Source organism: Pseudophryne corroboree, chromosome 3, assembly GCF_028390025.1.
Source record: "Pseudophryne corroboree isolate aPseCor3 chromosome 3, aPseCor3.hap2, whole genome shotgun sequence".
Classification (NCBI taxonomy): Eukaryota; Metazoa; Chordata; class Amphibia; order Anura; family Myobatrachidae; genus Pseudophryne; species Pseudophryne corroboree.
In genome coordinates this window covers 800,288,395-800,422,833 of record NC_086446.1, presented here as the reverse complement: position 1 = coordinate 800,422,833, position 134,439 = coordinate 800,288,395, and the positions used below count along the sequence as shown (strand labels likewise).

Here is a 134,439-nt window from a genome sequence, read left to right as displayed (position 1 = left end):
GGTCTCATCATTCATCCCTGGGGCCCCTATGTCATTTATGTTTTTTATTATTTATTCATGAACAGTGTCTTATATAGCGCAGCATATTCCGTTGCGCCTTACAATTGGATAGCGATAGAACAAAACTGGCTAATAGCAGACAGACATAGAGGTAGGAGGGCCCTGCCCGCTAGCTTACACTCTATAGGGAACTAGGCATGGATACACAAGGATAGGTGCTACCTATTACATAACAGTCCACTAGATTGCAGGGCCGTTACTAGGTATGTGCTGGAGGTGCTTTGCCCACAGGGCGCAAAAACCTCTGTCAGCACGTACAGGGCCATGCCACAATGCTCACCCACCAATGCCACCAGCTAGCTGCAGCACTGATCGCGGAGTTAAGCACCTGCTGCCCGGCTCCTTATCTCACTAATAATACTTGTAGAGAGCCGGGCAGCGCTGCAGCTGCATGTCCGCATACTCCACCCCTTCCTCTGTCCGCAGCGTCTACTGAGACAGTGCCATGCGAGGAGCCCGGCGTTTCCGGTGGGAGGGAGAGCCCGGAGAGCAGAGAAGTTGACCTGACCCAGGGCAGGTCCAGCAGGCAGCAGCAACGCTGATCGGATATCCCAGTCCCCAGCAGCAACAGGTGCAGCACTGCATTATAGTGCATGTGCACCTGAGGTAGTGGCTGTATCCCCACCCTGTCCAAGTGAGAGCCCTCAGTCAGTCTAGGGTAGGAGAGGCTCTACCTGGCGTAATATGTAAAATGTGCTTTACCTAGCGTAATGTGTATAAGGAGGCTCTACCTGGTGTAATGTGTAAAAGGGAGCTCTACCTGCCATAATGTGTAAAAGGGAGCTCTACCTGCCATACTGCATAAAAGGGAACTCTACCTGCCGTAATGTGTAAAAAGGGGAACGCTACCTGCTGTACTGTGTAAAAGGGGACTCTGCCTGACGTAATGAGTAAAAGCGGGCTCTACCTACCGTAATGTCTAAAAGGGAAACTCTACCTACCGTACTGTGTAAAAGGGGACTCTAGCTGCCGTAATGTGTAAAAGGGAGCTCTACCTGCTGTAATGTGTAAAAGGGAAGTCTGCCTGCCGTAATGTGTACAAGGGAACTCTACCTGGAGTAATGTGTAAAATGAGGCTCTACCTGGCGTAATGTGTAAAATGAGGCTCTACCTGGTGTAATGTGTAAAAAGGGGACTTTGCCTGTGTAATGTGTAAAAAGTAGAGATGAGCGGGTTCGGTTTCTCTGAATCCGAACCCGCCAGAACTTCATGTTTTTTTTCACGGGTCCGAGCGACTCGGATCTTCCCGCCTTGCTCGGTTAACCCGAGCGCGCCCGAACGTCATCATGACGCTGTCGGATTCTCGCGAGGCTCGGATTCTATCGCGAGACTCGGATTCTATATAAGGAGCCGCGCGTCGCCGCCATTTTCACACGTGCATTGAGATTGATAGGGAGAGGACGTGGCTGGCGTCCTCTCCATTTAGATTATAAGAGACTGAGAGAGATTTACTGGAGCTGACTAGGAGGAGTACTGTTACTGTAGAAGTGTAGAGACTGAGTGGAGAGAGTTTACTAGTGAGGACAGTGCAGTTTACTTTATAATCCGTTCTCTGCCTGAAAAAAGCGATACACAGCACACAGTGACTCAGTCACATACCATATCTGTGTGCACTGCTCAGGCTCAGGCCAGTGTGCTGCATCATCTATTATCTATATATAATATTATATATATCTGTCTGACTGCTCAGCTCACACAGCTTATAATTGTGGGGGAGACTGGGGAGCACTACTGCAGTGCCAGTTATAGGTTATAGCAGGAGCCAGGAGTACATAATATATTATATAGTGAGTGACCACCAGACACACAGTGCAGTTTATTTAATATATCCGTTCTCTGCCTGAAAAAAGCGATACACACAGTGACTCAGTCAGTCACATACCATATCTGTGTGCAGTGCTCAGGCTCAGGCCAGTGTGCTGCATCATCTATATATATTATATATCTGTCTGACTGCTCAGCTCACACAGCTTATAATTGTGGGGGAGACTGGGGAGCACTACTGCAGTGCCAGTTATAGGTTATAGCAGGAGCCAGGAGTACATATTATATTATATAGTGAGTGACCACCAGACACACAGTGCAGTTTATTTAATATATCCGTTCTCTGCCTGAAAAAAGCGATACACACAGTGACTCAGTCAGTCACATACCATATCTGTGTGCACTGCTCAGGCTCAGGCCAGTGTGCTGCATCATCTATTATCTATATATAATATTATATATATCTGTCTGACTGCTCAGCTCACACAGCTTATAATTGTGGGGGAGACTGGGGAGCACTACTGCAGTGCCAGTTATAGGTTATAGCAGGAGCCAGGAGTACATAATATATTATATAGTGAGTGACCACCAGACACACAGTGCAGTTTATTTAATATATCCGTTCTCTGCCTGAAAAAAGCGATACACACAGTGACTCAGTCAGTCACATACCATATCTGTGTGCACTGCTCAGGCTCAGGCCAGTGTGCTGCATCATCTATTATCTATATATAATATTATATATATCTGTCTGACTGCTCAGCTCACACAGCTTATAATTGTGGGGGAGACTGGGGAGCACTACTGCAGTGCCAGTTATAGGTTATAGCAGGAGCCAGGAGTACATAATATTATATTAAAATTAAACAGTGCACACTTTTGCTGCAGGAGTGCCACTGCCAGTGTGACTAGTGACCAGTGACCTGACCACCAGTATATATAATATTAGTAGTATACTATCTCTTTATCAACCAGTCTATATTAGCAGCAGACACAGTACAGTGCGGTAGTTCACGGCTGTGGCTACCTCTGTGTCGGCACTCGGCAGCCCGTCCATAATTGTATATACCACCTAACCGTGGTTTTTTTTTCTTTCTTTATACATACATACTAGTTACGAGTATACTATCTCTTTATCAACCAGTCTATATTAGCAGCAGACACAGTACAGTGCGGTAGTTCACGGCTGTGGCTACCTCTGTGTCGGCACTCGGCAGCCCGTCCATAATTGTATATACCACCTAACCGTGGTTTTTTTTTCTTTCTTTATACATACATACTAGTTACGAGTATACTATCTCTTTATCAACCAGTCTATATATTAGCAGCAGACACAGTACAGTGCGGTAGTTCACGGCTGTGGCTACCTCTGTGTCGGCACTCGGCAGCCCGTCCATAATTGTATATACCACCTAACCGTGGTTTTTTTTTCTTTCTTTATACATACATACTAGTTACGAGTATACTATCTCTTTATCAACCAGTCTATATATTAGCAGCAGACACAGTACAGTGCGGTAGTTCACGGCTGTGGCTACCTCTGTGTCAGCACTCGGCAGCCCGTCCATAATTGTATATACCACCTAACCGTGTTTTTTTTTTCTTTCTTTATACATACATACTAGTTACGAGTATACTATCTCTTTATCAACCAGTCTATATATTAGCAGCAGACACAGTACAGTGCGGTAGTTCACGGCTGTGGCTACCTCTGTGTCGGCACTCGGCAGCCCGTCCATAATTGTATATACCACCTAACCGTGGTTTTTTTTTCTTTCTTTATACATACATACTAGTTACGAGTATACTATCTCTTTATCAACCAGTCTATATATTAGCAGCAGACACAGTACAGTGCGGTAGTTCACGGCTGTGGCTACCTCTGTGTCGGCACTCGGCAGCCCGTCCATAATTGTATATACCACCTAACCGTGGTTTTTTTTTTCTTTCTTTATACATACATACTAGTTACGAGTATACTATCTCTTTATCAACCAGTCTATATATTAGCAGCAGACACAGTACAGTGCGGTAGTTCACGGCTGTGGCTACCTCTGTGTCGGCACTCGGCAGCCCGTCCATAATTGTATACTAGTATCCAATCCATCCATCTCCATTGTTTACCTGAGGTGCCTTTTAGTTGTGCCTATTAAAATATGGAGAACAAAAATGTTGAGGTTCCAAAATTAGGGAAAGATCAAGATCCACTTCCACCTCGTGCTGAAGCTGCTGCCACTAGTCATGGCCGAGACGATGAAATGCCAGCAACGTCGTCTGCCAAGGCCGATGCCCAATGTCATAGTACAGAGCATGTCAAATCCAAAACACCAAATATCAGTAAAAAAAGGACTCCAAAACCTAAAATAAAATTGTCGGAGGAGAAGCGTAAACTTGCCAATATGCCATTTACCACACGGAGTGGCAAGGAACGGCTGAGGCCCTGGCCTATGTTCATGGCTAGTGGTTCAGCTTCACATGAGGATGGAAGCACTCAGCCTCTCGCTAGAAAAATGAAAAGACTTAAGCTGGCAAAAGCACAGCAAAGAACTGTGCGTTCTTCGAAATCCCAAATCCACAAGGAGAGTCCAATTGTGTCGGTTGCGATGCCTGACCTTCCCAACACTGGACGTGAAGAGCATGCGCCTTCCACCATTTGCACGCCCCCTGCAAGTGCTGGAAGGAGCACCCGCAGTCCAGTTCCTGATAGTCAGATTGAAGATGTCAGTGTTGAAGTACACCAGGATGAGGAGGATATGGGTGTTGCTGGCGCTGGGGAGGAAATTGACCAGGAGGATTCTGATGGTGAGGTGGTTTGTTTAAGTCAGGCACCCGGGGAGACACCTGTTGTCCGTGGGAGGAATATGGCCGTTGACATGCCAGGTGAAAATACCAAAAAAATCAGCTCTTCGGTGTGGAGGTATTTCACCAGAAATGCGGACAACAGGTGTCAAGCCGTGTGTTCCCTTTGTCAAGCTGTAATAAGTAGGGGTAAGGACGTTAACCACCTCGGAACATCCTCCCTTATACGTCACCTGCAGCGCATTCATAATAAGTCAGTGACAAGTTCAAAAACTTTGGGTGACAGCGGAAGCAGTCCACTGACCAGTAAATCCCTTCCTCTTGTAACCAAGCTCACGCAAACCACCCCACCAACTCCCTCAGTGTCAATTTCCTCCTTCCCCAGGAATGCCAATAGTCCTGCAGGCCATGTCACTGGCAATTCTGACGAGTCCTCTCCTGCCTGGGATTCCTCCGATGCATCCTTGCGTGTAACGCCTACTGCTGCTGGCGCTGCTGTTGTTGCCGCTGGGAGTCGATGGTCATCCCAGAGGGGAAGTCGTAAGCCCACTTGTACTACTTCCAGTAAGCAATTGACTGTTCAACAGTCCTTTGCGAGGAAGATGAAATATCACAGCAGTCATCCTACTGCAAAGCGGATAACTGAGTCCTTGACAACTATGTTGGTGTTAGACGTGCGTCCGGTATCCGCCGTTAGTTCACAGGGAACTAGACAATTTATTGAGGCAGTGTGCCCCCGTTACCAAATACCATCTAGGTTCCACTTCTCTAGGCAGGCGATACCGAGAATGTACACGGACGTCAGAAAAAGACTCACCAGTGTCCTAAAAAATGCAGTTGTACCCAATGTCCACTTAACCACGGACATGTGGACAAGTGGAGCAGGGCAGGGTCAGGACTATATGACTGTGACAGCCCACTGGGTAGATGTATGGACTCCCGCCGCAAGAACAGCAGCGGCGGCACCAGTAGCAGCATCTCGCAAACGCCAACTCTTTCCTAGGCAGGCTACGCTTTGTATCACCGCTTTCCAGAATACGCACACAGCTGAAAACCTCTTACGGCAACTGAGGAAGATCATCGCGGAATGGCTTACCCCAATTGGACTCTCCTGTGGATTTGTGGCATCGGACAACGCCAGCAATATTGTGTGTGCATTAAATATGGGCAAATTCCAGCACGTCCCATGTTTTGCACATACCTTGAATTTGGTGGTGCAGAATTTTTTAAAAAACGACAGGGGCGTGCAAGAGATGCTGTCGGTGGCCAGAAAAATTGCGGGACACTTTCGGCGTACAGGCACCACGTACAGAAGACTGGAGCACCACCAAAAACTACTGAACCTGCCCTGCCATCATCTGAAGCAAGAAGTGGTAACGAGGTGGAATTCAACCCTCTATATGCTTCAGAGGTTGGAGGAGCAGCAAAAGGCCATTCAAGCCTATACAATTGAGCACGATATAGGAGGTGGAATGCACCTGTCTCAAGTGCTGTGGAGAATGATTTCAACGTTGTGCAAGGTTCTGATGCCCTTTGAACTTGCCACACGTGAAGTCAGTTCAGACACTGCCAGCCTGAGTCAGGTCATTCCCCTCATCAGGCTTTTGCAGAAGAAGCTGGAGGCATTGAAGAAGGAGCTAAAAGGGAGCGATTCCGCTAGGCATGTGGGACTTGTGGATGCAGCCCTTAATTCGCTTAACAAGGATTCACGGGTGGTCAATCTGTTGAAATCAGAGCACTACATTTTGGCCACCGTGCTCGATCCTAGATTTAAAGCCTACCTTGGATCTCTCTTTCCGGCAGACACAGGTCTGCTGGGGTTGAAAGACCTGCTGGTGACAAAATTGTCAAGTCAAGCGGAACGCGACCTGTCAACATCTCCTCCTTCACATTCTCCCGCAACTGGGGGTGCGAGGAAAAGGCTCAGAATTCCGAGCCCACCCGCTGGCGGTGATGCAGGGCAGTCTGGAGCGACTGCTGATGCTGACATCTGGTCCGGACTGAAGGACCTGACAACGATTACGGACATGTCGTCTACTGTCACTGCATATGATTCTCTCAACATTGATAGAATGGTGGAGGATTATATGAGTGACCGCATCCAAGTAGGCACGTCACACAGTCCGTACTTATACTGGCAGGAAAAAGAGGCAATTTGGAGGCCCTTGCACAAACTGGCTTTATTCTACCTAAGTTGCCCTCCCACAAGTGTGTACTCCGAAAGAGTGTTTAGTGCCGCCGCTCACCTTGTCAGCAATCGGCGTACGAGGTTACATCCAGAAAATGTGGAGAAGATGATGTTCATTAAAATGAATTATAATCAATTCCTCCGCGGAGACATTGACCAGCAGCAATTGCCTCCACAAAGTACACAGGGAGCTGAGATGGTGGATTCCAGTGGGGACGAATTGATAATCTGTGAGGAGGGGGATGTACACGGTGATATATCGGAGGGTGAAGATGAGGTGGACATCTTGCCTCTGTAGAGCCAGTTTGTGCAAGGAGAGATTAATTGCTTCTTTTTTGGGGGGGGTCCAAACCAACCCGTCATATCAGTCACAGTCGTGTGGCAGACCCTGTCACTGAAATGATGGGTTGGTTAAAGTGTGCATGTCCTGTTTTGTTTATACAACATAAGGGTGGGTGGGAGGGCCCAAGGACAATTCCATCTTGCACCTCTTTTTTCTTTTCTTTTTCTTTGCATCATGTGCTGATTGGGGAGGGTTTTTTGGAAGGGACATCCTGCGTGACACTGCAGTGCCACTCCTAGATGGGCCCGGTGTTTGTGTCGGCCACTAGGGTCGCTAATCTTACTCACACAGCTACCTCATTGCGCCTCTTTTTTTCTTTGCGTCATGTGCTGTTTGGGGAGGGTTTTTTGGAAGGGCCATCCTGCGTGACACTGCAGTGCCACTCCTAGATGGGCCCGGTGTTTGTGTCGGCCACTAGGGTCGCTAATCTTACTCACACAGCTACCTCATTGCGCCTCTTTTTTTCTTTGCGTCATGTGCTGTTTGGGGAGGGTTTTTTGGAAGGGACATCCTGCGTGACACTGCAGTGCCACTCCTAGATGGGCCCGGTGTTTGTGTCGGCCACTAGGGTCGCTTATCTTACTCACACAGCGACCTCGGTGCAAATTTTAGGACTAAAAATAATATTGTGAGGTGTGAGGTATTCAGAATAGACTGAAAATGAGTGTAAATTATGGTTTTTGAGGTTAATAATACTTTGGGATCAAAATGACCCCCAAATTCTATGATTTAAGCTGTTTTTTAGTGTTTTTTGAAAAAAACACCCGAATCCAAAACACACCCGAATCCGACAAAAAAAATTCGGTGAGGTTTTGCCAAAACGCGTTCGAACCCAAAACACGGCCGCGGAACCGAACCCAAAACCAAAACACAAAACCCGAAAAATTTCAGGCGCTCATCTCTAGAAAAAAGTGGACCCTGCTGCTATAATGTGTAAAAAGGGGACTATGCTTGCCTAATGTGTAAAAAGGGAAACTCTACCTGCCATACTGTGTAAAAGGGGACTCTATCTGCCTTACTGTGTAAAAGGGGACTCTACCTGCCGCAAAATGCGTAAAAGGGAGATCTACCTGCCATAACGTGTAAAAGGGAGATCTACCTGCAGTAATGTGTAAAAGGGAGATCTACCTGCAGTAATGTGTAAAAGGGAGCTCTACCTGCTGCACTGTGTAAAAGGGAGCTCAACCTGCTGTACTGTGTAAAAAGGGACTCTACTTGCCGTACTGTGTAAAAGGGGACTCTACCTGCCGTGCCGTGTAAAAAGTGACTCTACCTGCCATACTGTGTAAAAAATAAGATTTTACTCACCGGTAAATCTATTTCTCGTAGTCCGTAGTGGATGCTGGGAACTCCGTAAGGACCATGGGGAATAGACGGGCTCCGCAGGAGACTGGGCACTCTATAAGAAAGATTTGGTACTATCTGGTGTGCACTGGCTCCTCCCTCTATGCCCCTCCTCCAGACCTCAGTTAGGATACTGTGCCCGGAAGAGCTGACACAATAAGGAAGGATTTTGAATCCCGGGTAAGACTCATACCAGCCACACCAATCACACCGTATAACTCGTGATACTATACCCAGTTAACAGTATGAAATATAACTGAGCCTCTCAACAGATGGCTCAACAATAACCCTTTAGTTAGGCAATAACTATAAACAAGTATTGCAGACAATCCACACTTGGGATGGGCGCCCAGCATCCACTACGGACTACGAGAAATAGATTTACCAGTGAGTAAAATCTTATTTTCTCTGACGTCCTAGTGGATGCTGGGAACTCCGTAAGGACCATGGGGATTATACCAAAGCTCCCAAACGGGCGGGAGAGTGCGGATGACTCTGCAGCACCGAATGAGAGAACTCAAGGTCCTCCTCAGCCAGGGTATCAAATTTGTAGAATTTAGCAAACGTGTTTGCCCCTGACCAAGTTGTAGCTCGGCAAAGTTGTAAAGCCGAGACCCCTTGGGCAGCTGCCCAAGATGAGCCCACCTTCCTCGTGGAATGGGCTTTTACTGATTTAGGATGCGGCAATCCAGCCGCAGAATGCTCCAGCTGAATTGTGCTACAAATTCAGCGAGCAATAGTCTGCTTAGAAGCAGGAGCACCTATTTTGTTGGGTGCCTACAGGATAAGAAGCGAGTCAGTTTTCCTGACTCCAGCCGTCCTGGAAATATAATTTTAAGGCCCTGACTACGTCCAGTAACTTGGAATCTTCCAAGTCCCTAGTAGCCGCAGGCACTACAATAGGTTGGTTCAAGTGAAAAGCTGATACCACCTTAGGGAGAAACTGGGGACGAGTCCTCAATTCTGCCCTATCCATATGGAAAATCAGATAAGGGCTTTTACATGACAAAGCCGCCAATTCTGACACACGCCTGGCCGAAGCCAAGGCCAATAACATGACCACTTTCCACGTGAGATATTTCAGATCCACAGTTTTAAGTGGGTCAAACCAATGTGATTTCAGGAAACTCAACACCACGTTGAGATCCCACGGTGCCACAGGAGGCACAAAGGGGGGCTGAATATGTAGCACTCCCTTTACAAAAGTCTGAACTTCAGGCAGTGAAGCCAGTTCTTTCTGGAAGAAAATCGACAGAACCGAAATCTGGACTTTAATGGAACCCAATTTTAGGCCCATAGTCACTCCTGACTGTAGGAAGTGCAGAAAACGACCCAGCTGAAATTCCTCTGTTGGGGCCTTCCTGGCCTCACACCACGCAACCAATTTTCGCCAAATACGGTGATAATGGTTTGCGGTTACTACTTTCCTGGCTTTTATCAGCGTAGGAATGACTTCCTCCGGAATGCCCTTATGCTTTAGGATCCGGAATTCAACCGCCATGCCGTCCAACGCAGCCGCGGTAAGTCTTGGAACAGACAGGGCCCCCGCTGTAGTAGATCCTGTCTGAGCGGTAGAGGCCATGGGTCCTCTGATATTATTTCTGTAAGTTCTGGGTACCAAGCTCTTCTTGGCCCATCCGGAACCACGAGTATCGTTCTTCCTCCTCGTTTTCTTATTATTCTCAGTACCTTTGGTATGAGAGGAAGAGGAGGGAACACATAAACCGACTGGTACACCCACGGTGTCACTAGAGCGTCCACAGCTATCGCCTGAGGGTCCCTTGACCTGGCGCAATATCTCTTTTGTTGAGGTGGGACGCCATCATGTCCACCTGTGGCCTTTCCCAACGGTTTACCAACAGTAGGAAGACTTCTGGATGAAGTCTCCACTCTCCCGGGTGTAGGTCGTGTCTGCTGAGGAAGTCTGCTTCCCAGTTGTCCACTCCCGGAATGAACACTGCTGACAGTGCTAAGACGTGATTTTCTGCCCATCGGAGAATCCTTGTGGCTTCTGCCATCGCCATCCTGCTTCTTGTGCCGCCCTGTCGGTTCACATGGGCGACTGCCGTGATGTTGTCTGACTGGATCAGTACCGGCTGGTTTCGAAGCAGGGGTTTTGCCTGACTTAGGGCATTGTAAATGGCCCTCAGTTCCAGAATATTTATGTGCAGGGAAGTCTCCTGACTTGACCATAGTCCTTGGAAGTTTCTTCCCTGTGTGACTGCTCCCCAGCCTCGAAGGCTGGCATCCGTGGTCACCAGGACCCAGTCCTGTATGCCGAAACTGCAGCCCTCTAGAAGATGAGCACTCTGCAGCCACCACAGTAGAGACACCCTGGTCCTTGGAGACAGGGTTATCAGTTGATGCATCTGAAGATGCGATCCCGACCACTTGTCCAAGAGGTCCCACTGGAAGGTCCTTGCATGGAACCTGCCGAATGGAATTGCTTCGTATGAAGCCACCATTTTTCCCAGGACTCGTGTGCAGTGATGCACCGATACCCGTTTTGGTTTTAGGAGGTCTCTGACTAGAGATGATGACTTTGGAATGTTTAGAATCCAGCCATGCTGTTGTAGCACTTCCCGAGATAGTGCTACTCCGACCAGAAACTGCTCCCTGGACCTCGCCTTTATAAGGAGATCGTCCAAGTACGGGATAATTAAAACTCCCTTTTTTCGAAGGAGTATCATCATTTCTGCCATTACTTTGGTAAACACCCTCGGTGCCGTGGACAGTCCAAACGGTAGTGTCTGGAATTGGTAATGGCAATCCTGTACCACAAATCTGAGGTACTCCTGGTGAGGAAGGTAAATGGGGACATGCAGGTAAGCATCCTTGATGTCCAGGGATACCATGTAATCCCCCTCGTCCAGGCTTGCAATAACCGCCCTGAGCGATTCAATCTTGAACTTGAATTTTGTTATGTAAGTGTTCAAGGATTTCAAATTTAAAATGGGTCTCACCGAACCGTCTGGTTTCGGTACCACAAACAGTGTGGAATAGTAACCCCGTCCTTGTTGAAGTAGGGGCACCTTGACTATCACCTGCTGGGAATACAGCTTGTGAATTGCCTCTAGCACAGCCTCCCTGCCTGAGGGAGTTGTCGGCAAGGCAGATTTGAGGAAACGGCGGGGGGGAGACGCCTCGACTTCCAGCTTGTACCCCTGAGATACTACTTGAAGGATCCAGGGATCCACCTGTGAGCGAGCCCACTGATCGCTGAAATTTTTGAGGCGGCCCCCCACCGTACCTGGCTACGCCTGTGGAGCCCCTGCGTCATGCGGTGGACTCAGAGGAAGCAGGGGAAGAATTTTGATTCTGGGAACTGGCTGCTGGTGCAGCTTTTTCCCTCTTCCCTCGTCTCTGTGCAGAAAGGAAGCGCCTTTGACCCGCCTGCTTTTCTGAAGCCGAAAGGACTGTACCTGATAATACAGTGCTTTTCTTAGGCTGTGAGGAAACCTGAGGTAAAAAAATTTCATCCCAGCTGTTGCTGTGGATACGAGGTCCCAGAGACCATCCCCAAACAATTCCTCACCCTTATAAGGCTCTATGAGCCTTTTAAAGTCAGCATCACCTGTCCAGTGTCGGGTCTCTAATACCCTCCTGACAGAATGGACATTGCAATAATTCTGGATGCCAGCCGGCAAAATATCCCTCTGTGCATCCCTCATATATAAGACGACGTCTTATGTTCGCAAAATAGTATCCCTGTTTGAAAGGGGTACAGACCACGCCGCAGCACTCTGCAGGTCTCAGTCTAGTACCTGAGTGTGTAAATACAGACTTCAGGATAGCCTCCTGCTATTTATCAGCAGGTACCTTCAAAGTGGCCGTATCCTAAGACGGCAGTGCCACCTTTTTTGACAAACGTGTGAGCGCCTTATCCACCCTAGGGGATATCTCCCAGCGTAACTTATCCTCTGGCGGGAAAGGGTACGCCATCAGTAACTTGTTAGAAATTACCAGTTCCTTATCGGGGGAACCCACGCTTTTTCACACTTCATTCACTCATTTAATGGGGGAACAAAACACTGCCTGCTTTTTCTCCCCACACATAAAACCCTTTTTTGTTTTTAGTGGTACTTGGGTTAATGTCAGAAAAGTGTAACACATTTTTTATTGCCGGGATCATGTAACAGATGTTCCTAGTGGATTGTGTATATGTCTCAACCTCGTCGACACTGGAGTCAGACTCCGTGTCGACATCTGTGTCTGCCATCTGAGGGAGCGTTGATGGCCTTTGAGACGCCTGGGCAGGCGCGGGCTGAGAAGCCGGCTGTCCCATAGCTGTTACGTCATCCAGCCTTTTATGTAAGGAGTTGACACTGTCGGTTAATACCTACCACCTATCCATCCACTCTGGTGTCGGCCCACAGGGGGCGACATCTCATTTATCGGCATCTGCTCCGCCTCCACATAAGCCTCCTCATCAAACATGTCGACACAGCCGTACCGACACACCGCACACACACAGGGAATGCTCTGACTGAGGACAGGACCCCACACAGCCCTTTGGGGAGACAGAGAGAGAGTATGCCAGCACACACCGGAGCGCTATATAATGTAGGGATAAACACTATCACTGAGTGAATTATCCCCAATAGCTGCTTGTATAAACAATATTGCGCCTAAATTTTGTGCCCCCCCTCTCTTTTTAACCCTTTGAGCCTGAAAACTACAGGGGAGAGCCTGGGGAGCTGTCTTCCAGCTACACTGTGAAGAGAAAATGGCGCCGGTGTGCTGAGGGAGATGGCTCCGCCCCTTTTTCGGCAGACTTTTCTCCCGCATTTTTCTGTATTCTGGCAGGGGTAATTACCACATATATAGCCTCTGGGGCTATATATTGTGGTTATTTTGCCAGCCAAGGTGATATTATTGCTTCTCAGGGCGCCCCCCCCCAGCGCCCTGCACCCTCAGTGACCGGAGTGTGAAGTGTGTATGAGGAGCAATGGTGCACAGCTGCAGTGCTGTGCGCTACCTTGGTGAAGACTGAAGTCTTCTGCCGCCGATTTTCCGGACCATCTTCATGCTTCTGGCTCTGTAAGGGGGACGGCGGCGCGGCTCCGGAAACGAACACCAAGGACGGGTCCTGCGGTCGATCCCTCTGGAGCTAATGGTGTCCAGTAGCCTAAGAAGCCCAAGCTAGCTGCAAGCAGGTAGGTTCGCTTCTTCTCCCCTTAGTCCCTCGATGCAGTGAGCCTGTTGCCAGCAGGTCTCACTGTAAAATAAAAAACCTAATTTAAACTTTCTTTCTAGAAGCTCAGGAGAGCTCCTAGTGTGCAACCAGCTCGGGCCAGGCACAGAAATCTAACTGAGGTCTGGAGGAGGGGCATAGAGGGAGGAGCCAGTGCACACCAGATAGTACCAAATCTTTCTTATAGAGTGCCCAGTCTCCTGCGGAGCCCGTCTATTCCCCATGGTCCTTACGGAGTTCCCAGCATCCACTAGGACGTCAGAGAAAGGGACTCTACCTGCCTTAATGTGTAAAAGGGAGATCTAACTGCCGTAATGAGTAAAAGGCAGCTCTACCTGCTGTAATGTGTAAAATTGACTCTACCAGCCGAACTGTATAAAACGGGACTCAACCTGCCGTAATGTGTAAAAGGGGACTTTACTTGTTGTACTGTGTAAAAGGGGACTCTGCCTGCCATAATGTGTAAAAGGGAGCTCTAACTGCCGTAATATGTAAAAGGGGACTCTACCTGCAGCACTGTATAAAAAAGGACTCTACCTGCCGTACTGTGTAAAAAGGGACCTTACCTGCCGTAATGGAAAAAAGGGAGATCTAACTGCCGTAATGAGTAAAAGGCAGCTCTACCTGCCGTAATGTGTAAAAGGTACTCTACCAGCCATACTGTATAAAAATGGGCTCTACCTGCCGTAATGTGTAAAAGGGGACTCTACCTGCCCTAATGTGTAAAAGGGGCCTCTGCCTGCTGTAATGTGTAAAAGGGCCCTCTAACTGCAGTAATGTGTAAAAGGGAGCTCTACCTGCTGTACTGTGTAAAAGGGAGCTCAACCTGCTGTACTGTGTAAAAAGGGACTCTACTTGCCGTACTGTGTAAAAGGGGACTCTACCTGCCGTGCCGTGTAAAAAGTGACTCTACCTGCCATACTGTGTAAAAAGGGACTCTACCTGCCGTAATGTGTAAAAGGGAGATCTAACTGCCGTAATGAGTAAAAGGCAGCTCTACCTGCTGTAATGTGTAAAATTGACTCTACCAGCCGAACTGTATAAAAAGGGACTCTACCTGCCGTAATGTGTAAAAGGGGACTTTACTTGTTGTACTGTGTAAAAAGGGACTCTGCCTGCCATAATGTGTAAAAGGGAGCTCTAACTGCCGTAATATGTAAAAGGGGACTCTACCTGCAGCACTGTATAAAAAAGGACTCTACCTGCCGTACTGTGTAAAAAGGGACCTTACCTGCCGTAATGGATAAAAGGGAGATCTAACTGCCGTAATGAGTAAAAGGCAGCTCTACCTGCCGTAATGTGTAAAAGGTACTCTACCAGCCATACTGTATAAAAATGGGCTCTACCTGCCGTAATGTGTAAAAGGGGACTCTACCTGCCCTAATGTGTAAAAGGGGCCTCTAACTGCCGTAATGTGTAAAGGGAGCTCTACCTGCTGTACTGTGTAAAAGGGAGCTCAACCTGCTGTGCTGTGTAAAAAGGGACTCTACTTGCTGTACTGTGTAAAAGGGGACTCTACCTGCCGTGCTGTGTAAAAAGGGACTCTACCTGCCGTACTGTGTAAAAAGGGACTCTACCTGCCGTACTGTGTAAAAGGGAGATCTAACTGCCGTAATGAGTAAAAGACAGCTATACCTGCCGTAATGTGTAAAATGGACTCTACCAGCCGAACTGTATAAAAAGGGACTCTACCTGCCGTAATGTGTAAAAGGGGACTTTACTTGTTGTACTGTGTAAAAGGGGACTCTACCTGTCGTAATGTGTAAAAGGGGCCTCTGCCTCCCATAATGTGTAAAAGGGAGCTCTAACTGCCATAATGTGTAAAAGAGGACTCTACCTGCAGCACTGTATAAAAAGGGACTCTACCTGCCGTACTGGATAAAAGGGAGATCTAACTGCCGTAATGAGTAAAAGGCAGCTCTACCTGCCATAATGTGTAAAAGGTACTCTACCAGCCGTACTGTATACAAATGGACTCTACCTGCCGTAATGTGTAAAAGGGGATTTTACTTGCTGTACTGTGTAAAAGGGGACTCTACCTGCCGTAATGTGTAAAAGGGGCCTCTGCCTGCTGTAATGTGTAAAAGGGCACTCTAACTGCCGTAATGTGTAAAAAGGGAGCTCTACTTGCCGTAATGTGTAAAAAGGGAGCTCTACTTGCCGTACTGTGTAAAAAGGGACTCTACCTGCCGTAATGTGTAAAAGGGAGCTCTACTTGCCGTACTGTGTAAAAAGGGACTCTACCTGCCGTAATGTGTAAAAGGGGCCTCTGCCTGCTGTAATGTGTAAAAGGGCGCTCTAACTGTCGTAATGTGTAAAAGGGAGCTCTACTTGCCATACTGTGTAAAAAGGGACTCTACCTGCCATAATGTGTAAAAGGGGACTCTACTTGCTGTACTGTGTAAGAGGTGACTCTACCTGCCGTAATGTGTAAAATGGGGACTCTACCTGCCGTAATGTGTAAAATGGGGACTCTACCTGCCGTACTGTGTAAAAGGGAGCTCTACCTGCCGTACTGTGTAAAAGGGGGCTCTACCTGGCATAATGTGTGATAGGGGCTCTACCTGGAGTAATGTGTGATAGGGGCTCTACCTGGAGTAATGTGTAAAAGAGAGCTCTACCTGGTGTAATGTGTGTAAGTGGGTGGTTCATTAGGTCGACATGAGTTAGGTCGGCATACATTGGGTCGACCAAGTTTGGCCAACATGCATTAGGTCGACATGATCACTAGGTCGACGTGCTAGGTTGACATGGAAAAATGTCGACATGAGTTTTTTTACTTTTTTGTGGTGCCATTTTTTGGTGTCGCTTTCTCTGTACAGTGATCGCTCGCGTTCCCAATTGTAGTCCACGTGGATCGTTAAGTATAAAAAAAGGTGAAAATATGACATTTTTTGTGAAAAACTCATGTCGACCTTTTTCCACGTTGACCTAATGACCATGTCGACCTAATGTATGTCGATATAACTCATGTCGACCTAATGACCGCCATCCGTGTAAGTGGCGCTACTGTGTGGCATAATTTGAAAAATGGAGACTACAGCGTAATATGAATTGGAATTATTTTGTGGCCACGCCCCTATATTTTTGGCGTGCGCTCACGGCACGCACTGGCCCTATTTGAAATATGGGGGGGCACCAATGCTGTTTCTTGCACACAGCACTAAAGTGTCTTGTTATGGCACTGCTAGATTGCACAGGCTCTTGGTGGGCTGCATGATATGGTCACACAGCGCTGTTGGCCTGGGGTCAGGAGGAAGGGAAAGTAAAGACAAAATATGTGTGGACTGTGCAGTGGGGATGTAATCGTATAGGAAAGCTTATGAAGGTTATGTGAGCGGTTCTGTCTGAAGAGGTGAGTTTTCAGGGAACGCTTGAAGGTTTGGAGAGTCTTATTGTGCGTGGGAGGGCATTCCACAGAGTGGGTGCAGCCAGAAGAAAGTCCTGTAATCGTGCATGTGAGCGAGTAATGAGTGTGGATGAAAGACGTGGATCTTGTGCAGAGTGGAGAGGTCGGGTAGGGAGATATTATGAGATGACTGAAGAGATGTACGTTGGTGCAGTTTGGTTAATGGCCTTATGTGTGAGTAAATGTATTTTATATTGAATACAGTAGAATACAGGTACAGGGCTGACAGAGTGGATCCACATCGGCGCTTTTGCCCGTGTGGCTGAGTTGCCACATATTTGTCAGCTATTTGGGATGCCATATTTAAGCTGGTTGGCTCCCAGTCTAGCACCCACCACTTCACTTCTTGGGCGCACCTGTGATAAAACTGTTCTCAGCAAATCAGGTCGATCAGTGCGGCCCATGTAGTGGCTTCAGGTCCCGTTTCCCACTTCACTATGCACTGCCTCAGCGAGGTGGTGAACTGCTCATGGGAGCTGCTAGGGTTCTTGGGCAAGTCCCGGAACTTCTTCCTGTAGGACTCAGGAGTGATAAAGAATGGTTGTAGGAACATTCTCACAATCTCCACGGTCCTCACTCGCCACTCCCCGATACTCCGCCAGGGCCTCTCAAGAGGTAGTCCCGTCCGGTTGTCTTTACCAAATCAAGTTAACTGTTTGGTGCCCGGACTCTCATGCACCACCAACAACCCCGATGTTCTCCCTGTGGAATCCTATGAAACTTGAAGAAGAAATCACATACTGTATAATGTCAGAGAGCTATATACACAGCTATAACTGGTCTCATCCCTGGGCCCCTATATCATATATGTCACTGAGAGCTATATACACAGCTGTAACTGGTCTCATCCCTGGGGCCCCTATATCATATATAATGTCACTGAGAGTTATATACACAGCTGTAGCTGGTCTCATCCCTGGGGCCCCTGTATCATATATAAAGTCACTGAGAGCTATATACACAGCTGTAACTGGTCTCATCCCTGGGGCCCCTATATCATATATGTCACTGAGAGCTATATACACAGCTATAACTGGTCTCATCCCTGAGCCCCTATATCATATAGAATGTCACTGAGAGTTATATACACAGCTGTAACTGGTCTCATCCCTGGGGCCCCTATATCATATAGAATGTCACTGAGAGTTATATACACAGCTGTAACTGGTCTCATCCCTGGGGCCCCTGTATCATATATAAAGTCACTGAGAGCTATAAACACAGCTGTAACGGGTCTCATCCCTGGGGCCCCTATATCATATATGTCACTGAGAGATATATACACAGCTATAACTGGTCTCATTCCCTGGGGCCCCTATATCATATATAATGTCACAGAGAGCTATATACATGGCTGTAATTGATCTCATCCCTGGGCCCCTATATCATATATGTCACTGAGAGTTATATACACAGCTATAACTGGTCTCATCCCTGGGGCCCCTATATCATATATAATGTCACTGAGAGTTATATATACAGCTGTAGCTGGTCTCATCCCTGGGGCCCCTGTATCATATATAAAGTCACTGAGAGCTATATACACAGCTGTAACTGGTCTCATCCCTGGGGCCCCTATATCATATATGTCACTGAGAGCTATATACACAGCTATAACTGGTCTCATCCCTGAGCCCCTATATCATATAGAATGTCACTGAGAGTTATATACACAGCTGTAACTGGTCTCATCCCTGGGGCCCCTATATCATATAGAATGTCACTGAGAGTTATATACACAGCTGTAACTGGTCTCATCCCTGGGGCCCCTGTATCATATATAAAGTCACTGAGAGCTATAAACACAGCTATAACTGGTCTCATCCCTGGGGCCCCTGTATCATATATAAAGTCACTGAGAGCTATAAACACAGCTGTAACTGGTCTCATCCCTGGGGCCCCTATATCATATATGTCACTGAGAGATATATACACAGCTATAACTGGTCTCATTCCCTGGGGCCCCTATATCATATATATAATGTCACTGAGAGTTATATACACATCTGTCACTGATCTCATCCCTGGGGCCCCTATATCATATATAATGTCACTGAGAGCTATATACATGGCTGTAACTGATCTTATCCCTGGGCCCCTATATCATATATGTCACTGAGAGTTATATACACAGCTGTAACTGGTCTCATCCCTGCGGCCCCTATATCATATATGTCACTGAGAGATATATACACAGCTGTAACTTGTCTCATCCCTGGGGCCCCTATATCATATATAATGTCACTGAGAGCTATATACACAGCTGTAACTGGTCTCATCCCTGGGGCCCCTATATCATATATGTCACTGAGAGCTATATACACAGCTGTAACTGGTCTCATCCCTGGGGCCCCTATATCATATAGAATGTCACTGAGAGTTATATACACAGCTGTAACTGGTCTCATCCCTGGGGCCCCTGTATCATATATAAAGTCACTGAGAGCTATAAACACAGCTGTAACTGGTCTCATCCCTGGGGCCCCTATATCATATATGTCACTGAGAGCTATATACACAGCTATAACTGGTCTCATCCCTGGTGCCCCTATATCATATATAATGTCACTGAAAGTTATATACACATCTGTAACTGATCTCATCACTGGGGCCCCTATATCATATATAATGTCACTGAGAGCTATATACATGGCTGTAACTGATCTCATCCCTGGGGCCCCTGTATCATATATAAAGTCACTGAGAGCTATCAACACAGCTGTAACTGGTCTCATCCCTGGGGCCCCTGTATCATATATAAAGTCACTGAGAGCTATACACACAGCTGTAACTGGTCTCATCCCTGGGGCCCCTATATCATATATGTCACTGAGAGCTATATACACAGCTATAACTGGTCTCATCCCTGGGGCCCCTATATCATATATAATGTCACTGAGAGTTATATACACATCTGTAACTGATCTCATCCCTGGGGCCCCTATATCATATATAATGTCACTGAGAGCTATATACATGGCTGTAATTGATCTCATCCCTGGGCCCCTATATCATATATGTCACTGAGAGTTATATACACAGCTATAACTGGTCTCATCCCTGGGGCCCCAATATCATATATAATGTCACTGAGAGTTATATACACATCTGTAACTGATCTCATCCCTGGGGCCCCTATATCATATATAATGTCACTGAGAGCTATATACACAGCTGTAACTGGTCTCATCCCTGGGGCCCCTATATCATATATGTCACTGAGAGCTATATACACAGCTATAACTGGTCTCATCCCTGGGGCCCCTATATCATATATAATGTCACTGAGAGCTATATACACAGCTATAACTGGTCTCATCCCTGAGCCCCTATATCATATAGAATCTCACTGAGAGCTATATACACAGCTGTAACTGGTCTCATCCCTGGGGCCCCTGTAATATATATAAAGTCACTGAGAGCTATAAACACAGCTGTAACTGGTCTCATCCCTGGGGCCCCTATATCATATATAATGTCACTGAGAGCTATATACATGGCTGTAATTGATCTCATCCCTTGGCCCCTATATCATATATGTCACTGAGAGTTATATACACAGCTATAACTGGTCTCATCCCTGAGCCCCTATATCATATAGAATGTCACTGAGAGCTATATACACAGCTATAACTGGTCTCGTCCCTGGGGCCCCTACATCATATATAATGTCACTGAGAGTTATATACACATCTGTAACTGATCTCATCCCTGGGGCCCCTATATCATATATAATGTCACTGAGAGCTATATACATGGCTGTAACTGATCTCATCCCTGGGCCCCTATATCATATATGTCACTGAGAGTTATATACACAGCTGTAACTGGTATCATCCCTGCGGCCCCTATATCATATATGTCAGTGAGAGCTATATACACAGCTGTAACTGGTCTCATCCCTGGGCCCCTATATCATATATAATGTCACTGAGAGTTATATACACAGCTGTAACTGATCTCATCCCTGGGGCCTCTATATCATATATAATGTCACTGAGAGAGATATATACACAGCTGTAACTGGTCTCATCCCTGGAGCCCCTATATCATATATAATGTCACAGAGCTATATACACAGCTGTAACTGGTCTCATCCCTGGGGCCCCTATATCATATATGTCACTGAGAGCTATATACACAGCTGTAACTGATCTCATCCCTGGGCCCCTATCTTATATATAATGTCACTAAGAGTTATATACACAGCTGTAACTGGTTTCATCCCTGGGGCCCCTATATCACATATAATGTCACTGAGAACTATATACACAGCTGTAACTGGTCTCATCCCTGGGGCCCCTATATCATATATAATGTCACAGAGCACTATATACACAGCTGTAACTGGTCTCATCCCTGGGGCCCCTATATCATATATAATGTCACTGAGTTATATACACATCTGTAACTGATCTCATCCCTGGGGCCCCTATATCATATATAATGTCACTGAGAGCTATATGCACATCTGTAACTGATCTCATCCCTGGGGCCCCTATATCATATATAATGTCACGGAGAGCTATATGCACATCTGTAACTGGTCTCATCCCTGGGGCCCCTATATCATAGATAATGTCACTGAGAGCTATATACACAGCTGTAACTGGTCTCGTCCCTGGGGCCCCTATAGCATGTATAATGTCACAGAGTTATATACACAGCTGTAACTGATCTCATCCCTGGGGCCCCTATATCATATATGTCACTGAGAGCTATATACACAGCTGTAACTGGTCTCATCCCTGGGCCCCTATATTATATATAATGTCACTAAGAGTTATATACACATCTGTAACTGGTCTCATCCCTGGGGCCCCTATATCATAGATAATGTCACTGAGAGCTATATACACAGCTGTAACTGGTCTCATCCCTGGGGCCCCTATATCAGGATTTTGGTACTTACCGATAAATCCCTTTCTCCGATTCCACAGGGGCCACTGGAGCGTAGTTACAATGGGGAAAAAGTAGGCAGTAATTGGGAGCTGGCACTTTAAAACTCTAACACTGTGGCTAGCTCCTCCCCTACTATCTCCCCTCCAAGCCAGTCTACGTAAAACTGTGCCCTAGGAGAGCTGTAATAAACAAAAACTTAAGGTAGAGGAGGTTAATGACGTCCTGTAAACCAGGATAACCCAAACTAAACCTGGAATAGAACCTAACAAACGTCCTGTAAACCAGGATAACCCAAACTAAACCTGGAATAGAACCTAACAAACGTCCTGTAAACCAGGATAACCCAAACTAAACCTGGAATAGAACCTAACAAAAAAACAGGCTAACCTGAACTCAACAAGCGGTCATCTATTGAACCGCAAACCGTTAAGCAAAAAACAAGGAGGAAACGGCGCTGGGTGGGCGTCCAGTGGCCCCTGTGGAATCGGAGAAACGGATTTATCGGTAAGTACCAAAATCCTCATTTCTCCTTCATCCACTAGGGGCCACTGGAGTGTAGTTACAATGGGGACGTCCCAGAGCTCTCAAAACGGGTGGGAGAGCGCTGAGAGTCCTGTAAAACCGCTCGGCCAAACTGAGATGCAGAGGCCGCAAAAGTGTCAAACTTGTAGAATTTGACAAACGTATGACGGCCGGACCAAGTAGCCGCCCGACATAAAGTAGTTATAGAGACCCCCCGGGCAGCCGCCCACGAAGGTCCCACAGAGCGCGTGGAGTGTGCTGAAATGGAAGATGGAGGTTCCCGAGAAGCTGCAAAATAAGCTTGTCTGATGGTCAGTCGAATCCATCGAGACAAGGTTTGCTTAGAGGCCGGCCAACCACGGCGAGCAGCATCATAGAGAACAAATAAGGAATCTGACTTCCGAATAGCTGAAGTCCTATCCACATAGATCTTGAGCGCCCTTACAACGTCCAATGATCTCGCATCCGGAGAGTCCCCCGAGAGGGCCGGGACCACCAGCGGCTGATTAATGTGAAAATCAGACACCACCTTAGGTAGAAAGGACATACGAGTACGAAGCTCGGCCCTATCCGCATGAAACACCAGGTAAGGAGACCTACAAGAGAGAGCCCCAAGTTCCGACACCCGTCTAGCTGAAGCCAGCGCCAGGAGAAGAACCACCTTCCAGGTGAGATATTTTATCTCTACTGATTCCAGGGGCTCAAACAATGAAGACTGCAGAAAAGACAGGACCAGACTGAGGTCCCATGGCGCTGTCGGAGGACGGAAGGGAGGCTGTATTCGAAGAACCCCTTGAAAGAAGGTCTGAACCTCAGGCAGCAAGGCTAACTTTTTCTGGAAGAAAACCGAAAGAGCAGAGACCTGCACCTTTAGCGAACCCAGTCTTAGGCCTAATGAAAAACCCGCCTGCAAAAAACGGAGACGACGGGCTAAGCTATACACGGAAGGAGAAAATTATCGACGTTCACACCATGCTACATAAGCCTTCCAAATGCGGTAGTAGTGAGACGATGTAACGGACATCCTAGCCCGAAGCATAGTAGGTATAACTGTACGAGGAATCACCTTCCTTGTCAAGATGGTTTTCTCAACAGCCACGCCGTCAAACGTAGCCTGCGTAAGTCTGGATAAAGAAAAGGACCCTGTTGTAGAAGGTCGTCTCGTAGTGGCAGGGGCCAAGGCTCGGCCACCGACAACAGATGCAGGGTGGAGTACTAAACCCTGCGTGGCCAATCCGGAGCCACCAGGAGGACCAGAGCGTCTTCCCTCTTGATGCGTTGCAGAACCTTCGGCAACAGCGGGAAAGGAGGAAAGAGGTAAACGAACCGGAAATTCCAAGGCGCCGTGAGGGCATCCACAACCGCCGCCGCCGGGTCCCTTGTCCGAGAGTAATAAAGAGGCAACTGATGGTTCCGGCGGGACGCCATGAGGTCGATCTGTGGTTTTCCCCACCGACGTACCAGTTGCCAAAACACCTGGGGATGTAGCGACCACTCTACCGGGTGCATGTCCTGTCGGCTTAGATAGTCGGCTTCCCAATTGTCCACTCCCGGAATGAATATCGCCGAGAAGGACAGAGCATACTTCTCCGCCCAGAGAAGGATGTTGGTGACCTCCCTCATCGCCGCACGGCTGCGAGTGCCGCCCTGACGGTTGATGTACGCTACCATCGTGGCGTTGTCGGACTGAACTCTGACCGCTCGACCGCGCAGTAGGTGATGTGCCTGAAGCAGGGCGTTGTACACCGCCCTTAGTTCGAGAATGTTTATGGGGAGAGCGGATTCGTGGATTGACCAGCGCCCCTGAAACCGATGTTCCAGGGTCACTGCCCCCCAGCCTCGCAGACTGGCATCCGTGGTGAGGAGAGTCTAATCCCATATACCGAACCGTCTTCCTTCCAACAGATGGGTCGACTGGAGCCACCAGAGCAGCGACGACCGTGCCTTTGGAGATAGCGTCACCCGCTGATGAAGGAACAGATGAGATCCTGACCACTGATTTAGAAGACACAGCTGAAACGGTCGAGAGTGGAAGCGACCGTACGGAAGAGCTTCGAACGCTGCTACCATCTTTCCTAGAAGGCGAATGCACAGATACACTGACACCCGACGGTGTTGAAGAACTAATCTTACCAGTGTCTGCAGAGACAGTATCTTGTCCTGCGGAAGGAAAACCCTCTGATGGACTGTGTCGAGAATCATTCCCAGAAACAACAGCCGTTGTGAGGGGCATAAGTGAGACTTCTGGAAATTCAGGATCCACCCGTGTCGAATCAGAAGGTCCTGTGTCATCCGGATATTCTGAAGTAACCGTTCTGCTGAGCTTGCTTTTATTAGCAGATCGTCCAGATAGGGAACAATTGTCACACCCTGCTTCCGAAGTAGGGCCATCATGACCGCCATGACCTTTGTGAACACTCTGGGAGCAGAAGAAAGACCGAAAGGAAGGGCCTGGAACTGTAAATGAGCGTCCTGTATTGCGAACCGGAGAAAAGCCTGACGAGGAGGCCAAATGGGAACATGTAAGTATGCATCCTTGATGTCTAAGGATGCCAGAAACTCATCTTTTTCCAACCCCGCAATATCAGACTGGAGGGACTCCATCTTGAACTTGAATACCTTCAAATACGGATTGAGATCTTTCAAGTTCAGGATTGGTCTGACCGAGCCGTCCGGCTTCGGTACTAGAAACAGGCTTGAGTAATAGCCCTGTTTCAGATGATGCGAGGGAACAGGGATCACTACCCTTGAAGCTTCTGGACCGCGGCTTGTAAGGCAACTCCCTGGTTGTCGGAAACTGGCAAACCCGTGGTAAAGAACCGCTGGGGCGGTTGCTTCTGAAAAACGAGCTTGTAACCGCAAGTGATTAGATCCCGGACCCAAGCATCTGGGCAGGACTGTATCCAGACCTCCTTGAAATCCCACAGACGAGCTCCCACCCTGTGATCTCCCAGGTGGGAGGGAGGCCCGTCATGCGGTGGCAGTGGTAGAGGATTAACGTCTGACTGGGCTGAGGCTGCGGAACCTCTACCCCTGCCGCCGCCTCTACCTCTATGGCCACGGAAGGTAGAAGCTCCACCCCTGGCCTGTCCTCGAAACCTGGAAGGGGCACGAAAGGATCGAAAAGAGGGACCCGTATATGGCCTGCGAGCGGCTGGGGCAGCAGAAAGAAGATAAGCCGACCTACCCCCGGTGGCCGTAGAGATCCAGGCATCCAGATCCTTACCAAACAGAAACTCACCCGTAAAGGGCAACGCCTCTGCCGCCCTTTTGGATTCCGTATCCGCATGCCAATGCCGGAGCCATAGAGCTCTGCGGGCCGCAATTGCTAAAGCGGAAATTCTAGCTTTGAGAACACCTATGTCCTTGGACGCTTCGCAAAGATAAAGGGCTGATTCACGGATGCGTTCCGCCAACTCTATCAATTGATCCGCCGGTAATTCGTCACGAATTCCAGAGGACAAATGTTCCGCCCAAGCTTCGATCGCCTTGTTGACCCAACAACCTACCTGCGCCGGGCGATGTAATACCCCTGCCGCAGAGTAAATATTCTTTAAGGTAGATTCCAACTTCCTATCTGACGCCTCCTTAAGTGAAGTTGCCCCCAGAACAGGCAGGACCGTCTTTTTGGACAGATGAGACACCGAAGGATCCACAATCGGAGAGGTCTCATAACGCGTTCTGCTATCTGCGGGAAAAGGATAGGAAGACAACAGTTTTCATGATACCTGAAATTTTGCATCTGGATGCTTCCAGGCTGTCGTTATGAGCGCATCCAGCTCCTCCGAAACTGGAAAGGTCACCAGCAGGTATTGGTCGGTGCCAAACCTTGAAGGGCGTAAGGTGTCTTCCGTCTCCTCCACCTGTAACACTGAGCGAATAGCAGTAATAAGAGCCTGTATAACCTGAGCTACTGGTTCAGAGTCCCCATATACCTGATCGTCCTCAGTATCCTGGATATCCACATCCTGTCTATCCTGTACATCTAACCACGCCTCATCTAATTGAGGCATATCATCATCAAAGTCCTGTAACACAGAGGCTAGCAATCTCTTTTTTGCTGCCTGTTGAGGGGGGCTAAAGGACGGGGCTTGGGAAGGGATCACAGCCCTAGAAAGCCCTTCTACGGACTTTGCTAATGAGACTGCCCATGCAGGTTCTGGCGCCGGTACCGGGACAAGCTGTCGGAACCGGGCCGCCTCCCTATCTTCCCGAGAGGCTTTAAGTTCCCCAGTCAGCAGGGACATCACCTCTGTGAGTTGTGTCGTCCATGTCGGGGCGCTCTGGGGTTCTGAGGAGGGCTGAGCCGATGGCTGAGCCTCCTCACCTAAAACCTGACCCTGCTTTTGTGTTGCCTTGGAGCCTTTGCTGGCCATGGCAGCACCTAAACTTGAGACCCTTCCCCCACAGGTAAAACAGCAATAGGCAGAATGGGAGGGAGGGGGGGGGGAAGCAGGGAAAAAACGCAGCCACAGCAGCCCGATCTGTCCTGCACGATACTCTGTGCAATGACAGGCTGAAACAAGTCGAATATTGTGCCTGCAGTGCCCCCGAGTGCCCCTTTTCCCCACTGTAACTTCTCACTGTGCTCGGCGTGGCCTCCGTCCCGCGCTGCTGCTGAAGGGAAATGGTCCCCCGGGCGCGCAGAGCGGGACTAAGCCCCGCCCCCCTCCTCGACGGCGCCAAATTCAAAGATGCTAGGCGCCCTTATGCCGGATCCCCGTAGCGGCTCTGTGAGCCGCGCTGGCGGGGATGCGAGCAGGGAGGGGGGCGGCGGGCGGGCGGGCGCGCTTCCTCCTTTTAAAAAAATTAATAAATAAATAATAAAATAAAAATCCGACGGGGGGGGGGGGGGGGGGGGGGGGGGCTGGTGGGAGGGGTGCGTCTCTGTCACTGTCAGTCATCCTTAGGTGCTGTGCTTAGTGGCACTGGTTGTTAGTGTGCTGAGCCACAGAGGATCTACATTTAAGTTAATAAAATTAATTCTATTCAAATGCCCCTGCCACCCCGTCATCCAGTGACAGCTAAACCCCCCCCCCCCCCCCCCCCCCACCGGGAAAAAAAAAGTGCAGTCCCCCCCACACCACTAAAACCAGCACCAGGCAGAACCAGCCAGGGGGGATAATGCAATAGCAGGGGAGACACTCAGTGTGGGGTCCCCCTGCCATGCCATTAAACACCCCCCAAACCAGTCAGCCCAGGGCTGGAATTCCTCGGTAAGTGGGGCCCCCAAAAAATCAAAATGGGGTCCCCCCTCCCGAGCAACAACCAGCACTGGGCTGATAGCCCAGTGCTATGCCCCGCACCCCTGGTGGCGGTGGGTGCGGGGTTCATTGTATGCTAATACTGTTCTTTACAGATGGCCTACAGATCACAGCAAGCCTGCCCCAGCATGCTGGCACTTGGAGAACCACAAGTGCCAGCATGCCCGAACATAAAGGGCCCGCTGGCACCTGTAGTCCACCTGCAAAGAATAGTAATATTGTTCTTTACAGGTGGCCTACAGGTCCCAGCAAGCCTGCCCCAGCATGCTGGCACTTGGAGAACCACAAGTGCCAGCATGCCCGGACATAAAGGGCCCGCTGGCACCTGTAGTCCACCTGTAAAGAAAATATTTAAAAAAAAACACGACACATTCTTTAAAAAATCCTTTATTAAACTGGGTCTTCACCTGGGGGCGGCGGCCTTTAAGCTCTTTTGCATGGCCGCCGCCTTCCCAGGGCTTCCGGCGTCTTCACCTGGGGGGGCGCCACCTCCCCAGGGCTTCTGGGGTCTTCCTCCGGCATCTTCACCTGGTGGGCGGCGGCTGCTAAGCTCTTTTGCATAGCCGCCGCCCATCCAGGACTTCCACGACGTCTTCACCTGGGAGGCGGCGGCCTTTAAGCTCTTTTGCATGGCCGCCGCCTTCCCAGGACTTCCAGCATCTTCACCTGGTGGGCGGCGGCTGCTAAGCTCTTTTGCATAGCCGCCGCCCATCCAGGACTTCCACGGCGTCTTCAGTCTGTAGGAGCTCTTCTCCGCTCCTCCTCCGCCATCGGACTGACAGCCGCTGCCTCGCGCTAACTTATATAAGTCAGCGGGAGGGGGCGGGGCGATGACGCGGCGAGCCATGATTGGCTCGCGGCGACCATCTTGAATTTCAAAAATGACGCTGAGGCGCCATTTTTGAAATGGGTACCGCTTCCGCTGCCAAACTCTGCACAAGGAGCCTGAAAGCCGCGTCCCGCCGCCGCCGCCCGCCTCTCCGCCGCCAGCACCTCCGCCGCCCGGCCCGCCGCATCCCGCACCTCCGCCGCCCGCACCTCCGCTGGTACCGACGCCCACACAGTGATTGACAGCGGATCCAGTGACGGATCCGCTGGCCAATCACTGTGGCTTCACTCACAGGGACGTGCTTTCATAGGTTGAGAGCACGTCCCTGTAGGAAAGCGGCCCCACTAATGGTGCCGCTTTCCCATGTTATTTCAATGGGCTTTTCCAGCCCATTGCTTGGCCCCTCCTGCGCCCGCCCCCCGCTCCCCATACCTTTCCCAATCACTACGGGAGGCACCACGATCGGTGCCTCCCAAACTGATTTTAACAGATATAATGATAGGTAAAATAATAAAGAAGATACTTATGTGTCATAAGTATCTTCTTTGTATTATTTTACTCATTAATGACAGGGGAGGCACTGCCTCCCCTGACTGCACGTCCCTGCCGTCATCCCAACACTCGGGGGGGAAGAGGGGGGAATGCACACACTCACCTTCTCAGTGGTGGAGGGTGGCCCCGACACACGCCGCACGCAGCGGTGTCCGGCCGCTGATACTCACCGCTGCCGTAATCTTCTTCTGGATGGAGTGGCCCGACACGCGCCGCACGCAGCGGTGTCCGGCCAGCTCAGGAGAGCTCAGTGTCTCCCTCAGCCGGGGCCCATCCCGAGCCGCACGCAGCTGCGATGGGACCCCGCCGGCAGCTCCCGCGGTGCAGACTGGCAGTGGCAGAGCTGCCAGTCTGTGTGTGTGTGAAAGAAAAATAAAATAATAAAGAAAAAAATTCTTCAGCTAAACCCAAGTGAACCAGCTCCCTTGGGCACTAAACTAAGACTGGCTTGGAGGGGAGATAGTAGGGGAGGAGCTAGCCACAGTGTTAGAGTTTTAAAGTGCCAGCTCCCAATTACTGCCTACTATTTCCCCATTGTAACTACGCTCCAGTGGCCCCTAGTGGATGAAGGAGAAATCATATATAATGTCACAGAGCTATATACACAGCTGTAACTGGTCTCATCCCTGGGGCCCCTATATCATGTATAATGTCACTGAGAGTTATATACACAGCTGTAACAGATCTCATCCCTGGGGCCCCTATATCATATATAATGTCACTGAGAGCTATATACACAGCTGTAACTAATCTCATCCCTGGGGCCCCTATATCATATATAATGTCACTGAGAGTTATATACACAGCTGTAACTGGTCTCATCCCTGGGGCCCCTATATCATATAGAATGTCACTGAGAGTTATATACACAGCTGTAACTGGTCTCATCCCTGGGGCCCCTATATCATATAGAATGTCACTGAGAGTTATATACACAGCTGTAACTGGTCTCATCCCTGGGGCCCCTATATCATATAGAATGTCACTGAGAGTTATATACACAGCTGTAACTGGTCTCATCCCTGGGGCCCCTATATCATATATAATGTCACTGAGAGTTGTATACACAGCTATAACTGGTCTCATCCCTGGGGCCCCTATATCATGTATGTCACTGAGGGCTATATACACAGCTGTAACTGGTCTCATCCCTGGGGCCCCTATATCATATATAATGTCACTGAGAGCTATATACACAGCTGTAACAGATCTCATCCCTGGGGCCCCTATATCATATATGTCACTGAGAGCTATATGCACAGCTGTAACTGATCTCATCCTTGGGCCCCTATATCATATATAATGTCACTGAGAGCTATATACATGGCTGTAACTGATCTCATCCCTGGGCCCCTATATCATATATGTCACTGAGAGCTATATACATGGCTGTAACTGATCTCATCCCTGGGCCCCTATATCATATATGTCACTGAGAGCTATATACACAGCTGTAACTGGTCTCATCCCTGGGGCCCCTATATCATATATAATGTCACCGAGAGCTATATACACAGCTGTAACTGGTCTCATCCCTGGGGCCCCTATATCATATATAATGTCACTGAGAGTTATATACACAGCTGTAACTGGTCTCATCCCTGGGGCCCCTATATCATATATAATGTCACTGAGAGTTATATACACAGCTGTAACTGGTCTCATCCCTGGGGCCCCTATATCATATATAATGTCACTGAGAGTTATATACACAGCTGTAACTGATCTCATCCCTGGGGCCCCTATATCATATATAATGTCACTGAGAGCTATATACACAGCTGTAACTAATCTCATCCCTGGGGCCCCTATATCATATATAATGCCACTGAGAGTTATATACACAGCTGTAACTGGTCTCATCCCTGGGGCCCCTATATCATATATAATGTCACTGAGAGTTATATACACAGCTGTAACTGGTCTCATCCCTGGGGCCCCTATATCATATATAATGTCACTGAGAGTTATATACACAGCTGTAACTGATCTCATCCCTGGGGCCCCTATATCATATATAATGTCACTGAGAGCTATATACACAGCTGTAACTAATCTCATCCCTGGGGCCCCTATATCATATATAATGCCACTGTTATATACACCACAGTGTTCTCTTGTAGGCTCAGCAGGATGACATATTACATACAAGACACGAGCGTGGTCAGGTGATGACGGCATTTTATTGGACAGGAAGTGCAATGGGTGAAGTGACCAGAGACTGACAGCAGAGAATAGAATAATGTCCTGGCAGCACCAGAAACCGCTACATGTATATACTGCGCACCTGTATATGTCATGCACATGGCGGGCGCTCAGTCACGACCAGGTATTTCACTGCGCTCAACCACCGCTGGGAGTATAATCTAGACACTGAGGGGGAGCTGTATCAATCCAAACTGCTTCTAGCTGTCATTAGTCTAACACGGTAACGGGACAGTCAGAGGCTGGTTTATAGCTCGCTCCACTTTATCTCTCTCTAAAGATTCATACCTCTCTCCGGTCACATGACTGACCATCTGCGTCACGTATAACCCTTCCCTGCCTGTTATAGACGTTCGTTCCTTTACACTGCGTGTCCCCACACACCAGTCAGTCAGGGCACATTAATGAGGCACTCTGTAGATACTACAGTGAATATTATATTAAGTATTAATGTGAAAGACCATACAGAGATATGTCCTCAAACACCCACGGTCTATACGCCACATGGAGCAATAGCCATGCGCGACTGAGGCGCTCTAAAAGGTGTCGATTATCTGTTTCTTTAAAATTTCGCCTTGAATCGCAGACGCAGCGATTGTACTAGAGACTATGTAGGCCCCAAAAATGTAGAAAAATACGTAAAATCAGCAAAGAAAGGGCAAACTTGGGTAAGAAGATGACATACAGCTCATCAATCATGTTCTTTGTATAAATAATCTACAAACCTAACAACCACTAATGATGTAGAATTGCTATATGGGACAAAAATGCCCCGTCAGGAGTTTTAGGTTTTTTTCCAGAAACTATACATGCGAGGGTGACTATCCCAAGAAATATTAAGTCAGAATCCCCCACCTTCCTCAAACATATAATCCACCTTTCTGGGTTATTTGTAAGTGGAACCGTTACCCTAGCTTTAATTGTTGGTTAGATACACTTTATATGGTGTATCTAACTTAGAAACATAGAATTTGTCGTCAGATAAGAACCACTTGGCCCATCTAGTCTGCCCCTTTTTATTTTTTTTTATTTTATTTTTATCTCTAACCTTATTTGATCCTTATTTCTTTGTAAGGATATCCTTATGTCTATCCCATGCATGTTTAAATTGCTCTACTGTCTTAGCCTCTACCACCTCTGATGGGAGGCTATTCCACTTATCCACTACCCTTTCTGTGAAATAATTTTTCCGCAAATTTCCCCTGAACCTCCCCCCTCCAGTCTCAGTGCATGTCCTCGTGTCCTATTGCTTCTCTTCATTTGGAGAATGTTTCCCTCCTGGACTTTGTTAAAACCCCTGATATATTTGAAAGTTTCTATCATGTCCCCCCTTTCCCTTCTCTGCTCCAAACTATACATATTGAGATTTCTTAGTCTTTCTGGGTATGTTTTGTGATGTAGGCCATGCACCATTTTAGTTGCCCTCCTTTGTACAGTTTCTAATGTATTAATATCCTTTTGAGGATATGGCCTCCAGAACTGAATACAGTATTCTAGATGAGGCCGTACCAATGACCTATACAGTGGCATTATTACTTCTTTCTTTCTGCTGCTGATTCCTCTCCCAATGCAGCCAAGCATCTGACTAGCCTTCCTCATTGCTGTGTTACATTGCTTACCTGTCTTTATGTCACCTGAGATAGTGACTCCTAGATCCCTTTCCTCCCCAGTAGTTTCCAGTATAGTGCCATTAATACTGTATTTAGCTTTAGGATTTTTGAGACCCAAGTGCATGATTTTGCATTTTTTGGCATTAAACTGTAATTGCCAGACTCTTGACCATTCCTCTAGTCTACCTAGATCCTCAATCATTTGTTTTGCCCCACCTGGTGTGTCTACCCTGTTGCATACCTTCCCTTTAATGCCATTTGCAATGTCACCAATAAAGATATCAAAAAGCACTGGTCCAAGTACAAATCCCTGGGGTACTCCACTGGTAACATTTCCCTCCTGTGAATGCACTCCATTTACCACAATTCTCTGTTTTTTATCCTTCAACCAAGATCTTATCCATTCAATAATCCTAATATCCAATCCCAAACTTTCAAGTTTATTTAGCAGTCTGCGATGTGGAACTGTAACTGGTGCCTCTCCGCTCAGGCTCTTCTTCAGGGGTATTGTGTAATGCCTCCATCTACACACCCGGCCTCCAGCTTTGGTTTGGAATCTCTAGCAGAGGACATTGTACACCTGGATCCTGTACGTGGGGTACCTCCTACAGCAGGGGTTCTCACCAGTCTTCACGTACTCCCAACAGGTCATGTTTTGTGGATTTCTGGGATCATACAGTTCATTTGTTTTGCTGGGTTAGTAATTATCCCACCTGCTACGGTAGACAGAAATCCTACAAACATGGCCTGCTGGGGGTACTTGACGGTCGGAGTTGAGAACCAATGTCCTACATACAATCTCCTAGAGAGCGTATCTAACCAACAATTAAAGCTAGAGCAAGTTACAAACTAGACCCCTTAAATAATATATTAAAACAAATTTAAGTAGAAACAAACACTGCCATCTAGAACAAGGTTTGGCAACCAGTTCTCCAGCTGTTTTGAAACCGCAAGTCCCCGTCTGTCATGGTACTTGTGGTTCCACAGCACAGGATGCTGATATATGATCTAGAGGAAACCCCTGACATTAACGACACAAGGGTTAGTGACATCAGACTGTGTCACTGTTCCCTTCTTACATAAAGTCCTTGCCAATTTGTCCCAAGTTCTGCTGTGTAGTTAAATAAAATGATGTAATCTCCCTCTGGTGCGTGGGGTCTGCAGTGAGAGCCGCGGTATCTCCCTTACTGCCCGCGAGCATCATGTGACACAGACACCAAGTGATGTCACTGAGATACAGTATGACCCGCCTCCCTAGTGGATGGACAGGAGGTATTCTCACAATGGGCGCCTGGCGCACTCTAAACGTACTTAAGGCATCTTTCCTAGTGAAACAAAGAATAAGGTGTAAATGTGCCAAACTACCAACATTCATAATCCTCTCCCCAGTAAGAAAGTCCTCAGCGCACGTGTGTCCCTCTACACGGCGGTAACGGGAGAGCGCGGAACGCCACGGGAATCACACACTGTAGAAGAGAGCGATTTCCTTCCTGGGAAGACTTTATATGTATGTATAGTACAATTTATACACTACATATATACACAAAGCAGATATACTGAGAACGTAAGACATATAATGACATCCAGTCCTGAAATATATTATTATTTTTTACAAGCTCATATCACAAATGCCATTATTGGCACCGACAATATTTATATTAAAATGTAGAAAAAAAGAAAAAAGTTAAAAAGCAACTTAAAAAATGTGGGTGGTTGAGCAGATTGTAGCAGCACGTTATCAAGCGGTGACATCTGGCGTCACAACACGAAACACATGAAGCAAATTAGCGGATGGCTGCGTGATGCATAAACATGGAGACCGTCCACGCTGTCCGTCACCGCTCGGTCCAACCAATGAAGAGACAGCAGAGTTGCAGCCTGGTTTGAAATGAAGAACAGTTTCCCCAGAACGTACATAAAAAAGAAAAAAACAGGAATACTAACAGACCGAAAGAGCCCTCCCCAAAAATGCGTTGTGTCGTCGTCTTTGTTTCAATACAAAAACGCCGCCGTAGTTTTGTCCAATCAGAAATGAAAGTAAACCCCCTCAGTTTGTGCGCTCAGTCGCGCAGTGATAAAATGACCATCTCGCCACTTCTGATTCCGTCTCCATCACTTTGCGGTGTAAGACATAACACAATGTTAATGTAAACTTCTGACACCGACTCGTCTCAATTGATGGCAGCATCACCGGTCATCTCTGTGTTGTGGCGACTTTGTGTTAAAAGCAGAAATAAAGTTAAAATTAATACATGATGAATCCAAATACACGGAGCCAAAATCCCAGTATTTAAAAAGTTCTGTAGAACACTCAATGTAACGGAGGAAAATAAACCATCGATAACGTATCTCCAATATGCAGTAAAGTGACATTATTCCACATGTCCCGGAGGGCAAGATCCGCAACCGCGAGCCGGAGATCGTGGCAGCGGGTGTCACGGTTCCCTTCTTTCCAACATAAAGTCCTCGCACAAAATAAAACATAATTAGAAGATAAAATTTGGTCTCGCAGGTGTGTTGGGGCTGCGCCACTGACGGCATCAGGGGGTGCTTGAACTGTGATATTTGACGAATGCAATGGCAGCCAGTTCTTTGCAGAATTCTTCTAGTACAATTACCCCCTCTAACAAGGTCATGTGGTCCACGCTGGGGAGAGAAGAGACATTGGAGGGTGTCAGTGAGACTGTATACACAAACACAATTACTATGGACACAGCTAACACAGCCCATATATCTTTGGATAAACACTTTTTCTGTGAAACCCATTTTATAGCAGGTAAACTGCAGCAGTATGTACAGGAAACTAGAGGAACCCATCAGACCACAACGCAATATAACTCCCGCCTCCCATCCCATCGCCCCCCACACTGAGACATCTCTTCAGATCCCTCCAGAAAAAGCGGGTTTGTGGAGGAAGGGTGTAATGGCACATAAGGGACATGTGGATGGGTGTGATGGCATTAAAGGGACATGATTGCATGAAGGGGGCATGTGGAGGGGTCTAATGGTATACAGGGGCATGTGGAGGGGTCTGATGGTATACAGGGGCATGTGGAGGGGTCTGATGGTATACAGGGGCTTGTGGAGGAGGGGGTCTAATGGCACATAAGGGGCATGTAGAGGGGTGTGATGACATAAGAGGCATGTTGAGAGGCTTGATGGCATAAAGGGGGCATGTGGAGGTGTCTGATGGTATAAAGGGGTTATGTGGAGGAGGGGTCTGATGGCACATAAGGGGCATGTGGAGGGGTGTGATAGCATTAAAGGGGCATGTGGAGGAGTCTGATGGCATAAAGGGAGGGAGCAAGTGGAGGGGTCTTATAGTATACAAGGTTTATGTGGAGGAGGGGGTCTAATGGCACATAAGGGGCATGTGGAGTAGTCTGATGGCATAAAAGGGGCATTTGGAGGGGTGCGAAGACAAGGAGAATATGGGTGGCATATTTTGTGTGCAGCAAATGACAGTTATCTACATCTTGTTAAGTGGCCTCTCACCTGAAATTATTGCCCAACCCTGATCAAGACCAACATCCTACGTCAATCTGGCTCCACCTTTCATATGTCACAGGCGCGCTGTAGCTAGAACTAATGACTGCGTCACATGGGCTCATACTAAGCAGGACTGATCAGGGGGAACGGCAGGGAATCTGTGGACTTACATCGGCCCATTTGGCTCCAGGCCCAGCAACCTCTTCCTCACAAGCAGAAGTTTGGGGGTGAAGTCTGGGATCCGCTGGATTCTCACCATGAGATCTCCAACCACCTGGAAGGGAATGAGATTCAGTTTATAAATGACAGATTACATTACTGGTGTACGGCCGCACCACTTCAGACCGTTGGGGTTTCGTCCCTTCCTGATGAGACAAAATTTCACATTGAAGGATTGGTTCAAATTATCATAACTTCTATTTCTTAGTCCTCACAAGTGAGGTTTATGCGCCCACGGCAGACGGCGCGTTCTTTAGATTCCATGCGAATCATGTAGGGAAAAGAGCTGGAATATTATAGGCATCATTCTTTCCATAGTTACATAAAACCCAAATATCCACCGTGACACGTCATCACCCAATTCCAGATACAGGAATATCAGATGTGCAACAATGTCTACATGTAGCCCACATGCTGGAAGCCCCACTGAAATGAATGGGAAAACGCCTGTAACACTTTCTGGACTAAAACATGCAGAACCGCATATCAAACGGTCATTTGCACAAGGCCGGTGAGGATCCTAAGGCATTATTACACAGCAACACATTACATGTCATGTACATCTGGTATGAGTGTTTACATATAAACTTAAGATTCTATTAAAAAGAAAAATTGATTTCTGTGATTCCACGGGGAGCACTGGGATATAGATGCTGGTGATTGGAGCCTGGCCAATTATTTCTACTGGGCTCCTTCCGCTCTATAAGCCACCTAAATCATTTAAGTTTAACTAAGCCCAGAGGAGGCAGAAAGAAGAAAAGAAACCCCAAACCATCAATCCAACAACACAGGGCTTACAACAGATGCAACAGAAGGTATCACAGCAGACAACAGGATTACACAACCACAAAAACCGTGTAGTGCTGGGAAGGCACACAGTATCCCCCATGGAAAACAGGAAAATCCTGTTTTTTCCTATTTCCACGGAAACATTCCAAAGCAGTCCTCATGGGTAGGGAACGTGCTGAAGCAGCATAGAGGATCTTGTGTCAAACCAATAGAATTCTGTAAAAGGTTTGCATGGAAGAGTTCCGTGGCTGCCACATGGGACGCAGCCTAAGAGGCACCCACCGACTAAGTGGAATGAGCCATAACCCTTAAAAGGAACCTGCTGGTTTCCACAACGTAAGCGAATAAAAGGACAAAGCCAACAAGAAACTGTACATTTAGAAGCCAGCTAACCTCGCTTGTGAGAATCATAGACAAATAAGTCATCTGTCTTATGAATGGCAGAGCTATGGTGAACGTAGGTGCGACGAGCGTGGACCACATCCAAAGTACGGCAAGCCCCTTTCTCATCAGCAATGCCATTAAATGAATTCGATGTATAGTGGAGTGGACAAACAACCCTTGTTGAAGGTGGTATACTAGGATATAGAGAGGAGAAAAAAAATCCCCAGTGGTATGCCAATCCCACTCTCCTGGCGCTGTTAATAAACCTTTTATATATAAGAAGATTTTGTTGTATAAATGCAACTTATATAGGTAAACAGCAGCGTATGTTTTGAGACTTGGTTAGGGTCTCTAGCATAAACAAAATGAAAAAAATCTAGAAAACATCGCGCTATAAAGTAAATAAGAATATATGTAAAGATAAATTTTATCAATACAACAATAAAAAAGAGGATTTTGGTACTTACCGATAAATCCATTTCTCTGAATCCTCTAGGGGACACTGGAGTCTTATACAGTAGGGGTGTGAAGCCTTGAACCGAAGGTGTGGCACAATCTAAAATTAGCATTGTCTGCACAGCCGGCTCCTCCCACTTCACATCCCTCAGTTTGAAAAATTTGACTGAGAGAATAGGATATGACACTATAGCCCATGGCAAGGAACCGAACAACATATCAAACAGCGGCCAAGAACTCTTAACCGAATAACTAACGCTGTTTGCACGAACTGTTTAAAACAAGAACTTTGAACACAGCAGGTTGACAGCACCGAGGCGGGCGTCCAGTGTCCCCTAGAGGATTCAGAGAAATGGATTTATCGGTAAGTACCAAACTCCTCTTTTCTCTTTCATCCACTAGGGGACACTGGAGTCCTATACAGTAGGGGACGTCCCAAAGTTTTCCCCCAGGGAGGGAGTGCTGTCGGTGGCCTGCAAAACTAAACGTCCGAACTTAGATTCTCCGGACGCAAAAGTATCAAACTTGTAAAATTTCGCGAACGTGTGGGCTGAAGACCATGTCGCCGCTCTGCAAAGCTGAGTAGTGGAAGCACCCCTGGCAGCCGCCCACGAGGCACCCACTGATCGGGTAGTATGAGCACCCGTCTGCACCGGCACCTGTTTGCCACAGGAAATGTAAACCTGCCGAATGGCAAGTCTAATCCATCTGGACAAAGTCTGCTTAGATGCCGGCCAACCCTTCTTTGGCCCATCATAAAGAACAAACAAATGGTCCGACTTTCTGAAAGATGACGTAACCTGTACGTATACCCGTAAAGCTCGAACCACATCCAAGGACACGTCCTCATCTGTGAGACCCTGGAAAGATGGGACCACTATTGGCTGGTTTACATGAAACCCCGACACCACCTTCGGAAGGAAGTCTGCTCTTGTACGGAGTTCCGCCCTATCCTCATGAAAAGCAAAGAAAGGACTCTTACAGGATAAGGCTCCCAACTCGGAAACCCGCCTAGCCGAAGCCAAGGCAAGTAATACCGTGACCTTCCAAGAAAGATATTTCAGGTCTGTATTTGTCAACAGCTCAAAAATCGGTGACTTCAAATATTCTAACACCAAACCTAAGTCCCATGGTGCCGTGGGAGGACGAAAAGGGGGTTGAATTCTCAGAACCCCTTGCAAAAAGGTTTGAATCTCTGGCAAGGATGCTAGCCGCTGTTGAAAAAGAATTGAGAGAGCCGAAATCTGAACCTTCAAAGAGCCCAATCTGAGTCCTCCCTCTAGACCGGCCTGAAGGAACAGTAGAAGTCGCGATAAATGGAAGTCTGATGAATTCCATCCTCTTTCCTGACACCAAGCCATGTACCGTCTCCAGATCCTGTAGTAGTGCCTGGCTGTGACCGGCTTCCTAGCGGCAATCATTGTAGGAATGGCCGTTCGTGGGATCCCTTTGTTTCTTAAGATCCTGGTTTCAATAGCCACGCCGTCAAACGCAGCCTGTTTAGGTCGGGTGCAGGAACGGTCCCTGAGATAGTAGGTCCTCTCTCTGAGGTAACCTCCAAGGATCTTCCGCAAGTAACCCTCGCAGGTCGGTGTACCAACTCCTGCGGGGCCAATCTGGTGCGATTAGAATAACCCACACTCGTTCCCGCTTTACTCTTTTCAGAACCCTGGGTATGAGTGGGAATGGTGGAAATATGTAAACCCTTCTGTAACACCACGGAAGTGTTAATGCGTCCACTCCTTCTGCTGCTGGGTCTCGAGTTCTTGACACATATCTGGGCAGTTGATGGTTTTGTCGAGACGCCATTAGGTCCACCTGAGGTAGACCCCATCTTCTCACAATCATGTTGAAAATCCGTGGATGAAGGCACCACTCCCCCGGATGCATGTCCTGGCGACTGAGGTAATCCGCTTCCCAGTTCTCCACACCTGGATTGATGTTTCTTTTTTCTGCCCACAACAAGATCTTTGTGGCCTCCTTTAACGCCATCCTGCTCTTTGTTCCTCCTTGACGGTTTATGTAAGCCGTCGTCGTGACATTGTCTGACTGAATCCTGATGTTCTGATTCATGACTAGGTCTTCTGCTAAGAGAAGGGCATTGTAGACTGCTCTTAGTTCGAGGATATTTATGGGTAATTTGCTTTCCTGTAGCGTCCACCGTCCCTGAAACTGATGGTAGTCTAGGACGGCTCCCCAACCTCTGAGACTGGCGTCCGTCGTCAAGATCTTCCAATCCCAAATGCCGCATTTCTTGCCGGCTGTAAGGTTCTTGTGTAAAGACCACCATATCAAGGAGACCCGTACTTGTGGTTGAAGTCGAATTCTCCGATGTAGGAGCCAGTGTGAGCCTGCTCCTTGAGCAATGAGGTTCATTTGGAATGATCGTGAATGAAGTCTGCCGTACTGGAGAGCTTCGAACGACGCTACCATCTTCCCCAGAAGTTGCACACAGAGGTGCAGAGAGACAGTTTGCGTCTTCAGTACCTGAGCCACTAATCTCTGTAGGTCCTGGACCTTGTTCTCTGGTAGGAACACCCGTAATAGAACCGTGTCCAAGATGAGACCGAGGAATGGAATCCGTTGAGTCGGTATGAGGTTGGACTTCTTGAAATTGACAATCCAACCATGTTGAATTAGAAATTGATGTGATGTCTGAACATCCTTGAGCAGTCGATCCTGAGATGGAGCTTTTATCAGTAAATCGTCCAGATAAGGAATTATCGTGACCCCCAACAGTCTCAGTCCTGCGACCATGATCGCCATGATCTTCGTGAAAATTCTTGGGGCTGATGCTAGACCGAATGGCAATGCCCGGAATTGGTAGTGCTCCTTCACCAGTGCGAACCGTAAGTAAGCCTGGTGAGGAGTCCAGATTGGGATATGCAAATATGCATCTTTTATGTCCATGGATACCATGAACTCCTCTGGCTCTAAGCCTGCAATGACTGATTGGATTGATTCCATCTTGAACTTGTAGACTCTTAAAAACTGGTTGAAAACTTTTAAATTGAGTATTGGTCTGACCGTCCCATCTGGTTTTGGCACGACAAAAAGATTGGAATAGAACCCTGTTCCTCTCTGAGAAGCGGGAACCGGAATAATGACCTCTGCATGTAGCAATTTGAGAATCGCCGCCCTTAGTGCCCTTGCTTTCTGAGGACACAGAGGCAATCCTGTTGTAAAAAACTGACTGTGAGGTCTCTGTTGAAATTCCAGCTTGTATCCCTGAGAGATCAAGTTGTTCACCCAAAGTTCTGGTGAGGTTTTGGCCCAGATGTCCTGAAAACCTTCCAGTCGGCCGCCCACCAACGGGGACCCCAGGTGAGCTGGGAGGCCGTCATGCCACGGTCTTGTCAGCAGGTTTATCCTGCTTTCTGGTTGCGGTTTGTGAGCGGCCTCTACCTCTGCCCCCACGTGCTTGTGTACCGAAACCCCTTCCTCTGGCTCGAAAGGACTGAGATCTAAACGAAGTAAATGCTGGTCCCGAATAACCCCTCCTAGTCTGTGGAGCGGTTCTCGTATAAGGAGTTGGCAGAAAGGTGGACTTCCCCGCTGTAGCCTGCGAAATCCACTTGTCCAACTCTGGTCCGAACAGCATCTCAACCCCAAAGGGGATGGATTCTACTGCCTTCTTGGTGTCAGAGTCTCCTTGCCATTCTCTGAGCCATAAAATCCTTCTAGCTGATATGGCCGATGCAGATATGCGCGATGCTATTCTGCTAATATCCTTAGAAGCCTGACACAAGTATGAAGCAGATTCTCGAATGTGTTCCGCCAACTGTGTAATCTCTTCTAAGCTATTTTCCTCAATAGCTTGTACAATACGGCCGGACCATGCACCCATGGCCTTGTTGACCCAAGCACAGACGATCGCAGGTCTCTGCGCTGCACCTGCTGCTACAAATATTGATTTTAACGCCGTTTCAACTTTACGGTCGGACGCATCCTTTAAAGTAGTTACGTTAGGAATTGGCAAGATTGTCTTCTTTGACAATCTTCCTAGTGAAGCATCCACTACCGGTGGCGACTCCCACTTGTCCATTACACCCTTAGGTAGGGGGTAAGTTACCTGAAAACGTTTCGGAAATTTAAAACGTTTGTCAGGTTGTTTCCAAGCTTCCTCCATCTGAGATTGGAGGGATTTAGGAATGGGGAACGCTGCTGCCCGCGGCTTTTGGGATTCGAACAAATCGAAATCTTCCGGCTCCCGGACTTCCTCTTCCTTAAAGCTTAGGATGTCCTTTACCGCGTCAATTAAGGAATCCAGACCCGAGATCGCCGAATCTTCTTCAGGAAAATCGGCGTCTAGGACGGGTTCAATTAACTCACCTTCTTCCGTTTCCAGAAGAAAACCCTCTTCCTCCTCAGGTTCTGGTATAATAGGAAGAGTTCTTTTAACAGCCCTCCGCACACTCGTCTCCGCGTGTGCGGGTGGCGTTAACTTGATGAGAAATTCCTCCATCGTCTTTGAGAATCCCGCAGCCCATTCTGATTGCTGCTTGCGGGATTCTTCCATCTCCTTGGAGATTCTATTCGCAAGGTTGTCTTCCCATGCTTTATTCAGAGCACTGCTCCCAGGTGGAGCATCCTTGTCTAAGCAGTAGTCGCACACCCCGGAGCTGCCAACCCGCGTGCTCTTCTTGTTACATTTCGTACAAACATAGCAGGTCTTTGAGGTCTTGGTAGCCTTAGACATGCTGTTTTTCTTTTTAAAACCCCTTAGTCGGGTACTACGCAGCGCTTTCACCCTTTAAACTAGGAAGAGAAAGACTGGGAGATGACGGAAGCGAAGGTATTGGATCCGGCTGGAATTACCCGTCCCCTCTTTCTCTAGAAAAGGAACAGGCCAAAAATGTAAAATAAAATAAAACACCAGCCGACTCGCAACCCTCACACCCCAACTGTAAATCAGCTACGATATTAGAGTTGGCTTGCTTCCGTGTATTTTCTCCGGGATCTTTGAAACAGACGTCCCTTGAAAATATAATTTGTAAATTTTGATTACTTTTCAGGAGATCCTCATATGTTGTTATATATACATTTCACCAGCAGAGGGAGCTATTACCTAACTCTCTCTCAACTATCTGAATACATGCACTATCCAGGCCGAGCAGCAGGGGGAGTTATTTCTTTTATTAATAAACCTACCCCTATGTACACTACTGTAGGGGAGGGGGGAGGAGGACCCATCCCTCACCTCAGCTTGGCGCCAAAACGGAAAAAAAAAAAAATATGGCCCCCGCTAAATGTAAGTGCAGTATTGCCCTAAATTTTAATTCTGCGCTTGCTCTGCGGGATTAACTTTCTATGTCCCGCTGTTCCTGTGCTGCCGAGCCCTGCATTGCGCTCCGGACCCGCCAGCTGGCGCGCGCGACGGGTCCGTCTCCCGTAGCAGCGCCTGTCCGTGGGAACTTAATCTACCTCCAGTTCTGCTGAGCCGCGCACCGCAGACCCGCCGGCTGGCGTGCGCGACGGGTCTGTTTCCGTAGCGGCGCCTGGATTTGTTTTCCGTAGCGGCTGTACTGTGCAGTGCGCCGCTCTGCCCTCCTCTGCTCACAGGGAAATCAGGCTGGGGGAAACGCTGCACTGGGGCTCCCACGCGCCGGCCACTGTCAGTCTGCCCTGCCTCCCTCTGTATAAACGGGTGCTTTAAAACAGCATTTAACCGCAAGTAAGAGAGAGAGTGAGGGGAGAAAAAAAAACAAAAACTTTTACTAACTTGAAGACCCTAGTCTAAGTTTTTACCAGTACTCACTATTTTATGGAGGATCTCCTGTGGAGAGATGCAGGTCCCTTCAATAGGGATCTTTGTCTCTCTGGATTTAGGTAGCTTTGTTCCCCCTTTATTAGGGTTACGCAGCCCCTTTTAGATTTTTCTGTCAGGAGCTCAGTAGCTCCACGTATTGTGCCTCCAGCACAATTTTTCAAACTGAGGGATGAGGGATGTGAAGGGGGAGGAGCCGGCTGTGCAGACAATGCTAATTTTAGATTGTGCCACACCTCCGGTTCAAGGCTTCACACCCCTACTGTATAGGACTCCAGTGTCCCCTAGTGGATGAAAGAGAAATTAGGTTTAAAAATATGGCTGTGAAGTTGTCAGAAATGAGGTCGGGAGACTGTTTATAAACAATAAAATACCTTTTATTTTATACCAAATAATCCACCATGTGGAATGTAAGAATAAAACATATATAAAATTTCTATGAAAGCATCAGATGGTTAATATATGTAAAGCATTCCAAAGTGTATAGATGACTGTTATAACAACTCTAATGAATATGCTATATTGTAGTTAAATAGATACTAGAGTGTCCTTTTTAGAGACAATGTGTATCAATAGTTGCAATCCTTTGCACGATCCACACAGGTATAGCTATTGGCTTTAAATGCCGGCGTCCCGGCCACAATAATTAGTTCAAAGTGAACTGGAGGTTTTATAATTACCGCCTGTAACTTTCACAATTGTAAATGAAGTCGTCCCTCCTTTCCCGGCGGTGAGGCTATCACCAACCCGGGCGTGATGTGCCGTGTGTCCGTAAATGGATAGGAGTCGAGGGACTCACCGATCGCTCCCGCTGAGGTGATAGAGCCGTCTTCCCTCTCCCGGTGGTGAGGCCGTCACCGCCCTGGGTGATGTACTTCGAGGGTTCGTGAGTGCAGCCCGCAAGAATCCTGCTGTCAGTAAACTGTGGCGTGATGGTATTCAGCAGACAGGCTGACGAGCGGGTAAATGGCCAGCGGCAATACAGGAAGGTGCTTACTGATGGTAATACGGCAGCGGGATCTCTGTAAATGATTTCAAAAGCCAAGTCGGTCTTATCCCGGTGGACCAGTGCACTACTAGATGTCCAGTGTAGCGTCAACGCGTTTCGTCCCACAATGCCTTGGGACTTCCTCAAGTCTTGAGGAAGTCCCAAGGCATTGTGGGACGAAACGCGTTGACGTATTACCATCAGTAAGCACCTTCCTGTATTGCCGCTGGCCATTTACCCGCTCGTCAGCCTGTCTGCTGAATACCATCACGCCAGTTTACTGACAGCTGGATTCTTGCGGGCTGCACTCACGAACCCTCGAAGTACATCACCCGGGGCGGTGACGGCCTCACCACCGGGAGAGGGAAGACGGCTCTATCACCTCAGCGGGAGCGATCGGTGAGTCCCTCGACTCCTATCCATTTACGGACACACGGCACATCACGCCCGGGGCGGTGATAGCCTCACCGCCAGGAAAGGAGGGACGACTTCATTCACAATTGTGAAAGTTACAGGCGGTAATTATAAAACCTCCAGTTCACTTTGAACTAATTATTGTGGCCGGGACGCCGGCATTTAAAGCCAATAGCTATACCTGTGTGGATCGTGCAAAGGATTGCAACTATTGATACACATTGTCTCTAAAAAGGACACTCTAGTATCTATTTAACTACAATATAGCATATTCATTAGAGTTGTTATAACAGTCATCTATACACTTTGGAATGCTTTACATATATTAACCATCTGATGCTTTCATAGAAATTTTATATATGTTTTATTCTTACATTCCACATGGTGGATTATTTGGTATAAAATAAAAGGTATTTTATTGTTTATAAACAGTCTCCCGACCTCATTTCTGACAACTTCACAGCCATATTTTTAAACCTAATTTTTATTGTTGTATTGATAAAATTTATCTTTACATATATTCTTATTTACTTTATAGCGCAATGTTTTCTAGATTTTTTTCTTCTTGTTGAAGGTGGTCCAGATTGTCTGGAAGACATATCAGGGGATGTCCACCGAAGACCTTAGAGGTCCAAGAACCACGACCTCTGAGGCCACTCGAATAAACACCACCCATTCCCTCTTGATGCACTTCAAAACCTGCAGCAACAACGGCAGTGGTGGAAAGAGAAAGTTCAGGCAAAAAATCCCATGGAATGGACATGGCATCGACCAAGTGAACTGCAGGATCCCGAGTCCTGGCGCAATACTGCAGACCCTTCTGATTCAGAAGAGACACAATCAGATCGATGCTCGGCATGCCCCACCTGTCTACCAGCTCACAAAAGATGTCCAGATGGAGAGACCGTTTGCCAAGATGAAGATCTTCCCGGCTTAGGTAGTTGGCTTCCCATATTTGACCCCGGGAATGAAAACGGCCAAAATAGCTGTCAGATGATGTTCTGCCCACTGCAGGATGGCAGCAGTCTCCCTCAACACCAGGGGACTCTTTGTGCTCCCTTGTGATTGAGATATGCTACATCTTTGGTGTTGTCTGACTGGGCCTTCACTAGAGAGCCCTGCAGATGAACCTGAGAAGCCATCATGGCTCAGAATATAGCCCTGAGTTCCAGCATATTGACTGGCAATGACCTATTCAAGAGGACCTAAATCCCCTGGAATTGGAACTGAAGAACCACAGCCCCAGGCACTGGCATCCATGTTTACAAAAATCCAGTGCCAAATGATGAAGAGGCTACCCACACTGTTGGAAACCCAGCCATGAAAAGAGGGACAGAGAGGGCAGAAGGGAAAGATGGATGATTCGGGACAGGTGAAAATGCGAGCCATCCCATCTGGACCACAGATCTAACTGAAACGCCCAGGAATGGAACAGTCTGAAATAAACTGCTTTGAAGGAAAACAAGTTTTCCCAAGAAAGATGGATGGAAATGGTCCTCTTCTGTAGAACCATATGAATCAGGGTTTGGATGGCCACAATTTTGTCCTGAGGCAGAAAAGCATATTTCAGAGAGATGTCGAAAAGCATGCACAGGAAAATCATCCTCTGCGATGGGACAAGGTTGGATTTTTTAAAATTGATTATCCAACTATGTACGATCAAGAACCCATGCGTCAGCCGAGCAAGGGACTGCAGTATCTCAAAGGAAGGGGCCTTGATGAGAAGGCCGTCAGGGTATGGAACAATAGTGGCACACAGTTATCAGACGTGTATTCCTAGGACTGCCATCACCTTTCAATGAACCGAGGCGCAGTTGAGAGGCCAAAGGGGTAGAGCCCTGGATTGGTAATGAGCATCTCAAATCACAAACCACAGGAGGGATTGGGGAGGAATCCCAAATGGGAATGTGGAGATAAGCATCCTTGATGTCTACGATCACCAGCAATTCCCGTTCCTCCATCACGAGAACCACCAAGCGGAGAGACTCCCTCTTGAATTTCCATTAGATGTAAATTAGAATTTAGGGACTTCAGATTAAGATTGGGTCTCACAGAGCCCTCTGGCTTTGGAAGCACAGATCTGAATGAAAACCCTGTCGCTCTTGGTCTGCAGGTACTGGATTCATGACACCCATGGAGAGATGTCTTTTGATGAGACGTTAGTAAACCCATGATGAAGAATCTCGAGGAGGAAGGCCCAACATGTCTACCCTGTAACCCATAGAGAGGATGCCTCTCACCCAGGCACCAGCCGATGTCCCGAAAACAAAGACGACAGGCATCAACCATAGCATCTCGTATATGTGAAAGCAACCGGTCATTCGCAAGATCTCTGAAGGACGGGCCTCAGGTCTGCGTCCAGACCAGGGGGCCTATTTATCAATGAGTGTTACAACTTGTTGTGAATGATAAAACTGATTGTGTATGATTCCACTCACCAACATCTATAGCCCACAGTCCCCCAGTGGAAGTAGGAGAAACTAAAAACACCCACATCATTTATATATACACTGTAACAGTGCAATATGCAATAAAGTGCTGGATTCACTAACTGCACAAAAAAAAAAACACGGTGACATGCGCAATGCATTTGTGGCTTATTTCTCACTGTGATATCACAATTATAATAATTAAAAAAAATTATATTTATCATAATATGCCGCTAAAAGGAAGTACATATTATCCTGAAAAAAAAAAGAGTCCACCATTATTCCTGGTGAAAGTGATCTATGGAGTTTTAAAATGATCCGGTCATATGAGGCAACAAGCGGTGCTGCAGGGGTTAATAAATGACCTGGAAAGATTTTTTTATTTTTATTTATCTAATACACAGATCACAAATTGCTGTAGTAAAAATAGGATTTTCATTACCTATCGGTAAATCCTTGTTTCGTAGTCCATAAGGGATACTGGGGTCTTAGTACGATGGGGTATAGATGGGGTCCAAAGGAGCCGGGGCACTTAAATTTCTTCAACTGAGTGTGCTGGCTCCTCCACTCTATGCCCAGACCCACAGCCAGTCTAGGTAAAACTGTGCCCGAAGGAGAATGGACATACTTGAGAGAAGGAACAGAACAACAACGACTGGTGAGATTTACACCACAACGTAACTGACCAGCAACTGCTGGTAACAACTACAACAGCTGAACAGGTAACTTTTACAAAGAAAAACCTGCAGAAAAGTCAACGCACTGAGGCGGGCTCCCAGTATCCCTTATGGACTACGAGAAAAGGATTTACCGGTAGGTAATCAAAATCCTTTCTCTAACGTCCTAGTGGATGCTGGGAACTCCGAAAGGACCATGGGGAATAGCGGGCTCAGAAGGAGGCTGGGCACTCTAGAAAGATTTAGGACTACCTGGTGTGCACTGGCTCCTCCCACTATGACCCTCCTCCAAGCCTCAGTTAGATTTTGTGCCCGGCCGAGGTTGGATGCACACTAGGGGCTCTAGTCTTAGGTTTATTATTTTCAGTGAGACCTGCTGGCAACAGGCTCACTGCAGCGAGGGACTAAGGGGAGAAGAAGCGAACTCGCCTGCTTGCAGCCGGATTGGGCTTCTTAGGCTACTGGACACCATTAGCTCCAGAGGGATCGACCGCAGGCCCAGCCTTGATGTTCGGTCCCGAAGCCGCGCCGCCGTCCCCCTTACAGAGCCAGAAGCAAGAAGATGGTCCGGAAAATCGGCGGCATGAAGACATCAGTCTTCACCAAGGTAGCGCACAGCACTGCAGCTGTGCGCCATTGCTCCTCTCACACTTCACACTCCGGTCACTGAGGGTGCAGGGCGCTGGGGGGGGGGGGCGCCCTGAGGCAGCAATAAAAACACCTTGGCTGGCAAAAATACCTCAATATATAGCCCCAGGGGCTATATATGAGGTAAATACCCCTGCCAGATTCCATAAAAAAGCGGGAGAATAGGCCGCGGAAAAGGGGCGGAGCTATCTCCCTCAGCACACTGGGCGCCATTTTCCCTCACAGTTCCGCTGGAAGGAAGCTCCCTGGCTCTCCCCTGCAGACTACTCTACAGAAAAGGGTAAAAAAGAGAGAGGGGGGGCATTTAATTTGGCGCAGTATATAGTTATATTAAAAAGCAGCTATAAGGGACATAACTCAGTTAGTCCCTGCCTTATATAGCGCTCTGGTGTGTGCTGGCATACTCTCACTCTGTCCCCCCAAAGGGCTTTTGTGGGTCCTGTCCTCTATATAGAGCATTCCCTGTGTGTGTGGAGTGTGTCGATACGGCTGTGTCGACATGTTTGATGAGGATAATGAGGTGGAGGCGGAGCAGATGCCTTTAGAAGGGATGTCACCCCCTGGGGGGCAGACACCTGAGTGGATGTGCTTATGGAAAGAAATGAGTGCACGTATAGACTCATTACATAAGAAATTTGACGACATGCCGACTGCGGGACAGCCGAGTTCTCAGCTCGTGCCTGTCCAGGTGTCTCAAAAGTCATCAGGGGCTCTGAAACGCCCGCTATCTCAGATGGCACAAGTAGATGTCGACACGGATACTGACACCAGTGTCGACGACGATGAGTCAAATTTAATGCCCATTAAGGCCATTCACTGCATGATTGAGGCAATGAAAGAGGTGTTAAATATCTCTGATTTACATCCAGGTACCACAAAAAAGGGTATTATGTTTGGGGAGAAAAAACTACCTGTAGTTTTTCCCCCGTCAGATGAATAAAATGAAGTGTGTGAAGAAGCGTGGGCTTCCCCTGATAAGAAATTGGTAATTCCTAAGAAGGTACTAATGGCGTTCCCTTTCCCGCCAGAGGATAGGTTACGTTGGGAAACACCTCCTAGGGTGGATAAAGCGCTCACACGTTTGTCTAAAAAGGTGGCACTACCGTCTCAGGATACGGCCGCCCTTAAAGGAACCTGCTGATAGAAAGCAGGAGGCGATCCTGAAGTCTGTATATACACACTCAGGCATTATACTTAGACCAGCTATTGCGTCAGCATGGATGTGCAGTGCTGCCGCTGCGTGGTCGGATAAACTGTCAGAAAAGATTGACACACTAGACAGAGACACGATTCTGCTAACAATTGACCATATCAAAGACTCAGTCTTATATATGAGAGATGCACAGAGGGAAGTCTGCCGGCTGGCATCTAAAATAAGTGCATTGTCCATCTCTGCTAGGAGATGCTTATGGACTCGCCAGTGAAGGCCCGCCTCATGAATTTCAGCGATCAGTGGGCTCGCTCACAGGTGGATCCCTGGATCCTTCAAATAGTATCTCAGGGGTACAAGCTGGAATTCGAGGCGGCTCCACCCCACCGGTTCCTAAAATCTGCCTTGCCGATTGCTCCCTCAGGCAGGGAGGCGGTGCTAGCTGCGATTCACAAGCTGTATTCCCAGCAGGTGATAATCAAGGTACCCCTACTTCAACAAGGCCGGGGTTACTATTCCACACTATTTGTGGTGCCGAAACCGGACGGTTCGGTGAGACCCATTTTAAATTTGAAATCCTTGAACACATACATAAAAAAATTCAAGTTCAAGATGGAATCGCTCAGGGCGGTTATTGCAAGCCTGGAGGAGGGGGATTACATGGTATCCCTGGACATCAAGGATGCTTACCTGCATGTCCCCATTTACCATCCTCACCAGGAGTACCTCAGATTTGTGGTACAGGATTGCCATTACCAATTCCAGACGCTGCCGTTTGGACTCTCCACGGCACCGAGGGTATTTACCAAGGTTATGGCGGAAATGATGATACTCCTTCGAAAAAAGGGAGTTTTAATTATCCCATACTTGGACGATCTCCTAATAAAGGCACGATCCAAGGAATAGTTGTTAGTGGGAGTGGCACTATCTCAGGAAGTGCTGCGCCAGCACGGCTGGATTCTGAATATCCCAAAGTCACAGCTGGTCCCGACGACACGTCTAATGTTCCTGGGAATGATTCTGGACACAGTCCAGAAAAAAGTGTTTCTCCCGGAGGAGAAAGCCAGGGAGTTGTCTTCTCTAGTCAGAGACCTCCTAAAACCAAAACAGGTATCGGTGCATCACTGCACGCGGGTCCTGGGAAAGACGGTAGCTTCTTACGAAGCAATTCCATTCGGCAGATTCCATGCCAGGATTTTTCAGTGGGACCTGTTGGACAAGTGGTCCGGATCGCATCTTCAGATGCATCGCTTGATAACCCTGTCCCCAAGAACCAGGGTGTCTCTTCTGTGGTGGCTGCAGAGTGCTCATCTTTTGGAGGGCCGCAGATTCGGCATACAGGACTGGGTCCTGGTGACCACGGATGCCAGCCTACGAGGCTGGGGGGCAGTCACAAAGGGAAGAAACTTCCAAGGACTATGGTCAAGTCAGGAGACTTCCCTTCACATAAATATTCTGGAACTAAGGGCCATTTACAATGCCCTAAGTCAGGCAAAACCCCTGCTTCTACACCAGCCGGTACTGATCGAATCAGACAACATCACGGCAGTCGCCCATTTAAACCGACAGGGCGGCACAAGAAGCAGGATGGCAATGGCAGAAGCCACAAGGATTCTCCGATGGGCGGAAAATCATGTACTAGCACTGTCAGCAGTGTTCATCCCGGGAGTGGACAACTGGGAAGCAGACTTTCTCAGCAGGCACGACCTCCACCCGGGAGAGTGGGGACTTCATCCAGAAGTCTTCCAAATGATTGTAAATCAGTGGGGTCGTCCACAGGTGGACATGATGGCGTCCCGCCTAAACAAAAAACTAGAGAGGTATTGCGCCAGGTCAAGAGACCCTCAGGCGATAGCTGTGGACGCTCTAGTGACACCGTGGGTGTACCAGTCAGTTAATGTGTTCCCTCCTCTACCTCTCATACCAAAGGTATTGAGAATAATAAGAAAGCGAGGTGTAAACACAATTCTCGTGGTTCCGGATTGGCCAAGAAGAGCGTGGTACCCGGAACTTCAAGAGATGATCTCAGAGGACCCGTGGTCTCTGCCGCTCAGACAAGACCTCCTACAGCAGGGGCCCTGTCTGTTCCAAGACTTACCGCGGCTGCGTTTGACGGCATGGCGGTTGAACGCCGGATCCTGAAGGAAAAGGGCATTCCGGAGGAAGTAATTCCTACGCTTATTAAAGCTAGGAAAGAGGTTACAGCAAATCATTATCACCGCATATGGCGGAAGTATGTTGCATGGTGTGAGGCCGAAAAAGCCCCAACAGAGGAATTTCAACTAGGTCGTTTTCTGCATTTCCTGCAAGCAGGAGTTAATATGGGCCTAAAACTAGGCTCCATTAAAGTACAGATCTCGGCTCTGTCGATTTTCTTTCAAAAAGGAGTGCTGCATATTCAGCCCCCATTTGTGCCTCATGTGGCACCTTGGGATCTCAACGTGATGTTGAGTTTCTTAAAATCACATTGGTTTGAGCCACTAAAAACCGTGGATCTGAAATATCTCACGTGGAAAGTGGTCATGTTATTGGCTTCGGCCAGGCGTGTGTCAGAATTGGCGGCTTTATCATGTAAAAGCCCTTATCTGATTTTCCATATGGATAGGGCAGAATTGAGGACTCGTCCCCAATTTCTCCCAAAGGTGGTGTCAGCGTTTCACCTGAACCAGCCTATTGTGGTGCCTGCGGCTACTAGGGACTTGGAGGACTCCAAGTTGCTAGACGTTGTCAGGGCCTGAAAATATGTTTCCAGGACGGCTGGAGTCAGGAAATCTGACTCGCTGTTTATCCTGTATGCACCCAACAAGCTGGGTGCTCCTGCTTCTAAGCAGTCTATTGCGCGCTGGATTTGTAGCACTATTCAGCTGGCGCATTCTGCGGTAGGATTACCGCAGCCTAAATCAATAAAAGCCCATTCCACAAGGAAGGTGGGCTCATCTTGGGCGGCTGCCCGAGGGGTCTCGGCTTTACAACTTTGCCGAGCAGCTACTTGGTCAGGGGCAAACACATTTGCTAAATTCTACAAATTTGATTCCCTGGCTGAGGAGGACCTGGAGTTCTCTCATTCGGTGCTGCAGAGTCATCCGCACTCTCCCGCCCGTTTGGGAGCTTTGGTATAATCCCCATGGTCCTTACGGAGTCCCAGCATCCACTAGGACGTTAGAGAAAATAAGAATTTACTTACCGATAATTCTATTTCTCGTAGTCCGTAGTGGATGCTGGGGACTCAGTAAGGACCATGGGGAATAGCGGCTCCGCAGGAGACTGGAGACTGGGCACATCTAAAGAAAGCTTTAGGACTATCTGGTGTGCACTGGCTCCTCCCCCTATGACCCTCCTCCAAGCCTCAGTTAGGATACTGTGCCCGGACGAGCGTACACAATAAGGAAGGATTTTGAATCCCGGGTAAGACTCATACCAGCCACACCAATCACACTGTACAACTTGTGATCTGAACCCAGTTAACAGCATGATAACAGAGGAGCCTCTAGAAAAGATGGCTCACTACAGCAATAACCCGATTTTTTGGTAACAATAACTATGTACCAGTATTGCAGACAATCCGCACTTGGGATGGGCGCCCAGCATCCACTACGGACTACGAGAAATAGAATTATCGGTAAGTAAATTCTTATTTTCTCTAACGTCCTAAGTGGATGCTGGGGACTCCGTAAGGACCATGGGGATTATACCAAAGCTCCCAAACGGGCGGGAGAGTGCGGATGACTCTGCAGCACCAAATGAAAGAGGTCCTCCTCAGCCAGGGTATCAATTTTGTAGAATTTTACAAACGTATTTGCTCCTGACCAAGTAGCTGCTCGGCAAAGTTGTAAAGCCGAGACCCCTCTGGCAGCCGCCCAAGATGAGCCCACCTTCCTTGTGGAGTGGGCATTTACAGATTTTTGGCTGTGGCAGGCCTGCCACAGAATGTGCAAGCTGAATTGTACTACAAATCCAACGAGCAATAGTCTGCTTAGAAGCAGGAGCACCCAGCTTGTTTGGTGCATACAGGATAAACAGCGAGTCAGATTTCCTGACTCCAGCCGTCCTGGAAACATATTTTCAGGCCCTGACAACGTCTAGCAACTTGGAGTCCTCCAAGTCCCTAGTAGCCGCAGGCACCACAATAGGTTGGTTCAGGTGAAACGCTGAAAACACCTTAGGGAGAAACTGAGGACGAGTCCTCAATTCCGCCCTGTCCGAATGGAAAATCAGATAAGGGCTTTTACAGGATAAAGCCGCCAATTCTGACACGCGCCTGGCCCAGGCCAGGGCCAACAGCATGACCACTTTCCATGTGAGATATTTTAACTCCACAGATTTAAGTGGTTCAAACCAATGTGACTTTTGGAACCCAAAAACTACATTGAGATCCCAAAGTGCCACTGGAGGCACAAAAGGAGGCTGTATATGCAGTACCCCTTTTACAAACGTCTGAACTTCAGGGACTGAAGCTAGTTCTTTTTGGAAGAAAATTGACAGAGCCGAAATTTGAACCTTAATGGACCCCAATTTCAGGCCCATAGACACTCCTGTTTGCAGGAAATGTAGGAATCGACCCAGTTGAATTTCCTCCGTCGGGCCTTACTGGCCTCGCACCACGCAACATATTTTCGCCAAATGCGGTGATAATGTTTTGCGGTTACATCCTTCCTGGCTTTGATCAGGATAGGGATGACTTCATCCGGAATGCCTTTTTTCCTTCAGGATCCGGCGTTCAACCGCCATGCCGTCAAAACGCAGCCGCGGTAAGTCTTGGAACAGACAGGGTCCTTGCTGGAGCAGGTCCCTTCTTAGAGGTAGAGGCCACGGATCCTCCGTGAGCATCTCTTGAAGTTCCGGTTACCAAGTCCTTCTTGGCCAATCCGGAGCCACGAATATAGTGCTTACTCCTCTCCATCTTATCAATCTCAGTACCTTGGGTATGAGAGGCAGAGGAGGGAACACATACACTGACTGGTACACCCACGGTGTTACCAGAGCGTCTACAGCTATTGCCTGAGGGTCCCTTGACCTGGCGCAATACCTGTCGAGTTTTTCCCAACGGTTTATAATCATTTGGAAGACTTCTGGGTGAAGTCCCCACTCTCCCGGGTGGAGGTCGTGCTGAGGAAGTCTGCTTCCCAGTTGTCCACTCCCGGAATGAATACTGCTGACAGTGCTATCACATGATTTTCCGCCCAGCGAAAAATCCTTGCAGCTTCTGCCATTGCCCTCCTGCTTCTTGTGCCACCCTGTCTGTTTACGTGGGTGACTGCCGTGATGTTGTCCGACTGGATCAACACCGGCTGACCTTGAAGCAGAGGTCTTGCTAAGCTTAGAGCATTGTAAATGGCCCTTAGCTTCAGGATATTTATGTGAAGTGATGTCTCCAGGCTTGACCATAAGCCCTGGATATTCCTTCCCTGTGTGACTGCTCCCCAGCCTCGCAGGCTGGCGTCCGTGGTCACCAGGACCCAGTCCTGAATGCCGAATCTGCGGCCCTCTAGAAGATGAGCACTCTGCAACCACCACAGGAGGGATACCCTTGTCCTTGGTGACAGGGTTATCCGCTGATGCATCTGAAGATGCGACCCGGACCATTTGTCCAGCAGGTCCCACTGGAAAGTTCTTGCGTGGAATCTGCCGAATGGGATTGCTTCGTAGGAAGCCACCATTTTACCCAGAACCCTTGTGCATTGATGCACTGAGACTTGGCTCGGTTTTAGGAGGTTCCTGACTAGCTCGGATAACTCCCTGGCTTTCTCCTCCGGGAGAAACACCTTTTTCTGGACTGTGTCCAGGATCATCCCTAGGAACAGAAGACAAGTCGTCGGAACCAGCTGCGATTTTGGAATATTGAGAATCCAATCGTGCTGCCGCAACACTACCTGAGATAGTGCTACACCGACCTCCAACTGTTCCCTGGATCTTACCCTTATCAGGGAATCGTCCAAGTAAGGTAACTAAAATTCCCTTCCTTCGAAGGAATATCATCATTTCGGTCATTACCTTGGTAAAGACCCGGGGTGCCGTGGACCATCCATACGGCAGCGTCTGAACTGATAGTGACAGTTCTGTACCATAAACCTTGGTGAGAAGGGTAAATTTTGACATGAAGGTAAGCATCCTTGATGTCCCGAGACATCATGTAGTCCCCTTCTTCCAGGTTCGCAATCACTGCTCTGAGTGACTCAATCTTGAATTTGAACCTCTGTACGTAAGTGTTCAAAGATTTTAGATTTAGAATCGGTCTCACCGAGCCGTCGGGCTTCGGTACCACAACAGTGTGGAATAATACCCCGTTCCCTGTTGCAGGACGGGTACCTTGATTATCACCTGCTGGGAATACAGCTTGTGAATGGCTTCCAAAACTGTCTCCGTGTCAGAAGGAGACATCGGTAAAGCCGACTTTAGGAAACGGCAAGGGGGAGACGTCTCGAATTCTAATTTGTACCCCTGAAATATCACCTGAAGGATCCAGGGGTCTACTTGCGAGTGAGCCCACTGCGCGCTGAAATTAATTGAGACGGGCCCACCACCGTGCATGATTCTGCTTGTAAAGCCCCAACGTCATACTGAGGGCTTGGCAGAGGCGGGAGAGGGTTTCTGTTCCTGGGAACTGGCTGATTTCTGCAGCCTTTTTCCTCTCCCTCTGTCACGGGGCAGAAATGAGGAACCTTTTGCCCCTTGTCCACGAAAAGACTGCGCCTGATAATACGGCGTCTTCTCATGTTGAGAGGCGACCTGGGGTACAAACGTGGATTTCCCAGCTTTTGCTGTGGCCACCAGGTCTGAAAGACCGTCCCCAAATAGCTCCTCCCTTTAATAAGGCAATACTTCCAAATGCCGTTTGGAATACGCATCACCTGACCACTGACGTGTCCATAACCCTCTACTGGTAGAAATGGACAACGCACTTAGACTTGATGCCAGTCGGCAAATATTCCGCTGTGCATCACGCATATATAGAAATGCATCTTTTAAATGCTCTATAGGCAAAAATATACTGTCCCTATCTAGGGTATCAATCTCGTTCGGGCACAGAGATCTAACTGAGGCTTGGAGGAGGGTCATAGGGGGAGGAGCCAGTGCACACCAGATAGTCCTAAAGCTTTCTTTAGATGTGCCCAGTCTCCAGTCTCCTGCGGAGCCGCTATTCCCCATGGTCCTTACGGAGTCCCCAGCATCCACTTAGGACGTTAGAGAAAATAAGAATTTACTCACCGGTAATTCTATTTCTCGTAGTCCGTAGTGGATGCTGGGCGCCCATCCCAAGTGCGGTTTATCTGCAATACTTGTACATAGTTCTTGTTAACTAAATCGGGTTATTGTTGAGCCATCTGTTGAGAGGCTCAGTTGTTTCATACTGTTAACTGGGATTCATATCACGAGTTGTACGGTGTGATTGGTGTGGCTGGTATGAGTCTTACCCGGGATTCAAAATCCTTCCTTATTGTGTACGCTCGTCCGGGCACAGTGTCCTAACTGAGGCTTGGAGGAGGGTCATAGTGGGAGGAGCCAGTGCACACCAGGTAGTCCTAAATCTTTCTAGAGTGCCCAGCCTCCTTCGGAGCCCGCTATTCCCCATGGTCCTTTCGGAGTTCCCAGCATCCACTACGGACTACGAGAAATAGAATTACCGGTGAGTAAATTCTTATTATTTTCTCTAGCATCCATAAGGGATACTGGGGTCTTAGTACGATGGGGACGTCCCAAAGCTTCCAGATCGGGCAGGAATGTGCGGAGACGACTGCAGCACCGCCTGCCCAAAGTGGGTATCCTCTTTGGCCAGGGTATCAAACCCGTAGAAATACACAAAGGTGTTCTTCCCCGACCAGGTAGCAGCTCAGCATAGTTGCAAGGCTGAGACTCCACGGGAAGCCACCCAGGAAGACCCTACCGATCTTGTAGAGTGGGCCTTCAGAGACTGTGGAACAGGTAAGGCTGCCAACACATAGGCCTGTTGGATAGTCAGCCTAATCCAATGAGCAACAGACTGCTTAGAAGCAGGGTAACCCTTTTTCTGCGCATCATAAAGCACAAACAGGGAATCAGTCTTTCTGAACCGAGCCGTCCTAATGACGTAGATCTTCAAGGCACGCACAGCATCCAATGCCTCCGGAGGGTCAGAAGTGTCAGAACCTGACGGAACCACAATAGGTTGGTTCAAGTGGAACGCAGAGACAACATTCGGCAGGAACTGCTGCCTAGTCCTGAGCTCTGCTCTGTCTTCGTAAAAGACCAAGTATGGACTTTTACATGATAAGGCCCCCAATTCTGAGACACACCTAGCAGAAGGCCAGGGCCAGTAACATCACAGTCTTCCACGTGAGTTACTGGTCTTCTACTGTCCTTAACGATTCATACCAAGAGGACTGTAGAAATTCCAATACCACATTCAGATCCCAGAGTACTTCTGGCAACACTGCCAAATTCTTCTGGAAGAAAATTGAGAGGGCTGAAATCTGGACCTTAAGAGAGCCCAGACTAACCCCTATATCTACTCCAGCCTGCAGGAAACGTAAGAAACGTCCCAAGTGAAAATCTGCCGGAGGATACTTGCGCTCCTCACACCAAGAGACATATCTCCTCCAGATATGATTATAGTGCTTTGACGTCACAGGCTGTCTGGCCTGAACCATGGTTGCAATAACCTTTTTGGAAAGGCCTTTGTGAGCTAGGATGTTCCGCTCAATCTCCATGCCGTCAAACAAAGCCACTGTAAGTCCAGGTAGACGAACGGTCCTTGTTGAAGAAGTTCTCTTCTCATTGGCAGAGGCCAAGGGTCTTCGACGGAGATGTCCAGAAGATCCAGGTACCATGCCCTTCAAGGCCAATCTGGGGCAATCAGAATTGCCTGGACTCTTTGATTGCTGATTTGCTTTAGCACCCTCAAGAGCAACGGAATTGGAGGAAACAGGTAGACCAACCTGTAATGCTACAGTGTCGTCAGTGCATCCACTGCTATTGCCTGCGGGTCCCTGGTTCTTGAGCAATACCAGCAAAGTTTCATGTTAAGCTGAGATGCTATCAAGTCGATTTACGGGCAGCCCCACAGATCGGTGATCTGCCGAAATACCTGTGGGAAGAGGCTCCACTGCCCCGGGTGTAGGTCGTGACGACTTAGGAAGTCTGCTTCCCAGATGTCCAACCCCGGAATAAAGATGGCCAACATTGCTCTTGCGTTTCTTTCTGCCCAGAGTAGTATCCTTGACACTTCTCGCATGCAGGCTCTGCTCTTTGTTCCTCCTTGTCAATTCATGTATGCCACCGCCGTGGCGTTGTCCGACTGAACTTGAATGGCCTGATTCCGTAGCAGAGGAGAGGCCTGAAGCAGAGCGTTGTAGATCGCCCGAAGTTCTAGAATGTTGATCGGAAGTAGGGCTTCGTGGGCTGACCACCTGCCCTGGAACCGAGTCCCTCGGGTGCCAGTTCTCCATCCCCTCAGATTCGCGTCCATTGTGAGGAGAATACAATCCTGAAACTTCGACCTTCCAGCAGGTTTGAGGACTGTAGCCACCACAGGAGGGAAATCCTGGTCTGAGGTGATAGACGTATGATCCGATGCATCTGAAGAAGTGATCCAGACCACTTGCTCAGGAGATCCAATTGAAATGTTCTGGCATGGAACCTTCCATACTGGATTGCCTCGTATGAGGCAACCATCTTTCCCAATAATCTTATGCAAAGATGGATGGAGATTCGATTCGGACGTAGAACCGCTTGGACCATCTCCTGGAGCGTCCTTGCCTTGTCCTCTGGGAGGACTACTTTTTGAGCCACTGTAGCCAGAAATATTCCCAGGAACAGGAGCCACTGAGCAGGCTCCAGGTGGGACTTCTGTAAATTGAGGACCCACCCATGATGTGACAGAAGCTGAATAGTGCAGTCTATGGCCCTCATTCCGAGTTGTTCGCTCGCTAGCTACTTTTAGCAGCATTGCACACGCTAGGCCGCCGCCCTCTGGGAGTGTATCTTAGCATAGCAGAATTGCTAACAAAAGATTAGCAATTCTGCTATTAATAGCAGAATTGCTAACGAAAGATTAGCAATTCTGCTATTAAGTATTTCCTTGCAGTTTCTGAGTAGCTCCAGACCTACTCCTAGATTGCTATCACCTCAGTCCGTTTAGTTCCTGGTTTGACGTCACAAACACGCCCTGCGTCCGACCAGCCACTCCTCCGTTTCTCCAGCCACTCCTGCGTTTTTATCTGGCACGCCTGCGTTTTTTAGCACACTCCCTGAAAATGGCCAGTTTCCGCCCAGAAACACCCACTTCCTGTCAATCACACTACGATCAGCAGAGCGATTGAAAAGCTTAGCTCGCCCAAGAGTAAAATAGCATAGTTTTGTGTAAAATTGCTTAGCGCGTGTGCCCTGCTGTGCATACGCATGCGCAGAACTGCTGGATTTTAGCCTATTAGCAATTCTGCTAAAAAATAGGATTTTGGTACTTACCAGGTAAATCCTTTTCTTTGAATCCATAGGGGGCACTGGAGTACTCTTGGGATATGGACGTCTTCCGCAAGAACAGGGCACTGAATATTTAAATTTAGAACACTCCACCACTCCATATCCCAGAGTACCTCAGTGTTTTTTACTGAGCCGAACAGGAGCTATAGAGAGGTTGACAATGGAGAATTACATATAACATAACGGACAACAATGAAGTTGACACATAACGTTACTGACAACTAAACAGTTGACACCATAACCGATAGAACTTGATAATTTGAACCAGTCGGTGAGAGTGTGTTACCATAAGATCCCCTGAACTTACCACAAACCAGGTAAACTGCTCTGGGTGGGCGTCCAGTGCCCCCTATGGATTCAAAGAAAAGGATTTACCTGGTAAGTACCAAAATCCTATTTTCTTTTTCATCCACTAGGGGTCACTGGAGTACTCTTGGGACGTACCAAAGCTTCCCCCGTGGGCGGGAGAGCTGTTTGGCACCTGTAACACTAGGCGGCCAAAGCTAGAAGCTGATCAACGTATCAAACTTGTAAAAGCGCACAAACGTGTGCACTGATGACCATGTAGCCGCACGGCAAAGCTCCGTCGTAGAAGCTCCACGACCAGCTGCCCATGAAGTTCCCACAGAACGTGTGGAATGAGCTGTTACTGATGTAGGCGGCTGTTACCTAGCATGAAGGTAAGCCTGACGTATGGTCAGTTTTATCCATCTGGATAAGGTCTGCTTAGAAGCTGGCCAACCCATGTTGGCAGCATCATAGAGAACAAACAACGTATCCGTCTTATGAACTGTAGATGTTCGGGATACATAAACGCGTAATGCGCGGACCACATCCAGAGTTCCAGACTGTCCTGTTAACACAGGAACTACTATTGGTTGATTGATGTGAAAAGATGACACTACCTTTGGTAAGAAAGCGGGATTCGTCCGAAGTTCCGCTCTGTCATCATGAGAAACCAAATACGGTGGCTTGCATGACAAGGCACCCAAATCTGAAACACGCCTTGCCGAAGCGAAGGCTAGGAGAAAAATTGTTTTCTAAGTGAAAAACTTAATATCCACTTGTTGTAAGGGTTCAAAATATGAAGACTGTAAGAACTCTAGAACCAGAAGCAAGTCTCATGGCGCTGTAGGTGGAATGAATGGAGGCTGTACTCGGAGGACACCTTGCAGAAAGGTGTGTACAGACGACAATAGAGCCAATCGCCTTTGAAAGTAAATTGACAAAGCAGATACCTGCACCTTTAGTGTAGATAAACGCAGTCCTCCATCTAACCCCGTCTGTAGAAATAACAAAAGACGGGATAACTTGAAAGATGATGACGGAAACTTCCGAGCTTCACACCAACCTATATAGGCACGCCAAATTCTGTAATAATGAGCTGCCGTAACCGGCTTCCTAGCTCGTAACATGGTTGGTATAACAGATTCTGGAATGCCCTCTCTTCTTAAGAGTGCGGTCTCAATAGCCACCCCGTCAAACGCAGCCGCGCTAAATCGGGGTAAAGGAACGGACCCTGTTGTAACAAGTCCGGACGTAGTGGGAGCGGCCAAGGATCGTCTGCGAGTAGTCCTCGGAGATCCGAGAACCAAGCTCTCCGAGGCCAATGAGGCGCCACTAGTATGACTGTGACCGACTCTCTTTTGATCCGTTTTAGCAACAGAGGGAGCAGCGGAAACGGTGGAAACAGATACACTAGGCTGTACGGCAAAGCGATTGTGAGAGCATCCACCGCTACTGCCTTTGGATCTCTCGTTCTGGATACATACTGGGGCGTTTGGTGATTGTGGCGAGACGCCATCAGGTCCACTTGAGGGTAACCCCACCTCTGGATCAACATGTGAAACACTTCTGGATTTAATGCCCATTCTCCTGGATGAAAATCCAGACGGCTGAGATAATCCGCCTCCCAGTTGTCGACTCCCGGAATGAACACTGCCGACAATATCACTTGGTGGTATTCGGCCCAATTGAGGATTCGAGCTACTTCCCGCATTGCCATGCGGCTTCTCGTTCCTCCTTGTTTGTTGATGTACGCGACTGCCGTCGCGTTGTCTGACTGCACCTGGACAGTCTGAGACCGAAGCATGTGTACTGCTTGTCGTAGCGCATTGTAAATTGCGCGGAGTTCCAGGACATTTATAGACAGCAATCTTTCATGATCCGCCCTTTGTAAGTTTCGACACCGACGAATCAACCATTGGTGGATTCTCCCATGTATATGTCACCGAGTCTGGAAACGGGTAACTAGACTTAAATCTGCGAGGTATAGAAAACCGTTTATCTGGATTCTGTCGTGTTTCTACTAACATCTTATTAAGAGACTCCGAAACAGGAAAACACACTGGAGATCTCTGTCGTTTAGTAAATACGACTTCATCATTTGTCAGAGGCTCCTCCGTTTCTGTAAACTTCAGAGACTGACGCACCGCTCTGATGAGATTATCAATGCCTGGGCTGTTAAAATCATCACTATCTGACTCCACTTCGCCCTCCTCACCCTCATCTTGTGCCGTGAGGTCTGGCATGGAATCGTCAGACTGCAACATAGCCGAAACAGGTAAATCATATGGTGAACCAGTACATTGTACGTTAGCAGCGCATGTTGGAGAAGCCTCTGTTGAGACGGGGCTTTGATGAGCAGATCGTCTAAGTACGGAACTATTGTCACTCCCACTGTGCGAGCACATCCAGTTGAAATGGACGTGAGTGAAATTTTCCGAACTGAAGCGCTTCGAAAGCTGCCACCATTGTTCCTAAGAGGCGAATGCACAAATGTACCGAGACTGTGCGTGGCTTGAGCACTAATTGTACCAGATGGCGAATGATCTGTACTTTCTGTTGTGGTAGGTAAATTCTTTGATTTACCGTATCGAGACTCATACCTAGGAATTGAAGTAGTTGAGACGGAATTAGATGTGATTTCTTGAAGTTGACAATCCAACCTTATTCAAAATAATTGTGGACTGAGCCACACAAGCCTGTTGCTACTTGAGCACAGAAAAAACACTGAGGTACTCTGGGATATGGAGGGGTGGAGTGTTCTAAATTTAAATATTCAGTGCCCTGTTCCTGCGGAAGACGTCCATATCCCAAGAGTACTCCAGTGACCCCTAGTGGATGAAAAAGAAATAGCAGCGAGCGAACAACTCGGAATGACCACCTATATTTGAGCAATAGAAGTTCCTTGGATTTCGCCTTATCAAGAGATTGTCTAGGTGACCCCCTGGACTCGGAGCTGGAATATCATCCCCGCCAACACCTTCGTGAAGACCCTCGGAGCTGTGGACAGGCCGAAGGGCAGTGCCTGGAACTGGTAGTGATCATTCAACAGTGCAAACTGCAGGAAAGCCTGGTGAGGTGGCCAAATCGGGATATGGAGATAAGCGTCCTTTATATCCAGCGAAACCATGAACTCCTGTTCTTCCAGACACGCAATCACTGCTCGCAAGGTTTCCATCTTGAACTTGAAGACCTTTAGGTAAGGGTTCAAGGATTCTGGATTCAAAATGGGCCTTACTGAACCGTCCGGTTTTGGTACCACAAACAGGTTGGAGTAGTAACCTTTTCCCTGTTGTTGCAGTGGCACTGGAACAATGACTTGGGACTAGACCAACTTCAGGATGGCCTGTTGTAGTGTAACTCACGTATCCTCCAAAACTAGTAAGCTTGGTTTCCCAGATGTGGCTGAAGTGACGCAACCGAGCTCCCACCTCAAGATTCCCTCGGGGTGGAGGAACACCGTCATGCTGAGGCCTTGGTGGAAGCAGAGCTGGTGCTTTGTTCCTGAGAACCTGTGACGGCTGGTTGCAGCGTTTGAGGCTCTTGACCTAAATCCAGTAGTCCGAAAGGACTGTGTAGATGGCCCTGGGAAGGAGCGTCTGGCAGGTGGGGCCCCAGAGGGGAGAAACGTGGATTTCCCCGCAGTAGCTTTCGAAATCCACGTATCCAAGTCAACCCCGAATAGCCACTCTCCTGAGAAAGGAAGAGACTCCACACTACCCTTGGAATCTGCATCTGCTATCCACTGACGCAGCCATAAAGCTCTGCGCACAGACACTGCCATGGCAGTAGTCCTAGCATTATAGCGCCTATTTCCTTAATAGAATCACACAGGACACGTGCAGTATCCTGAATGTGTTTTATTGGTGTAACCATATTCACCAGAGACATATACCCCCGCAAGGCCCTCTTGAATCTGGCCCGCCCAGGTGTGAATGGCATGTGTCATCAAGCAACCCGCTATCACAGATCTTTGTGATACATCAGCTGCTGTGTAAACAGACTTTAATGTAGTTGTGAAGACCAGGAGTATTAGAGCATAAACTCAGAGTGTACGCCAGGACTTCTGGGTCAGGTCACGCAGACAGGAGACGGATAAAGATATAACAATATATTTATTAGGGATTTACTTAGTACAAGCTCTCTAACTCAACTATAAGATAAACACATTTGAAATTAACCCCAGAACAACAGGGCCCAATAAACACCAGTATACCGTCAGACTTCCCAGCACTTTTCCACATGCTCTTGTCCGGATGCAGTATAATTGTGCAGGATCACAGGAGTCTGAAGCAGTGTTCATAAAGCAGAGCCAACAAGTCTGCAAATCCGGAGAAACTTTGGTAATCCAGTAGCCACAATGCTCCCAGGCAAAATCCTCAGCACACTAGCAGGAGCTTCTAGCTTTTAGAAGTACAACCACACACACCCTGGAGATCTCTTGCATTCCCTTTCTAGAAAAGGTTCCAATTTCCCCCACCAAAATCCCTCCTGCCAAGGGTGGTTTTAGGGAAAGGTCCACCCTGATTGTTAGAGATCAATGAGGGTCTGTAAAAGAGATGAGTCATGCAGAGATCCCCCCCCCCCCCCCTTGCTGTTCTCATGCCCCAGTGTCTGACTCAGTCCTAGGGGAGAACAATGGGATCTTGATGCAATTAATCCCTTGGTGATGGAGGAAGATAGCCAGTTACGTCCTGTTTTAACCTCTTATAGTCATTTGTGACCTCAGAGGGTCTCCAGCTGCTCCCAGCCTCATGTTAAATTATCACACCTGACCCTGTTTAAGAACAATAGCTAATGGTTCAATTCTGTACTACAACATTGTCAGAATGGACCTTGGACAGTAGATTCTGTCACAGTAGTCTCTATTTTCCTATCCCCAGGGTCCTTTAAGGCAGAGGCGCCAGGGACTGGTAATGCCACTTGTTTAGATCGGCGTGAGGCTGACACGTCCACAGCCGGGGGATCTTCCCAATTTTTCCTGCCATCCGGAGTAAGTGGGAAAGTGCTTAGAAAGCGCCTTGTCACCTGGAATTTCCTATCGGGATTTTTCCAGGCTAACTTAAACATGTCATCTACTCTATATACTCTGATTGCTGTGTGTAATTTTTGGTACTTGTTTGGATTGGGGGTGCTATGTTCCTCCCCAACTCTTACCATATATGTCTTGTATACACAGCTGATATGTTTTAGTACCTTGTCAGTGGCGTAAGTTCGCCCCAGTCGCCCGGAGGCATGATAAATGTTGGTGCCCCCCCCCTACATACTGTATACATACACACCCTTCATATGCAGCTATCCGGCACTCATGTTGAACAGTAGTAGCGTGCTCAGGTGCCTTTCCAAATAGTAATATAGACACACATACACAGTGGACGGCACTCCAAGTCAGTCATCACAATAAAATAGACACCAGCATACCTTTATAGCACACCTAGAGTACTCCCTCACCCACCAGCGTGTCACAATGTAGATGCTTTGGCACAGTGGTGTGCCGATATACAGTATATATATATATATATATATATATATATAAACAAACACACAAACGCCTCTTTCACTTAAACACACACACCTCTCACTTACACTTACACCTCTTACTTACACACGCCTCCTTAGCTTAAACACACACATGCCTCCTTCGCTTAAACACACACAATCCTCACTTACACACACACAATTCTCACACACACGCCTCTCACTTACACACACACCTCTCACACACACGCCTCTCACTTACACATGCTTCCTTCACTTAAAATCACACACACACACGCCTCCTTCATTTAAACTCACACACACACACTTCCTTCACTTAAACACACAAACATGCCTCTTTCACTTACACACATGCCTCTCTCACACATACACACACGTCTCCCTTACACGTACACATGCCTCTTTCACTTAAAAACACACACACACACACACACACACACACACACACACACACACACACAAAAACAAACACATGCTTCCTTCACTTACACACACACACACACACACACACACACACACACACACACACACACACACACACACACCCCGCTTAAACATGCACACATAAAACACAGTGCTGCCAACATTCATTAAAGACCCCCCAGCACCCCTCCCCTTTCCAACTACACACACCCCCACAGTGCAGCTTGAGGCAAGTGCTGCCAGTGCCTACCTGCTGCTATCAGCCCAACGGAAGAACAGAGAGCATCACTCAGCCAGCTGATCTGGAAGGGCCTGGCAGGAGCTGCGTTCTGGAGCTCCCCCTAGCTGTAGCCACAGCCAGCTCTATGTATATACTAGGACAGGGGTGGCCAACCAGTCAGATGCAAAGAGCCAGAAAAGATCTGTAGTCAAGGGCAAGAGCCAGTATCATGCGCGCGCCGAAGGCGCGTGTGCAAAAATGGGGGCATGGTCTAGTTTTCACAAAGCCACACCCCATTTTGTGCGCACACCTTTCGTTATGACGTTTGTAGGAGTATGACCTTGTGTCATAACTCCGTTTTTAGTCATGTTGTACAGTGCCAAATACATATAATGCCCGGGTGAGGTATGGTATGCTGGCGGCCGGGCTCCAGGCGACCAGCATACCGGCGCCGGAAGCCCGACCGCCGGCATACCGACAGCGTGGCGAGCGCAAATGAGCCCCGTGCGGGCTCGTTACGCGCGCCACGCTATTTATTCTCCCTCCAGGGGGGTCGTGGACCCCCACGAGGGAGAAAAACTGTCGGTATGCCGGCTGTCGGGATTCCGGAGCCGGTATACTGTGCGCCGGGATCCCGACAGTTGGCAACCTGAAGACCACCCATAATGCCCCTGTACAGTGCCAGATACATATATGCTCCACAGTGCCAGATACATATATGCCCCAGAGTGCCAGATACATATATGCTCCAGAGTGCCAGATACATATATGCCCCCACAGTGCCAGATACATATATGCCTCACAGTGCCAGATACACATGACCCCCCAGTGCCAGATATACATGTCCCCCCAGTGCCAGATATGCCCCCAGTGACAGATATATATGTCCCCACAGTGCCAGCTATGCCCCTAGTGCCAGATATATATGTCCCCAAAGTGCCAGCTATGCCCCCAATGCAGTGTCCCCACAGTGCCACATATGCCCCAGTGCCATATATACATGTCTCCACACAGTGCCAGCTCTGCCCCCAGTGCCAGATATACGTCCCCCCACAGTGCCAGCTATGCCCCTGTGCCTGATATGCCTCCAGTGCCAGATATATATGCCCCCACAGTGCCAGCTATGCCCCCAGTGCCAGCTATATATGTCCCCACAGTGCCAGCTATGCCCCCAATGCCAGTGTCCCCACAGTGCCAGCTATGCCCCCCAGTGCCAGATATATATGTCCCCACAGTGCCAGCTATGTCCCCAATGCCAGTGTCCCCACAGTGCCAGCTATGCCCCCCAGTGCCAGATATATATGTCCCCACAGTGCCAGCTATTCCCCCCAGTGCCAGATATATATGTCTGGACAGTGCCAGCTATGCCCCCAATGCCAGTGTCAGATATGACCCCCAGTGACAGGTATACATGTCCCCCCAGTGCCAGCAATGCCCCCAGTGCCAGATACACATGACCCCCCCCATCCCTTGTGCTGCTCACCGCGCTGCTGCTGCTGTCTGTGAGGGGAGGAGAGCGCAGCGTGCGCCTCTCCTGCCCCTCACTCTCTGGCGGCTGTGTCCCTCTTCAATTATGCACCGGTCCATGAGCCAATCAAAGCTCGCGGACCGGCAGCCTTAGCTGCCGGTCCGCGAGCTCTGATTGGCTCACGGACCGGCGCCGAATTGAAGCGCGCCGCCGCCGGAGAGTGAGGGGCAGGGGAGGCGCACGCTGCGCTCTCCTCCCCTCACAGACAGCAGCAGCAGCGCGGTGAGCGGCAGTGGGAGACAGTGGAGGAGATGTGCCCCCTTGAGGCCAGGAGCCCGGCAGCAGCCGACTCCACTGCCTCCCAGAGTTCCGCCCCTGCTTGTATTGTAACATTGCTTTCTGGATGCAATTATCTGATTTTGTATTCTTCTAAACAAATAAAATTGTTTTACAAAAAAAACAAACATGTTATCTAATTCATAGAATCAGGGAAAGTGACGCTAACCTTTTTCTGGGAGGAGAAGAACGACTGCTGTGCTGCATCTTCTTCCACTAGGATTTTTAATACATCCCTGATAGCAAGTACCCCTCAGTACAATCCCCTGTGCTGGAGATAAATCCTGTGTAATAGGGTCCAGCTCCTCCCCCTCCCCGAGTCCCTCTTCATAAGATTCTGAGAATAAGTCGAGCTAGGGAGAAGGGTCTGTCTGTCATCTGCCTTTGCAACCAGGTCTGCTACAGCCTGCTGCAGCTGCTGTGTCTTTTGACTATTCGCAGTGAGCTGAGAAGACATGGTTTTTATTGTAGCTAACTAGGATGCCTCCTGAACCTCCCCCCCAGCTTCCTCACTAACTTGGGAGGACTGGCTGCATTGTTCACGAGGGGGAACCAGCCACGGAGGGAGAGAATCTGGTACTACATACTTTACATAACTAGTGTTTTACCATATTTACAGGAGACAAAACATACACAAACACACAGACAAGTATATATAGCAAGCCTACCCAGACTGGTATGCGAGTAGGAGACCCAGAGAGAAAGACCAGCACACCCAAGCCTAGCAGACTCAGTAAGACTGCAGGCTGTATTAGCTCGGCGTAATACCGGAGTTTGTCCTTTTCAGGACACTCTTGTCATGTACAATAGAGGCTCTCGCCCTTATTTACACCCCTGTACCAGTTTCCTGCGTATCCGGAGTGTGCCTTGCTGCTGCAGCTGTAAGCAGAGGAAGGCGCCAAGAAACCGCTGGTCCCACTCTGAGTTAGCTCCACCCCCTGTGATGACGCCGGAGCCATGCATTTATTTATACTGGCAAATGTCTCCTATGGTGCAAAACACAATATAAATACTTGTTTTCACCAAACCGCTGGCCAGTTTACACAGGGGGCAGCCTGCAATAGCGTCGTACCAAGAAACGGGGGATCCCGTAGCGGGGCCCCCGGTTTGTACTCACCACTCTTCTCACCTTCAGGCAATGTTAGGGGTGTGTGGCGTGCTGCAATTGCATTCACTAAGGCGTCGTGCCCGCGGTACCCCCACCTCTCAGGACGGTGGTCCTGCAGCGGGGAAGCCGCTCTGGCACCTTACATAGGCCTGTAACCGCCCCCCTTTCCCCCCCTAACTCCCACGGTGCAGGTATGCTACTGCCCAAACAGCATACCGAAAATAATAAAGTTTAAAATAAACTGAAGAAAACTCTCTGGAGCATCAGAGTGAGTATCCTCTCCGGAGGACACATATTTCTAAACCGCCTGTTGGAGGGGGCATAGAGGGAAGGAGCCAACACACCCAGTGAAGAAAATTTTAAGTTACCCGGCTCCTTTGGACCCCATCTATACCCCATCGTACTAAGACCCCAGTATCCCTTATGGCTGCTAGAGAAATAACAGAACTATTACATATAAAGAGCTAGTTCCCTGCGGGGAATCCTTTTCCCTAAGCACACATTACTTCCAGTCAGCGCCGGGCACTGCGGTCAGCGCGGGGCATGGATAGCGGAGAACAGCAGGTTACAGATTACATGTAGTGCACCATATCGGATACATCAGAAACAGAACTCACCCTGACAATGACGGAGAAGAGGGAGCGGCAGCCGGGGGCCAGGCTGATGTAGGGGTCCAGCAGGTACTCGTGTGTATGGGGGTGAGGGAAGAGAGAGAGTTTGGACAACACTGACGTCACTTGTAAGTTCACATCGTACGGCTGCGGAAACACCAAGATACAGTCAGTAAGGTAATCCGGCTACAAACCCATGATTGTGTCATGCTGTACAGCGTTACATATGGTCTAAGTACATGTAGGTTTATTACACGCAAGGGCCAAGAGTCATGGGATATCAGTATGTAAAGATAATGGTAGGTGGCGCCACCGTACTGACACGTCCCGGAAATGGCCAGATGTGCATCAGTTGTAATCTGACATCTCGTGAATCAGTTTGAACCCCAGCTAGGCTTCTCATGGCAAGGCTATGTGAATTATAGAGTTGGAACGGGGCGTGAAAGTGGGGCCCAAATGTATTAAGCCTTAAAAAGTGATAAAGTGGAGATGGATAAAGAACCAGCCAATCAGCTCATGTTATTTTTCAAACGCAGCCTATAACATTAAAGTTAGGAAACTGATTGGCTGATACTTTATCTCTCCTGAGTGCCCAACGGGTGGGACATTCCATTTCCGAAGTTGTGCGGACAGTCAACACTCCTTCATCTACAGTGTCACGTGGAAGGCATTACCACACACCGTGGACAGCGCAGTGGCCGACCACGGGAACTTAATGATCGTGACCAGTGGCATCTGGTCAGAATTGTCCGTGGTAACAGACAAGCGACACTGGCTCACATCCCATACACATTCATTGTAGGAGGTTCCAGATGCATACCCAACAGGTCATTGCAGCGTTCTTCAGCTTTCATGGGATATGGGAGCAGAAGACCCACCAGAGAGCCCGTTACCACACCGGACGCGCTGTTTCCTCTGGGAACGTGACATTGCTAATTGGACCCTGGAGGACTGTCATCATGTGGTATGGTCTGACGAGTCACGGTATCAGTTGGATCGGGCTAATGGTAGGGTACAGGTGTGGTGCAGACCCGTGAGGCTATGGTTGTCAACAAGGCACCGTACAAGGTGGTGGTGGTTCCATAATGCTGTGGGTTGTGTTCATGTGGCATGGTTTGGGTCCGCCTGAACAAGTCATTGACCGGTAGCTGCTACATTGCAGTGCTTGGTGACCATTTGCAGTCCATCATGGACGTCATGTATTCCCACACCGATGGAATATTCCAGCAGGATAATGCACCGGATCATCAGTCCTAAGTCCAAAATTGGTTTGAGGAGCATTCCGGAGAGTTCCGACGAATGGTGTGGCGTCCACCCAACAAGATCCCAACTGAGCATTTATGGGACGTGGTGAAGAGGTCCATTCGTACCCAAGATCCTGCACATACAAATATCAGGGAGCTGTGGAAAGCTATCCAGGCGGCATGAGTCAGTATCTCTCCAGAAGCATTCCTTTGACTTGTGGAATCTATGCCACGTTGAGCTGCTGCACTCGCCAGGCTAGAGGGGATCTTACACGACACTAGGCACCTATCCCATAACTTTCAACATTTATCATACCCCACACAGTATACCTACCTCATAAAGGATCTGGCCCACCCTATATAGCGTCATATATGATGTAATACATGTATTACTATCAACAATGTACAGTACATACCTGATCGAGGATCCGGCCCATTCTGTCAAACAAAATTTTCAAGAAATGTCCCTCGAAGAAAGGGGCTTCTAAATTGCACTTCTCGATGGCTTTCACCGTGCCAGGCCACTCCCAGCGCAGACAGATGGCGCAGTAATCCCGGAACTGGCAAGTCACAAGAGATAACGAGCTGTAAGGAACTTTCCAGTGTTTCCGTTATAAAAATCGAACTTGACCTAAACTAGGTCATCATGCACGTGTGTGTGATGACATAACCCCGGCTGTGGCGCATTCACATCAACCCAACGTGCACGGCGCATGCCCCAACTTCCACTGTGCGCGCTGTGCATATTAGGTGTGATGTGCAAAAAGAAGACTGGGAACGGAGGAGGGTAAAATAAGAATTTACGTACCGATAAATCTATTTCTCGTAGTCCGTAGTGGATGCTGGGGACTCCGTCAGGACCATGGGGATTAGCGGCTCCGCAGGAGACAGGGCACAAAAGTAAAAGCTTTAGGATCAGGTGGTGTGCACTGGCTCCTCCCCCTATGACCCCCCTCCAAGCCTCAGTTAGGATACTGTGCCCGGACGAGCGTACACAATAAGGAAGGATATTGAATCCCGGGTAAGACTCATACCAGCCACACCAATCACACCGTATAACTTGTGATCTGAACCCAGTTAACAGCATGATAACAGCGGAGCCTCTGAAATGATGGCTCACAACAATAATAACCCGATTTTTGTAACAATAACTATGTACAAGTATTGCAGACAATCCGCACTTGGGATGGGCGCCCAGCATCCACTACGGACTACGAGAAATAGAATTATCGGTAAGTAAATTCTTATTTTCTCTGACGTCCTAAGTGGATGCTGGGGACTCCGTCAGGACCATGGGGATTATACCAAAGCTCCCAAACGGGTGTGAGAGTGCGGATGACTCTGCAGCACCGAATGAGAGAACTCCAGGTCCTCCTCAGCCAGGGTATCAAATTTGTAGAATTTAGCAAACGTGACCAAGTAGCAGCTCGGCAAAGTTGTAAAGCCGAGATCCCTCGGGCAGCCGCCCAAGATGAGCCCACCTTCCTTGTGGAATGGGCATTTACAGATTTTGGCTGTGGCAGGCCTGCCACAGAATGTGCAAGCTGAATTGTACTACAAATCCAACGAGCAATAGTCTGCTTAGAAGCAGGAGCACCCAGCTTGTTGGGTGCATACAGGATAAACAGCGAGTCAGTTTTCCTGACTCCAGCCGTCCTGGAAACATATATTTTCAGGGCCCTGACAACGTCTAACAACTTGGAGTCCTCCAAGTCCCTAGTAGCCGCAGGCACCACAATAGGTTGGTTCAGGTGAAAAGCTGACACCACCTTAGGAAGAAACTGGGGACGAGTCCGCAGTTCTGCCCTGTCCGAATGGAAAATCAGATATGGGCTTTTGTGAGACAAAGCCGCCAATTCTGACACTCGCCTGGCTGAGGCCAGGGCCAACAACATGGTCACTTTCCATGTGAGATATTTTAAATCCACAGATTTGAGCGGTTCAAACCAATGTGATTTGAGGAATCCCAGAACTACGTTGAGATCCCACGGTGCCACTGGAGGCACAAAACGGGGTTGTATATGCAGTACTCCCTTGACAAACGTCTGGACTTCAGGAACTGAAGCCAATTCTTTCTGGAAGAAAATCGACAGGGCCGAAATTTGAACCTTAATGGACCCCAATTTGAGGCCCATAGACACTCCTGTTTGCAGGAAATGCAGGAATCGACCGAGTTGAAATTCCTCCGTGGGGGCCCTCCTGGCCTCACACCACGCAACATATTTTCGCCAAATGCGGTGATAATGTTGTGCGGTCACCTCCTTCCTGGCTTTGACCAGGGTAGGGATGACCTCTTCCGGAATACCTTTCTCCCTTAGGATCCGGCGTTCAACCGCCATGCCGTCAAACGCAGCCGCGGTAAGTCTTGGAACAGACAGGGTCCTTGCTGAAGCAAGTCCCTTCTTAGCGGCAGAGGCCATGGGTCCTCTGTGAGCATCTCTTGAAGTTCCGGGTACCAAGTCCTTCTTGGCCAATCCGGAGCCACGAGTATAGTTCTTACTCCTCTCCGACTTATAATTCTCAGTACCTTGGGTATGAGAGGCAGAGGAGGGAACACATACACTGACTGGTACACCCACGGTGTTACCAGCGCGTCCACAGCTATTGCCTGAGGGTCCCTTGACCTGGCGCAATACCTGTCCAGTTTTTTGTTGAGGCGGGACGCCATCATGTCCACCTTTGGTTTTTCCCAACGGTTCACAATCATGTGGAAGACTTCCGGATGAAGTCCCCACTCTCCCGGGTGGAGATCGTGCCTGCTGAGGAAGTCTGCTTCCCAGTTGTCCACTCCCGGAATGAACACTGCTGACAGTGCTATCACATGATTTTCCGCCCAGCGAAGAATCCTTGCAGCTTCTGCCATTGCCCTCCTGCTTCTTGTGCCGCCCTGTCTGTTTACGTGGGCGACTGCCGTGATGTTGTCCGACTGGATCAGCACCGGTTGACCTTGAAGCAGAGGTCTTGCTAGGCTTAGAGCATTGTAAATTGCCCTTAGCTCCAGTATATTTATGTGAAGTAAAGTCTCCCGACTTGACCATACTCCCTGGAAATTTCTTCCCTGTGTTTGCTCCCCAGCCCCTCAGGCTGGCATCCGTGGTCACCTCTAGTAGATGAGCACTCTGCAGCCACCACAGAAGAGACACCCTTGTCCTCGGAGACAGGGTTATCCGCTGATGCATCTGAAGATGCGATCCGGACCACTTGTCCAGCAGATCCCACTGAAAAGTTCTTGCGTGAAATCTGCCGAATGGAATCGCTTCGTAGGAAGCCACCATTTTTCCCAGGACCCTTGTGCACTGATGCACTGACACTTTTCCTGGTTTTAGGAGGTTCCTGACTAGCTCGGATAACTCCCTGGCTTTCTCCTCCGGGAGAAACACCTATTTCTGGACTGTGTCCAGCATCATCCCTAGGAACAGCAGACGTGTCGTCGGGATCAGCTGCGATTTTGGAATATTTAGAATCCACCCGTGCTGTTGTAGCAGTACCCGAGATAGTGCTACTCCGACCTCCAACTGTTCCCTGGACTTTGCCCTTATCAGGAGATCGTCCAAGTAAGGGATAATTAAGACGCCTTTTCTTCGAAGAAGAATCATCATTTCGGCCATTACCTTGGTAAAGACCCGGGGTGCCGTGGACAATCCAAACGGCAGCGTCTGAAACTGATAGTGACAGTTCTGTACTACGAACCTGAGGTACCCTTGGTGAGAAGGGCAAATTGGGACATGGAGGTAAGCATCCTTGATGTCCAGGGACACCATATAGTCCCCCTCTTCCAGGTTCGCTATCACTGCTCTGAGTGACTCCATCTTGAATTTGAACCTCTGTATGTAAGTGTTCAAAGATTTCAGATTTAGAATAGGTCTCACCGAGCCGTCTGGCTTCGGTACCACAAATAGTGTGGAATAATACCCCTTCCCTTGTTGTAGGAGGGGTACTTTGATTATCACCTGCTGGGAAAACAGCTTGTGAATTGCTTCCAATACTGCCTCCCTGTCGGAGGGAGACGTTGGTAAAGCAGACTTCAGGAACCTGCGAGGGGGAGACGTTTTGAATTCCAATCTGTACCCCTGGGATACTACCTGTAGGATCCAGGGGTCCACTTGCGAGTGAGCCCACTGCGCGCTGAAACTCTTGAGACGACCCCCCCCCCGCACCTGAGTCCGCTTGTAAGGCCCCAGCGTCATGCTGAGGACTTGGCAGAAGTGGTGGAGGACTTCTGTTCCTGGGAAGGGGCTGCCTGCTGCAGTCTTTTCCCCTTTCCTCTACCCCGGGGCAGATATGACTGGCCTTTTGCCCACTTGCCCTTATGGGGACGAAAGGACTGAGGCTGAAAAGACGGTGTCTTTTTCTGCTGAGCGGTGACTTGGGGTAAAAAGGTGGATTTTCCAGCTGTTGCCGTGGCCACCAGGTCCGATAGACCGACCCCAAATAACTCCTCCCCTTTATACGGCAATACTTCCATGTGCCGTTTGGAATCCGCATCACCTGACCACTGTCGTGTCCATAAACATCTTCTAGCAGAAATGGACATCGCACTTACTCTTGATGCCAGAGTGCAAATATCCCTCTGTGCATCTCGCATATATAGAAATGCATCCTTTAAATGCTCTATAGTCAATAAAATACTGTCCCTGTCAAGGGTATCAATATTTTCAGTCAGGGAATCCGACCACGCCACCCCAGCACTGCACATCCAGGCTGAGGCGATTGCTGGTCGCAGTATAACACCAGTATGTGTGTATATACTTTTTAGGATATTTTCCAGCTTCCTATCAGCTGGCTCCTTGAGGGCGGCCGTATCTGGAGACGGTAACGCCACTTGTTTTGATAAGCGTGTGAGCGCCTTATCCACCCTAGGGGGTGTTTCCCAACGCGCCCTAACTTCTGGCGGGAAAGGGTAGAATGCCAATAATTTCTTAGATATTAGCAATTTTTTATCGGGGGAAACCCACGCATCATCACACACTTCATTTAATTCATCTGATTCAGGAAAAACTACAGGTAGTTTTTTCACACCCCACATAATACCCTTTTTTGTGGTACTTGTAGTATCAGAAATATGCAAAGCCTCCTTCATTGCCGTAATCATGTAACGTGTGGCCCTACTGGAAAATACGTTTGTTTCTTCACCGTCGACACTGGAGTCGGTGTCCGTGTCTGTGTCGACCGACTGAGGTAATGGGCGCTTTAGAGCCCCCGACGGTGTTTGAGACGCCTGGACAGGCACTAACTGATTTGCCGGCTGTCTCATGTCGTCAACAGTTTTTTTGTAAAGTGCTGACATTATCACGTAATTCCTTAAATAAGACCATCCAGTCAGGTGTCGACTCCCTAGGGGGTGACATCACTAATACAGGCAATTGCTCCGCCTCCACACCATTTTCCTCCTCATACATGTCACCACACGTGTACCGACACAGCACACACACAGGGAATGCTGTGATAGAGGACAGGACCCCAATAGCCCTTTGGGGAGACAGAGGGAGAGTTTGCCAGCACACACCCAGCGCTATATATGTATAGGGACAACCTTATAATAAGTGTTTCTCCCTTATAGCTGCTACTGTAGTTTATCTAGCCAAATTAGTGCCCCCCCCTCTCTTTTTTACCCTGTTTCTGTAGTGCAGGACTGCAGGGGAGAGTCAGGGAGACGTCCTTCCAGCGGAGCTGTGAGGGAAAATGGCGCTTGTGTGCTGAGGAGATAGGCTCCGCCCCCTTCTCGGCGGCCTTTCTCCCGCTTTTTATGAGGAAAAATGGCAGGGGTTAAATACATCCATATAGCCCAGGAGCTATATGTGATGTATTTTTAGCCACAGATAGTGTTTACATTGCGTCTCAGGGCGCCCCCCCCCCAGCCCCCTGCACCCTCAGTGACCGGAGTGTGAAGTGTGCTGAGAGCAATGGCGCACAGCTGCAGTGCTGTGCGCTACCTTTCTTGAAGACAGGATGTCTTCTGCCGCCGATTTCTGGACCTCTTCACTCTTCTGGCTCTGTAAGGGGGCCGGCGGCGCGGCTCCGGGACCCATCCATGGCTGGGCCTGTGATCGTCCCTCTGGAGCTAATGTCCAGTAGCCAAGAAGCCCAATCCACTCTGCACGCAGGTGAGTTCGCTTCTTCTCCCCTTAGTCCCTCGCTGCAGTGAGCCTGTTGCCAGCAGGACTCACTGAAAATAAAAAACCTAAATCTAACTTTTACTCTAAGCAGCTCAGGAGAGCCACCTAGATTGCACCCTTCTCGGCCGGGCACAAAAACCTAACTGAGGCTTGGAGGAGGGTCATAGGGGGAGGAGCCAGTGCACACCACCTAGTCCTAAAGCTTTTACTTTTGTGCCCCGTCTCCTGCGGAGCCGCTAATCCCCATGGTCCTGACGGAGTCCCCAGCATCCACTTAGGACGTCAGAGAAATAATAGTAACGGGTTGGGAGGGGGGAAGAGGCAGAGTGGGAGGGAAGGGGCAGAGAGTGGGCGGGAAGGGGCAGAGAGTCGGCGGGAAGGGGCAGAGAGTGGGCGGGAAGAGGCAGAGAGTGGGCGGGAAGGGGCAGAGAGTGGGCGGGAAGGGGCAGAGAGTGGGTGGGAAGGGGCAGAGAGTGGGCTGGGAAGAGGTGGGTGAGACACGGGCAGCAGCCGGCTGGGGTTGTCCCAGCAAATGCGTGTTCCACCCCATTTACCTGGCGGTGCGCGTCCCTGAGGTATGTGTCGTAACCTGTGCCCTCCACCTGGTACGAGGACTTGGCTTCATCAGGAACAAGACAGAGGAAGCTAGGGAGGAAGAAAGGTCCGTGGTCACATTTCATAGTAAAACCCTTCTTCTAATACAGTAAGTATGACACCCTCCCGGGCACAGACTGGGATAATCAGCAGTGTTGGGATCCTTTTATCCCTAAAAACTTGGGACTGTTCCGCTATAACTGGGACAGTGGACACTATGCATACGACCCGGAGCGCCCGTAAGGCCATACTCTCAGCTTCTGTCTGCAAAACTCACATGCAATTCTGCATCAGCCTCCATATAAGGAAAGCAGGCATTACAGAAAGCAGGGAGGTGGTATTCCTGGTCAGGTGATACAATTACAGATAACGGCTGTGCCGTTCCCAATAGCTGTACAGTGTGACGCTGGTATCAGGGGGCACTTACTGTACAGATGATACAGCCCCTGACTGGGGCAGCATTTAGAACAACCAATAGAATGCAGGCTCACCTATTGACGATCTTGTGCACCTCCGTCTTGCCGTCATTCCGCTGATGATCCGGGGTGATGGGAGGTGACGCGCTCACCCATTCCTTAGACAGAGCGTTGTTAGGAGACATGTCCGTAAATATAGGATCTTCCTCGAGATCTCTGCAAACGCAAAGCAGAGACGTCGTCAATCACATTTATTGCTATGGTGATTACTAATTAATATTAAAGTGTGTCATTTATAGCCCAGAGATAAATACTATATGTAAACATACACTGCGCCGGCAATCTGCCCATTCTCCACGATGTCTCTGTCCTCGGGACATGGCGGCTTGTACTCAATATAGTTCCTCTCCTGTAAGTTCCGCAGGACTAGGTTATAGAGGATGTGCTCATTGGGTTTCTGTAATAGGTGCTCGAACAGCCGGAGGGTCATAATACTGATCTGTGGATGCAGAGAGAGACTAATGAGCCTGGCCTGTAGTAATTATCCAGGACCCAAGCTAATTATACCTGGTGTACTCCGAGTACTTTCTCATGTAGGGAGATCTAAAGGTGCCCCCGAGTTTACTAAGGCCAAGATGGTGCAGATATAATCCCCCGTACCTGGTGATCATAATGATTTCTGCAGAGGGCTGTTCTGTAGTGATCACACACGATGACCAGAGAATAATCCCTCAGGGGTAACATTATGTAAGAGAGGGCATTCCCTTCTTTCAAACAAGGGTGCCCCAGAGTCTCTGGGTGGCAGTACTGGGGCAATAGAACACGCTCTCTTCCCTTATTTACTGGCATGAAAAAACGATGCCGCATTTTGGTAGGAAGGGGCGGGTTCTTTGACATCAGCGTGATGTAATCACGCCTCCGCCCATTACTGCTGCAGTGCCTACTACAAGGTTCACTCGTAGCAGCAAATGGGTTAATAGTGCTTTCCATAAGGGCTGCGTTACCTCGTCGGAGATATGGTTGCAGTGTTCTATGAGGCGATAGCGTAGGGGGGTTCTCTGGATGCTGCTTAGGGTCTCTGGATCCCGTTCATCTCCCAGAACAAAACCAACAATCTGAGTGAGGAGGGCTTCGGACGTGACTTGGCGCACGATTCTATGGAGGAGGGACGTAGCCGTCAGGATCCCAATCTCTGAGCTGAGGAGAGGCAGAGTGAGAACATAATTAGTACATAGAGAAGGTATGGAGGAGGAGGAGCCAGGCTGCCGTTACCCTAATAAGAGGAGCACTTCCTGCAGCCGCTGGGGGTGACAGAATGGTGAATGTGCGCATCTGACCAATCAAATGTCGGTACCAGTAACATCCCACGGGACACAATGCCCCAGGCGCCAATGGGGGACCCCCGCTGTCAGACAAGACGGCCCCTATGTGTATGCAGGGAGGGAGATCTCCCGTAATATCACAAACTCTTACGTCTGCATCAGCTGCGGTTCCATCACCCCCACCAGGAACCTCTCCCGCACCGATCTGGCCAAGGTGTCTGCGGTCATCTGAGGGGTTAAAGAGAAATAACCATGAAAAACAAAAAACTGAACATCAAATACATGACATGCATCTGACCTGTCCCCTATACACAATGAATCATGTTGGATGTACTAAGTGTGAGAGCTGTACAGCGTCTTCTATAGTCTCCTTATTACATGTCCACCTGACCTGAGCCACCGGCAGGGCAGCTATGAATATTCATGAGTCAGAGGAGAGTGAATAGAGCCCATGTACTGGCAGGAGCACGCTCAGTGAGCTCCAGCTGCCAGCTTCCAGCACATTGGCTCTAACTGATCACATGACCTCAGAGTCACAGGAACGATGTACGATGCAGACTGGGAGGGTACAGATTTCTGGAGGTATTTTTACCAATAATTGCATCGTGTAACAAGACTATTCCTTCCTACAATGTGACATATATGTGTGAATCCACAGCGAGTTGGTAAGAGGTAAATCCAAGTTTTCACTCACCCTGTGCGCTTCTTTAATAAGTTGATCGCAATAATCAAACCAAGATAGGAACGAGATTAAGGCTCTCTTCCCAGGGAAGGCCGACGTGTCTTCCTTTACGTTGTATGCATCCAGGCTACAGAGAGGACAATCAGCAATCAGTGTGACATGGAGCGTACAGTACATGGAGGAGCAGAAGGTGAAAGGAGATTACCCTACCGTCTGACCGAAACCGCTCGCGCCTCCACATACAGATGCACAGCAATATAACCATTTACTCCAAAGGAACAGCACCCCTAGTGGTCAGCGTATCAGAGAAGCCAGGGCAGTAGTTACTATGTATTACCAGTAATAACTCTTCTACGTGCCTGGCAATGTTAGGCAGAACAAAACTCTACACAGCTGAATGAGAGAACAGCGAAACGTAACCTACAGCAAGTAATACACATTAAAGCCATGATTGTGTGTTCCTGCAGAGAACTCAGGACAACGCAGCTGTTGCAAGACGTCTCAGTACAGGACAGGGTTTTGCATTAATGTTTTCATGGAAAAAAAGAATCTTGCTTATATTTAATACTGTGAAACTGTATTAGAAACCATAATTAACAATGTTTTAATTCTTTTTAACATTAACAATCCAAAGTTTATTAGGCTTTGATAGGATTTATTTTACATCTTTCAATAAAACCAATTATTTACTGCTTATTATTCCTATTACATCAGATTATATGAAGATAGACTAAACGTAATAAAACATACAAAGTACACTCAGACACATCTCAATAGGTTTTAAATTGAAATAAACATGAAGATTAAACCATTTCCCGTGTCCTACAGGATTGTTAGTGGAAGAGTTTGTGGAGTTTTAGATGATGCTAGGAAGATTTAGTAGCTTTGATCTGGTTCACCCTCCCTATATCTCTGTTATGTGTGAATTTACTGCATTGGTCAGCTCACTCAAACACCACTAGCAACAAGAATGTGGAATACAAGACCCCAATAGGATACATAAATCTGGTACAGGAAGGAAAATATTTACCCCCAGTTAATCCCATCCACGGTTTCGATATCCAGCGGGTCGATGGACTGCGGCAGAGCGCGGTAGAGAGAGGTCAGCCGGTCAGTCAGCAGCTCGCACAGGGCGGTGTTCTGCGTAAGGCACTTGGCGGCTGCTGGCTCTGGCAGACTCACTAATAACATGAGCCCCTCGCAGGCTTTCACAGCTACCCGACCATCCTGAGAGGAGAGAGATAGGAGAGTAACCAGAGGGTCCAACGTATTACCGTCATACCGTGCAATATCCTCCCGCTATGGAAGAACTCACTCACCGGGCTCTTTGTCAGGTTTAACAAGGAGTTAACCAGATTATAATCCTGCTGAACGTGATTGGCGGCTGCTTCCTCTTCCAGGATTTCGGCAGATGTTAAGGTATCGTCGGGGGCCTCAGCGTGTGTATTTGGAATCGCATCTGCACCTGCATCACCGCTCTCTGCCCCAGGGGGGTGGGACTGACCGGTGTCGTTGGCTAGAACCTCCACCTGGCTGCCCCCAGCAAGTCCACCAAGGTTGTTAGACAATCCAGCAGTTAGAAATGTCTTCATCTTGTTCTAAGAAAGGACAGGGGTCACAGACAGAGCGACTTCTAGGCAGCCTGTAGCATATACTCTCACCAATGTCCGCAAGCATCGCAATGATCCGGGCACCTCCCACCAGCATCACTTATTGCGCCCACGGACTATGCACACAGATGATAATGTCAGCATCAGGAGGAGCCCTTTTCCTCATCCAGGTATTTGTGGAAACCTCATGTTAATGGTTCTCTCTGAATGACGACATCTCCCCGTTGCTCTATGTAATACGTAGTGTACGGTTCTCTCTGAATGGCGATGGCTCCCGTCGCTCTATGTAATACGTAGTGTACGGTTCTCTCTGAATGGCGATGGCTCCCGTCGCTCTATGTAATAGGTAGTGTACGGTTCTCTCTGAATGACGACAGCTCCCGTCTCTCTATGTAATATGTAGTGTATTGTTCTCTCTGAATGACCACAGCTCCCGTCGCTCTATGTAATACGTAGTGTACGGTTCTCTCTGAATGGCGATGGCTCCCGTCGCTCTATGTAATATGTAGTGTACAGTTCTCTCTGAATGACCACAGCTCCCGTCGCTCTATGTAATACGTAGTGTACGGTTCTCTCTGAATGACGACAGCTCCCGTCTCTCTATGTAATACGTAGTGTACGGTTCTCTCTGAATGACGACAGCTCCCGTCTCTCTATGTAATATGTAGTGTATTGTTCTCTCTGAATGACCACAGCTCCCGTCGCACTATGTAATACGTAGTGTACGGTTCTCTCTGAATGACCACAGCTCCCGTCGCTCTATTTAATACGTACTGTACGGAACTCTCTGGATGACCACAGCTCCCGTCGCTCTATGTAATACGTAGTGTACGGTTCTCTCTGAATGATGACAGCTCCCCGTCGCTCTATGTAATACGTAGTGTACGGTTCTCTCTGAGCGACGGCAGCTCCCGCTGCTCTATGTAATACGTAGTGTACGGTTCTCTCTGAATGGCGATGGCTCCTGTCGCTCTATGTAATATGTAGTGTACAGTTCTCTCTGAATGACGACAGATCCTGCTGCTCAATTTAATACGTAGTGTACGATTCTCTCTGAATGACAACAGCTCCCGTCTCTCTATGTAATACGTAGTGTACGGTTCTCTCTGAATGACGACAGCTCCCGTCGCTCTATGTAATACGTAGTGTACGGTTCTCACTGAATGACGACAGCTCCCGTCGCTCTATGTAATACGTAGTGTACGGTTCTCTCTGAATGACCACAGCTCCCGTCGCTCTATTTAATACGTAGTGTACGGTTCTCTCTAAATGACGACAGATCCCGCTGCTCTATGTAATACGTAGTGTACGGTTCTCTCTGAATGGCGATGGCTCCTGTCGCTCTATGTAATATGTAGTGTACGGTTCTCTCTGAATGACGACAGATCACGCTGCTCTATTTAATACGTAGTGTACGATTCTCTCTGAATGACAACAGCTCCCGTCTCTCTATGTAATACGTAGCGTACGGTTCTCTCTGAATGACGATAGCTCCCGTCGCTCTATGTAATATGTAGTGTACGGTTCTCACTGAATGACCACAGCTCTCGTCGCTCTCTGTAATACGTAGTGTACGGTTCTCTCTGAATGACCACAGCTCCCGTCGCTCTATGTAATACGTAGTGTACGGTTCTCTCTGAATGACGACAGCTCCCGTCGCTCTATGTAATACGTAGTGTACGGGACTCTCTGAATGACAACAGCTCCCGTTGCTCTATGTAATACGTACTGTACGGGACTCTCTGAATGGTGATGGCTCCCGTCGCTCTATGTAATATGTAGTGTACGGTTCTATCTGAATGACGACAGCTCCCGTCGCTCTATGTAATACGTAGTGTACGGTTCTCTCTGAATGACCACAGCTCCCGTCGCTCTATGTAATACGTAGTGTACGGTTCTCTCTGAATGACCACAGCTCCCGTCGCTCTATTTAATACGTAGTGTACGGTTCTCTCTGAATGACGATGGCTCCCGTCGCTCTATGTAATACGTAGTGTACGGGACTCTCTGAATGGCGATGGCTCCCGTCGCTCTATGTAATACGTTGTGTACGGATCTCTCTGAATGACGGCAGCTCTATTTAATACGTAGTGTACGGTTTTCTCTGAACGACGGCAGCTCCCGCTGCTCTATGTAATACGTAGTGTACGGTTCTCTCTGAATGGCGATGGCTCCTGTCGCTCTATGTAATATGTAGTGTACAGTTCTCTCTGAATGACGACAGATCCTGCTGCTATATTTAATACGTAGTGTACGATTCTCTCTGAATGACAACAGCTCCCGTCTCTCTATGTAATACGTAGCGTACGGTTCTCTCTGAATGACGATAGCTCCCGTCGCTCTATGTAATACGTAGTGTACGGTTCTCACTGAATGACGACAGCTCCCGTCGCTCTATTTAATACGTAGTGTACGGTTCTCTCTAAATGACGACAGATCCCGCTGCTCTATGTAATACGTAGTGTACGGTTCTCTCTGAATGGCGATGGCTCCTGTCGCTCTATGTAATAATAAGAATTTACTTACCGATAATTCTATTTCTCGGAGTCCGTAGTGGATGCTGGGGTTCCTGAAAGGACCATGGGGAATAGCGGCTCCGCAGGAGACAGGGCACAAAAAGTAAAGCTTTCCGATCAGGTGGTGTGCACTGGCTCCTCCCCCCATGACCCTCCTCCAGACTCCAGTTAGGTACTGTGCCCGGACGAGCGTACACAATAAGGGAGGAATTTTGAATCCCGGGTAAGACTCATACCAGCCACACCAATCACACTGTACAACCTGTGATCTGAACCCAGTTAACAGTATGATAACAGCGGAGCCTCTGAAAAGATGGCTCACAACAACAATAACCCGATTTAGTTAGCAATAACTATGTACAAGTATTGCAGATAATCCGCACTTGGGATGGGCGCCCAGCATCCACTACGGACTCCGAGAAATAGAATTATCGGTAAGTAAATTCTTATTTTCTCTATCGTCCTTGTGGATGCTGGGGTTCCTGAAAGGACCATGGGGATTATACCAAAGCTCCCAAACGGGCGGGAGAGTGCGGATGACTCTGCAGCACCGAATGAGAGAACTCCAGGTCCTCTTTTGCCAGGGTATCAAATTTGTAGAATTTTACAAACGTGTTCTCCCCCGACCACGTAGCTGCTCGGCAAAGTTGTAATGCCGAGACCCCTCGGGCAGCCGCCCAAGATGAGCCCACCTTCCTTGTGGAATGGGCCTTAACATATTTAGACTGTGGCAGGCCTGCCACAGAATGTGCAAGTTGAATTGTGCTACCAATCCCACGAGCAATCGACTGCTTAGAAGCAGAAGCACCCAGCATTGTTGGGTGCATACAGGATAAACAGCAAGTCAGATTTCCTGACTCCAGCCAACCTGGAAACTATATTTTCAGGGCCCTGATAACATCCAGCAACTTGGAGTCCTCCAAGTCCCTAGTAGCCGCAGGTACCACAATAAGCTGGTTCAGGTGAAACGCTGACACCACCTTAAGGAGAAACTGGGGACGAGTCCGCAGCTTTGCTCTGTCCGAATGGACAATCAGATATGGCTTTGTGAGATAAAGCCGCCAATTCTGACACTCGCCTGGCCGAGGCCAGGACCAACAGCATGGTCATTTTCCATGTGAGATATATCAAATCCACAGATTTGAGTTGTTTAAACCAATGTGATTTTTTAGGAATCCCAAAACTACGTTGAGATCGCCCAGTGCCACTGGAGACATCAAAGGGGCTGTATATGCAGTACTCCCTTAACAACTTCTGGACTTCAGGAACTGAAGCCAATTTCTTTCTGGAAGAAAAACAACAGGCCGAAATTTGAACCTTAATGGACCCAATTTGAGACCCATAGACACTCCTGTTTGCAGGAAATGTAGAAATTAACCTAGTTGAAATTCTTCCGTGGAGCCTTCCTGGACTCACACCCTGGCACATATTTTCACCTAAGTGGTGATAATGTTGTGCGGTCACCTCCTTCCTGGCTCTGACCAGGGTAGGGATGACCTCTTCCGGAATGCCTCTTTCCCTTAGGATCCGGCGTTCACCCGCCTTGGCGTCAACGCAGCTGCGGTAAGTCCCGGAACAGACACGGTTCTTGCCGAATCAAGACCCTTCTTAGTATCTCTTGAAGTTCCGGGAACCAAGTCCTTCTTGGCCAAACCGGAGCCACGAGTATAGTTCTTACTCCTCTCCTTCCTATCATTTTCAATACATTGGGTATGAAAAGCAGAGGATGGAACACATACACCGACTGGTACACCGACGGTGTTACCAGAGCGTCCCAGCTATTGCCTGAGTGTCTCTTGACCTGGCGCTTCAGGTGGGACGCCATCATAACCACCTTTGGTCTTTCCCAACGGTTTACAATCATGTGGAAACTTCCAGATTAAGTTTCCACTTTTCCGGGTGGAATTCATTTATGCTGAGGAAATCTTCCCAGTTGCCCACTCCCGCAATGAACACTGCTGACAGTGTTATCACATGATTTTCCGCCCAGCGAAGAATCCTTGCTGTCATTGCCCTCCTGCTTCTTGTGTCGCCCCGTCTGATAACGTGGGCGACCGCCATGATGATGTCCTACTGGATCAGCACCGGTTGACTTTGAAGCAGGAGTCTTCCTAGGCTCAGAGCATTGTAAATTGCCCTTAGCTCCAGTATATTCATGTGGAGAGAAGTCTCCAGACTTGACCACACTTCCTTGGAAATTTTTTCCCTGTGCGACTACTCCCCAGCCTCTCAGGCTGGTATCCGTGGTCCCCAGAACACAGTCCTGAATGCTGAGTGTGCTGCCCTCTAAAAGATGAGCACTCTGCAGCCCCCACAGAAGAGACACCCTTGTCCTTGGAGACAGGATTATCCGCTGATGCATCTGAAAATGCGATCCGGACCATTCGTCCAGCAAATCCCCTGAGATCTGCCGAATGGAATCGCTTCGTAAGAAGCCACCATTTTTCCCAGGACTCCTGTGCATTGATGCACTGATACTTGGCCTGGTTTTAGGAGGTTTCTGACTAGGTCGAATAACTCCTTGGCTTTTTCCTCCCGGAGGAACACCTTTTTCTGGACTATGCCCAGAATCATTCCTAGGAACAGCAGACGTATCGTCGGAAAACAGCTGCGATTCTTGGAATATTTAGAATCCAGTCGTGCTGTCGTAGAACTACTTTAGATAGTGCTCTTCCGACCTCCAACTGTTCTCTGGAACTTGCCCTTTTCAGGATATCGTCCAAGTAAGGGATAATTTAGATGCCTTTTTTCTTTGAAGAAACATCTTTTCGGCCATTACCTTGGTAAAAGGCCCGGGGTGCCGTGGATAATTCAAACGGCATCGTCTGAAACTGATATTGACAGTTCTGTACCACGAACCAGAGGTACCCTTGTTGAGAAGGGCAAATTTGGACATGGAGGTAATCCTTGATGTCCAGGGACACCATATAGTCCCCTTTTTTACGGTTCGCTATCACTGCTCTGAGTGACTCCATCTCGATTTGAACCTTTTATGTAAGTGTTCAAAGATTTCAGTTTAGACTATGTCTCACCAAGCCGTCTGGCGTCAGTACCACAATATAGTGTGGAAAAATAATACCCTTTTCCTTGTTGTAGGAGGGGTACTTTGATTATCACCTGCTGGATATACAGCTTGTGAATTGTTTCCAATGCTGCCTCCCTGTCGGAGGGAGCCGTTGGTAAAGCAGACTTCAGAAACCTGCGAGGAGAAGATGTCTCGACTCTCCAATCTGTACCCCTGGGATAATACTTGTACTATCTAGGGGTCAACCTGCGAGTGATCCCACTGCGCGCTGAGACTCTTGAGACTACCCCCCCACCTTGAGTCCGCTTGCATGGCCCCAGCGTCATGCTGAGGACTTGGCAGACGTGGTGGAGGGCTTCTTTTCCTGGGAAGGAGCTGCCTGCTGCAGTCTACTTCCCTTACCTCTATGTCTGGGCAGATATGACTGGCCTTTTGCCTGCATGCCCTCATGGGAAAGGAAGGATTGAGGCTGAAAAGACGGTGTCTTTTTCAGCTGAGATGTAACTTGGGGTAAAAAGGTTGGATTTCCCAGCTGTTGCCGTGGTCCCCAGGTCCGATGGACCGACCCCAACTAACTCCTTCCCTTTATACGGCAATACTTCCATGTGCCGTATGGGATCTGTATCACCTGACCACTGTCGTGTCCATGACATCTTCTGGGTGATATGGACAACGTACTTATCTTGATGCCAGAGAGCAAATATCCCTCTGTGCATCTCACGTACATATATATAGAATGCATCCTATTAAATGCTCTATATGAATAAAATATTTTCAGTCAGGGAATCCGACCAAGCCAACCCAGCACTGCATCTCCAGGCTGATGGCGATCGCTGGTCGCAGTATAACCACCGTATGTGTGTATATACTTTTTAGGATATCTTTCCAGCTTCCTATCAGCTGGCTCCTTGAGGGCGGCCGTATCTGGAGACGGTAACGCCACTTGATAAGCGTGTGAGCGCCTTATCACCCTAAGGGGTGTTTCCCAACGCGCCCTAATTTCTGGCGGGAAAGGGTATAACGCCAATATTTGCTATCGGGGTAACCCCACGCATCATCACACACTTCATTTTATTTTATCTGATTCAGGAAAAACTACAGGTAGTTTTTTCACTCCCACATAATACCCTTTTTTGTGGTACTTGTAGTATCAGAAATATGCAACACCTCCTTCATTGCCCTTAACGTGTGGCCCTAATGAGAAATACGTTTGTTTATTCACCGTCGACACTGGATTCAGTGTCCGTGTCTGTGTCTGTGTCGACCGACTGAGGTAAATGGGCGTTTTTAACGCCCCTGACGGTGTTTCTGAGACGCCTGGACCGGTACTAATAGTTTGTCGGCCGTCTCACGTCGTCAACCGACCTTGCAGCGTGTTGACATTCTCACGTAATTCCCTAAATAAGCCATCCATTCCGGTGTCGACTCCCTAGAGAGTGACATCACCATTACAGGCAATTTCTCCGCCTCCTCACCAACATCGTCCTCATACATGTCGACACACACGTACCGACACACAGCACACACACCGGGAATGCTCTGACAGAGGACAGGACCCACACTAGCCCTTTGGGGAGACAGAGGGAGAGTTTGCCAGCACACACCAAAACGCTATAATTATATAGGGACAACCTTATATAAGTGTTTTCCCTTATAGCATCTTTATATATATCTCAATATCGCCAAAATCAGTGCCCCCCCTCTCTGTTTTAACCCTGTTTCTGTAGTGCAGTGCAGGGGAGAGCCTGGGAGCCTTCTCTCCAGGCTTTCTGTGAGAGAAAATGGCGCTGTGTGCTGAGGAGATAGGCCCCGCCCCTTTTTCGGCGGGCTCGTCTCCCGCTATTTAGTGAATCTTGGCAGGGGTTAAATATCTCCATATAGCCTCTGGGGGCTATATGTGAGGTATTTTTCGCCAAAAAAGGTTTTCATTTGCCTCCCAGGGCGCCCCCCTCCCAGCGCCCTGCACCCTCAGTGACTGCCGTGTGAAGTGTGCTGAGAGGAAAATGGCGCACAGCTGCAGTGCTGTGCGCTACCTTTAGAAGACTGCAGGAGTCTTCAGCCGCCGATTCTGGACCTCTTCTTACTTCAGCATCTGCAAGGGGGCCGGCGGCGCGGCTCCGGTGACCATCCAGGCTGTACCTGTGATCGTCCCTCTGGAGCTGATGTCCAGTAGCCAAGAAGCCAATCCATCCTGCACGCAGGTGAGTTCACTCCTTCTCCCCTAAGTCCCTCGTTGCAGTGATCCTGTTGCCAGCAGGACTCACTGTAAAATAAAAAACCTAAGCTAAACTTTCTCTAAGCAGCTCTTTAGGAGAGCCACCTAGATTGCACCCTTCTCGGCCGGGCACAAAAATCTAACTGGAGTCTGGAGGAGGGTCATGGGGGGAGGAGCCAGTGCACACCACCTGATCGGAAAGCTTTACTTTTTGTGCCCTGTCTCCTGCGGAGCCGCTATTCCCCATGGTCCTTTCAGGAACCCCAGCATCCACAAGGACGATAGAGAAATGTAGTGTACGGTTCTCTCTGAATGACGACAGATCCCGCTGCTCTATTTAATACGTAGTGTACGATTCTCTCTGAATGACAACAGCTCCTGTCTCTCTATGTAATACGTAGCGTACGGTTCTCTCTGAATGACGATAGCTCCCGTCGCTCTATGTAATATGTAGTGTACGGTTCTCACTGAATGACCACAGCTCTCGTCGCTCTATGTAATACGTAGTGTACGGTTCTCTCTGAATGACCACAGCTCTCGTCGCTCTATGTAATACGTAGTGTACGGTTCTCTCTGAATGACCACAGCTCCCGTCGCTCTATGTAATACGTAGTGTACGGTTCTCTCTGAATGACGGCAGCTCCCATCACTCTATGTAATATGTAGTGTGCAAGCGGGGGTTTCTTTTCAGGTCTGAGTAGATCCGGAAAAAATCCCTGATAAATAGCCTGTTATGAAGTGTCCAAACCAAGTTATCACATAGGTCCAGGAACCTTTTCCGGAATCTATGTGTTAATGCCCAGTAACAGAGTAATTTACCGGGTGAGAATGAAGGGCTCTTATTGAACAGCCCCGGTAATTAAAGCACGAGGCTATCTCATCCGGTAATTTACTAGGTCTAACTGAATCCCCCCCGTAGTGTAAGTATTTTTTTCAATGGTGGCAGCTCTCCGGTCTCTCTGCAATATGTAACCTACAGATCTCTGAATGGCGGCAGCTCTACGCTGCTCTAGAACTCACCTCCAGAAAGAAGTTGACCAGATATGGGTCCTGTTTAAGCTTCGCACACACTATACACAAGAACTGGATCTCTTCATTCTCCGTGGGATTGGCCAGCACCTCCCCGCACAGCCGGATAAGTTTCTACGGCGGGGAACAAAGAAAACAATTTCAATACAAAGTTTGATGCGATTGCGGTTATTTCATACGGCGTGTCAGACCGCAGGATGCGAGAATCCAGGAGGGGCGAGCGGTAATGCCTTAGTAGTGCACAATATAAAATGGCTCATTTGTAAATTAATTAATACCTGTATATTATAATGTTATTATAAAAACTGTACGCAGATTTCTGCTGGTGCATTTCAGCCAATCAGTGCGCACACAATAAAAGTGCTGTTTGATGCCCTGATTCGGGGAAATAATTTAAGAACGATTTTGCTGGCTCGCTGGGGAAATGACACAGTTTTAAAACTTTCACAAACAAATACAAATAAGCGCCAGCGTTTGTGGCTTTATGCGCTACGTGCGGTTTGCAGAGTCACCTGTACTGGTCGGTGCACGTTGATATGCGGCAGAAGGGGCTGCTTTATCCTTCCCAGAAGCTTTGTGTAGAAGACCAGGATCTGCTGCTTCATGCCTGGAGGACACTGCCGGAGACAGCACAAGTTACACTACAGAACAATACACAATCATCTGTTGTGGTTTCCTGTACACTCGGCGGATACACAATATCAGGAAGTCACCTCCGGCCGCTGAGCGTTCCCGGGAAACATATAGGAAAGGAGTGTAATTAAACTTATTCCGCAGCATACTGTTTAGGACAGCAGCCAATTGGAAAACAGCTTTCAATACCCCATCTTGTACTAAGCTAATATCCTATTGGTTGATTTGGGCAAGGCTGTTTGTATCATGCAGCAAGATTAGCTTGAGGGGGTTTCATTCTAGTGTTCTAGGGTCATCACTGCAAGCACGAGACACAGGCAATAACAAGTGTCTCCTCTCTCTCTCTACATATATATATATATATATACACACACACATGAAAATGTATCCAGCGATACAGGACGCTGAGCGCGCTCCAACAGATTACCACCAGGGTGCAGCACGGGGTGTACAATGGCACATAGGGTGTTATACCTGGGTCCGGGTCACCCGTATAACAGGGAGGACGCAGAGCGCAGGACGGGGTGTACAATGGCACATAGGGTGTTATACCTGGGTCCGGGTCACCCGTATAACAGGGAGGACGCAGAGCACGCTCCGACAGATTCCCACCAGGGCGCAGCACGGGGTGTACAATGGCACATAGGGTGTTATACCTGGGTCCGGGTCACCCGTATAACAGGAAGGACGCAGAGCGCAGGACGGGGTGTACAATGGCACATAGGGTGTTATACCTGGGTCCGGGTCACCCGTATAACAGGAAGGACGCAGAGCGCGCTCGGACAGATTCCCAGCAGGGAGCAGCTAGAAGCCGGGGGCTACTCTTGCTATATACCTGGTTTAGTACATACGGGTGGTTTACATGACACAGAGTTCTGCATAGAAGTGCCCAGATGCGGCCCCCCCTGGTGACATACTAACCGGCACAATGACACAGTATAACGGAACGACACTCACGTCGGCTTTCCCCAGGGTGTACAGCGTCTCCAGGACCTTGTGATGTAACAAATACTCCATACAGGGCCCGGTCTCCCCAGATTCCCGCTCATGTTCTTCCTGCACCAGGATGTCCAGCATCTGCTCCAGGTGAGAGGGGATGTTGGTATCGGTGACGGGGGCTTTGTCATCTGTGCCACAGGAGAACAGGGAACAGACGTTATGGTGACAGGTCGTACAGCAATGACATAGGAGCAGCCATCTTACTTACTACGTTCAGGTGAAAGGGATCAGCCACAGACTACAATGGAGCAGGGCCCCCGCAGCGGAGCTAACAGCAGCAGGGGCCCCGGCAGCGGCACTAACAGCAGCAGGGGCCCCGCAGCGGCGCTAACAGCAGCACGGGCCCCGCAGCAATGACAGGAAAACTCATAGTAGTGAAATAACTGATACAGTTTCTGTAACCGGGAAGGACTTGCACGGCTTTGTTTACAAGGTGATTTATGTATTATACTTTCTGAAACAATGAACATTGCTCAAAGGCATAAATACGCCCTCACGTGCCAGCAGCCAATCAGCAAGAAACTTGAAATCGGCATAAGGCAAGTACAACAATGGAAGCTGTTTGTAATGGGTGTGGTTCGGATTTGGAAGCAAGGCAGAAAGGACACAATGTAAGGGGAGGAAATACATTTATATTGTTTCTGTGCAGGGTAAATACCGGCTGCTTCTGCATGTAGCCCACAAATCTTAGCTTTATTTTTACACTGCAATTTAGGTATCAGTTTGAACACCCCCCTCCCAAATCTCACTCTCTCTGCACGTTTCATCCCTTACCGTATATCTCCATGTATTCTACAGTACATCCATTACCATACATATCCCTGTCAACTACATCCATTACCGTATATATCCTTGTCCACTACATCCATTACCGTATATATCCTTGTATTCTACATCCATTACCGTATATATCCTTGTATTCTACATCCATTACCGTACATATTCATGTATTCTACATCCATTACCGTATATCTCCATGTATTCTACAGTACATCCATTACCATACATATCCTTGTCCACTACATCCATTACCGTATATATCCTTGTATTCTACATCCATTACCATACATATCCTTGTCCACTACATCCATTACCATACATATCCTTGTCCACTACATCCATTACCGTATATATCCTTGTATTCTACATCCATTACCATACATATCCCTGTCAACTACATCCATTACCGTATATATCCTTGTCCACTACATCCATTACCGTATATATCCTTGTATTCTACATCCATTACCGTATATATCCTTGTATTCTACATCCATTACCGTACATATTCATGTATTCTACATCCATTACCGTATATCTCCATGTATTCTACAGTACATCCATTACCATACATATCCTTGTCCACTACATCCATTACCGTATATATCCTTGTATTCTACATCCATTACCATACATATCCTTGTCCACTACATCCATTACCGTATATATCCTTGTATTCTACATCCATTACCGTACATATTCATATATTCTACATCCATTACCGTATATATTCATGTATTCCACATCCATTACCGTATATATCTATGTATTCTACATCCATTACCGTATATATTCATGTATTCTACATCCATTACCGTATATATCCATGCATTCTACATCCATTACCGTATATATTCATGTATTCCACATCCATTACCGTATATATCTATGTATTCTACATCCATTACCGTATATATTCATGTATTCTACATCCATTACCGTATATAGCCATGTATTCTACATCCATTACCGTATATATCCATGTATTCTACATCTATTACTGTATATATCCTTGTCAACTACATCCATTACCGTATATATCCTTGTCCACTACATCCATTACCGTATATATCCTTGTATTCTACATCCATTACCGTATATATCCTTGTATTCTACATCCATTACCGTACATATTCATGTATTCTACATCCATTACCGTATATCTCCATGTATTCTACAGTACATCCATTACCATACATATCCTTGTCCACTACATCCATTACCGTATATATCCTTGTATTCTACATCCATTACCATACATATCCTTGTCCACTACATCCATTACCATACATATCCTTGTCCACTACATCCATTACCGTATATATCCTTGTATTCTACATCCATTACCATACATATCCCTGTCAACTACATCCATTACCGTATATATCCTTGTCCACTACATCCATTACCGTATATATCCTTGTATTCTACATCCATTACCGTATATATCCTTGTATTCTACATCCATTACCGTACATATTCATGTATTCTACATCCATTACCGTATATCTCCATGTATTCTACAGTACATCCATTACCATACATATCCTTGTCCACTACATCCATTACCGTATATATCCTTGTATTCTACATCCATTACCATACATATCCTTGTCCACTACATCCATTACCGTATATATCCTTGTATTCTACATCCATTACCGTACATATTCATATATTCTACATCCATTACCGTATATATTCATGTATTCCACATCCATTACCGTATATATCTATGTATTCTACATCCATTACCGTATATATTCATGTATTCTACATCCATTACCGTATATATCCATGCATTCTACATCCATTACCGTATATATTCATGTATTCCACATCCATTACCGTATATATCTATGTATTCTACATCCATTACCGTATATATTCATGTATTCTACATCCATTACCGTATATAGCCATGTATTCTACATCCATTACCGTATATATCCATGTATTCTACATCTATTACTGTATATATCCTTGTCAACTACATCCATTACCGTATATATCCTTGTCCACTACATCCATTACCGTATATATCCTTGTATTCTACATCCATTACCGTATATATCCTTGTATTCTACATCCATTACCGTACATATTCATGTATTCTACATCCATTACCGTATATCTCCATGTATTCTACAGTACATCCATTACCATACATATCCTTGTCCACTACATCCATTACCGTATATATCCTTGTATTCTACATCCATTACCATACATATCCTTGTCCACTACATCCATTACCGTATATATCCTTGTATTCTACATCCATTACCGTACATATTCATATATTCTACATCCATTACCGTATATATTCATGTATTCCACATCCATTACCGTATATATCTATGTATTCTACATCCATTACCGTATATATTCATGTATTCTACATCCATTACCGTATATATCCATGCATTCTACATCCATTACCGTATATATTCATGTATTCCACATCCATTACCGTATATATCTATGTATTCTACATCCATTACCGTATATATTCATGTATTCTACATCCATTACCGTATATAGCCATGTATTCTACATCCATTACCGTATATATCCATGTATTCTACATCCATTACCGCACATATTCATGTATTCTACATCCATTTCCGTATATAGCCATGTATTCTACATCCATTACCGTATATATCCATGTATTCTACATCCATTACCGTATATATCCTTGTATTCTACATCCCTTACCGTAGATCTCCATGTATTCTACAGTACATCCATTACCACACATATCCTTGTCAACTACATCCATTACCGTATATATCCTTGTATTCTACATACATTACTGTACATATCCTTGTATTCTACATCCATTACCGTATATATCCTTGTCAACTACATCCATTACCGTACATATCCATGTATTCTACATCCATTACCATATATATCCATGTATTCTACATCCATTACCATATATATCCTTGTATTCTACATCCATTACCGTATATATCCATGTATTCTACATCCATTACCGTATATATCCGTGTATTCTACAGTACATCCATTACCGTATACATCCTTGTCAACTACATCCATTAAGTTATATATCCATGCATTCTACATCCATTACCGTATATATCGTTGTATTCTACATCCCTTACCGTATATCTCCATGTGGGTGTCGTACGGTATGCCAGCGCTTGGGCTCCCGGCGCCCAGCATATCGGCGCCGGGAGCCCGACCGCCGGCATACCGACAGTGTGGCGAGCGCAGAGGAGCCCCTGGCGGGCATGCTGCGCTCGCCACGCTGCGGGCACGGAGGCGCGCCACACTATTTTATTCTCCCTCCAGGGGGGTCGTGGACCCCCACAAGGGAGAATAGTTGTCGGTATGCCGGGTGTCGGGATTCCGGCGCCGGTATACTGTGCGCCGGGATCCCGACATTCGGCATACAGAAGACCACCCCTCCATGTTTTCTACAGTACATCCATTACCGTACATATCCTTGTCAACTACATCCATTACCGTATATATCCTTGTATTCTACATCCATTACCGTATATATCCTTGTCAACTACATCCATTACCGTATATATCCATGTATTCTACATCCATTGCCGTATATATCCATGTATTCTACATCCATTACCGTATATATATCCTTGTATTCTACATCCATTACCGTACATATTCATGTATTCTACATCCATTACCGTATATAGCCATGTATTCTACATCCATTACCATATATATCCATGTATTCTACATCCATTACCATATATATCCATGTATTCTACATCCATTACCGTATATATCCATGTATTCTACATCCATTACCATATATATCCATGTATTCTACATCCATTACCATATATATCCATGTATTCTACATTCAATACCGTATATCTCCATGTATTTTACATCCATTAACGTACATATCCATGTATTTTACATCCATTACTGTACATATCCATGTATTCTACATCCATTACCGTATATATCCTTGTATTTTACATCCATTACCGTATATATCCTTGTATTTTACATCCATTACCGTATATATCCATGTATTCTACATCCATTACCGTACATATCCATGTATTCTACATCCATTACCGTATATATCCATGTATTCTACAGTTCATCCATTACCGTATATATCTTTGTCAACTACATCCATTACGTTATATATCCATGCATTCTACATCCATTACCGTATATATCCTTGTATTCTACATCCCTTACAGTATATCTCCATGTGGGTGTCGTACGATATGCCTGCACTCGGGTTCCCGGTGCCTAGCATATCGGCGCCGAGAGCCCGACCGCCGCATACCGACAGCGTGGCGAGCGCAAAGGAGCCCCTGGCGGGCACGCTGCGCTCGCCACGCTGCGGGCACGGAGGCGCGCCACACTATTTTATTCTCCCTCCAGGGGGGTCATGGACCCCCACGAGGGAGAATAGTTGTCAGTATGCCGGGTGTCAGGATTCCGGCGCCGGTATACTGTGCGCCGGGATCCCGACATTCGGTATACAGAAGACCACCCCTCCATGTTTTCTACAGTACATCCATTACCGTACATATCCATGTCAACTACATCCATTACCGTATATATCCTTGTATTCTACATCCATTACCGTATATATCCTTGTCAACTACATCCATTACCGTATATATCCATGTATTCTACATCCATTGCCGTATATATCCATGTATTCTACATCCATTACCGTACATATCCTTGTATTCTACATCCATTACCGTATATATCCTTGTATTCTACATCCCTTACCGTATATCTCCATGTATTCTACAGAACATCCATTACCATACATATCCTTGTCAACTACATCCATTACCGTATATATCCTCGTATTCTACATACATTACTGTACATATCCTTGTATTCTACATCCATTACCGTACATATCCATGTATTCTACATCCATTGCCGTATATATCCATGCATTCTACATCCATTACCGTACGTATCCATGTATTCTACCCCCATTACTGTACATATCCATGTATTCTACATCCATTACCGTGTATATCCTTGTATTTTACATCCATTACCGTATATATCCATGTATTCTACATCCATTAACGTACATATCCATGTATTTTACATCCATTAACGTACATATCCATGTATTCTACATCCATTACCGTATATATCCATGTATTCTACATCCATTAACGTACATATCCATGTATTCTACATCCATTAACGTACATATCCATGTATTCTACATCAATTACCGTATATATATATCCATGTATTCTACAGTACATCCATTACCGTATATATCCATGTATTCTACAGTACATCCATTACCGTATATATCCTTGTCAACTACATCCATTACGTTATATATCCATGCATTCTACATCCATTACCGTATATATCCTTGTATTCTACATCCCTTACCGTATATCTCCATGTGGGTGTCGTACGATATGCCTGCACTCGGGTTCCCGTTGCCCAGCATATCGGCCCCGGGAGCCCGACCTGCGGCATACCGACAGCATGGCGAGCGCAGAGGAGCCCCAGGCGGGCACGGAGGCGCGCCACACTATTTTATTCTCCCTCCAGGGGGGTCGTGGACCCCCACGAGGGAGAATAGTTGTCGGTATGCCGGGTGTCGGGATTCCGGCGCCGGTATACTGTGCGCCGGGATCCCGACATTCGGCATACAGAAGACCACCCCTCCATGTTTTCTACAGTACATCCATTACCGTACATATCCTTGTCAACAACATCCATTACCGTATATATCCTTGTATTCTACATCCATTACCGTATATATCCTTGTATTCTACATCTATTACCGTACATATCCATGTATTCTACATCCCTTACTGTATATATCCATGTATTCTACATCCATTACCGTATATATCCATGTATTCCACATCCATTACCGTATATATCCTATATCCATGTATTCTACATCCATTACCGTATATATCCTTGTATTCTACATCTATTACCGTACATATCCATGTATTCTACATCCCTTACTGTATATATCCATGTATTCTACATCCATTACCGTATATATCCATGTATTCCACATCCATTACCGTACATATCCATGTATTCTACATCCATTACCGTATATATCCATGTATTCTACATCCATTACCGTATATATCCATGTATTCCACATCCATTACTGTACATATCCATCTATTCTACATCCCTTACCGTATATATCCATGTATTCTACATCCATTACCGTATATATCCATGTATTCCACATCCATTACCGTACATATCCATGTATTCTAACATCCATTACTGTACATATCCATCTATTCTACATCCCTTACCGTATATATCCATGTATTCTACATCCATTACCATATATATCCATGTATTCTACATCCATTACCGTATATATCCATGCATTCTACATCCATTACCGTACATATCCATGTATTCTATATCCATTACCATATATATCCATGTATTCTACATCCATTACCGTATATATCCATGTATTCTACATCCATTACCGTACATATCCATGTATTCTACATCCATTACCGTATATATCCTTGTATTCTACATCCCTTACCGTACATATCCATGTATTCTACATCCATTACCGTATATATCCATGTATTCTACATCCCTTACCGTATATATCCATGTATTCTACATCCATTACCATATATAGCCATATATTCTACATCCATTACCGTACATATCCATGTATTCTACATCCCTTACCGTATATATCCATGTATTCAACATCCATTACCATATATATCCATGTATTCTACATCCATTACCGTACATATCCATGTATTCAACATCCATTACTGTATATATCCATGTATTCTACAGTACATCCATTACCGTATATATCCATGTATTCTACATCTATTACTGTATATATCCTTGTCAACTACATCCATTACGTTATATATCCATGAATTCTACATCCATTACCGTATATAGCCTTGCATTCTACATCCCGTACCGTATATATCCTTGTATTCTACATCCATTACCGTATATATCCATGTATTCTACAACCATTACCGTACATATCCATGTATTCAACATCCATTACCGTATATATCCATGTATTCTACAGTACATCCATTACCGTATATATCCTTGTCAACTACATCCATTACGTTATATATCCTTGTATTCTACATCCATTACGTTATATATCCTTGCATTCTACATCCCTTACTGTATATATCCATGTATTCTACATCCATTACCGTATATATCCATGTATTCCACATCCATTACCGTATATATCCTATATCCATGTATTCTACATCCATTACCGTATATATCCTTGTATTCTACATCTATTACCGTACATATCCATGTATTCTACATCCCTTACTGTATATATCCATGTATTCTACATCCATTACCGTATATATCCATGTATTCCACATCCATTACCGTACATATCCATGTATTCTACATCCATTACCGTATATATCCATGTATTCTACATCCATTACCGTATATATCCATGTATTCCACATCCATTACTGTACATATCCATCTATTCTACATCCCTTACCGTATATATCCATGTATTCTACATCCATTACCGTATATATCCATGTATTCCACATCCATTACCGTACATATCCATGTATTCTAACATCCATTACTGTACATATCCATCTATTCTACATCCCTTACCGTATATATCCATGTATTCAACATCCATTACCATATATATCCATGTATTCTACATCCATTACCGTACATATCCATGTATTCAACATCCATTACTGTATATATCCATGTATTCTACAGTACATCCATTACCGTATATATCCATGTATTCTACATCTATTACTGTATATATCCTTGTCAACTACATCCATTACGTTATATATCCATGTATTCTACATCCATTACCGTATATAGCCTTGCATTCTACATCCCGTACCGTATATATCCTTGTATTCTACATCCATTACCGTATATATCCATGTATTCTACAACCATTACCGTACATATCCATGTATTCAACATCCATTACCGTATATATCCATGTATTCTACAGTACATCCATTACCGTATATATCCTTGTCAACTACATCCATTACGTTATATATCCTTGTATTCTACATCCATTACGTTATATATCCTTGCATTCTACATCCATTACCGTATATATCCTTGTATTCTACATCCATTACCGTATATATCCATGTATTCTACAACCATTGCCGTACATATCCATGTATTCAACATCCATTACCGTATATATCCTTGTCAACTACATCCATTACGTTATATATCCATGCATTCTACATCCATTACCGTATATATCCTTGTATTCTACCTCCCTTACCGTATATCTCCATGTGGGTGTCGTACGATATGCCTGCACTCGGGTTCCCGGTGCCCAGCATATCGGCCCCGGGAGCCCGACCTCCGGCATACCGACAGCATGGCGAGCGCAGAGGAGCCCCAGGCGGGCACGGAGGCGCGCCACACTATTTTATTCTCCCTCCAGGGGGGTCGTGGACCCCCACGAGGGAGAATAGTTGTCGGTATGCCGGGTGTCGGGATTCCGGCGCCGGTATACTGTGCGCCGGGATCCCGACATTCGGCATACAGAAGACCACCCCTCCATGTTTTCTACAGTACATCCATTACCGTACATATCCTTGTCAACTACATCCATTACCGTATATATCCTTGTATTCTACATCCATTACCGTATATATCCTTGTATTCTACATCTATTACCGTACATATCCATGTATTCTACATCCCTTACTGTATATATCCATGTATTCTACATCCATTACCGTATATATCCATGTATTCCACATCCATTACCGTATATATCCTATATCCATGTATTCTACATCCATTACCGTATATATCCTTGTATTCTACATCTATTACCGTACATATCCATGTATTCTACATCCCTTACTGTATATATCCATGTATTCTACATCCATTACCGTATATATCCATGTATTCCACATCCATTACCGTACATATCCATGTATTCTACATCCATTACCGTATATATCCATGTATTCTACATCCATTACCGTATATATCCATGTATTCCACATCCATTACTGTACATATCCATCTATTCTACATCCCTTACCGTATATATCCATGTATTCTACATCCATTACCGTATATATCCATGTATTCCACATCCATTACCGTACATATCCATGTATTCTAACATCCATTACTGTACATATCCATCTATTCTACATCCCTTACCGTATATATCCATGTATTCTACATCCATTACCATATATATCCATGTATTCTACATCCATTACCGTATATATCCATGCATTCTACATCCATTACCGTACATATCCATGTATTCTACATCCATTACCGTACATATCCATGTATTCTATATCCATTACCATATATATCCATGTATTCTACATCCATTACCGTATATATCCATGTATTCTACATCCATTACCGTACATATCCATGTATTCTACATCCATTACCGTATATATCCTTGTATTCTACATCCCTTACCGTACATATCCATGTATTCTACATCCATTACCGTATATATCCATGTATTCTACATCCCTTACCGTATATATCCATGTATTCTACATCCATTACCATATATAGCCATATATTCTACATCCATTACCGTACATATCCATGTATTCTACATCCCTTACCGTATATATCCATGTATTCAACATCCATTACCATATATATCCATGTATTCTACATCCATTACCGTACATATCCATGTATTCAACATCCATTATTGTATATATCCATGTATTCTACAGTACATCCATTACCGTATATATCCATGTATTCTACATCTATTACTGTATATATCCTTGTCAACTACATCCATTACGTTATATATCCATGTATTCTACATCCATTACCGTATATAGCCTTGCATTCTACATCCCGTACCGTATATATCCTTGTATTCTACATCCATTACCGTATATATCCATGTATTCTACAACCATTACCGTACATATCCATGTATTCAACATCCATTACCGTATATATCCATGTATTCTACAGTACATCCATTACCGTATATATCCTTGTCAACTACATCCATTACGTTATATATCCTTGTATTCTACATCCATTACGTTATATATCCTTGCATTCTACATCCATTACCGTATATATCCTTGTATTCTACATCCATTACCGTATATATCCATGTATTCTACAACCATTGCCGTACATATCCATGTATTCAACATCCATTACCGTATATATCCATGTATTCTACAGTACATCCATTACCGTATATATCCTTGTCAACTACATCCATTACGTTATATTCTACATCCATTACGTTATATATCCTTGCATTCTACATCCATTACCGTATATATCCATGTATTCTACAACCATTACCGTACATATCCATGTATTCAACATCCATTACCGTATATATCCATGTATTCTACAGTACATCCATTACCGTATATATCCTTGTCAACTACATCCATTACGTTATATATCCTTGTATTCTACATCCATTACCGTATATATCCTTGTATTCTACATCCATTACCGTATATATACACATGTATTCTACATCCAGTAACATAGAAACATAACGCATTTGGATCATTTTCCCATGGTGACATCTACCTATGTAAACCGTTCCCCAAATAACGATCTTTAGGTGCATTTAATTGGAGAACACGGAAACTTTTACTCTGTATCTTATGGAGTTATAGAGATAGTTTATAGTCACCCAGGGGAGTCAGGCGAGACGGAGATAAATCTCTCCCATTTTGCATTGGCCCAATCAGTAATAGCAAAAATAAATAAATCATTGCATGCTTACTAGCATGGATCGATTAGTAATGCCTTGCACGGGGTGGATGATTTGGCTATCTCACACAGGCTCCCATGCCTGGCTGGTGACAGATGGTTTATAAAATCATGTTGCGTGAAGGTGTTACTGTTTACGTGTCAGCTTTGCTATAAATACTCCATGAAACATGTATGAGTAGAACAATAGATGGAGCCGAGGAGACAATGAGGGGACTCTCTTACCAGAGGTCTCTATGTAGTAATGGGTGATGGCTTTCCAGTGGTACACGAAGTCTTCTTGTAGCGGCAGCGATGGTGCGAGCTGCATAGGATGGAACAAGAGCGTTACTATCACACACACGACATGCATGTACAAGATATGTGCTAACGTGTACTGAATAACTCTTGTGCAGTCGCTCAAATATGCAGAATTAGCTGCCCCAGTACTGGGAAGGTATTTACACAGCTCCAGAGAAGCACAACATTATCACATGGCAGAAATACAACACAACACAGTTTGTCCCTTTCAGCCACCGTACACTGCAGACACGTGAGCTGCATAGCAGAGGACCGTCACCCGGCGCTAACATTTACACAATTGCTTCAGACCAAAGTGACCCTAAATCTCTGGCTAGAAAATGAGTAATATGGATTAAACGTCTGACGGGGCTAATAATCTGCCACGGAGACCAGGAAAATGAGGAGCACAATGACAGGAGACCTGCATATCATCACCTGGGTATGTCTGCAGTGATGCAGATCCCACAGGAGAGCAGGCCGCCTCCTGTTTGGTATGATTGGTTAGTCATACCCCTGACTATAATCCTACAAAATTCCTGACTTTGTGCAAGTGTACCTAGAAGAACTGATGCCGTTTAGAAGGCAGAGAGTGGCCACACCAAATAATGATTTCATTTAGATTTCTCTTCTGTTCATTCACTTTGCATTTTAATTGATAAATATAAACTATTAACACTTCTATCTGTGAAAGCACTCTTACTTCGCAGCATTTTTTACACACCTGACTAAAACTTTTGCACAGTACATATATATATATATATATATACACACATACATACATACATACATACATACACACACACACACTGCTCAAAAAAATAAAGGGAACACTAAAATAACACATCCTGGATCTGAATGAATGGAATATTCTTATTAAACACTTTGTTCTTTACATAGTTGAATGTGCGGACAACAAAATCACACAAAAATTATCAATGGAAATCAAATTTATTAACCCATGGAGGTCTGGATTTGGAGTCACCCTCAAAATTAAAGTGGAAAAACACACTACAGGCTGATCCAACTTTGATGTAATGTCCTTAAAACAAGTAAAAATGAGGCTCAGTAGTGTGTGTGGCCTCCACGTGCCTGTATGACCTCCCTACAACGCCTGGGCATGCTCCTGATGAGGTGGCGGATGGTCTCCTGAGGGATCTCCTCCCAGACCAGGACTAAAGCATCCGCCAACTCCTGGACAGTCTGTGGTGCAACGTGGCGTTGGTGGATGGAGCGAGACATGATGTCCCAGATGTGCTCAATTGGATTCAGGTCTGGGGAACGGGCAGGCCAGTCCATAGCATCAATGCCTTCGTCTTGCAGGAACTCCTGACACACTCCAGCCACATGAGGTCTAGCATTGTCTTGCATTAGGAGGAACCCAGGGCCAACCGCACCAGCATATGGTCTCACAAGGGGTCTGAGGATCTCATCTCGTTACCTAATGGCAGTCAGGCTACCTCTGGTGAGCACATGAATGGCTGTACGGCCCCCCAAAGAAATGCCACCCCACACCATTACTGACCCACTGCCAAACCGGTCATGCTGGAGGATGTTGCAGGCAGCAGAACGTTCTCCTTGGCGTCTGCAGACTCTGTCACGTCTGTCACACGTGCTCAGTGAGAACCTGCTTTCATCTGTGAAGAGCACAGGGCGCCAGTGGCGAATTTGCCAATCTTGGTGTTCTCTGGCAAATGCCAAACGTCCTGCACGGTGTTGGGCTGTAATCACAACCCCCACCTGTGGACGTCGGGCCCTCATACCACCCTCATGGAGTCCGTTTCTGATCGTTTGAGTAGACACATGCACATTTGTAGCTTACTGGAGGTCATTTTGCAGGGCTCTGGCAGTGCTCCTCCTATTCCTCCTTGCACAAAGGCGGAGGCAGCGGTCCTGCTGCTGGGCTGTTGCCCTCCTACGGCCTCCTCCACGTCTCCTGATGTACTGGCCTGTCTCCTGGTAGCGCCTCCATGCTCTGGACACTACGCTGACAGACACAGCAAACCTTCTTGCCACAGCTCGCATTGATGTGCCATCCTGGATGAGCTGCACTACCTGACCCCTTGTGTGGGTTGTAGGGAGGTCATACAGGCACGTGGAGGCCACACACACTACTGAGCCTCATTTTGACTTGTTTTAAGGACATTACATCAACGTTGGATCAGCCTGTAGTGTGTTTTTCCACTTTAATTTTGACTCCAAATCCAGACCTCCATGGGTTAATACATTTGATTTCCATTGATAATTTTTGTGTGATTTTGTTGTCAGCACATTCAACTATGTAAAGAACAAAGTATTTAATAAGAATATTTCATTCATTCAGATCTAGGATGTGTTATTTTAGTGTTCCCTTTATTTTTTTGAGCAATATATATCTCTACACACACACACACACACACACACACACACACACACACACTCTCTCTCTCTAACTACCGCCCCATCTCTCTCCTCCCCTTTGCCTACAAACTCTTCAAACATACTGTCTATAACCGCCTCACGGCCTTTCCTCACACTCACTGCTGGACCCATCCCAGCACTACACTCTGCTTATTCTCCTTCATCTCTTTCCTGATTCTGAAACCGTCACTGTGTATAGTGTATATAAGGGCTGTGTGTACAGTGTGTATAGTATATGTGAGCGCTGTGTATAGTGTATATATAAGGTCTACGTGTATAGCGTGTATAGTATATGTAGGTGCTGCATATAGTGTATATAAGGGCTACATGTACAGCGTGTATAGTATATGTGAGCGCTGTGTATAGTGTATATAAGGGCTGTGTGTACAGCGTGTATAGTATACAGGTGCTGTACAGTGTAGTATACAGGTATATATGTGTGTGTGTGTGTGTGTGTGTGTGTGTGTGTGCTGTGTAGTATACAGGAGTATACACAGGTGCTGTGTAGTATACAGGGATACATATAGGTGTAGTGTAGTATACAGGAGTATATATACTGTAGGTGTTGTGTAGTATACAGGGTTATGTGTAGAGTGTGTGTATATAGGTAGTATATAGTGTAGTATACCAGTGCTGTACAGTGTAGTATACAGGGGTATATATATATATATATATATATATATATATATATATATTTATGTATGTGTGCTGTGTAGTATACAGGGGTACATCTAGGTGTAGTGTAGTATACAGGAGTATATATACTGTAGGTGCTGTGTAGTATACAGGGTTATGTGTAGAGTGTGTGTATATAGGTAGTATATAGTGTAGTATACCAGTGCTGTACAGTGTAGTATACAGGGGTATATATATATATATATTTATGTATGTGTGCTGTGTAGTATACAGGGGTACATCTAGGTGTAGTGTAGTATACAGGAGTATATATACACTGTAGGTTCTGTGTAGTATACAGGGTTATGTGTACAGTGTGTGTGTATATAGGTAGTATATAGGTTCTGTACAGTGTAGTATACGGGTGTAAGGTATATATATTTATTTATGTGTGTGTGTGTGCTGTGTAGTATACAGGAGTATATATAGGTGCTTTGTAGTATACAGGAGCATATATAGGTGCTGTGTAGTATACAGGAGTATATATAGGTGGTGTGTAGTATATAATAGGAGTGTATACACTGCCCGGTATATAATCAGGGGGTGACATAGGAAGCTATGTAGTATATATGTGCAGTGTAGTATACAGGAGTACATATATGTGCTGTGTAGTATATAGGTGGTGTGTAGTATACAGTAGTGTGTATATATATATATATATATATATATATATATAAAAATAAGACAGGATTTTTATACCTACCGGTAAAGCCTTTACTCCTAGTCCGTAGAGGATGCTGGGGTCCATTTCATGACCATGGGGTATAGACGGTTCCATAGGAGCCATGGGTACTTTAAGACTTTTCAAGGGTGTAAACTGGCTCCTCCCTCTATGCCCCTCCTCCAGACCTCAGTTATAGGAACTGTGCCCAGGGAGATGGACATTTCGAGGAAAGGATTTACTTTTATACTAATGGTGAGATTCATACCAGCTCACACCTCAACCATGCCACACAACATGGCATTCAACATGACACACGCCAACAGGCATGAACCATTTACAGCAACATGCTGAAAACAAATGTAACACACTTGTGTAACTAACTGAACAAAACTGCAGGTAAAGTACGCACTTGGTTGGGCGCCCAGCATCCTCTACGGACTAGGAGAAAAGGATTTACCGGTAGGTATTAAAATCCTGTTTTCTCATACGTCCTAGAGGATGCTGGGGTCCATTTCATGACCATGGGGTTTATACCAAAGCTCCAGTACGGGCGGGAGAGTGCGGATGACCCTGTAGCACCGATTGACCAAACTTGAGGTCCTCATCGGCCAAAGTGTCAAACTTATAAAATTTAGCAAAAGTGTTTGACCCTGACCAAGTAGCTGCTCGGCAAAGTTGCAATGCCGAGACCCCCCCGGGCAGCCGCCCAGGACGAGCCCACCTTCCTAGTAGAATGGGCCTTCACCGACGTAGGTAACAGCAATCCAGCCGTAGAATGAGCATGCTGAATCGTTCCTCTGATCCAGCGCGCAATAGTCTGCTTAGAAGCAGGACACCCAATCTTGCTGGGAGCATACAGGACAAACAGAGCCTCTGTTTTCCGTATCCGAGCTGTTCTTGCGACATAAATCTTCAAAGCTCTAACCACATCTAGAGACTATGACTCAGTGAAAGTGTCAGTAGCTACTGGCACCACAATAGATTGGTTTATGTGGAAGGACGAAACCACCTTTGGAAGAAATTGTTGACGAGTTCTTAACTCTGCCCTATCTTCATGGAAGATCAGGTAAGGGCTCTTGTGAGACAAGGCCCCCAACTCAGACACCCGCCTTGCAGATGCCAAGGCCAAAAGCATCATCACTTTCCAAGTGAGAAACTTCAACTCTATTTCTTGTAGAGGCTCAAACCAACCCGATTGAAGAATCTGCAACACCACATTAAGGTCCCATGGTGCCACTGGAGGCACAAATGGAGGCTGGATGTGCAGAACCCCTTTCACGAACGTCTGAACTTCTGGAAAGGAGGCCAATTATTTTTGAAAGAAAACTGATAAGGCCGAAATCTGGACCTTGATTGACCCCAATCTAACGCATCCACACCAGCCTGCAGAAAATGGAGAAAACGTCCCAACTCAAACTCTTCCGTAGGAGCCTTCTTGGATTCACACCAAGACAAATATTTTCTCCAAATACGGTGGTAATGTTTAGACGTTACTCCTTTCCTGGCCTGAATAAGAGCGGGGATGATTTCCTTGGGAATACCCTTTCGGGCTAGGATCCGGCGCTCAACAGCCATGCCGTCAAACGTAGCCGCGGTAAGTCTTGATACACACACGGCCCCTGCTGTAGTAGGTCCTCTCGAGGAGGAAGAGGCTGAGGATCTTCTATGAGCAACTCCTGAAGATCTGGATACCAAGCCCTCCTTGGCCAGTCTGGGGCAATGAAGATTGCTCGAACTCTTGTTCTTCTTATTATTTTGAGAACTTTTGGAATCAGTAGAAGTGGAGGGAAAACATATACCGACCGGAACACCCACTAGTTCACCAGTGCATCCACTGCTATTGCTTGAGGGTCTCTCGACCTGGAACAATATCTCTGAAGCTTCTTGTTTAAACGAGATGCCATCATGTCTACTTGAGGAACTCCCCAAAGACTTGTCACCTCTGCGAAGACTTCTTGGTGGAGGCCCCACTCTCCTGGATGTAGATCGTGTCTGCTGAGGAAGTCTGCTTCCCAGTTGTCCACTCCCGGAATGAAAATTGCTGACAGAGCTCTTGCATGTCTTTCTGCCCAGAGGAGAATCCTTGTCACCTCTGCCCTTGCCGCATTGCTTTTCGTTCCGCCTTGCCTGTTTATGTACGCGACTGCTGTTACATTGTCCGACTGGATCTGCACGGGATGATCTTGAAGAAGATGTACCGCTTGTAGAAGGCCGTTGTAAATGGCTCTCAATTCCAGAACGTTTATGTGAAGGCAAGCTTCCTGACTTGACCATTTTCCTTGGAAGCTTTCCCCCTGTGTGACAGCTCCCCAGCCTCGGAGACTTGCATCCCTGGTTATTAGGACCCAGTCGTGAATCCCAAACCTGTGTCCCTCTAGTAGGTGAGAACTGTGTAGCCACCACAGGAGCGAAATCCTGGCTTTGGGGGACAGGATTATTCCGGTGCATGTGTAGGTGGGATCCCGACCACTGTCCAACAGGTCCCACTGGAATACTCTGGCATGAAATCGGCCAAACTGTATGACCTCGCAGGCCACTACCATTTTCCCCAACAACCGAATGCATTGATGGATCGACACACTTGTTGGTTTCAATATATGTTTGACCATTTTCTGGATTTCCAGAGTCTTTTCCACTGGAAGAAATACTCTCCATACTTCTGTGTCCAGAATCATCCCTAAAAAGGACAATCTTGTCATCGGTTCCAACTGCGACTTTGGAAAATTCATGATCCAACCGTGTTGTTGGAGTATTGACAGGGAGATTGCGATGTTCTGCACCAACTGTTCCCTGGATCTCGCTTTTATCAGGAGATCATCCAGATAAGGATTATATTGACTCCTTTTTGATAAAGGAGGACCATCATCTCCGCCATCACCTTGGTGAATACCCTCGGTGCCGTGGAAAGTCCGAACGGCAACATCTGGAACTGGTAACGGCAATCCTGTACTGCGAATCTCAGATAAGCTTGGTGAGGAGGATAAATGGGAACATGCAAGTTAGCATCCTTTATGTCTACTGACACCATAAAGTCCCCCTCCTCCAGACTGGAAATCACTGCCCTCAGGGATTCCATCTTGAACTTGAACCTTTTCAGGTAGAGATTCATATTTTTCAGGTTTAAAATCGGTCTGACCGAGCCGTCCGGCTTCGGAACTACGAAGAGGCTTGAATAAAAACCTTCTCCTTGCTGTGACAAGGGTACCAGGACAATGACCTGATCATGACATAATTTTTGAATTGCCGTAGTTACTGCCTCTCTTTCTGGAAGAGAAGCTGGCAAGGTCGATTTGAAAAATCGGCATGGGGGGACGTCTTGAAACTCTAGTTTGTACCCATGGGACACTATTTGTAAGACCCATGGGTCCAAGCCAGATTGAATCCAGATTTGACTGAAAAGTTTCAGACGTGCTCCCACCCGAGCGTACTCCAGCAAGGGAGCCCCAGCGTCATGCTGCAGATTTGGCAGAAGCAGGGGTGGACTTCTGCTACTGCGATCCGGGAGACGCTGCGGATATCTTTCCTTTTCCCCTACCTGCAAAAAAGGGGGAACCTTTGGCCTTTTTGTATTTGTTGGCCAAAAGGATTGCATGTGAGAGTGATGTGTCTTTTTCGCCGGTGTAGGAGCATAAGGCAAGAATGTAGACTTACCTGCGGTAGCCGCCGAGACTAACGTATCCAGCCCGTCACCAAACAAGGCCTCACCTTTATACGGGAGAGCCTCCATATTTCTTTTGGAATCTGCATCAGCATTCAACTGGCGAACCCACAACGCCCTCCGAGCCGATACTGCCATGGTAGCGGTTCTTGATCCCAAGAGACCAATATATTTAATGGTTTCCAGTATGTACGCAGCAGCGTCTTTGATATGACCGTTAGCAGTATCTCGTCTCCATCTATTGTGTCAATGTCTAATGACAAGTTTTCTGACCACTTCTCAATAGCACTACTCACCCATGCACAGACAATGGTAGGCCTGAGTAGTGTCCCATTGGCCACATCAATAGATCACCTCACTCACTTGCGCCTGCTGGCTCCTTATGTGAAGCCATTCCAGGCGCAGGGAGAAACACCTTTTCTCTTTTATGACAGGGCCCTGACTAAAATGCGGGGTGACTCCCACCTTTTGGAAAAAGATAAGCTGCCTTTAATTCCTTTTGGGAATCTGAAATATCTTTTCATGTTAAATCAGACTCCCTCCAAGAGACTGTTCAACTCCTAAGGTGGAGGGAAAATTACATTACTTCTTTACTAAAGTAATCCCTCTCCTTGTGGTAAAAGAGGGGCTTCGTAACTTCTAACACCACCTTTATAGCTAAAACATGTTTTGAATGCTTTTTGCTAACTTAGGACCTATTCCCCTGGAATCACTAGCGTCGACACAGGAATCAGAGTCCGTGACGGTATCAGTTTGTACTACTTGTGCAAATTTGTATGTGACCCAGAGTGGTCCCTGTGGATGAAAGGCAGAACTATTAAAAATCACATCTTCAACAGATTACATTCAGTTTTCTGTATGAGATTCAGTAGTGATTCACAATATCATGTAACCTTTCACCCAGTCAGGCTCTTGGTGACATATTATATTACACCTTTGTGTCTCTAACATGTCTCCCACAGAGGAAGAGTTCCCTGCCTCAGACATGTCACACACGTGCACAACCACACCACAGACACTCCGGGACTTATAGGGGACAGACCCACAGTAAAATCTGTCAGAGGGACACAGATAGGATTTGCCAGTTCACAACCCAGCGCCAGTAACACAATGTCTGTGAACACAAAATGCCCACTGACATTCAGCGCTTTTATAATGCTAATCACACAATTATATAGCACCAAATTCACTGTGGCCCCCCCCTGTTTTGCACCCTGATACTTGTTCAGTAGTGGAGGAGGACCAGCGTTGTCTCTGCAGCCTGAGGAGAGAGAGAGAAAATGGCGCTGAGCAGTGTGCTGGATGACTGAGGAGGAAGCTACACTCTTCAATGGTGTGTTTCTCCTCAGCTTTTATGAGGTCATTTGTTATTCTGGCGGGTAGGACTGTGCCTCAGCAATTTATGCCCCTTATTTATGCCAGTTTCCATAGGTTTCATGCTGCCCGGGGCGGGGCGGCGCGGCGCCCCCCCCCCCCCCGCGCCCTGCAGTGCCTGTGTATGTGTGGGCAACATGGCGCGCTGCGCTCCCGCCAGCCGTGCGGTATCTTTAGCCGTCACTTTCTTGATTGAAGATCTGTCTTCTAACACTCACCTGTCTTCTGACGACGTGCTGGGGGAGTGAGCGCATAGCCGCAGCTAGTGTTCAGTACCCTTCAGGAGCTAATGGTGTCCTGTCAGCCAGAAGCAGAGCCATGAAACTCTTTAGGAAGTTGGTTCCTACTTCTGCCCCCTCAGTCCCACGAAGCAGGGAGTCTGTTGCCAGCAGATCTCCCTGAAAATAAAAAACCTAATATAAAGGCTTTCAGAGAAACTCAGTAGAGCTCCTCTGGAGTGCATCCAGTCTGCCTGGGCACATTTATAAAACTGAGGTCTGGAGGGGCATAGACGGAGGAGCCAGTTAACACCCTTGAAAAGTCTTAAAGTGCCCATGGCTCCTGCGGAACCGTCTATACCCCATGGTCATGAAATTGACTCCAGTATCCTTTAGGACGTATGAGAATATATATATATATATATATATATATATATATATATAATGTGCTGTGTAGTATATAGGTGTAGTGTAGTATACAGGAGTATATATATGTGCTGTGTAGTATACAATAGGGGTGTATACACTGTCCGGTATATAATCAGGGGGTGAGATAGGAAGCTGTGTAGTATATAGGTATAGTGTAGTATATAGTATATAACAGGGGTATATATAGGTGCTGTGTAGTATATAGGGTGTATACACTGCCCGGTATATAATCAGGGGGTGAGATAGGAAGCTGTAGTATATAGGTATAGTGTAGTATATAATAGGGGTATATATAGATGGTGTAGTATACAGCAGTGTACATAGGTGTAGTGTAGTATATAGGTGGTGTGTAGTATATAAGGTGTATACACTGCCCGGTATATAATCAGGGGGTGACATAGGAAGCTGTGTAGTATATAGGTGTAGTGGAGTATACAGGGGTATATATAGGTGCTGTGTAGTATATAATAGGGCTATATATATATATATATATATATTGTGTACAAAAGGTGCAGATAGCGCTACAACCTGAATATTCTATAACCAGATATCCCTAAAATGGGAGATCATAAATTACGCATGAGTTAGTGCAAAACAAAATTAGTTTAAAATTAATAAAAACACTCCCAAGGTTAATGGTGTCGCAACCAGATTTCAAAATGTCCAATTCCCAAAGGAACTCAGATTTCAAAATTGTTCTAGTGGTAAATCGGTTGCGCCTTCAGTGTTTGTATGTAAATTGTTGCAAATCCTTGAGTGATAGTTAAATGTGCGTACCAGACATACGTAGAACATTCGCCTTGTTTGAGGTATCTTTGCATCTGGATAATCCTTACTCGTACTGATTCTCCATTCCCATCCGTCCAAGCGTTGGTGTGGAGTTTGTACGTATATGCAAAAAATGTGTGTCAGAATGCTGCTCTTAAACAAAGTGACTTGGTGCTATATTTCGTGCAACTTTAACAGTAAAGTGAATATGTGCAAAGAAAAGTGCTGTACGTGCTTGTTATATATATATATGAATAAAAATATGAATAAATACGAATAAATATTTTATTTTACTAGCAGTGTGCAAATTCCCTTAGGTAATGTGCTTATATACCACTTATTGAGGGTGCAACACCATATGGCTCAGTAGTCAAAAGGAGCACTTACATCTAGAGTTGAAATGATTTAATAGGATGCTGCCATCATTCCATCATCAGACTTATGGACCTTAAAAAAAGGGTTCCCATGTGGGATGGAAAAAAGCCTCTGATAGTGTAGTATTATTTAAAAAACATTTAATAATACATAAAACGACAAAAAACATACAGATGGACTCGTACAATTTTAAAAATGCATATAAGCTTATCTGTTAATTCCTCAGATAGGAGCGGAGTGCCGGTATATGCCCAACGCGTTTCGTCCCTTAGTTCATATCTGGGACTTCCTCAGGGGTCAATGGCCATTGACCCCTGAGGAAGTCCCAGATATGAACTAAGGGACGAAACGCGTTGGGCATATACCGGCACTCCGCTCCTATCTGAGGAATTAACAGATAAGCTTATATGCATTTTTAAAATTGTACGAGTCCATCTGTATGTTTTTTGTCGTTTTATGTATTATTAAATGTTTTTTAAATAATACTACACTATCAGAGGCTTTTTTCCATCCCACATGGGAACCCTTTTTTTAAGGTCCATAAGTCTGATGATGGAATGATGGCAGCATCCTATTAAATCATTTCAACTCTAGATGTAAGTGCTCCTTTTGACTACTGAGCCATATGGTGTTGCACCCTCAATAAGTGGTATATAAGCACATTACCTAAGGGAATTTGCACACTGCTAGTAAAATAAAATATTTATTCGTATTTATTCATATTTTTATTCATATATATATATAACAAGCACGTACAGCACTTTTCTTTGCACATATTCACTTTACTGTTAAAGTTGCACGAAATATAGCACCAAGTCACTTTGTTTAAGAGCAGCATTCTGACACACATTTTTTGCATATACGTACAAACTCCACACCAACGCTTGGACGGATGGGAATGGAGAATCAGTACGAGTAAGGATTATCCAGATGCAAAGATACCTCAAACAAGGCGAATGTTCTACGTATGTCTGGTACGCACATTTTAACTATCACTCAAGGATTTGCAACAATTTACATACAAACACTGAAGGCGCAACCGATTTACCACTAGAACAATATATATATATATATATATATATATAGGTGTAGTGTAGTATATAAGGTGTATACACTGTCCGGTATATAATCAGGGGGTGACATAGGAAGCTGTGTAGTATATAGGTATAGTGGAGTATACAGGGGTATATGTATATAGGTGTATACACTGCCCGGTATATAAGCAGGGGGTGACATAGGAAGCTGCGTAGTATATAAGTATAGTGGAGTATACAGCAGTATATATAGGTGTAGTGTAGTATATAAGGTGTATACACTGCCGGTATATAATCAGGGGGTGATAGGAAGCTGTGTAGTATATAGGGGTAGTGTAGTATATAATAGGGGTATATATAGGTGTAGTATATAAGGTGTATACACTGCCGGTATATAATCAGGGGGTGACATAGGAAGCTGTGTAGTATATAGGTGTAGTGTAGTATATAATAGGGGTATATATAAGTGTAGTATATAAGGTGTATACACTGCCGGTATATAATCAGGGGGTGACATAGGAAGCTGTGTAGTATATAGGGGTAGTGTAGTATATAATAGGGGGATATATATATATATATATATATATATATATATATATATATATAGAGGTAGTGTAGTATATAAGGTGTATACACTGCCCGGTATATAATCAGGGGGTGACATAGGAAGCTGTGTAGTATATAGGTACAGTGGAGTATACAGGGGTATATATATAGGTGCTGTGTAGTATATAAGCTGTATACACTGCCGGTATATAATCAGAGGGTGAGATAGGAAGCTGTGTAGTATATAGGGGTAGTGTAGTATATAATAAGGGTATATATATAGGTGTAGTGTAGTATATAAGGTGTATACACTGCCGGTATATAATCAGGGGGTGACATAGGAAGCTGTGTAGTATATAGGTGTAGTGTATAATAGGGGTATATATAGGTGTAGTGTAGTATATAAGTGTAGTATATAATAGGGGTATATATAGGTGTAGTATATAAGGTGTATACACTGCCGGTATATAATCAGGGGGTGACATAGGAAGCTGTGTAGTATATAGGTGTAGTGTAGTATATAATAGGGGTATATATAGGTGTAGTATATAAGGTGTATACACTGCCCGGGGGTGACAGAGGAAGCGGCTGCGGGCCCGGGCTGCGGAGTTCCGGCCACATCATCGCTCCCTGCCGCCCCCTGTCTGCCCCCAGCAGCCCGGCCTCCGGTCCCGGCCACTACACAGGACAGTGCCGGTGCTGCGGCCTAGCTGCCCCCGGTGTCCCCGGTACTCACCGCTTCCACCGCCTGCTGCAGGATGGACGTCAGCTTGGAGAACATCTTCCCCCTCTGCTGCTGCAGCTTCTCCCGGGAGGACCTGGAGAAATCCGAGATCTTCTGCCGCCGCCGCTCCAGCGTGTCACCGGCTCCTCACTGCGCTGCCAGACCGGGGACCGGAGACACCACCGGAGACTCCGCGGCGCCGCGCTCTGCTGCCCCGGCGGCCGCCAGCGGTACTGCACCCACTACACACAGCAACTCTCTGCTGCCCCCGGCGGCCACTGGCTGTACTGTACCCACTACACATACCGGCACTCTGCTGCCCCCGCCGGCCACTCGCTGTACTGTACCCACTACACATACCGGCTCTCTGCTGCCCCGCCGGCCGCCTGCGGTACTGCACCCACTACACACAACGGCTCTCTGCTGCCCCCGCCGGCCGCCAGCTCTACTGCACCCACAACACACAATGGCTCTCTGCTGCCCCCGCTGGCCACCAGCGGTACTGCACCCACTTTACATAGCCGCTCTCTGGTGCCCCCGCCGGGCGACCGCCGTACTGCACCCAATACACACAACTGTTCTCTGCTGCCAGAGGCACTGCACCTATTTATTTATTTATTTATTTATTTATTTATTAACAGTTTCTTATATAGTCCAGCAAATTCCGTTGCGCTTTACAATTGTAAATAACAAACTGGGTGATAACAAACAGTCATAGAGGTAGGAAGGCCCTGCTCGCAAGCTTACAATCTATAGGGAAATAGCACCTTTCCTTGTGTACATATGCCTATCTATTGCATAGAATGAGAAGACATGTGAGGATATGTGTGGACTGTACAGAGAGGATGTAAACGGATAGGAAAGCTTATGAAGATTATGTGGGTGGTTCTGGGATGTGATAAGCTGTCTGAAGAGGTGAGTTTTCAGGGAACGCTTGAAGGTTTGGAGACTAGAGGAGAGTCTTATTGTGCGTGGTAGGGCATTGCACAGAGTGGGTGCAGCCCGATGAAAGTCCTGCAGTCGTGAGTGGGAGCGAGTAATGAGTGTGGATGAGAGATGTAGATCTTGTGCAGAGCAAAGAGGTCGGGTTGGGAGATATTTTGAGATAAGCGAAGTGATGTACGTTGGTGTAGTTTGGTTAATGGCCTTGTATGTGAGTAAAAGTATTTTATATTGAATGCGGTAGAGTACAGGTAACCAATGGAGGGACTGACAGAGCGGATCTGCAGATGATGAACGTCTAGCGAGGAAGATAAGCCTCGCCGCTGCATTCAGAATGGATTGTAGTGGTGAGAGTCTCGTTTTGGGAAGACCAGTTAGGAGACTATTGCAATAATCAATGCGGGAGATAATGAGAGTGTGGATTAGAGTTTTAGCAGTGTCTTGTGTAAGGTATGGTCGTATTTTGGATGTTTTTTAGATGCATGTAACATGATCTTGAGACAGATTGAATGTGGGGAACAAAGGACAGATCTGAGTCAGGGGTGACACCTAGGCAGCGAGCTTGTGGGGTAGGGTAGATAGTCGAGTTTTCAACAGTGATAGAGATATCAGGTTGGTACTATTGGCCGGTGGAAATATAATTAACTCTGTCTTTGAAATATTCAGTTTGAGGTGGCGAGATGTCATCCAGGATGAGATGGCAGAAAGGCATTCAGTGACACGGTCCAGTACAGATAGGGACAAGTCAGGGGAGGATAGGTAGATTTGAGTATCATCTGCGTACAGATGATACTGAAATCCAAAAGAGCTGATTAGTTTACCAAGATATGAGGTATGGAGAAAGGCAGAGGACCCAAGACTGAGCCTTGCGGTACTCCAACTGAAAGAGGTAGCGAAGAGGAGGTAGATTCAGAGAAGCGAACACTGAAGGAGCGATTGGATAGGTAGGATAGGAACCAAGTAAGGGCTGTGTCTTTAAGACCTAGGGATTGTAGTGTCTGTATGAGAAGAGAGTGGTCTACAGTGTCAAATGCAGCAGAGAGATCCAGAAGAATAAGTAGTGAGTAGTGGCCTTTAGACTTCGTAGTGACCAAATCATTAACCACTTTAGTCAGGACCGTCTCTGTGGAGTGTTGGGAACGGAAGCCTGACTGAAGTGGGTCCATCAAAGTGTATGAGTTAAGAAAGTGTGTGATTCGAGTGTAGGCAAGTCTCTCAAGTAGCTTAGAGAGACAAGGGAGCTGAGAGATAGGGCGGTAGTTTGAGAGAGCATTAGGGTCAGAATTGTGTTTTTTCAGAATAGGAGTAATCACTGCATGCTTGTACAGAGAAGGAAAGATACCAGTAGAGAGAGAGAGATTACAGATGTTAGTTAAGGTTGGGATGAGCACCAGAGACAGAGCTTTACTTATTTGTGAGGGTAAAGGATCAAGAGGAGAGGTAGTGGAGAAGCAGGATGAGAAGAGTGATGATACTTCATCTTCATTTGTGGGATCAAATGAAGAAAGAGTGCCAGAGGGTTCAGGTACAGAACGGAGCAGGTCACTGGCTGCCGAAGAACATACCATTTCATCTCAGATCTTATCAATCTTCTCCTTGAAGTAGGAAGCAAGATCCTGTGCCTTGATAGTGGCTGGTGGGGTAGGTGCGGGAGGATTCAGAAGTGATTTAAATGTATTAAAGAGTCGTTTGGGGTTAGAAGCTTGAGCAGAGATAAGAGTTTGGAAATAGGTTTGTTTGGCAGTGTCCAGGGCATTTCTATAAAAGTGGTAGACAGTCTTATATGTGAGGAAGTCACTTGAAATACGAGACCAGCTCTCTGCTGTCCCCTCTAAGGTGAACCTTTTTCAGGTGGGTCCCTACATCCCCAACACTAACACACTCATGAGGTGGGGTGAGGCAGAGCGTCTCCTGTCATACTAATGTATACGCCAGAGGTTTCAGTGTATAAAGTATTTGAAAAATACAAAGATTATATTAGAAAAATGTGTCTTTGTATTATTCTAATCACTCTAATAGTGAAAACACTGGAGTAAAAGTATATGGCAGGTGAGGCAGTGACCCCATCCCCCCGGCCCCTTCTGTGTCTGAACATCTCTGACCAATATTCACCGGATTTCCAGCAGTATATACTCATACCCAGTGGCGTCACAAGGGGGGTGCGTTGGGTGCGGTCCGCAACCGGGTGTCACCCGCCGAGAGGTGACACCAAAATGCCAGCTCCTGCTCAGTGACAGGAACAGAGTGCTGCACTGATACATTATGTGCAGTACTCGGCTCCTGTCACTATGTAGGAGTCGCCACTGCTAAAACAGCACTCTGCGGGAGGCAGACCGCACCTCTCGAACCCCCCAAGTGACGGAAAACGGGGTCGTAATGAAAAGCCCCTCCCCTCCAGTTAAGCCACGCCCACTTCCGGAAGTCATGCCCCCTTTTTGCCGACACCGCACCGGGTGTTCTCAAGGTAAGTGACGCTCCTGCTCATACCTCCCAACTCTCCCAATTTTGGTGGGACAGACCAGTTTTTCTGAGACTGTATCACTGTCCCACCCGCGGGTCACAGTGTCCCGTGGTGGTGGGAGTGGGGGGCAGAGCAGCAAATGAGAGAAGGTCTCCCAAATGCCCCCTTCCCCCGACCGTGGGACTCTGCGAGCGCTAGGCATGCCCCCACAGCGGCAAAATGGGAGCGTGGCCTACGAATGCAGCACCATCCATGACACCACGCCCCCTACCCACACGGCCATGCCCCCTAATTTTGGACACGCGTCTCTGTCCCTCCTACCAACTTTCTAAAGTTGGCAGGTATGTATACTGCTGCACCTGTGTATAACGCCCACATGTATATACCGCTGCACCTGTGTATAATGCCCACATGTATATACTGCTGCACCTGCGTATAATGACCACATGTATATACCGCTGCACCTGTGTATAATACCCACATGTTTATATACCGCTGCACCTGTGTATAACACCCACATGTATATACCGCTGCACCTGTGTATAATGCCCCATGTATATACCGCTGCACCTGTGTATAATGACCACATGTATATACTGCTGTGCCTGTGTATAATGCCCACATGTATATACTGCTGCACCTGTGTATAATGCGCACATATATATACCGCTGCACCTGTGTATAATGCGCACATGTATATACCGCTGCACCTGTGCATAATGCCCACATGTATATACCGCTGCACCTGTGTATAACGCCCAGATGTATATACCGCTGCTCCTGTGTATAATACCCACATGTATATACCGCTGCACCTGTGTACAATGCCCACATGTATATACTGCTGTACCTGTGTATAATGCGCACTTGTATACACTGCTGCACCTGTGTATAACGCCCACATGTATATACCGCTGCACCTGTGTATAATGCCCACATGTATATACCGCTGCACCTGTGTATAATGCCCACATATATATACCGCTGCATCTAGGTATAACGCCCACATGTATATATACCACTGCACCTGTGTATAACGCCCACATGTATATATACCGCTGCACCTGTGTATAACGCCCACATGTATATATACCGCTGCACCTGTGTACAATGCCCACATGTATATACCGCTGCACCTGTGTACAATGCCCACATGTATATACTGCTGCACCTGTGTATAATGCCCACATGTATATACCGCTGCACCTATGTATAACGCCCACATGTATTTACCACTGCACCTGTGTATAACCCTCCCACCTGTATTTACCGCTGCACCTGTGTATAATGCCCACATGTATATACTGCTGCACCTGTGTATAATGCCATGTATATACAGCTGCACCTGTGTATAACGCCCACACGTATATACCGCTGCACCTGTGTATAACCCTCCCACCTAAATATACAGCTGCACCTGTGTATAATGCCCACATGTATAAACTGCTGCACCTGTGTATAATGCCCACATGTGTATATATACCGCTGCACCTGTGTATAACGCCCACATGTGTATACTGCTGTACCTGTGTATAATGCGCACATGTATATACTGCTGCACCTGTGTATAACACCCACATGTATATAATGCTGCACCTGTGTATAATGCCCACATGTATATACCGCTGCACCTGTGTATAATGCCCACATGTATATACCACTGCACCTAGGTATAACGCCTATAATGCCCACATGTATATACCGCTGCACCTAGGCATAACGCCCACATGTATATATACCGCTGCACCTGTGTATAACGCCCACATGTATATATACCGCTGCACCTGTGTATAATGCCCACATGTATATACCGCTGCACCTAGGTATAACGCCTATAATGCCCACATGTATATACCGCTGCACCTGTGTATAACCCTCCCACCTGTATATACCGCTGCACCTGTGTATAATGGCCCTCATTCCGAGTTGTTCGCTCGTTCTTTTTCTTCGCATCGGTGCGATAAGTCGCAAACTGCGCATGCGCAATATTCGCAGTGCGCCTGCGCCAAGTAAATTAGCACAAAAGTTAGGTATTTTACCCACGGCTTAACGAAGATTTTTCATCGTTCTGGTGATCGTAGTGTGATTGACAGGAAGTGGGTGTTTCTGGGCGGAAACAGGCCGTTTTATGGGTGTGTGTGAAAAAAACGCTGCCGTTTCTGGGAAAAACGCGGGAGTGGCTGGAGAAACGGGGGAGTGTCTGGGCGAACGCTGGGTGTGTTTGTGACGTCAAACCAGGGACGAAAAGGACTGAACTGATCGCACTGGCAGAGTAAGTGTCGAGCTACTCAGAAACTGCAAAGAAATTTCTAATCGTAATTCTATTCGCAGTTCTGCAAAGCTAAGATTCACTCCCAGTAGGCGGCGGCTAAGCGTGTGCAATGCTGCTAAAAGCAGCTAGCGAGCGAACAACTCGGAATGAGGGCCAATGCCCACATGTATATACCACTGCACCTGTGTATAACGCCCACATGTATATACTGCTGTACCTGTGTATAATGCGCACATGTATATATACCGCTGCACCTGTGTATAACGACCCACATGTATATACCGCTGCACCTGTGCATAATGCCCACATGTATATACTGCTGTACCTGTGTATAATGCGCACATGTATATACTGCTGCACCTGTGTATAATGCCCACATGTATATACTGCTGTACCTGTGTATAATGCGCACATGTATATACTGCTGCACCTGTGTATAATGCGCACATGTATATACTGCTGCACCTGTGTATAATGCCCACATGTATATACCGCTGCACCTGTGCATAATGCCCACATGTATATACTGCTGTACCTGTGTATAATGCGCACATGTATATACTGCTGCACCTGTGTATAATGCCCACATGTATATATACCGCTGCACCTGTGTATAACGACCCACATGTATATACCGCTGCACCTGTGTAGAATGCCCACATGTATATACCGCTGCACCTGTGTATAATGACCACATGTATATACCGCTGCACCTGTGTATAATGCCCACATGTATATACTGCTGCACCTGTGTATAATGCCACATGTATATACTGCTGCACCTGTGTATAATGCCCACATGTATATACCACTGCACCTGTGTATAATGCCCACATGTATATACCGCTGCACCTGTGTAGAATGCCCACATGTATATACCACTGCACCTGTGTATAATGCCCACATGTATATATACCGCTGCACCTGTGTATAATACCCACATGTATATACCGCTGCACCTGTGTATAATGCCCACATGTATATACTGCTGCACCTAGGTATAACGCCCACATGTATATATACCGCTGCACCTGTGTATAACGCCCACATGTATATATACCGCTGCACCTGTGTATAACGCCCACATGTATATACCACTGCACCTGTGTATAACGCCCACATGTATATACTGCTGCTCCTGTGTATAATGCCCAGAGGCGTCACCGGGTGTGGTGACACCTGGTGCGCGCCCCTGATCTCCTCCCGCGATCGCGGCAAAAGGGGGTGTTGCCTTGTATTTAGGGGGCGTGGCTTCGTGGGGATCCCGGAATCGTCACTCTGGGGGCGTGCCCAGCATCTCCGGAGATGCTGGGCTTCCCCCAGAGCCAGTCTCCGTCCGCTGTCGGCTCCTCTTCTGTGACAGGAGCCGGGTGCTGTAGGAGACTTTCTCACTGCAGCACCTGGTTCCTGTCAGTGCGGAGGAGCTGACATTTGGTGTCACCCTCCTCCAGGCGTCACACCCGGGTGCGGGCCGCACCCCCCACACCCGCCTTGTGACGCCACTGATAATGCTCATATGTATATATCGCTGCACCTGTGTATAATGCCCACATGTATATACCGCTGCACCTGTGTATAATGCCCACATGTATATACTGCTGCACCTGTGTATAATGCTCACATGTATATACTGCTGCACCTGTGTATAACGCCCACATGTATATATACCGCTGCACCTGTGTATAATGCCCACATGTATATACCGCTGCACCTGTGTATAATGCCCACATGTATATACCGCTGCACCTGTGTATAACGCCCACATGTATATATACCGCTGCACCTGTGTATAATGCCCACATGTATATACTGCTGCACCTGTGTATAACTCCCGCATGTATATACTGCTGTACCTGTGTATAACTCCCGCATGTATATACTGCTGCACCTGTGTATAACTCCCGCATGTATATACTGCTGCACCTGTGTATAATGCCCACATGTATATACTGATGCGCCTGTGTATAATGCCCACATCTATATACCGCTGCACCTGTGTATAATGCCCACATGTATATACTGCTGCACCTGTGTATAGTGCCCACATGTATATACTGCTGCACCTGTGTATAATGGCCACATGTATATACCGCTGCTCCTGTGTATAATGCCCACATGGTACTAGCCAGTGCCTCCTGAGCCATTTACATCACCTGTACAGCACTGACACACACCTACACACCCCGTACAGCCTTGACAAACAGCTACATGTCCTGTACAGCACTGACACACAGCTACATGTCCTGTACAGCACTGACACACAGCTACACATCACCTGCAGCGCTGACACACAGCTACACGTCCCGTACATCACTGACACACAGCTACACGTCCCGTATACAACTGACACACAGCTACACGTCCCGTACACAACTGACACACAGCTACACACCCCGTACACAACTGACACACACCTACACACCCCATACAGCACTGACACACAGCTACACACCCCGTACAGCACTGACACACAGCTACATGTCCCGTACACAACTGACACACAGCTACACACCCCGTACACAACTGACACACACCTACACACCCCATACAGCACTGACACACAGCTACACACCCCGTACAGCACTGACACACAGCTACACAACCCGTACACAACTGACACACAGCTACACGTCCCGTACACAACTGACACACAGCTACACACCACGTCACCTGGAGCTCTGACACACAACTACGCACCCCGTACAGCGCTGACACACACCTACACACCTTCTACAGCCCTGACTATGCCAGGATTAAGGTCTTTATTATCTTGGAGCTAAAATTGATCAGGGGCCTATTGCATACCCTCCAACTGTACCTTTTTGGCCGGTACAGTACCGTTTTTTTAAGGTCTGTACCGGCCAAAAAGGGCTTTGTACCGATTTTTGACTCACTGCATCTCCATTGAAAGTATAGGAAAGGGGGCGTGGCCACGCCCCTTTACCCGCGGCCACGCCCCCTTTCCTTATTTGTACCGGTTTTTACGTGTACAAAGGCCCTTATTCCGAGTTGTTCGCTCGCTAGCTGCTTTTAACAGCATTGCACACGATAGGCCGCCGCCCTCTGGGAGTATATCTTAGTTTAGCAGAATTGTGAATAGAAATTTCTTAGCAGTTTCTGAGTAGCTGGAGACTTACTCCTACACTGCGATCAGTTCAGCCCGTTTCGTTCCTGGTTTGACGTCAGAAACACACCCAGCGTTCGCCCAGACACTCCCCCGTTTCTCCAGACACTCCCGCGTTTTTCCCTAAAACGCCTGCGTTTTTTCGCACACACCCAGAAAACGGTCAGTTTCCGCCCGGAAACACCCACTTCCTGTCAATCACACTACGATCAGCAGAACGATGAAAAAACCTTGTTAGGCCGTGAGTAAAATACCTAACTTTTGTGCAAATTTACTTGGCGCAGGCACACTGCGTACATTGCGCATGCGCAGTTTGCGACTAATCGCTCCGTAGCGAAAAAAAATAACGAGCGAACAACTCGGAATGAGGGCCAATGTTGGAGGGAATGCTATTGTGTGATAATGAGCAGCTATGACCGGAACTGTGTGGGTGTGGCAAGTGCTGTGTGGGTGTGGCCAGTGCCATGTGGGCGTGTACACCCCCTACACTATGTCACGATCCTGACTGTAGTTCTCGTATTTGGTGACTTACCCCTGCCATCTGTCCCGGATCCTGTGCCTTTTTGCTCACTGAGATAAACAGCTTGTCAGCACCAGGAGTTTCCTGAGTTCTCTGCCTGGAAGGTAATAGTTAACGAGCTCCACCTGTGGTGATCTCCTGTGTGAGTCTGAATTCAGCAATCTGAAGTTTAGGCCTAAAAGGCCAGCATCCTGTGTTTGCAGAAGTTCAGGCTTCAGTGTTCTCTCGGCCTGCTAGGCCTCACTCCACATCTCAGCCTAGTCTAGAGTACTCACATGACAGTGACTGTTCACCTGACCCAGAGCTGTCCATTCCTCTGCCAGCCTGAGACTCTCTGAATCACCTGACACTGCTCACCAATCACCAAGGACCAGGAAGTATAAGTCGGTAGACTGAGTTGGAAACTGGGCCAGTTCCTCGTGTCACACACAGCTCTGTGTGAGCTTTGAAGCTGAGCTCCCTAAAGGTAACCCTTGTACTTTAGTTCCTGTAAAAACTCTGTTTCTTTGTTACCCAGTTTGGATTACATTTGTGTTGCCATTGATATCCAGTATTTCCACGAGTCTCAACTTAAAGGCACAGTACAGTATTCCACAGTCTCCACTTAAAGGCACAGTTGCAGTGTTTCATCTTAAAGGCACAGTACAGTATTCCACAGTCTCAACTTAAAGACACAGTTGCAGTGTTTCATCTTAAAGGCACAGTCACAGTATTCCACAGTCTCAACTGAAAACCACAGCCGCAGGGTTCTTCAGCCTCGTACTAGAGTTATAGCCACAGTCATCGTTCTACCTTCAGTTGCGTTTCCAGTTATATCCGGTACCAGCACGCATTACAGTTGCATCCCGGTCTCACCAGTAACCAGTTCATCTTACTATCTTGCCAGTAACCTTGAGTACATATGCACCTACTCCTGTGACACTATATCCAGTACAGTCTCACCTATACATTCATCATCCTGCTTTCAAAGTCCCAGGTGATCCAGTGGTCAGGATACGGCTTCCTCTGCCGAGGCCCGAGTTCGATCCCCGGTCAGGGATTGCTCCTTCTTCTCACGGATTCCTACAGACCAGCCTAATATTCACATAGTCCTCCAGTTGCCCGCACAGACTTCACTAACACCAGGTTCACAAAACCACAGCCATGACAGTAGGAACTGGCCTCATGGACCCGGCCGAAAGTGTTTGTCTGACGCAGGACCTCCTAAGCAATATTGCAGGACGCTTGGAGGGTTTGGAGTCGACTCAGCATCAATTGGCACAGTGTCTGCAGCGGAATTCGTTCTCCAGAGATTCTCTGACCTTCTGCACTAAGACTCCTGACCAACAGCAGATTTTCTACCAGATGTTATTACAGTTACAAGAACTTTTGTCTAGTATTCTTTCTGTGATGCCTGATCTCTTCAGGAATACTACCAACGTTGTTGATCCTGTTTTGTCCCATCCAGTTAATAGAGTCTCTTTCTCTGTGCAAGGAAAAGTTTTTGATCAGAGCTATCCATGGCCCAAGCTCTCTGAAGCTGAACGTCAGCGGTGTAGGGAGCTACACCTCTGTCTTTACTGTGGAAATTCCGGTCATTTTGTTAAAGACTGCATTCTTCGCAAGCCAGGGAATGGTGACAAATCTCAGTATCATAGTGCTCATGTCTACAAGTCATCCACAGTAGCCGATTCTGCTACTGCTGACGGGGGTATCAAGAAGGCTACTCTGAAAGAGACTCAAATTTATGACTGGGGTCCGGTGATTAAAAGACCTTATCCCAAGTTGGGTGTCCAGAGAAGAATGTTCAAGCCATTTAGAGTCACAGAGGAGTCCGTGCCTACAGCCCAAGGAGGGGCGTCCGTGCCTACAGCCCAAGGAGGGGCGTCCGTGCCTACAGCCCAAGGAGGGGCGTCCGTGCCTTCAGCCCAAGGAGGGGCGTCCGTGCCTACAGCCCAAGGAGGGGCGTCCGTGCCTACAGCCCAAGGAGGGGCGTCCGTGCCTACAGCCCAAGGAGGGGCGTCCGTGCCTACAGCCCAAGGAGGGGCGTCCGTGCCTACAGCCCAAGGAGGGGCGTCCGTGCCTACAGCCCAAGGAGGGGGTTCTTCAGAGTGTCCAGCCCCGGGAGGGGGTTCTTCAGAGTGTCCAGCCCCAGGAGGGGGTTCTTCAGAGTGTCCAGCCCCGGGAGGGGGTTCTTCAGAGTGTCCAGCCCCGGGAGAGGGTTCTTCAAAGTGTCCAGCCCCGGGAGGGGGTTCAGAGCGTCCAGCCCCAGTGAGGGGTTCAGAGTGTGCAGCCCCAGGAGGGTTATCCAGTGTTCAAGCTCTAGTAGGGGCATATCAGTCTTCTACTCAGGAAGGAGTGTCTGATCTGTCAACCCCAGGAGGAGTGCTGGAGATAGCACCTGATAATGTCGATATTATCTTAGACCGTAAAGCTATACCTCTAGATACACTCTTACTGTGGAGCCGCTATGGTCGCTAGACTAAATACACGTGCTACGCACTCTGTACGCTATTTGCGTACCGAGTCCCGTACGTGGTACGTACTTGGCGTACACACGCCGCGCTGAGTGTACAGAGTTCACACAGCGCACGCACACACAATTGATAACCTTTAAACCTTGTTAGTGATACAATGCAATGATAAGAATACACTTTAAACCTTTTAGCAGCAAAGTACTGCAATGATGTTATACCTTAAACCTTAAGTAGCGCTGACGGTATAAAGTACCCGCAGTGCGTACACCTTATCAATACTTATAAACCTTATACAGATAAATATGCTCTTAAACCCTTGCAGGAAAGTGAGGACACAACACCGATTTGTAGTTGAAACCACAGGGTTCTAAGGCCACCGTGGATTATTTCAAAAGGTAAAACAGTACAAATCATACACTACAGGCTAACAAGTAAATCTAAAACAGAGTAATGGCTACAAAGAATGTACATACGTGAGAATGTTCGCAAGCACAACCCGGCCGGTCCTCCGCTAGTCAGATAGAAAGCGTTCAGAGTCTTCCGACCGGCCAGGCAACAACGGTCTTTTTATACACAACTTACATACACAATACAATGGTCACTGTAATCTCATTGTCCATTGGACACAGAGATGTGTCCTTACATTACAGGAGAGGTCATAGGTTGATTTGAAAAAATGGGCGATGTCTTTCCCCAACTGTTCTTGTGGGTGGTATCCTCTGGATTCCCGCCGCATACATAATATACAGTAAATACAGTTAATATCTATATTCTACTTCTGCACATAACTATACGCTGGAACATGCGATCTTCCTTTAACCAACATCGGAATGTTACCCTTAAAATACCCTACAGCTGGATACTAGACATCACCTTCCAACCTTTATCTGACCCTTCCTATCATGCAAAGGCGAATCCCTTAGTCCTGGAACTGTTTAAACTATTGATACTCGCTGATGTGGTGCAAGGGAGTTATATCTAAAATGTACACTATTTGGTTTAAATATGTAATGTTCTAATAACCCTCTACGCACTCACAAACTCCGCCGTAAATACCCATACCACGCGCATGATCGCAGGAGCGAGCCTACGCAAATTGCGGATATGTGCACGCACGGCGGACTGAGTGCACGTGCAGCGAGCATGTGCATGGGGTTAGTACAGGGTATATGCATTACAATATTTTTCGACTTTGACACAACCCTGAGAGAGGTGTCTGATTCGTCAACCCCAGGAGGGGTCACCACAGTTTCAGCCCCAAGGGAAGTATCCAGAGTCAAGTTTCCAGATGGGAATCTTTGTGCTACAGATGCAGTTATGAACTCCTGTTCGCCGTCTTCTGAGAGCACCACCATGTTGGCATCCAGCATGGTTCAGGTCCAGGATGGACCATCTGAACACTTGGATTCTACTCACTCCGGTTCCAGCCGGAATCAGTCCGTCCCGGTTTCAGCCGGTCCAGCAATACCCCAGGCCCAGCCTGGTTTGTCCGTCCCGGTTCCAGCCGGTCCAGCAGTACTCCAGGCCCAGTCTGGTCAGTCCATCTCTGTTTCAGACGGTTCAGCAGTACTCCAGGCCCAGCCTGGTCAGTCCGTCCCAACTCCTGCCGGTCCAGCAATACTCCAGGCCCAGCCTGGTCAGTCTGTTCCGGTCCCAGCTGGTCCAGCAATACTCCAGGCTCCACCTGGTAAGCCCGTCCCGGCTCCTGCCGGTCCAGCAATACTTCAGGACCAGCCTGGTCAGCCCGTCCCGGTTCCAGCTGGTCCAGCAATACTCCAGGACCAGCCTGGTCAGTCTCCTTTGGTTCCAGCCAATTCAAGTATCCTCGGATCCAATCCGGTCCTACTTATCCAGCCCAAGATTTCTCCAGTTTCAGTCAGTTCAAGCTCATCTGGACTCAAACCAATTCCAAGCATTGGTCCGAGTAAAGGACTTCCACCATCTCAGTTAGTCCCAGTAAAGGACTTCCACCATCTAGTTCTAAAATTAGACTTCAGTCTGTCTCTGATTCTGTTTCCTCGTCTTCCAGCATTGAGTCCACAGCTTCTACAGGGAAATCTAATACCTCTTCTCATCAATGTCAGAATAATTCTGCTGTAGCCGCCAAAGTCAAGAAAAATCCCAAGGCTACTCACTTAAAGTCTGAACGTGCTACAGAGCTGGATACCGATCTGAGTACAGTTTTCTCAGCTTTGTCCCTAAGCTTGTCTGAGCAACCTAATGTTCCATCTGCTGATTTGGATATGGGACTTCAGGCTAATTTCGCTGAGAAGGATACCAAAGTTACTTCCTCAATCCAGTCACCAGAGTCGTTTACCTCAGTCACAGACGCAAGTGGTGCAGCTTCGGGGAGAATTACTAGCATCTCCATCCAGAAGGAGATTTCAAGTGATTTCTCAGTCTTATTTGAGGATTTCAGCCAGACTACTTCAGAAGGGATAGTTTCTCATCAGCCTGACGTTCCACAAACTAACTCCAATCTAGCTTCTGAGAGTACATCATCGGTTTCAGCCTCTAAGCTTTCGTCTGATGCTTTACCACCTATTTACTTTGATGGAGATTTATTGCAATATGCCGCTCTGGTTGATCCATTTCTCTCTCTGATGGAGTCGGATCCTTCGGGTGCAGTAACTCCTTCCAACGTTACTCGATATCTGTTCCTGGCATTCAGAGGAAGAGCTTTGGAGTGGGCCAACACGCTTTTTGAGAGTAATGATCCTGTGTTCCATGATTTACAGACTTTTAGTAATGCTGTGGTTAAAGAATTTAGTCCTAAACCTTTGGAATCTGACTCAATAAAAAAATCATGCTCTAAAGGGAATGCAGAAGGAAGTGTCACAACTGAGGGCCTGAGCTGACGGGAGGCAGCCTCAGTTGTAGGGACTGTCACAACTGAGGGCCTGAGCTGACGGGAGGCAGCCTCAGTTGTAGGGGCTGAGGTGTAATGGAACCTGGCAGGTTGTATCAGACCCCTAGACATGTAGAAGAATTGCCCGAAGGCGTGACCACGACAACCAGGAATAAAAGTCAATGATGTTTATTTATGACAACTCCGCATCACAGCAGCAATAAAAGAAAACGTAAAAGTCAGCAAAGAATAAATACAGTTCCTGAGTACTACAGCATGGCAGGAGCCACAGGGCACTGGTAGTGTGAGATAGTTCTTATGATCTTCTAGATGGAAAGTCCTTACCAGGCCCGGCTGTAGCAATGGAGATAACCCAGGATTGTACCAGCTGGTGTTCCAGGAAGAGCTGGGTTGCTGAAGGTAAAACAGCTGCTGTGGATACTGGCTGGAACCAGACTGTTGTTAGCACGGAGTGGATACTGGCTGGAACCAGTTAAATAATAAATGAACTTTGGGAGCGATGAAATGTGAACTGAAATGTAGAACTTGAGAGCGGAGAAATAATAATTCCGGTGGAGAGTGGTAAAGTGTAGAAAGGACACCGGCCCTTTAAGGGAAGCTGTATTCTGCTGGAAGCTGAGGCTGGAAGCAGGTAGTGTTGTAGCTGGAAACAGATGAATCCACAATGGATTGGAGAGTCAGGCTACACCGCAGGTGGAATGCTGGTGCGGGTCTCTATGGTGGAAGTCTTGAGACAGGAGCTGGAACCTGGAAGACAATCATAGAAGAGAGACAAACAGGAACTAGGTTTGACAACCAAAGCACTGACGTCTTCCTTGCTCAGGCACAGCTTACTTATACCTGCAGCAAGGAAGGGGTTGGCTAGGCAATTATGCAAATCAACAATACAAACAGCAGATTGGTGGAAATGATCAGAAGACAGAATCCAAGATGGCTGCGCCCATGCAGACACTTGGAGGGAAGTTTGGTTTGTAATCCATGTGGTCTGGGAAACAGTAATGGCGGCGCCGGCCACCGGAGACAGGAGACGCCAGGCTGATAGATGCACATTTAACCACGCGGGCACAGCGGAGGCCGCGGCTGATGAAAACACCACTCTGACACTCTGCATGTGGAAACTCAGGAACAGCGGAATCTGGTCCTGGAACGCTGAGCCCGCCTTAGGAGGCATCTGAAGGGTAAGTAATGGCGTCCAGATACCCGGATCGTGACAGCACCCCCCCCTTTAGGAGTGGCCCCAGGACACTTCTTAGGCTTTAAAGGAAACTTTGCGTGGAAATTTCGGACCAAGGCAGGAGCATGGACGTCAGAGGCATTGGTCCAAGAGCGTTCTTCAGGACCATAGCCCTTCCAGTCAATGAGATACTGAAGTTGACCGTAACGGTGACGTGAGTCCAGGATCTTGGCCACTTCATACTCAACGCCTCGTTGAGTTTGGACTTTCGGAGTTGGTGGAAGTGAGGAGTGAAACCGATTCAAGATTAGCGGTTTCAACAGGGAAACATGGAATGTCCTGGGTATTTTTAAGAAGGGAGGTAACTGGAGTCTGTAAGCAACAGGATTGATGACTTGATCAATTTTGAAAGGACCGATGTAGCGAGGTGCAAACTTCATACTGGGAACTCTTAACCTCAAATTCTTCGTGGATAACCATACCCGATCACCCACCTTGAGAGCAGGAACTGCTCGACGCTTCTTATCCGCAAACTTCTTGTACCTGAACGATGCCTTGAGCAGAGCTGATCGTACGCTCTTCCAGATATTGGCAAACTGATGCAAGGTGATATCCACTGCGGGAACAGAAGTTGCTGGAAGCGGTTGGAACTCAGGGACTTTAGGGTGGAATCCAAAGTTGGTGAAGAAT

General features: G+C 47.2%; 1 protein-coding gene across 1 annotated transcript; it reads right to left on the bottom strand.

Annotated features, from left to right (window-relative positions):
- Positions 1-31,333: 31,333 nt before the first annotated feature.
- On the bottom strand, positions 31,334-118,311 carry FHIP2A (FHF complex subunit HOOK interacting protein 2A). The gene is made up of 17 exons (XM_063962684.1): positions 117,944-118,311; positions 105,013-105,091; positions 93,160-93,329; positions 92,082-92,186; positions 91,561-91,683; positions 82,494-82,772; positions 82,205-82,401; positions 81,187-81,301; positions 80,644-80,720; positions 80,175-80,367; positions 79,500-79,669; positions 79,246-79,386; positions 78,715-78,805; positions 72,461-72,604; positions 70,807-70,947; positions 36,645-36,748; positions 31,334-35,631 (listed from the first exon to the last, which is right to left on the bottom strand). The coding sequence occupies exons 1-17, from the start codon at positions 117,986-117,988 to the stop codon at positions 35,526-35,528; spliced, it is 2,280 nt and encodes a 759-aa protein (XP_063818754.1). The 5' UTR covers positions 117,989-118,311; the 3' UTR covers positions 31,334-35,525.
- Between the last annotated feature and the right edge of the window lie 16,128 nt (positions 118,312-134,439).

Coding starts and splice junctions, on each gene's coding strand:
- FHIP2A (XM_063962684.1), bottom strand. CDS start 117,988: ATGTTCTCCAAGCTGACGTCCATCCTGCAGCAGGCGGTGGAAGCG. Junction 79,670..80,174: donor GCAACCATATCTCCGACGAG/GTAACGCAGCCC, acceptor CTGCATCCACAG/ATCAGTATTATGACCCTCCG. Junction 78,806..79,245: donor GTGCACAAGATCGTCAATAG/GTGAGCCTGCAT, acceptor CTTCCTCCCTAG/CTTCCTCTGTCTTGTTCCTG.